The following is a 144,179-nucleotide window of genomic DNA, read 5'->3' on the forward strand; positions in this document are numbered from 1 at the left end:
TGATTTTTTTTTTATATATTAAATTATGTGGAAATTTACATTGTATATATATATATATATATATATATATATATGGTTTATATATATATATATACACGCTGGGGAATTCGGCGCCTCTAATAAGAGGTGTTCTACTGTGCGGCGCGACATACAGCGCTACAGTGCGCTTTAAATCAGGACCTTAGGATGGTCCTGATAATCAAAGGAAGATTCGGTGTGGTGCAATGCATGGAGTGAGGGTGCGAATGATGATCTGAGCCGCTGGGTGAAGTGGTTGAATGCACAATAATCCAGTGCATCGCAACGCATGGAGATCGGATACGCGGATGCATCTAAATCGTAGATGAGGTCTGGTCAACAGAAATTGATCCACTGTGGGTGAGTGCACCAGAACACAAAAGAACAACCAGTTAGAAGATGCCACGTCAGCAAGAGGAATAATCAGGCGCATGGATAGCGCGTGAGAGCGCGTGGGGGCACGTGAGGCCACATGGCTATTTGTGGTTGCGCATGGAAGCGCGTGCAGCAAGTGTAGGAACATATGGCAGCGCGTGGGGGCGCGTGTGGACGTGTTTGGGGTTCCGAAAAATTACTGTGGAGTTCGGTAATGTCTCAGAGTTGATTTCAAGTTTATTAATGTTGAAATTAATTACTAGGAGATGTGTTTTAGGTGTTTGAAGGTTATAGGATGCTACTACGATAACTAGTTGCATTTAATTAGCGTAATTATAATTAATTAATATGTTAGTTATGGAAGGAACTTTACATACATATATATATTTATTTTACATATGTATATATATGAATTAACTAATATGTGATTGGTTAGGAGGGAAATATATATACATATATATATATATATATGTGTGTGTGTGTATTGATATACATGTATATGTTGTAAATAATTAAGAATTATTATGGAAGGTAATATACATATATATATTGTGTGATATATGTGTATGTATATATATATCATTTAAGATGATTAATATTATCATTCTTATTTGGTATATCTTGATAGGTTGATTATTAAATTAATGATATGCGTAGAATATGCATGAGTTGGCTATGTATGATTTAGCGTATGGTTAAGTTTAAAATTGATTCATGGTTAAAGTGTAGGCATGAATGAATTGCCAAAGGGTTAAATATATTACCTAAATATTTGTATGAATAGAATACATACATGGAAAGCATGGATGAGTTGTTAATTAAAAGTATAAATAATTATACTTGTAGAGGCATGGTTGAATTACCAATGTATAAATAAATATACTTAAGGAGGCATGGTTGAGTTGCTGAAATATAAATAAATATATTTATAATGGCATGACTGATTTGCCAAAGTGTAATTATATTGTTGTGTGTTTGATGATTAAAATATATCATCTATGGTTACTATTTGTGTAAGTTGAATTAGGATTAGATATTCTTAAAGTAGAATAGTCTAGTACTTACATGTTAGTGTATTATTTTATACATATTAATAAAATAATACTAGTAGTGACACGAATGATTTGTCAAAATCTAGATATTGACTATGTGATTTAAATACTTAAAAATCATTATTGGTTTTGGAATTAAATATAATGTTCTTATAATTATATTTTATGGTTTAAATTATTAAATTGCTGTCTATGATGGAGTTAGGGTTAGAGGAGTTTCTTTAAAAAAAATTGTGGATTGGACTAGGTATAATTATTAATTAATTATTGATAATGGCTTTGGAATTAATGAACTTGATAATAGTTGTGATAGTTATATTGTATATAATTATGTACATTAAAGATAAAGACTTTATTAGGTTTGGTTTTGATCAGAGATGATCTATTTATTAGTTTTCAGAGGTCTGGTAGAGAAAACTTGCTCGTAGGGTTTAACCCGCAATTTATTTTTCAAGTTATTAGAAGTTCAAGTCTTAAGGTTGAGGATCCGCAGCTGGAGGACTTATCCATTTTTTCTTCTTATTTCAATGTTGGATATTTTCTTATTGTAGATAATGGATTTTATTTAGAGACCATTGGAGTATTGGATTATGTTATCAGGGGTCCTTGACTTACGGGATTCCCAAGTTGTAACTTTTGGAGTTATTAATGGAATTTTTATTTAATAGATTTTCCTTCAGCGAATTATTTATTCTTTTTATTTCTTTTTGTACTCTGTGCTTATTTAAAATACTTTAATTGTTTTGATATCCCCTGATTTTGTACGCGGACTTGATCAACCCGTGTTCTGAAATTAGGGGGGTATCACAGAAAGGCTAGGGTTGTGATGTTGCGAGATGATATAAACGAGGACGGGTTTTAGGTTTTAAAAAGTTAGCGCTACAGTGTTTAGCGCTATAGTGTCGAAATTACTTCCTCCGCACAATTCAGGAAGTAGAAAATGTGGTGACCTTGGTTTTTCAAGTCAGTGCGTCCTGTGATGAACCGAAGATTGACCCGATAGCGGATCCAGATGTGAAAGCAAGAAACAAGACAACAGTCTCCCAAGGCACAACACACATCTAAGATACTTTGATGACCTTCCATGAGATCATGGAACTCAATGAGAACTGACGCGGAAGCAAAAGATCAGAAAAATAACAATTAAGCCTCCAGGTGCAAAATAGGTAGTATCAGAGCCAGGTCCCTGTAACGACCCTGGTTTTTCAAGCCAGTGCGTCTTGTGATGAACCGAAGATTGACCCGATAGCGGATCCAGATGCGAAAGCAAGAAACAAGACAACAGTCTCCCAAGGAACAACACACCTCTAACACACTTTGATGACTTTCTATGAGATAATGGAACTCAATGAGAACTGACGCGAAAGCAAAAGATCGAAAAAATAACAATTAGGCCCCCAAGGTCGTCACAGGAAAAGTGAGATTTTCTCACTTTCTCTTCTCTTCACAAATTTAGGAATTACTTCCTCAAAATGAAAAAGTGAAAGTAATTTAATAAACGTGATTTTACTTTTATTTTTGTTTTTTCAGAATTGACAGTAGAAAGTAAGAATTAATTCCTATTACTAAACAAGCCCTTAGCTAATCACTTCCGATTATCTCAAGATCTGTGTCTGAATATAGAGGATGAGAAAAACTTCATGGCTAAAATTCCATATGCCTCAACCATTGATAGTTTGATGTATACCATGGTGTGCATAAGACCTGACATTCCATATGCAGTGGGAACAATAAGTAGGGTTATGAAGGATCCAGGCAAGCTACATTGGGAAGCAGTGAAGTGGATATTGAGATATCTACGGGGTAGCACAGACAGATGCCTATGTTTTAGAAGGGGCGAAATAAAGTTACATGGTTATGTAGATTCAGACTTTGCTGGTGAGGTGGACCACAAAAGAGGTACTACTGGATATGTGTTCACGGTGGGCACAACTACAATTAGTTGGGTTTCGCAAATACAGAGGATTGTAGCATTATCTACTACAGAAGCAGAGTATGTGGCAATGACAGAGGCCAACAAAGAGATGATTTGTTTACAAGGTTTGTTAATAGAGTTAGGATTCGAACAGGTGAATAATGTTTTGCATAGTAATAGTTAGAGTGCGATACATCTAGCAAAAAATTCAGCATTTCATTCAAGGACCAAGCATATAGGACTTCAGTATCACTTCATTAGATCTTTGTTAGAAGATGGGGTGTTGGCACTTGAGAAATACTTGGCACCAAGAATCCGATTGATATGTTGACCAAGACAGTGACTATGGAGAAACTGAAACTGCGCGCACCTTTAGTCGGTCTTTTAACTTGAAGACAAAGAGAAGCACATCGACATGCATGGGACATGCATGAAAAGAAGATGGAATATGTTTAAAAGTGCTCCAGTTTCCAAGTGGGAGATTGTTGTGGTTTTGTGTAGTCTGATTAGGTGAAAGATTTTTAGGAAGATTTAATTATATAAAAACTTTAAAACTGCTGAATTTTAAGGAAAATTCAGTTTCTTGATCTATTTTAACTTCCTTATTGGTTTTGGATTCTACAAAAGGCAATTTCTTGTAGGACAAATTATTTGGAGATATATATATATATATATATCAACTCTAATAAGATCTTAACTATGGTAAAAATAGAGAGAAGAAGAAAAAAAGAATCATCATACGTGTTGTGTGATTAATTAATTTGTGCAAATATAAGATAGAGTAATTGAGAAAAATTGAGAGAAAATTCTCCATTATAATTCTTCATCTTCTTCATAGTGAATTTGTTCGGTGTGCTCTATGGATGTAACCCAAAGATTTGGGTGAACCATTTATATTTTGTGTTTTTATGAGTGATTTTTTTTCTTTGTGATTGCTTGTGATTATTTCTCAAATGGCGTTGTTATTTGCATTTTCGCCACAACAATTGGTATCAAATCCGGTTAATTGTGTAGAGCAACTCCAACAATTTTGTGATTAATATTTTTGTTTGGTTAAATTTAAAATTTAAAATTCTTACAGTAGGGTTGGCATTTAGTCTGTGAAATGAGTTAAACTGCAAAACTAGTAATAGAACTTCTATGTATAAAAATATATAATGGTTTGGAGTCCTTGTGAGTTGTGATATATCTCTATGTTTATGTATATACTTTATAAATGATAACTTTACGTAATTGAATCCTTGAAATGTTATTTTTCCAAAAAAAACAAAAACAAACAAAAATCAAAAACAAAAACCTTGAAATGTTCTCTAGTGCGAGCCTCCTACATACGGTGTGAGCACTTTCCCAATTCTTCTGATTTTTCTAACTAGGGTTTGAGGATACTAGAAGGAATATGGGCCGGATATGATTCGCAGACATGGCATCGGGTCAAACAATTGAATTCAGCCCATACAGGAGCACCGCAGAATGGGTGAGCCCGGAGGATCCATCGAAGAAGGCCAAGCCCATTGGAAAGAAGGCCCAAAACTGATAGTCCAGCAGCACTTGTAATTGCCTATAAAAAGGCAGTGAAGAGAGTGAAAGAGAGAAGAAGATTTTCTTTTTTTTAATTGAAAATGTAATGAGATTCTGTCCAAATAGAGAGAAAAAATTCTTTGCATCTTCAATTGGCGCCGTCTGTGGGAAACGATGAAGAACATTCATTCATGCTTGATCGATGTCATGTTAATTCAAACTGATCCGTGAAGACGAAGCAAGATTTCTAGAAATTGAGTCCAGATCGGAGAGATTGCAGTTTTTTCTGAAGGAATTCTTGATTACTGTTGGTTTAGACGTGTTTGCGTTGGAATTACGCAGCTGAGATTTGCTTGATCGCAGCTAGATCCGGTGAGTTAAAAGCTAGAAAAGCTCAGATCTAGTGAACTGTGATCGCGATTCGGTGAATTTGAGTCCAGATCTGACAAGATTTGCATCAGTAAAGCTCAAATCTGATTAAAATCTTGTGATTCATGCCTTTGCTTCGATCCGAAATCATAATAAGAGGCGAGAGCTCCAATCCGGTGGAGAATGTCCAGCAGATGAAGCTTGATGAGTTGATGAACATGATCGAAGTTCTCAGGAAAGAGAATGTAAAGCTGAAAGCTGGAATGCAGTGCCAAAAAGCTCCGGCGATTCTGCAACCGTTTCCGGCGGGTGAGGAGGTTATGCATCCTGTTGTCGCTCGTCAAGGTGAAGAGGAAAAGAACAATCTGACAAATCCTCGTCACAAGGAGGTTAGGCCGGATGATTTGCCGCCAAATCCTCGTCGTTTTGATGATCGAGAAGGCTTAATTCACTTAAATCCATGGCGTGAGCAGATCAGGTGGAACGAGGCAATGACTTTTAGTTCGTATCAGAAGAGGTTCAACCGAGAAGAAGCTGTGGAGTTCGGACACCAGAAAACTACACCGATTTGGCAGAAGGAATACATGGAGGAAAGATCATCCGATTCGCTTTATCGACCTTCAATGGCTACATTAGACTATCGAAGCTCAAAAAAGAGATCTACGAATCAGAGAGCCGCTGCAAGGTTCCACAGAGAGAATGAGGCCCTTCGTTCAGCAGCTCGGACGGTTGACTCGCCATTTACTGATGAAATTCTGAATGCTCCAAGTCCGAGGAAATTCTCCATGCCAGTTTTCATCCTATTTGACGGAACGACTGATACGATCAATCATGTGTATCATATCCAATTGAAAATGGTAGTGAACACGGAGAACGACTCCTTAATGTGCAAATGTTTCCCAACAAGTTTGGCTAGACCAGCGCTTAATTGGTTCAAAAACTTACCGAAGGGATCGATTGATAGTTTCCGAAGCCTTTACGATCGGTTCATCAGCCAGTACTATTGGAATAAGCGCCCGACAAAAGATGTCTCCAGTCTGTTCACGATGCGGTAGCATGAAGATGAACGCCTCTAAGCCTTTCTTACCAGATTCAATTTAACCAAGAGCATGGTGATCGAGTGCCATCCGTCCACGGCGGTTCAAGCATTCAAGCTGGCCATGATTCGTGGGACCCCGTTCCACACAAGTCTAGTGGTGGACACGCCGTAGACCATGGACGAGCTGAATGAAAGAGCTGATGGATTTATCCATTTGGAAGAGGAAGAGGTAGCTAATGCAAAGAAAACGTCAATTATTTCAACGGAGGAAAAGTCCAAAGCCAAGATCAGGCAAAAACCAGCTCCATCGCAGCGGCAGATCCCTTGGACAGCAGAAAAAAGGCCCAGGGAAGAGGAATTGGTCACTCCATTGAAAGTAACCCTAGCAAGACTATACCAAGAAAACAAAGATAAGTTCCGACCTCCTTTACCTATCAAACAACCCCTGGAGCAGAGAGATAAGTCTAAGCATTGCGCTTTCCATTCTGATTTTGGCCATCAGACTAACGAATGCAGGAACTTAAGGAGGCAGGTGGAGATGTTGATAACCAGAAGGGAGTTCGCAAGTTATATTCAAGGCCCGGCGGTAGAGCAGAGCCGACCGGCGGAGCAAGTGAAGAGAAATCAGAAGCCGAACTCCCACAACTCGCAACCAGTTTGAATAATCAATACAATTCATGGCCGGCCTGAATGTGAAGAGTCAGATGAACTGCTTCGAATACGGCTCCGCCAGGCGCAGATGAAGAGGAGGATAGGTAGTGTAAACACTCTGTTCCAATAGAGCACATCAACACAGATAAAGTTTGACAGAACAGATCTATTGCGTGTTCAGATCCTTCATGAGGACCCGTTAGCCATCAGTTTGATAGTGGCCGAATGTTTGGTACGTAGAGTTCTGATTGATCCAGGAAGTAGTGCGAACGTTATGCCGAGGGACACATTTGATCAGCTCGAGATCAAGCCAAACCGGCTCAAGCCCACTGGGAATCATTTGCTAGGGTTTGATGGAAAATGAGTGGAGCCCATCGGTACAGTGGAAGTAGTAGTGCATGCTGCAGAGAGGGTTCTGATGGAGAGCTTTGTAGTTGTCGAGATTCATCCCTCTTACAACTTTCTGATAGGCAGAGGGTGGATCCACAGAGTTCAAGATGTTCTTTCCACCCTGCACCAAGTAATGAGATGCCTGGGGCCAGACGGAACCAAGGTGATTGACATTCATGGGGACCAGGTTGCAGCTAAGGAATGTTATTCAGTAACGCTAAAGTATGCTGGAAAAGGGAAAGCACCTATCTGTTCGGCAAGCCCGAGATAGCAATTACAGGAGCTTCCCCCCAAGTAGAATGGGGAGGAGGAGCCAGTGGACTTGACCGAAGAACCCCTAGTTAATGTATAGATCATCAGTTCCGACCAGAATGAACAACCAGAGTGGGGGTACGACTTGCTGAGGAGGTGAAACAGGAGTTAGTTGATTTCTTATCTCAGAACGCCGATGTATTTGCATGGAGCCACCTAGACATGCCTGGAATCAATCCTTCCGTATCCTGTCACTCCTTGAACGTTAATCCTAATGCAAGACCTGCAAAGCAGAAGCAGCGAAGGTTTACTCCAGAGCATAACCGGATCATAGCCAATGAGGTTGATAGGCTGCTTGATGCGGGATTTATAAGAGAAATGTACTATCCTGACTGGTTGTCAAACGTTGTTATTGTGCAGAAAAAGAATGGGAAATGGCGAGTGTGCATTGATTTCACCAATTTGAACAAAGCCTGTCCGAATGATAACTTTCCGCTGCCAAAAATTGATCAAATGGTGGATGCTACTACTGGGTATGAGCGTTTAACCTTGTTAGATACTTATTCAGGTTATAATCAGATCCCCATGGACTCTGCTGATAAAGAAAAAACTTCTTTCGTTACCGAGCGCAGGACCTATTGCTACAAAGTTATGCCGTTCGGACTGAAGAACGCCGGAGCAACTTACCAAAGGCTTATTAGCAAAATTTTCAAGGGACAAATAGGGAAGACCGTGGAAGCTTACACTGATGACATGGTAGTAAAAATTAAGAAGAAACTTGACCATCTGAAACATCTACGAGACGTATTTGATGTGTTGAGACAATATAGAATGAAGCTCAATCCAACCAAGTGCTCATTCGGCGTGAGTTCTGGTAAAATCCTGGGACATGTGGTTAATCATAGAGGCATAGAAGTTAGCCCTGCCCAAGTAGAAGCTCTGATTAAGAATGCCGAGCCGAAGACAATCAAGGAAGTGCAAACACTTACGGGACGGATCGCTGCATTGAGCCGGTTCATTTCCAAATTGGCAGATCGCTGCAAACCATTTTTTGACACAATACGAAGCCATGGGAGACAAGTGGGGGATGAACAACGCCGAGCATTAACTGGTTTGAAAGAATATATGCAAAACCTTCCGGTCAGCTCCAGAACCAGGAGAGAAGTTATTTTTATACCTCGGGGTATCCAACATTGCGACAAGTGGCGTTCTGATCAGTTGTAAAGAGAGGAAGCAATATCCAGTGTTCTATGTTAGCAAAACGATGACTGAGGCCGAACGACGTTATTCAAAGGCCGAGCGGGTGATACTCTCGCTAGTACATGCGAAAAGAAAGCTCAGGCATTATTTTGAATCCCATCTTATCATCGTTCTAACCACTTTCCCTATCAGAATAATCCTGCACAAGCCAGACCTCTCAGGGAGGATGACGAAGTGGGCTATAGAGTTAAGCTCATTTGACATAACATATGAACCCAGAACGGCAGTCAGAGGGCAAGCAGTGGCAGATTTTTTTACTAGAATGTGATTCAGAAGACATGGAGGAAGACCTTCGTGGTTACTTGTGGAAACTCTTTGTCGATGAATCCTCAAATCAAATGGGGGCAGGCATTGGAGTCAAATTGCAGACACCAGAAGGCACGTCCCTAAGTCAAGCGCTCCGGCTTGAATTTAGAGCCACCAACAATGAAGCGGAGTATGAGGCACTGCTGGCAGGACTTAAGCTAGCCAAAGAGCTGAAGGTCAGGAATTTGACTGTCTTTAGTGACTCGCAGTTAATTGTTTGGCAGGTGAATGACGAATATGAAACCAAGGATGAAACGATGGAAGTATATCATTCTGCTGTTATGCGGGAAGCCAAAAACTTTGAGAAAATTGAATTCATCTAAATACTAAGAGAGCATAACGAAGATGTTGATAAACTAGCATGTAGCGCCTCGGGTTTTAGAGAAACATTGGCAAGGGTGATTCCAGTAGGAATACTGAACCAGTCATCCATTTTTGAAGAACCTTCGAGCCCAGATCCTTGGCAAGTGAATGTTATTCCCTATGAGCCAAGTCGAATTGATCCGATCATAACTTACATTCGGGATGGTACTCTGCCTGAGCAAAGAGATGAGGTTAGGAAAATCAAATCGAACGTTGTAAAGTATGCCATAGTGCATAACCAGTTATACATGAGGTCTTTTTCTGGACCGTACTTAAAGTGCGTCACCCCCACAGAGGCTCGGCAAATACTGCGAGCTATTCATGAAGGTGTGTATGGAAATCATTTAGGAGGAAGATCTTTAGCTCACAAAGCAATAACGCAAGGGTACTTCTGGCCGAACATGTCACGAGATACAGAAGAATTCTCCAGAAGGTGCGATAAGTGCCAAAGGTTCGGACCATTGATCCACCAACCACCTGAGGACTTGCACGTAATGGCCACACCATGGCCTTTCGCACAATGGGGGATGGATGTGGTTGGTCCTCTGCCAACTGCAAGAGCTCTGAACAAGTATGTATTACTGGCAACAGATTACTTTACCAAATGGGTAGAAGCAAAGCCATATCCGAGCGTAACGTAAACTCATGTAAGATGCTTCATCTGGAGTAATATTATTTACCGTTTTGGTGTCCCGAGGTCAATCGTTATAGATAATGAGACTAATCTCGACAGCAAACAAGTCAGAGAATTGCTGGAAGAATATTAAATCAACCAAAAATTGGTAGCAGTAAGTCATCCCCAGGCCAATGGACAAGCAGAAATTACGAATAGAACAATTTTCGCTTGTATCAAGAAGAAGCTGGAAGACCATAAAGGGAAGTGGCTGGACGAACTCCCGAACGTCCTATGGGCTTACAGAATGACCCCTAGACGGCCGACCCGGGAAAGCCCATTCGTCATGGCATACGGAACCGAGGCAGTCATACCGGTTGAATATTTGGTTCCGACTGTTCGAAGCTTAGCATGGAATCAGGAACAGAATGACAAAATGCTGAGATTTAACCTTGATATGTTAGAAGAAAAGATAGATGCTACGGCAATAAGGCTTGCATCCTATCAGCAGACACTAGCTAGCAGCCACAACAAAAGGGTGAAGCATAAAAATTTCACACTTGGCGATCTAGTTCTGAAGAAGAAGGTAGGAATGGTTAAAAAGATGATGTCACCTTAGGAAGGACCATACAGAATTGCAGAGGTTATAGGGAAGGGGGCATATGTACTAGAGACCATAACCGAAAGGTTGGTTAACAAACCATGGAATGCTACATCTTTAAAAAGGTATTATATGTAGAAAGTTTAAAGTTCTAATTCTGGCATTACTCACTTTCAGTTGTACAGAATTCTGAAATTTATAAAAAGCTATCTTCTTCTAAAAAGTTGAGTTTATGGAAACAGCAAAGTAAGTGGCAGTTGGCACTATGAGCCGAACGCCAAAAACTTGCCAAAAAAAAATATAAAAGAGTGAAAGTGGCAAGTGGCATTCTAGCTGAGCGCCAACCACTCAGCAAAGTAAGTGGCAGCTGGCACTATGAGCCGAACGCCAAAAACTTGCCAAAAAAAAAAAAAGAGTGAAAGTGGCAAGTGGCATTCTAGCCGAGCGCTAACCATTCAGCAAAGTAAGTGGCAGCTAGCACTATGAGCCAAACGCCAAAAACTTGCCAAAAAAAATAAAAGAGTGAAAGTGGCAAGTGGCATTCTAGCCGAGCGCCAACCATTCAACAAAGTAAGAGGCAGCTGGCACTATGAGCCGAACGCCAAAAACTTGCCAAAATATATATATATATATATATATATATATATATATATATAATAAAAGAATGAAAGTGGCAAGTGGTATTCTAGCCGAGCGCCAACCACTCAGCAAAGTAAGTGGCAGCTGGCACTATGAGCCGAACGCCAAAAACTTGCACCAAAAAAAAAAGAAAAGAAGAGAGAAAGAGTGAAAGTGGCAAGTGGCATTCTAGCCGAGCGCCAACCACTCAGCAAAGTAAGTGGTAGCTGGCACTATGAGCCGAACACCAAAAACTTGCACAAAAAAAAAAATTTGTTGTGTGGTAAATTGGCACACTAGCCGAACACCAGCCACTAACATACAGAGAAGAACCAAATCAGATAGCATTAAATCATTAAGTCAAGGGATTTGTAGCAAGAGTTCAATCAAAAGTCAGCCATCTCATTAATAATGAAGTTTCAGAGTTACAAAAAATGAGGTATACAGATGACAAAAATGCAAAAGGAATGAGGTCAGTACATCAGAAAGGTTCTAACTAGAAACATTTGCCCCGTCAGCTTCTTGATGGTGCTGAATGGCCCTCTCATCACTGTTGGCGTTACTGTCCTCACGAGGAGGAGAATCGAGCTGAATGACAGAATTATTCTGCTGAGTTATATCCTCAGTAGCATTGGAAGAATCATTCTGCCGAGGGTTATCCTCAGCAGCAGTGACGGATGGAGTCACGGTGGACAGAAGAAGAATGTCCAGAGGTTGAGTAGTAGAAGGAGTATGAGTGATCTTGGAAGAGGCGATCTCTTGGCATTCATCAAATATGCCTTCAGCAGGGGTGGAGTCTGGGTCGGCATAAACACCCGGAGGATCAATCTCCCGTTTTCTGTCAACCTCATCAGGGGTAGAACCGGTCTGATCTTCATCTGGAACACGATCGGTATAACCCTCTCGGAACCCCTGAGCATATCTAAGGGCCCCAACCCTGGAAAACTGAGCGTGCAGAGCTAGCATACCACCATTTACCTTACTGATGGTGTTGAGTAAAGCATTACGCTCATCTAGAGCCTTTTTCTCAAAAGCCATCCGAGCGGATTACTCATCACTCAGAAGGCGTAGAAGTTCTTCCTTCTCAGCCTTAAGAAATTCTCGCTCGATATGCCAGACACTCTTCTCAAGTTGCAGAGCATTCTTTTCGTCCTGAAGAGAGTCCGTCTCCTTTTTTAGAGCATCCCTTTCCTTCTCAACTTTGTTGAGCTGAACCATCAGCCCGGTATTCTGAGCACCTAAAGCATCGTTCTCCTTGTTAGTTGCACCAAGGTTGTCAGAGAGTATACGAACCTTGGCATTTGTGATACCCCTCGGATCTGAGACACGGGTTGATCAGGCCCAGGCCCGAACCCGAGGGAATATCAAACAATTAAAGTATTTTAAAACGAACACAGATGACAAAAAAACAATAAAGATAGAATAAAACTGAAAGAAACATTAATTATAAAATCCTCCATGTACAACTGAAAATTGAAACTCCGATCCTCCAAAACCTCAACGTTACAACTTGGGAATCCACTGATGGACCCCGAACTAAAAGTTCAACTGAGAATGAAACTGAAAATAGATAATACTAGAAACATCGAGAGAAGTCCTACGTAATCAGATGAAAGTGAGACTGTCCTCGACAAGCACGATCAAGCTCTAAGGCTGGAACCGTCCTGTACCTGAAAAGAATAATAAAGGAGTGGGTTAGACCCACGAGCAAGTTCTAATCTAACTGCAATCCATACAGTGACCCGATACGCAGATACACCGTAGACACCTCACAATATCTATCTAGTCCATACGTATAAATATATCCACACTAAAGGACATTCACTAGTCTATAATAGGGGTCTTAACCTGAATAGAAGGCAACATGCGAATACGCACCCAAAGGTGGGCATGAGTACCTAGACCTAACAGGGTACACCTCAACCTATTATAACCAGCTACGCATCCACTGCATATACGCACCCTAACCAACGAGTCTAAGACTCAAGCTCAACTCATGGTACCATAAACATATATATAAAGTCCGTCCAAATCCAGGGTAAGCAGTTCAACTATTTATTAAACTGACCTACAATAAACCAACGAGTTAGTCCCTCAACTTATTCAGTTGATATGACGTAACTACCATCCGTTAATCCAGAAAGTCATCCAACTTGGTTACAGCTGATCTGACTTCGCCACAATTAGGATTCGATATCTTTCAATCCATTCCATTAATCCATTAGGTTAGGTTTATGCGTTTTGAGTTAAACCGTCCCTAGTATGTCACCATCCCATACCGGTACATATAATCCTCCATATCCATGTAAATTACAACATATATAACAGTTCAATAATTTACAGTCCAAAAACCACCATCCAATACTTGCAGAAGGAATCTTAACAATCTAGCAAATAAAATCCAGTAATAATCCATGTAATTGCATCGAAGAATAAACTATTCTAACAATCCTATTATTATCCAATAAATTGCTAAAACAATTTCAGAAGATTGTTTAATAATTCGGCAATTTAAATCCAAGCATTAACCATATAGTTGCAGGAAACGATTTAATAACTCAGCAACTAACCTCCTAAGCATGCATAGATCAAAATTAATAATTAAATGACCTTATCATGCACTTGAATGCATTCTAACACAAGTTTTATAAACACATTATATTCTATCAAATTGCTGAAATTTAATTCAACAATTAATTCAACTTCCATTTGTTAACAACATAGGAAGTGCCTTAATTTTACCCGGTTTGTCCCGATAATTTAGAAGTAAACTTTAATTAATTTAGAGTCTTAATAACACTCAAACTTCATTCCTTAATCCCTCTGTAAAGTTCCCAAATTCATTTCAATAGTCTCCATGCTCCAACAGTGCACATAATACGTAGAAAATTAAAAAAAAACTTAAAATAAGTCAAAAATAGAAAGGGAGCCTGCTCCAAAATTTGGAGCAGGCTCTATTTCCAGCCTAGAGCCGGCTCTAGGACTCCCTAGAGCCGGCTCTACTTTGTTGTGGGAGCCGGCTCCCACTTCTATGGAGCCGGCTCTCACCTCCTTGAGAGCCTTCGTCCCCGGTGCGTTGTTCCAACTCCTGTGCTCCTTCTCCGGCTTATTCCTAACACTCTGTTAGTTTTTAAAACCAAACTTAGGTCTCATATTGATACCCAGTAGCATCCCAATGGCTTGATAACAACAATTAAAATGAAATCCAGAGATTAAATTTGCTACCGAACTAACCCGCGTTAGGAACAAAACTGAATTTATAATTCTATTCCAACCTCTATGTTTCTCTTCCCAAACTAATCTTAGGGGTCTTATAACATCCCATTAACATCCCTAGGGTTTGTTTACGGAAGATAGAAGCAAGAATTGTAACTAAGATCTCAACAGATTTTAATATGCTTTAATGAACAGAACTGGGAGCAACAATACACGAACTGTAAACAGATTTGAATTCAATGCAAACGAATCATCAACAAGCATACATTAAACCCATAAGTTTCATTTACTAATTAGTTAATCCCTAGAGACTATCTAGGTGCACAGAACACGAGCCAAAGGGAAGGAGGAAGATAAGAACTTGCCTGTACAGTTTTATAAACAGAACCTTGTCGCCGTTGTTCTAAGCTTTCCGGCAACCACTGACTACCTTCTAGCCTCCTCTGATTCTGATCTAATCCACCAAACACCTCCCTTGGTCCTCTCTGTTATTCTCCTTGACAGACCATTACGATGCTCTGTTCTCTCAACTTCTCTCTTTACTGTATACGGGAATATGGTGAATAGGGTTTTAGAAACCCTTGGCAGACGTATACCCATATATTTATAGAGTTATACCAAAACCCTAAATTAATTAGAGCCCTAAACTAAATCCTAACCGGCCCATAGAACTTAATTAAATCCTGTGTCGGCTAAAGAAACTAAACCCTCAATTATGAAAAAAAAAAAAAAAAAATTGTTAATTAAAATACTTTCTAATTACTTCCTAAATTAAAACCTTTAATAATCAATTAAATAAAATAAAATGCAATTTAAACAAATAAATAGACACCAATTAAATACACGTCACACAGGTAAACAATTAAATTAAAATACCAACTAAATACACGTCACACAGGTAAACAATTAAATTAAAATAATTAAACCAAATAATCATGCAAAAATACAACAAAAATAATAAATAAATGCCGAGACTATCCTTTTAAATTAGGGGTATTACAGCATTTACCAGCTCAACCTGTTTCTGCATGGCCATCATCCCGTACAGGGTCTGTAGAGATATACATGATAACTGATTAAGCCGAGCAGGTGGTCAGAAGAAATCAAATGTAAAGACTATGTAAAGATTCATTGATTGAGGGACAGAAGTTACCTCCATGGCAGATGAGGGGAACCGGCTGAACACTTCTTTCTGAGACAGACCCTTGGCTACCTCAATATCCTTAGGAGTCCACATGCTCATGTAGTATGCCATAGCGGTCTGACTGTCCTTGAACATGGTCTCGTCCAGCTTTACAGACGATCCGTCTGTTTGAATAAAGCGAGGGTTCCATGATGCCGTTATAGAGGTATTGACAGAGATAGGCCCAAAGAGGGTAGGAGGCCTAGTCAGAGGGTACACGGACACACTCGGCCCAGAAGGCCTAACCCTCTATGACAGAGGAACGTCATCAAGGCTGAGAGCACTATCAGGCTGATGCCTTTTTCCTCTCGCCTTTTCCTGAGCGGTAGCAATAGCAGAGCTGGGAAGGTTGCTGACAGAAGGGGTCACGTTCGGATTGATAGTCGTAGTGTTGGAGATCGGGTCGGTAGCCGTCACGTTCAGATCGGTGGAAGGAGTGGTATCAGAAATAGTGGCAGAGGAAGATATTGAAACTGGAGAAGAAGTTGTTGCAGGGGCAACAACGGTCCTGGGGGCAGCTTTCTTCCTACCGAATGAAATGATCTGGAGCTGACTTATTGTCTTGCCAAGGGCTGAGAGAGCAAGAAGGTTGTCTGAGGTAAGGAGATCCGAGCAAGAGGGAATGTTTGTCAGAACGTACTTCTTCAAATAGTTATCCCTATCCCTGCAAACACCATAGCTCAAATCATCACAAGGAATACCTAAGGAACGGCATAAGAAAGTACAAAAGTGAGGAATGCAAATCTTGCAAGGACAGTCACTCTTATGGGTTTTGTATTTTTTATATGAAGAGACAGAGCACTCTCCAAAAGCGCTCGGGATAGGGAAGTCCTCTGCGGCTGGAGAAAACCAGGCTCCCTTAATCCCAATTATATTTTCCTCCAACCCTTCTCAGATTTGATTTTATCTTTGCAGATAGACCTCTTCTCAATTGGGTAGAAGTGGTAAAACGGTTCATCAATTCGGATTTTGCTAACCCTGTAACAGAGGAGAAGATCTACGAGGTCCAGATTTAGACCTCTGTCACGGTTCAAAAGCAACATAATAGATAAAACTCTAAGGAAATTTGGGTTTACTTGCAAAGGGGAAAGTTTCAGTTTATTAAAAACATAATGAGGTTAAGAAGGGATGCAGAGGGAACCTAATGAGGTTAAGATGAAGGTGGGAAAATAGAACCTCGCCAGGAAGAAGGCCAGCACCAGTTCTAATATGCACCTCTTTAATGCAATTTCTAATTTGTATATCGTCAGGAAGATGAAGTCTCATGCGAAGAACATTTAGATCTATAGTCATGGTGAGAATGAATGAAGATTTTAAGGGAGAAAAAGAGGTTTTTTAAAAAAGAAAGGCAAACAAAACTAACCTCAGAGAGTGAAAACGTCAAAGAGTACTGCAAGGTCGCTGGAAAAAGGAGCTTTTGCAAGAAATCGCTGGAGAAGATTTGATTCGGAAAAGACGGTAAAGAAGATTGACGTAGCATCCCTGAGGCTTATAAAGACAAGGTGGGCCTGAATACCAAGGATTCGGGAAACCGAGGAGTTTTTTTTTGAATCTCGGAGCATCGATTCTCGAATCCAACCGTCCATTTTCCCAAGAGATCTTCTCGAGCTAATAAGTCATGATTACCAGCCTCTAATAATTACCCCCTAATTAATTAGGGAGTAATTATGGGGGCAGTTGAGGATACCAGAAGGAATATGGGTCGGATATGATCCGCGGGCATGGCATCAGGTCAAACAATTGAATTCAGCCCATTCAGGAGCACCGCAGAATGGGTCGAGCCCGGAGGATCCATCGAAGAAGGCCAAGCCCATTGGAAAGAAGGCCCAAAACTAATAGTCCAGCAGCACTTGTAATTGCCTATAAAAGGTAGTGAAGAGAGTGAAAGAGAGAAGAAGATTTTGTTTTTAATTGAAACTGTAATGAGATTCTGTCCAAATAGAGAGAAAATTCTTTGCATCTTCAGGATTACTATATTGAACCAATTTTTTCCCAAGATATTTCGTGATAAATTTCACTGTATTTACTTTGAAATTTTATCAATTTAAATGGTGAGTTTCACCACCATAAACTTCACCACTTTGAAATTCAAAATTTATATCATGAAATCAAAGTAAATTTGGTGAAATTGCACCCTGGAAACCACAGAAAAAAAAAAGAAAAAAGAAAAAAAAAAAAAAATGTGTACAGGATAAAATTTGGATTCTAATACAGAGGGGGACACACATAAAGTGCATTGACTTTGTACCTTCATATGTTATATGAGTCAACATAGTCTTGTTCTAGCTATTTAACGAAACAGTTGGTGGAGAGCCAAGAATTGACTCAAACAGTAGTTGTAATATGAAGTTGTGAAAAAACACTAGTCATAATGCAAGCAAATCTGTAAAACAAAAGATAATAATAATAATAATGCAAGCAAATTTAGAGAAAGATCCATATCACCACAAGACAATAGGAACAGACAATCACCTAAGTTTCTAGAAATAAAAAAAAGCAAAAACAAAAGTACATAGTTTGGTGTAATATGGCTTAACATAATGGACCTTCCAAAAGATTGCCAGAAAATATATACTTTCATCTCGATTTATTTCAAAAAAATTCATGATGTGAGACACTATTTAGTGGCCCAGTTGGTAAAGCTTCAAATTCTCGAACAAGTGTAGCCGTATTCTAATAAATAAATAAAAAGTCATGTTGAGAAATAGTAGTATAGTTACTCTATGTAACAAACTAATTATTTGATCAAGTCAACTTTTCTCTTATTTTTCTTTTTTGAAAGTGACATGGCTTGCAAATGCCTAGTGTTTGAAAAGAGCATTTCAGGTGAACCAACTAAAACTCTTCGTTAGGATAAAAAGTATAGACAAAGACATATAAGTGGAGTGGAGGAAGTGGATATGAGGTGTAAAACACTTGTAATGCAATTACCAACTTTGCTCCCTAATCACTTTAATTTCCATCTTTTCTTTCTCTTTTATTGGCAAATGGGCATCTTTCCTCCATTAGTGAATCTCTCTCTCTCTCCATGGTTGTAGATCACAAGGACTTGTGACTCTCATGGGGTAGTGACTATTACTTTCATTTGAAAAAGTTTCATTATTACTTCTGCACTATGTTTGGCAATTGGTAGGGGGGGGAAGAAAAAGGAAAAGAAGAAAGAGACGAAGTTTGAATAGTTTCTTTTGTTGAGAAGTGTGGGATATTGAAAAACCAATCACAACCATAGTTGCAATTGTGGTATTTGTTTTAGTCGTAGTGTAACGAATTCAAGCGAATATCAATATAAATTAATCAAATCGACCAATTCATAAAAATGTGTAACAGTATCGAACCCGTGGAGGAGGTGTATAAACCGAACGAACCATAATCACAAAAGTTAATAGATTTATTATAGATCTATTATTGTGTGTGTGTGTTTTTTCAATGAGACTTTCGTGAAGTAATTTTTTTTTAAATGGAACATTGTTGTGATTATTTTTATTTTATTTTACAGTCAAGTGTTCAAGTGGCGATTGTGCTAACCCCCTTCTCTATTGTTTAAAAAGAATAGGAGGATGATAAACATTCTTTTAAGTCCATCAATTTGAAAAATTATGTTAATGAAAAATAATAAATAATGTATCATATACTATAGTATAATTTATTTAAATATTATTTGTAAATATAATATTTATTATAATAATCTATATATATATATATTTATATAGTTTAATATCAAGAAAATAAAACTATAAAAGAACCTGATAAAGTCGAGGCTAGAATTTAATTCTATAGCCTTAAGACAGATACGCCCCGCTACGGTGCTAACGGACTCTTCGGCGTCTATCTCCCAGGATACAACGACTTTTCTTCCTTTGGTAGTAGCACTTCAAACCAATGGAATAGGCGAACCGGCTCGGTGTAGTACTCTCTGATGAACTCAGACTCGGAGACCAGGATTGAATCCTAACTCGGAGACCAAGATTGAACCTAAACTTGGAAACCAAGGTTCGAACCCAATCCAAACCAGTTTAGGTTGAACCCAAACCAGTGGCTGAACCGAACAAAGAAGAATTAGAAGAAGAAATTCAGAAGAAGAGAAGAAGATTTCTGAATTTGGTGTGAATTGAAATGAACCCAATGATGGGTATTTATAGGCTTGTTGGTGCCTATTCTGAATGGGTGCACCTATAGTCCGAATGGGTGCAACCATTGTTGACCAATCAGAATTAAAAATCTGTTGGTGGTTTTTAATTTGTAAAGGGTGCAACTCTTGGTTTTCAAAATTTAAAACTGAATCCTTTTAATTCTGATCCAGCCCAGCAAGCAAATTAACCCAACTCGGCCATTAATTCAGCCCAGTAAACAGGCCCATTTTGATAAGTCCAGCAACAAAATAAAATTACCACACAGGCCCATCCTAACTTTGGGTAAAAAGTTAAACCCATTTCACAATCAAGCCCCGCCCCGCCCTAGCCCGGACCGGACCGGGTCGGGTCGGGCGGGCGGCGCGCGCGTGTGGTAGTTGGTTCGGATCCAGGCTAGCCTAGGTCCTCCCCCTCTTAAAAACTTGGGTGCCCTTGGGCCCAAACCCAAATCCCATACTAGACATATATATACTCAAGGTTGCTTTGCTACTTTTTCGATGTGGGACAAGCATTTCCCACTTTATTCACACCCATTTAGGCTTTATAAATCACTTACTTTGGAGCCAATTTCTCATTCACCCGGAAACGGATTTGAGAAAATAAATATACCATGTTCATCTCCTCGCAGAGAGGAACGCGCTCATCAATAGATTCGCAAAAAATTCTTAGCGGAATCTTTTTAAAAATCCTTCCAAAGTTTGCGTTTTCTAATGCCGTTTCCAACAATCCCCCACATGAATGAAAATTTGCGCAGATTACAAAGGAGAAGATACAGACACTATAGAGAGTACTATTGGAAAGTTACTGCATCGGGATAGGTAGCTTTTGGCCTTGAACCTTCCCTAATGTATTACTATCGGATTTACTAGCTAACCAGTGAACATTATGTCTTGAACTGTTCAGCCGTTGATGTAAACCAAGACAATAGCAAACACACAATTCCTTCCCACACAAAGTCGGTTCTCACGGTTGTGTTCATATGGCCCTGAACAACGCCTGGTATTTCATGAGCGCTCTAGAAAACTTAGCCTTAGAAGTTCTCATAGAAGCGGCCCCACTTCACACTTATATAGGTGACTTCTTATTAAGAGTATCCTACCATACCCCACTTGAATTTTCAAGGTATAAGAGTCATTAAAAGCATAGCTTATCCTATTCATCGCTGTAGGTAACACTGTCTCATCATAGAAATGGGTAGAAGATTGAATCTTCCCAGTGCTTCTGGTGAGCCATTCAGAATTTCTGTTGTCCCTTTGAACCTAAATCTTGGGATCTCCAGTCAATTAGGTTGGGTTTCCATTAAGATGACTCGTTAGCTTTCGGCTTTAATCCCATTCCCCTCGATGAACTATATACTTGCTCTCTTGTCAAACCTTTTGTAAACGGATCCGCTAAATTATCTTTTGACCTGATATAATCTATTGAGATTATCCCACTTGAGAGCAATTGTCTAACGGTATTATGTCGTCGACGTATATGTCGAGACTTACCGTTGTACATATTACTTTGTGCCCTTCCAATTGCTGATTGACTATCACAATGTATACATATAGCGGGCACCGGTTTAGGCCAATTTGGAATATCTTCTAAGAAATTACGAAGCCACTCAGCTTCTTCACCTGCTTTATCCAAAGCAATAAATTCAGATTCCATAGTGGATCTGGCAATACAAGTTTGTTTTGAAGATTTCCAAGATATGGCACCTCCTCCAATAGTAAAGACATAGCCACTTGTGGATTTAGAATCCTTAGTATCTGATATCCAATTAGCATCACTGTATCCTTCAAGTACTGCTGGATATCTAGAATAATGTAATCCATAACTTATAGTATATTTTAAATACCTTAGAACCCTAATTATTGCAGTCCAATGGTTCTTTCCTGGATTACTAGTATATCTACTCAATTTATTAACTGAGTATGCTATGTCTGGGCGTGTGCAATTCGTCAAATACATTAAGCTTCCTATAATGCGAGAATACTCAAGTTGTGATATGCTAGGACCAGTATTTTTCGATAAATGAAGATTTACATCAACAGGAGTCTTTACAAGACTACTATCCCCTTTATTAAACTTTTCTAATATTTTCTCAATATAGTGAGATTGAGATAATACTAGACCATCTGATGTTCTAGAAATCTTAATTCCTAGTATGACATCTGCTATGCCTAAATCTTTCATATCAAAATTTTTGGTCAACATCTTTTTAGTAGTTTTGATTATAACATCATTACTACCCATTATAAGCATATCATCCACATATAGGCACACAATGACATATCCATTTTGAGTGTTTTTCACATACACACATTTATCACACTCATTAATTTTAAAATCATTTGACAACATCACTTTGTCAAATTTTTCATGCCATTGTTTAGGTGCTTGTTTTAATCCATATAAGGATTTTACAAGTTTGCACACCTTCTTTTCTTTCCCTGGAACTATAAACCCTTCAGGTTGTTCCATATAGATTTCCTCCTCTAATTCACCATTTAAAAAGGCAGTCTTAACATCCATTTGATGTATTTCTAAGTTTTGCAGTGCTGCAATAGCTAGTAACAATCTAATGGATGTTATTCTTGTGACTGGTGAATATGTATCAAAATAATCCAGGCCTTCTTTTTGCCTATATCCCTTAGCAACAAGTCGGGCTTTATATTTTTCAATTGAACCATCAGGCTTCATCTTCCTCTTGAAAATCCACTTATACCCTAAAGGTTTAGTACCAGGAGGAAGATCCACCAACTCCCAAGTATGATTTTGCATGATGGATTCAATTTCACTATTTATGGCTTCTTTCCATAGATTAGCTTCAGGAGAAGACATAGCTTCCTTGTAGCTTTGTGGCTCATTCTCCAATATATATGTCAGAAAGTCAGGACCGAATGACTTAGACGTTCTAGCTCTTTTGCTACGTCTAGGTTCTTCCTCATTTTCATCATCTATAGACTCTTGGTCTATATTCTCTTGTATATTGCTATTAGCAGTATCATAATTTCTTTTAAGAGGATTTTTGCAAGGAAATATATCCTCAAAGAAATAAGCATTCCTTGACTCAATAATTGTATTGACATGGATATCAGGAATGTCTGATTTATGCACAAGAAAACGATATGCACTACTATTCTGTGCATAGCCTATGAAAATACCATCAAAGGTTTTTGGTCCTATCTTAACTTTCTTAGGAGTAGGAACCGCAACCTTAGCTAAACACCCCCATACTTTTAAGAATTTATAGGAAGGTTTTTGACCTTTCCATAATTCATAAGGTGTCACATTTGATTTCTTTTGAGGTACCTTGTTGAGAACATAATTAGCAGAGAGCAAAGCTTCCCCCCACAAATTCTGGGTTAAACCAGAACTTATCAACATAGCATTCATCATTTCTTTTAAGGTACGATTTTTGCGTTCAGCAACACCGTTCTGTTGAGGTGAATAAGGAGCGGTAGTTTGGTGAATAATACCATGTTCTGAACAAATGTCAGCGAATGGTATTTCGTATTCACCACCTCTATCACTTCTAAACATCTTTATCTTTTTTCCAAGTTGATTCTCAACCTCATTCTTGTAATGTTTTTACTTCTTAACAAGTATACATAACAATATCTTGTGCAGTCATCAATAAAAGTAACGAAATACTTTTTCCCACCTCTAGTTGGCACAGATTTAAAGTCACAGATATCACTGTGAATTAATGCTAGAGGTTCAGTACTTCGTTCTATGGAGTGAAATGAGGTTCTAGTCAATTTTGCTTCTACACATGTTTGGCATTTTTGATTTAAATCAATATTAAATTTAGGTATAGATTCCATGTTAATCAATCTACGAATAGTATCATAATTAACATGTCCTAACCTACCATGCCATACATCAGATGAGTCAATAATATAAGCAGAAGAAGCACTAGCTTTATTATTATCATTAATAGCTTTGGGTACAACAGTCATTACATTGAACTTAAATAGTCCATTACTTAGATACCCTTTGCCCACATACACCCCATTCTTAGTCAGCACAAACTTATCAGATACAAAGACCAGCTTGAACCCATTCTTGCTTAGTAGTGACCCAGAGACCAAGTTCTTCCTGATGTCTGGTACATGCAGCACATTATTAAGAGTGAGCTCTTTTCCTGAGGTCATTAGTAGCTTGATCTTTCCTTGTCCTTCAACCTTTGCAGTAGAAGAATTCCCCATGTAGAGTTGTTCTTCATTATTTATAGTTTCATAGGTAGTGAACATCCTCTTTTCAGAGCAAACATGACGAGTAGCTCCTGTGTCCACCCACCATTCTCTGTTGTTGCTTACCAGGTTGATTTCAGAAACCACAGCTGAAAGATTTAACTCTGATACATCAGCTGTCAACTTATCTTCTTCAGCTATGTGCACCTCAGTGGTCTTCTTCTTGGGGTTATGATGTGTTTTGCGGCTACGACAATCTTTAGCTCGGTGTCCTAACTTGCCGCATATGAAACACTTCCCGGTGAACTTCTTGTAGTTTCCTTGGCTAGGACCTTCTCCAGAGTGCTTCCTCTTCTTATTTTTCTGTCCTGCTTCCACTACATTTGCCTTTGACACTATTGAAGAATTTCCGGCTCTCTTTTCAGATGTACGGTTATCTTCTTCAATTCTCAGCCTGACAATTAAGTCTTCGAGCCCCATTTCCTTGCGCTTATGCTTCAAGTAATTTTTGAAATCTTTCCAAGTAGGTGGCAGCTTTTCAATGATTGAAGCTACTTGAAAGGATTCACTCAATGTCATCTTCTCAGCATGTATCTCATGTAGGATTAGCTGGAGCTCCTGCACTTGGCTCACGACTGTCTTGGAGTCTATCATTTTGAAGTCCAGAAATCGTCCAACCACGAATTTCTTCAATCCAGCATCCTCTGTTTTATACTTTTTGTCTAACGACTCCCAAAGCTCTTTAGCAGTATTTATTGGACTGTACACATTATATAAGGTGTTGTCCAATCCATTGAGGATGTAGTTCTTGCATAGGAAGTCTCCATGCTTCCATGTATCAACAGCTCCAAGCTTGGTAATGTCTGTATCACCCTCATCTAACACTGGAGCAGTCTCAGTCAGATACTTGCTTAGATTCAGAGTTGTAAGGTAGAACATCATTTTCTGTTGCCACCTTTTAAACTCTGTCCCGTTGAATTTTTCGGGCTTCTCCCCATGACTGACGGGAACATTAGGCACGGTAATACTCGTACTTGCCATTTGTCTGTTATATATTGATATACAGACCACGAGTCAAATTATAATTAATTATAACAAGAATAATAATTAAATAATTATTACTATAGTATAAAGGTATCTGTCTTAAGATTGTTAATGAAAAATAATAAATAATGTATCATATACTATAGTATAATTTATTTAAATATTATTTGTAAATATAATATTTATTATAATAATCTATATATATATATATTTATATAGTTTAATATCAAGAAAATAAAACTATAAAAGAACCTGATAAAGTCGAGGCTAGAATTTAATTCTATAGCCTTAAGACAGATACGCCCCGCTACGGTGCTAACGGACTCTTCGGCGTCTATCTCCCAGGATACAACGACTTTTCTTCCTTTGGTAGTAGCACTTCAAACCAATGGAATAGGCGAACCGGCTCGGTGTAGTACTCTCTGATGAACTCAGACTCGGAGACCAGGATTGAATCCTAACTCGGAGACCAAGATTGAACCTAAACTTGGAAACCAAGGTTCGAACCCAATCCAAACCAGTTTAGGTTGAACCCAAACCAGTGGCTGAACCGAACAAAGAAGAATTAGAAGAAGAAATTCAGAAGAAGAGAAGAAGATTTCTGAATTTGGTGTGAATTGAAATGAACCCAATGATGGGTATTTATAGGCTTGTTGGTGCCTATTCTGAATGGGTGCACCTATAGTCCGAATGGGTGCAACCATTGTTGACCAATCAGAATTAAAAATCTGTTGGTGGTTTTTAATTTGTAAAGGGTGCAACTCTTGGTTTTCAAAATTTAAAACTGAATCCTTTTAATTCTGATCCAGCCCAGCAAGCAAATTAACCCAACTCGGCCATTAATTCAGCCCAGTAAACAGGCCCATTTTGATAAGTCCAGCAACAAAATAAAATTACCACACAGGCCCATCCTAACTTTGGGTAAAAAGTTAAACCCATTTCACAATCAAGCCCCGCCCCGCCCTAGCCCGGACCGGACCGGGCGGGCGGCGCGCGCGTGTGGTAGTTGGTTCGGATCCAGGCTAGCCTAGGTCCTCCCCCTCTTAAAAACTTGGGTGCCCTTGGGCCCAAACCCAAATCCCATACTAGACATATATATACTCAAGGTTGCTTTGCTACTTTTTCGATGTGGGACAAGCATTTCCCACTTTATTCACACCCATTTAGGCTTTATAAATCACTTACTTTGGAGCCAATTTCTCATTCACCCGGAAACGGATTTGAGAAAATAAATATACCATGTTCATCTCCTCGCAGAGAGGAACGCGCTCATCAATAGATTCGCAAAAAATTCTTAGCGGAATCTTTTTAAAAATCCTTCCAAAGTTTGCGTTTTCTAATGCCGTTTCCAACAAATTATTGGGTAGTTCGGGAGTTACTACGGCCTAGAAGAGGGGAGGAGGGAAGAGAATGTGATATTTATTGTCAAGAATAGAGAGACGTAATTACCCTAATTCATTAAAGAAATGCATATAATTTGCTACTATTATATTAGGGTGGTAAAATAATATGGGAGGTGATATTATTTTACAACTTTACTTCACTTTCTTTAATGGCAAAAAAAGTCTTTAAATTCATTCATGCATCATCCTTTATTTTATAATATTATAACTACCATTTATGCTATAAATTTTAACTTTGTTTTACCTTCTTTGTTTGGAAAAATTAGAATTTGGTGACTAAAATTTAAAAAAATTGCTATAAAGTGACCTTAAAGTTGAGAAAAGATAAATACTCATCAATTTTGAAACTTAATTACTAACAAGTGACCATTTGATGGGTTATTACATAAATATCCTTATTGCAACAAAAGTGTTTAATGTTCGGGATAAATTTGTTCAATTAGAATATATATATATATATATATATATATATATATATATATATATATATATTATTAACAAGTGACCATTTGATGAGTTATTACATAAATATCCTTATGACAACAAAAGTGTTTAATGTCGGGATAAATTTGTCCCACATTTGTTGTCCAGCAATCAAAGAATAAGATGAAGACGAAGAGGGAAGTGCAAACAAGATGTGTGCGTGTGCGCGCGCGCATATATATATATATATATATATATATATAACTCAATCAAACTTGAAAGTATGTAAATCTATAAAAATTATAATTATAGATATAATATTCTTAGTTCTGTGCTTAGTATGTTTTTCAATCATGATTCATGGTGAAGAGCCGTGAAAAAAAAAAAAAAAAAAAAAAAAAAAAAGGGGTTTATAAAGAAATTCTAAATTTAAGATATTTATTAAAGAATTTCTAATTTTTTAAATGGTAAGTTGCAAACTAAAAAGGAAAAAATAGAACAATAAAGAGAAAGGAGAATTAATCAATAATTTTGTCATCTAAAACTTATTTTTAAAATATTTTATAAACAAGTAAGTATTTTTTTTTACCAAATAGCCTTCAAATAGTCATTTATTAGTAATTAAGTTTTAAAACTGATCACTATCCATCTTTTTTTTGACTTTAAGGTCACTTTGTAACTATTTTGTTTATATTTGGTCACCGACATCTAATTTTCCCTTGTTTTTTTTTTTTGGTCCTATTAAAAGATAATCTATTAATCTATTTTAAACAGATAACCTTTATTTTGGGTACTTCTTTATTTTTTTAGATTATTTATTTTCTTTTAGGTTAACTTTTTTTTAGATTTTTTTAATTTCTTTTAGGTTAGATTCAACAGAGTTAACTACCTCCTTTATTTTTTTTTTTTTAAAGACCTATTCAAATGAACACGTGAATTACATGAAAAAGGAAAATACTTTTCAAAGCAAAAGGTAAATAGTATTAATCACATATAAAAGGACATCCAATAAAACCTGTACACATATATGAATATATTTGTTGATCATTTTTCTTTCATGCCATTTCATTGCTTTAGTTTTTCAATAAATTTGGACCTCCACTATGTTGATATAAGCAAAGCCTTTTAAAGCACAGTACATCAGATTGTAATGTTGCTTAATCCAAAATGAAGAAAATGCATTCACAAGTTTTTGTCAGTCCAATGATTTTCATTATATATATATATATGATCTTCAATCACATATAATTGCAAAGGAAGACTTCTCATTTTTAATGGTTGCCATTCGTTTTGACTTATAGACCATTTTAAGAAAGTGATTTGTGTTCAAAGGAACTTCAACATCGAAAAAAGTGGGTTTATGTACTACGATGAACGGTTAAACGTAGTAGTAAGAACATGTCATTCCTCATTATATATTATTTGACACTTTCAATTTTTATATATATATATATTATCAGCTTACATAAAATTGAGCTTTAGAATTAAAATTGATGAAATTCCATGCAGTCGAAGATAAAAATTTAGATACAAAAATTGACGTAATTGAACATACGTCGCAGCAGGCGAAAGAATAATTTATTATATCTCCTTATCAAATTCGTAGAATTATCAATGGACGCTAGATGATATAAGCTCTCTTTCTCAAATGGAGAGGTTGAGTGTTCAAATTATTTGTTATGTGTTTACTTAAAAAAAAAAAAAAAATCAAAGAATTGCAATTTTTAAAAAATTCAATTGCAATTTACATTGTTTCTAATAACTTAAGTTTTACCCTTAATATGGTACAAGAGCTGGAACACTATAGTGTAACCAAAACAACGATAGGTAAAAAAATACTTTAAAGTCACTGTGTAATCAACTCTGTTTTTAATAATAGTAGCACTAGTAACAATAATAATTATTTAATTATTGTTATTATTATTATTATTATTAAAAAAGTCACTGAAGCAATTTGTTTGGGTAAAAACGACGACGTTTTCAGAAAGGGTTAGAAGGCTGGACTTAATGGGAAATTCAAAGCCTTGATTTCAGCATGAACAACAATGAATCAAGCAAGACAGCACTGTCGATAATCAATGCTTTTGAACTTCCAGGTGCTCTAAATCACTCGATTTCCTTATCACTTTGTTTAACCATGGTTTATTCCATTATATCTCTGTATGTATATATATATATTATCTACACCTGTCATATATATTATATACACATATATGTGTGTGTATGTGGGCATGCTTGTTTGTGTTTTTTTTCTTCCTTGGCTTAGATTTGATGGGTCTTCCTAATTAATCAGTTTTGTTATGTGGGTGTTTGCCCAAATGGTCTAACTTTGTAGGTCTCAGGTCCTTTTAGTCTTTGCCCAACACCAAACCTTAAAGAGTCCCTTCAATGAGTTTCATTGATACCATATTTGATTCCCATAATAGAACATAGTACAACAGAACAATGAGAAAGAGACAATGATCTCAAAATCCAGTAAAGGTTCAACCTTATCCTTAATCTTGGACTGTCATCCTTAATTTTCAATTATAGATGCTTCTGGGCTTTCTGTTTTCGTTAATACCATTGTCTTATAGATGGATAGAAGTATATTTTGCATTTTCCTCTAGGAATAGAAACACTATTTGTGATATCAGCCTTTTTTTTATTTTTATTTTTTATTTATTTTTAACAAGGAATGTACCTACCCACTGCTACTAGTCAATTTGGACTCTCGGATAGTTTGCAAACTCCAGATGCAAACAATGTGCATTCTTTAAACTCAGGTCTCACCTTCGGTGAGACTCGACCTAGACCTAAGGGGAGTACCCAAAGGCCTTACCAGACCAGCTGCCCGTGCAGGCTATTGCTTGCAACAATAGCTTTGATAACATACTGTTGTGAAAAGGTTTTGTTGAATTTGGGTGTTGCAACAGTAGTTATTTGAGGGATCTCAAGGTAAAATTACGAGGGGTAGTCTGAGTAGAGTAGAGTGGATTAGTGTTGGCTCGATAATACAGTGGAATTTGTGTAAGTTTGAGGTGGAAAGGTGTGCAAAAAATGTGAGTTTTGTAATCAAATATGTTAGTCAAAATGGCATTGTTGAATTTTATTAAAGTAAATTTTGGGGCCATTTAATGGGGAAAAAAAAAACCGTTGTTGTGTTTCGATTGAGATGTGGCTATTCTGCTGGTAAATTGGAAATTTTAGTGCCAAATAAACTTGGGATTATCAAGAAATGGGGTGAATTTGATCACCATCTGATATGGGAGAAAACTCATGTAATTTAAATCTCCTCTGTCCTGCATTACGTTAAATGAACAAAGGAAACTTACTTTAAGTTTGCATACATGCTTTCTTCTTTATTTTGTGGCTTTTCTATTATGTGTTTCACAACTTCCCTTTTTGTGTTTTCCAATTTCTCAATTGCTCTTTGTTGTTGCAGTTTATTATATTATGCATGATCTTTCATTTTTGTTAATTCCTCATAATTTTTGAAAGCTTTATAGTCTCCCATTTTTTTCTCAATATAAATTTTAAACAATTCATATATGTTAATTTCGAACAAAGTAATCAAACATAAATTAGTCAATGAAAAAGGTGCAGCAGTTGAGCTGTAGCCTTTCATACAGAAGTAAATTTTATTTTGTGGCTGTCCGGTTTTGACATTACACTTAAACCCCAACGAAAGCTCAATTCCATCTGATTAACTTCCCAAACAACCTCACATCCTATCCAGATAAACATGTTAATAGATAGTGAATAATACAAGGCCTTCTTAACAAGGCTTGAATTCATCCTGTTATCATATAATAATTGCTGATGCTCGTAATTTGTACTTTGTGCCTTTCTTTGTGGGGCTGTGCAAAAGATACCAAACCACTCCTTAATCACTCGTAAACTGCTCATCCACTTGCTTGATGGAAACCTAATAAACTTGTTCAAGAGAATGAGAGGGCTGAGAGAGAAGTCAGAGAAGAGAGCAGCTTCTTCTTTTATTCTCTCTCTTTTCTTTTTTCTTTTTTTCTCTTTTTGTGTGCAGTAGTGGACTGAAGTCTACAGTCTGGGCTTTAATATCCCTCTAAAACCAGACTGAGAAACAGTCATCTGCTGAGCAGCCCAATACTCAAAACCGGGCACTCTAGGCACAAATGTTCATAAACGGTGCTTTCCGCAATGGCTAATTTAATTGATGATGTTAAAACAGATGGCCTAACAGATGAAACAGGCACATAAATAAAAGGGGAAGTTGCAGATTGAACCATGACACATGCACAAGCAAAGCACCCTGCCAGTTTGGACCATGTGTGGTCTTCTCTGCTCCTGCTCCAGTCAATGCATAATTCTCCTACTAAGTGACTACCAAGCAATAATAAGAGATTGGAGGCCTGGTTGGTCATTCCTTAAGAAGTTATTATTAAAAATAAAAACAAAAAAAACATGTCATGCTTATTTACTGCAAGTGTATCTGGACAATCTTAACTTGATACATTAAATAATTCTCATAAACACTATAATTGTTGTTGCCTTGCCTTTTGAGGGCCAGTAGTTGCCTACATGTTGACTTAACTTCCTTTTTGATACCTGTTGCCTCGCCTTTTCTAGGCATTGCCTGTATTCTTATATTTCATTAGAAAGGGTGTTAGCCAATTGCTAGAGGGAAATATTTTGAGTGATTGAATTTTGTCATATTTGGGAGTTGGTTTGTGGGTCTTATAATTTTTTTGACAATTTAATCTAGAAAGCCACAATCAATCTGTTTATGTATTGAAATGGCGGTGGTGTAGTTTTGTCGTGTCTTGAGGATCACTGTGGATTTTCTGGAAGTGTTATGTACAGTTATGATTCGTTGAGACTCAAAGAAATTAACAAAAATAAATGCCGAATTTTATGTCATGTGAAAACACTTTTTAAACACAAAATAATTCCACATTTTCTTTTATATTCTCCCCATCTTCTTGGCACCCAGCAGAGTACGTTAGAATAATGCTCTTACAACTATTGTCATATGTGCAATTTTGAAGTGATGAAGGTAGAACCTATTCCAAAGTGCAAACTTCCTTGTTGAGCCATTTTCATTGAGAACTATGCAATATATCTTCTCAATTTGTATCGAGGTGAACTTCACTATAAAACCAGTCCTAACACTGGTCTACTTGCACATAATTGAGTTCGACATATATGTGTTTTTTAGATTTTGAAGATTTGGTGGACTCTATACTTTTTTTCTATTGATATATGGTACTATCTATACTTTCATCTCCATCAGGAGAAAAAGAACCATTTATTGTTGGAATGGAGTATGTTCACCCTTCTTGTCTTTTGTTAGCGATAATTGCATATTAAAAAATGCAAAATAAGCACAAAGTAGAGCCCATGATTTTCACCAAGAACGACAAGAAAAAAAAGGGCTTCATGCCAGCCTGGAAGATTAAGTTACCGAACAATAATGATTGTTTCACAGTAATTCTGTTAGTGATTTGAAATGATGAAATTCTGAACTGAGGAACTTCAATTTCTAAGTTGATGTGAAATTGAATTAACTTCTTCAAATTTAACTTCTAGTGAGGCTTTTGCTACTTTCATAATGCTACTTCCAGTCTCCCTTGCTTTTTCCATGCATCTTGTTCACGCTGTGTTCCGGTTTGAGTCATGATGGGTCAAAGGATATATGAGTTGGGTTAGCAATTTATCACAAGTGAGTGGTTCTTGTGCAAATTATTTGAGGGAATATTTCTGCTGATACTCTTTTGGTTAATATTAGTTGAGAGGTGGGGTCTTGGACAAAGATGTGCCTTGTACATATTTAGGTTGTAGAATCCATAGGAAATCATTGAACTCTGGAGTGTGGCATTCATTGTCTCCACAATAATTTCTACTGCATGTAAGCCATATTTCTAAGGAAATTTTATGAATATAAAATTTACAATATGCTATGACGATATTAACCTCAAATCAAGCTTACTCAAGTATCCATTATTCCCTTGTGAAAATACCAGAGAAGTTGAAATGCTATTACCGTGGCGAACTCCTCTTTGAATAATTAATAGTATTAACTCTTAAATTCTACATACAGGTGGCTCTTGATTTGAAGACATAGATTGTTTAACCAGTGCAGTTCTCAGGTCTATTCAACGTACTAAAGTAGTATGATTGTGTATGCTGCAAATAGGAAGTAGGAGTTTCTTTGGTAACAGGAGAATTATATCATGCTATTTTTGGTGCACCATTATTAAAATGACATCATTTTATATTCTGTTATAATTTCATGGCTCCATTCTTTTATTGAAAATCATCATGTTGATTGAATTTGCATTTTTAAAAAAACTACATGAAATCATTACGTTTTGTTTCTATTGTCACAATTAAACACCAGAGATTAGGGTATGAATGTGGCTGCTGGACTGGAACACTCGAGATGGATGTTCATTTGTTAACATGCATGAACATATACTGTGTTTGTATTTTATTTCAATTGAACTGCGAGAATTGTGGCCTTCACTTAATCATGGTGCTTCATGGTCATTTGTTGCTTCCTCATAAAGCTCAAAAAAATAACCAAGATCATAATTTAGCGGAAGAAACGGATAGACGAAAACTGACATATTGCTCGCGTCACTTTCAGTATGCATTTACGTTACAGCCACAACATTGCAGTGAATTATTCTTTGGTGGGATGGTGACTGGTTCCTTTTGGTTTCACTTTTCCTGATTCCTGAGGCCATCCATATTCTTCTCATCTTCTTTCTATGCTTTTGGATTTGTAAGATCTCCTCTCATGGGGCCCTTAGAGAATAATAATTGATTAGGCAACTTCTTCTAAATGACTTTTGATTCACCGGACCTTCTGCTACTGACCTAAAAATACCAGGGGGTCGTTTGGCATCATCCCAGAATCTCCTTTACCTGTTATCGAATATATTAAAGCGAGAAAGGAGCTTCAAGTACAGCAGCTGGTTAAAGCTAAAGGTGCTTCAATAACTCTTCTTCTTTTCTTGTTTTTTCAAACCCTTTGGTCCACATATCATAAAACTTCTTAATAATTATATTCCTTTCTTTGAATTTTAAGTCTGATCTTTCCAATAAAAGGAATAATTGTACTGGAAGGAAGAACATGCAAGGTGATGAACTCCTTGTTGGATTTACCATGCTAGCTTTCAAGTCTAAATTTTATTCGTTACAAAGATAAAATTAATTTGGTAACAGTGTTATAAACATGTAATTAGTGAACCTTTTCATTGACTCTACACTCATTCTGTTGGATTTACCATGCTAGCTTTCAAGTCAAAAATCTTATTTGTTACGTATTGGTAATAGTGTTATAAACATGTAATTAGTGAACCTTTTTTCCCTTTTTACTCTACACGCAATCATCTACACGCAATCAGTGTGTCAAAATGGGTAGATCAGTGATTGAAATTTCAAAGTAATTACAACTTACATATGTACTGTTTGTGAAGACTTCAATGAAGACCATGTCTGTTCATTAGTTTTATTAGCTTCTTGCTAAGTTGATGATAGTCTCTTTAACATAATATACTTAGTGTCTCATCATTTTCACTTTCGAATTGCAGCAGACCAGCTGAATGTATGGCACTGAGATGGCAATGCTTTGGTGATCAATCATTGGATTTTGATTCCAGTGATCGAATTCTTGTCCCGCGGCCCAAGAAATCCAAAGATCAATCTGATATAATTGACTTTTGTGATTTGTTGTTGGCCATTGTGGCCTTCCTTTCTTTCTTTCTTCCATTTTTAATCTTTGGTGAAAACCTCTTTTCCTCACTTCTCCTTGGATGTGGTTTACAGACTAAAAAAGCCAACACTTCCTTTGGAATATATTTCATGGATGACTTTTGTGCACAGTAGGTCCAGTTGATTGCTTTCATATCAGAAAAAAGTGCAGAGCCATAAACAATGTGGACCTTTTTGTCATTTCCCAGACCTGGCCACCAGCTTGAGAGGGAGCTTCAATGGTCATATGTATTGCTTGAGAGTGATTTCATCATATCCCCTATAGAATGCCAGTTTAATTTGAGCTTGATACTTTACTAGAATTCCCCATTTATTTTTTGTCTCCGATGGTGGTGTCAAGCCTTTTAAAGTATTTCATAATCCACCATCGGGCCCATGCCATCTCGGAGGGTGGTGTCAGGCCTCATAGAGTATCTCATAATCCACTATCGGGGCACGTGCCATCTCAAATGGTGATGTCAGGCCTCTTAGAGCATCTCATAATCGACCATCAGGGCACATGCGAAGTGGCCCCAGGGGATTCGAACTCTCAACCTCCATCATGTGGTAAGAAACTTGTCATTAGGCTATCTCCTTGGGGGTTTACAAAGTTCCTCATTATGTTTTAACTTTTAAGTGGTTCTGTTTGGCACTTAGTGGTTCATATACAGTTGCTGTCAGGTAAAAGATTAAAAGATTAAAAGATTAATCAACGCTTGTTCAACATCCTTGAGAAGACATTAAACAAGGAAGTAATATTAAACATTTGACAAGAGTGAATGGATTCACTTCTTGTTCTGATAGTAGTTTAGACGAGACTACAATAACAATCACTATGTAGAATTCTATATCAACTTTGATGAAAATGATGATCTGACTCACTATTGTATAAAATTACATATAATTTGGGAGAAATGGATTATTTTCAGTCACCCTTTCTTGTTGAAAAAGAACTTGATAATATAAATAAGCAGTTTTGTCCGAAAATCTATTGCTAGATTCTTTGATTCTTTCATCCCTACAAAGAACAAAAAGAATCTGCCAATCCCACCACACCCCCTCAGAAAAGAAAATTTAAAAAAGCAAAAAAAAAGAAGATAATTTTAAAGAGTGAAAAAAAAAAAAAAAAAAAAACCTATCTGGTTTCCCTTTCAGTCACTAAAAAGAAATATCCACTAAAGCATTCCCATTATTTCTATTTTCTTTTTTCCCCCTTCAAAGCTTTCAGTTTTGGAAAAGTTGCTCCCATTATTCATCATGGTGGGGCTACCTAATTCAGCAGGGAATCACACCCACACACACACACACACACACACACATAAAAATAAAAAAAACAGAACATACAGTTTTAATCTTTTCTCTCCTTTTGAGACTCAAATTGAACTGTGTTGCTTTCTCTATTTTGCTGCATCAGAGATTCTCTCTACCCTCTACCCCTTTCAAGTCAAAGAAGAAAGAAAAAAAAAATTAGGGAAAAAAAGAAAAAAAAAAAGGTTGATATGAAATGTGAAATGGGAGAAAGGAAGAGCCACAGCTCAGGGCATATATTCCCCCAACACAACCCCACTTATGTTTCCAGATATGGAGTGAGAACATAGGACACCCCCAACAACTCTCATCAATTATAAAGAGGGAACTATAGGCTGCCCACATATTGAAGCACACATATACACACACACACAGCTTGAACAAAGAGGATCAATATTCAAAAGCACAAGCACCATATTTATATGTTGTTTCAATCTTCACCCTACAAATGGATCCTCAGAATATGCAAAATCAAGACATGGGCTTGGTCTTGTCCAGTGATGCAAAGCCAAGGCTAAAATGGACTCCAGAACTCCACCAGCGGTTCATCGATGCCGTCGCTCATCTTGGAGGACCAGACAGTAATGATTTTATCCATTTTTTTTTAGCATGTCATGTCAAAGTCTATATCAAATTCTAATGCCATTTTGATGTTTTGTTTATATATGTACAGAGGCAACACCTAAGACCTTGATGAGGGTCATGGCCATTCCTGGACTAACTTTGTACCACCTGAAGAGCCATTTACAGGCAATTCTCATTTTCAATGATTTTTTTATTTTTTATTTTTATCTTTATTTTAAACACATACCATACAGAAAAAGAATTATAAGAATGTTGTTGTTTTTGTTTATTTGATTGCAGAAATTCAGGCTAGGGCAGAGGCAACAATCAGAAACCTATAATGGCAATAAGCAAGAAGGTAAAGTATATGTTTTGAATCAATCTATTAGACTATATAAACTGCATGAAAAAAATTCTGATTTTTTATTTTTTATCACAGATTATTCTGATGATGCAGAGTACAGAGAGAACCATAGAAGAGATTGTCATTTCAATGGGGAAATAATCAGTAGTGATGGAACACAGAATCAGATTAATGAGTAATAATATTTAGAAAATATTAATTTCCCTATTGTTTTGAATTCAGTCGTAGCAAGAAAAAGAAAAAAAACATGTACTAATCAAGATTTGTTTATCAGAGGTTTGCAGATTGCTCAAGCTCTTCAAATGCAAATGGAGGTCCAGAGAAAACTTCATGAACAAATGGAGGTAAAGACTCAATGAATTGAACCCATTGAACCCTTTTTAGAGAATTCATTTCTTTTCAAGATCAAAAGACTCAAATCAAGATATTTTTTTTTATTTTTTAATTTTTTTTTTCAGGTTCAAAGACATTTGCAGCTGAGAATTGAAGCACAAGGAAAGTACCTAAAATCAGTACTAAAGAAAGCACAAGAAACACTTGCTGGTTACAATTCTGCTTCTTCAGGGGTGGAGCTTGTGAAGGCTGAGCTTTCTCAATTAGTGTCGATGGCCATCACTGGTTGTCCAAGTTCGTCGGTGTTGACAGAAATTGAAGACTCGAGCTTGAAAGAGACAGAGAGACAATCCATGAAAGGCACAGGTGGTTCACTTGAGAGCTCATTGACTTCATCTGAAAGCTCAGGAAGGAAGGAGGAGAATCAATCTGACAAAAGTGAGAAAAGCTCTCTTGTGCTCTCATTAATGGATATGAATTCTAGGGACAGAAGTGGTGGTTCAAGGAAGAGAAGTGGTGGTGATCAGCAAGAGCAAACATATGGTAAAAGATCAACAACCCACAAAGAGAAAAGTGGTGGTGGTGGTGACCAATTGAGAAAGATCAACAGCATAGGTTGGTTTGATTTGAACAGCAAATGTGTGGGTGAGTTGGGGGGTTCAGGTGCAAAAGCAATAGACTTGAACTGCAAAGGAACAGAGCAATTCAATGGACATGTTTAGTGATTTGAGACGTTGATGACAGCAGATGGGATTAAGTGATAATATATATATATATATATATATATATATATATAGTCTATAATGCAATTGGTTCTTAGAGCTAAATATTTTGTTTATAAAAAACTATGTATATTGTTGTGTGTATGGACCCAAAGAACTTCTCAAAGTATATCCATATTTTAAAGGTGTAATTAATATATTGTGCATTCTCTGTCACACACACACACACACACACAATCACACACTGACACACATGAGCACTCACACTCACAACTGTACTTTGATCTTGAAAACAACATAGTCTCTTTTATTACCGTTTTCATTTTGTGTTTTTGTCGGAGATCCTATCAGTTTAGTAATGTTTGTTATGTTTTGCACGTTACAATATCTGCTACATAGAAAGTTCTAATTTTTTTTTTTTTTTAAAAAAAAAAAAAAAAAAAAAACAATGTACTCTAAACACTGTTATACATTCTCCCAAAATTGAAACACATTTAGTAACTTAACGTTGTTGCACATAGTTACAAAAATAAAAATAAATAAATAACAGATTTATATGAAATAAAAAATGCAAAACAGCTGCAATAAGAAATTGCTTGTTTCCTATATATATATATATATATATCATGAGGCAGGGAGTGGTTTGAGTGAAAGAGTAGCAAATTTCCGAAACCAAACTAGGCAAAGGTTGAAAAAGATCATTATAGCATCCAAAAAGCTAAAACCCCACAATAAAAGATAGTATCATTGGCTAACCATGTGCATTGTATACTAAAATGATTAGAAAAGAACATAAATCATATACATTATCCATTACCACTGTCGGCAAATAGTGTCATTCCTCCTACCAACCATTGCAACAAAAGTCCAGACATTGATCTTCTGAAAACCTTTGATGTGCTTCTTATAACTTTCATATGTTTTTTTCTATTTTTTTTTTTTTTTTGTTGCTAATCCACTTGTTTTCTTTCTCTTATTCTTCATTGTCTCAAGGGAATCATATATGGTGATTTTGTAGGTAGGATTGGAGCGGAGTGATCAAAATGGAGGCAGGTTAGTTGCATCTTATTGATAAACAAATATAAAAATAAATAAATAAATAAAAAATGAAATTTCTATAGAATAGTTACTAGCTATAAACATATATATATATATATATATATATATATATATTTAGTGGGCCAGCATGGGCAGGGGGTAGCTGCTCCCCCCTTGGCACATGTTGGTCCCGCCACTGAATATTTGCACACCGAATTCGAGTCACAAAACTCAACAATTAGAAGATATAATTAGTAATAATCAAGCGAGGGGAAAATTAAGAACAACGTTTGTTGTTGATAAAATTAGAGAAACTAGATTTAGGTGGTATGGTAATTTATAGCGTAGATATGAAGATGCATCGGTTAGAAAAGTAAGGGTTATTTTGCCTAAAAGGTAAAGACAGAAAAACCAATCAAAACTTACATTTTAAAGTTTTAACGCCTTAATCTTCTCAGAGTCATTTAAAGAGAGAATTTAAGTAACCGATCCACGAGACAAATGCAAGGGTAAAGATGATGACAATGACATTAACATTTATTTCTGATATTCTGCCTCCATGGTAGGAAAAAATGTAGCCCCACATGACATCAAATACCAAATAAGTCTCACAGTTTCTTTGGTTGCATCATTGTAGGGAAAATGGGTTAATTAGGACATTTTTCAAATAGAAATATGTTCCATAGTAGCCTCCATTAGAAAGGATTCTCTACACAGTGGTTTCAAGAGCATTTTGATGGAAAAACTAAAGAGGGTTTAAGTTTGTTTGATGAATATGGAAGGAGATAAATATCAGCTCATCTCCCATTCACAGAATATATAGAAAGTACCTGAACTTTTTTTTTTTTTTCCCCCAAGAATGCACTAATACATGAATGTCATGCTCCAATAATAATAGTAAGAAGCATCATAAGTACTTCTTAGCTGTTGTAATTCATGAGGCATTGAATTTTCATTCAAAATGGTTATATGGCCAACAATTAATTGCTTCAAGAAACAAATTGTATATGTATTCAGATCTTCCTTGCACACAAACCTCAATTTTTATTTTTTATTTTTAATGAAATGATGAAAATAAGCATAGAGCTAACAAGCCTAACATTCTTCATTGCCCATCCAGTGGATTCTCTGCAGCAGCTAGGCAAACCATAAAACAAAGCCTCCTGGTTTCAAATCAGTCCAAGCAGGCAGGCACATGTCCTGCCCATGGGTACCCACACAATTATGATGACAGTTGGAGAGTCATACAATTCTTGATGTCAATCTCATGCTTTATGTGCTATTGATCCTATTTTGTGTGACTTAAATTTTATGACTTTTACATGCAATGTTGTTTTTACACTTTTTACGCATTTCTTTACTTATTAAGTCACTTAGATTTTGTGCAAAATGCAAGTAAAAGAAGGCCAAATATGTAAATTAATTTTTTTATTTTTTAGTATTTAGTTATCGTAAAATATTTACCATAAAAAAATATTAAAATATAATTTTCAACAAGTTAAATGATACGATTTGTTCCATGAACAATATTGACCGTCGAACACGGAATAAGTAAAAATAAAATAAAAAAACATTTTACCCCAAAAAAAAATATTTTACTTTCCTAAAATTTAATTATTCGAGAGAGAAACAATTTGGCTTGGGTGAGTTCAGATTTCCTAAAAGATCCACCACAAAGGAAATTAAAGCTTGTTATCATAATCATTGTGGCTCTAGGATTGGATCAGATGCCAACAATGGTAACAGAGTCCATGAAATTGGAATTTTCAGTGACAGATTGATGGACATTTCTCAACTCACCACTTAAACAGCCAATGTTTCCAACCTCTCATTTGAGAGGTAAGTTAAAGAATCTTTTGTCCCATATTATTAAATTAAAGACCCTTTTGTCCCAGATAGTCTGGCATCCAATGCACAAATTATGCAGCTATAGTTCATGTTCTTGACTCTGACTAGCAGTGCTCTGTTTGTGGCTGGCAGTGCTCAGTTTCTATCTATACCTACATATCTCTGACAATAATATTCACTTCACAAAATTTTCAACAATTATATCATGAAGAGCATAATATATGAAACTTTTAATGAAAAATTGAGACAAATATTTATTGGTTTATTATTTGCAAAAGGACACAAAACCATAAGAAAAACTTTAGTTCTTATGTACAGGTTTGTAAAAAAAAAAAAAAAAAATTCAACCAAAAATTGTCTTTAGCCCTCAATTTCATGATGATCAGGTCTTGGAGGGGTTGAGGAGGAATCATATGAATCACTTGCAGGTGTTTGATTTGGACCACCACTTCTTCTCTCACTATTAATAGAGAAACTCACCCAAATTTCCCTCCTCCTCCCTCTCTCTTCACCACCACCACCACCACTTAATTTGTTCAAATCTTGATCATCATCAACTGGCATCTTATACCTACAAAGAGGGCAAGACCCATGAATCCCCAACCACTTTTCTATACAATCCCCATGAAACCTATGCTTGCAAGGCATTTCTTTGGCCAACCCACCAATTTTCCACTCCTCCAAACAGATCACGCACTCACCATCGCCACCTTCCACATCTTCTTCACTGATCACCGCACTTGGCATGGCCTCAACAGATGCTCTGGAGGCTGGTGGCTGACCATCCTTGCTCAGTAGGTCCCTCAGGAAAGAATCCAGGCTGGAGGGACTGCCCTCTATCACCACCATCCCCTGGGTCAATGGGTTCACCAGGATGATCCTGTCACGTGACTCACGTGAGTCTGGTGGTGTTTCTTGATCTGGGTTGTTGTTGCTGGTGCTGGTGGTGGTGGTGGTGGTGGTGTTTGTGAAGCCTAAGATGATGGGTAGGAACAGAGAGAGGTCTCTGTTTCTTGAACCCATCAAGCGTTCTAGCAAAGATTGCTGCTCAGGCACCTCTGTTTCAGAAGCCATTTGGGAAAAAAATTAGAGAGAGAAATAGAGAGTTTTTAGAGAGAGAAAGTGGGTGGAAGGTTGAGAGTGGTGGAGTAATGGGGATTTTTTTTTTCTAGTGGAGAATTGGGGTTGGGATAAATAAAGGAAGAGGTGCGCCCACAGGAATTGGTGTGGAAAGATCTAGAATTTTGTGTACTGTGTTTAGTTAATAGTTATGGAGGTTGATGTTTATCTAATTGCAGTCTTTGTCAATTGTAGATGATATTTATCAAGGGAAAAATAGTGTACAGAGGGTTCACTATTGTTCTCGTGGACTGCACTTCTTGATTCATGTTTCAAAAACATCAGCTGTTGGTTGGCTTGGATAGTTGGACCACAAGAAATAGACCTACCACCAACCATTCTTCATCATGGATCGTTGCTCTTGGTTTGTAACTCATGTTATAAACATTAAAAAGAAAATAAATAATGCAACATTATTGATCTTCAGTGTTACAAGTCAAATGAATGACATAAAAGTGGACTCCTCTGCATGCAAATAATTTTAGGAGATGGTGTGTGAGGCTATCAACAGGAAAATATATATACATTAGAGAAATTTTTATTTATTTATTTTTTCTTTTCTCATAACTCCAACTGCATACAATTATTCAATCTCATATGTAGTACATAATTATCAAAAATAAATGTTCGGGAATATGACTCGGATCTCTTAGGTATTTTACACATTACAAATGTTCATTATATGATTCATGATTTTTTTTTATTTTTTATTATTATTATTTTTTTTTATATGAGGAGATATTATACCATCTAAATTAATCGTTTGATAGTAACATACTTAACCGAATGGTAGGATTGAAAGATTAAGTTTAATTTGGAGTTGGGAGAAGAAAGAGTGATGAAGAATGAAAGAGAAATTTTTGTTTGATCGGAAACATAAATATGATTGCTCCCTTTTTGTTGGGATGGTAGATGTTTTTTTGTTTGATCCCCTGACCTCTGGGGAAGTGTTACGAGGACTTTTTTTTCCAGTTTTTGGTTTCATCTTAGGCTTGGAGTGTTTCTTTTAGATATAGGGGGTGTTCGAAGATTCTTTATATATATATATACTTTTAATAAATTTAGATACGAGTGCACCTATATAGCACGTACACGAAAGTAGAACACCAGTATAGTATGAATATGACTATATAATAATATAAATTTTTTTTATTATACATTCACTAATAGTATTATAAAACTTTAATTCATTTATAATTTCTATATTAAAAGTTCCTCTCAAATAAATTAGAAAATGAAATTACCTTATTATTGTAATAATTTTTATATTATGTATACCATTATTTCACTATTTTTTGTCATGGTAGTGTTTATATTATTTTCAAGATTACTGGGTAGACTTTTGTTAAAAATATTCGAGAAGTGTCGACGAAATGTCCGCAAAGTATAGGTGAAGTGTCCTATCCGATACTAAATCATTCTTTTGTAGAAGTTTCTATACTTCCTGAATTTACATGTCCTACCTTGTACTCTAAGCTAAATCTTTGAATCTTATAAATCTCACAACTGAGTTCACAAACTGAATGCTGAGATCTCACCATATTTCTAGTATTTCTTATAAATTTAATCTCAGTCACCAAAAAATACTATTGTGAATAAAAATTTCAAGAGCATTTTATGTCTTGAAAAAAAAAAAAAAAAAAAAACTTAAATTTACACTAGGTAAGAGTGGCGTTCAACTCTATTCCATCTGCACTAAACCGATAGAATAAATTACACTAATACTATTTTAAGGTTCTGATAAATTGTAAGTTTGATCTTTTTTAAAGTTTCAACAAATTATATAATAGTCAAAAAAAAATAATACATGAGAAGTCAATGATACCCTTATATTATATTATATATTAGAGAAAAAATTATCCTCATATAAATTTGGTCAACAAATGGCTTATTGAAGCCAGCCCACACAGAATTTTATAAACTTTTATATGGTTTGAAATTTATTTGATCAATTGAACTTTCGTAGCAGCATTGAATGACTATAATTAAACCCATCGGAGAAGGAATCCAATTTTATTAAATCAAATCAAATGACAAGACCTAATTTTCAAAGTCCTCTTTCAATTCATAATTTATGTGGTGGGGATAACAAGCTGAAATGGACCTACAACCAATAAATATTTTTGATGGAATCTCAAATATAAATATATATATATATATGTCCAGCTTTACCCTTCCATGCATGTTAGTGATTTCATTGACTTGACACTCGATTGTGCAGCAATTTTGCGGGGGAAGCTCAAAATATGAAGTTGTTGCACTGAGAGGTAATACAACAATCAGGTTTTTTATTTTATTTTTGAACTTTCAACCAAGCCCCCAATATTACTTTTTCAATAGTTCAGGTGCATGTCCACCATAAGCTCAAGCAAACGAGCATATACTCACAATATTAACCCTAACCTTAGAAGAGATCATCCCATTTGGGCTAATGCCCATTGATAACTCTCAGTTAATTGTTGGAACAAAAGAACTATGTATGTATATATTTATGGACTATGTCATGTATGCATATTTTTTTGCACAGGTTGTGTTTGATTAAAGTACTCAATGACAAATGACAGTTTCTTTTCTTATACCAGAACACCCAATGTATGGTATGTTTTAACTGAAATTGTGCCCATTTTACAGGTGAGAGAATTCTCAGAGTTGCTGTTCAAATTTGAGATCTTCATTTTGGGCTAGGGCTGTGGTATGGCTCTTGGTCTTGGGACTTATAATGCTCTGCAATTCAAGACTTGTGTTCCCTTTGTGGCTCCTTCATATCCTTCTAATATATTTCCCATGCAGAGTAGAAGTAAGTGAAGTAATTATCATCTTCCTCCTTTTTTTCATGTCATCTTTTGTTATTGGTTTTTCTTTTCTTTTGAAAAAAGACTAAATCTTTCGGACTTCGTCTAACCATTGATCCCCAGATCTTAGTTTAGTACAAGACATGCATGCAATATGCACATAATATATACTTACTGTACACAATGGGATAAATATGTAAAGACCCATGTTAAATTTCTTTCTCAATTTGCTTTTTATTATTATTATTATTTTTTTTGGGGGTGTTGTACTTGCTTTGTATAAAAAGAAAATATAGACTAACATAATGTTTTATGTTTTTTTTAAAAAAAAAAAAAAATTAGTTTTACATTATATATGAGCTAACTATAATGTCTTTATTTCTTTATTAGATTTGTATGGGAAACCATTGGTGATTCTAATGAGGGCAAACACTTACAAGGAGAGTGCGAAAATTAGAAACAGGAGATTGCAAAAAAAGGTACTGATGTCTCTTCATTTTCAGAAAATATTATATAATGCCTTGCCATGTTTTCAAGTGGTCCTATGCATGCTTAGAAGCAATATTAGTAAAGCCTATGATTGTGTTCAATGTGACTTCCTCAAGGCAGTTATGGAAAAGTTGAGGAGTCATTAAATAGGGAAAAAAAATAAAAATAAAAAATTTAGGAGTCATTGCTTGGTTAACAATGGAAAAAGCTCGGACTAATAAGCATGACAATCCGTGTTTGACTTTAAGAGAAGTTCCTTTTTGCAAAATAAAGCCAAAAGTTAGGTCTCTCTAAGTGAGGTGTATTTTGTGTCAAAATGTCTGGGTTGATTATGCAGTGTGTATGCACGATCCAATATTCTGTTACTGTGAATGACCAAAAGATGTGCTTAATAATAATTGAGAGAGTAACGACTAATATGTAGTTCAATACTCAGTTTTCTTTTTCATTTTCAGAATACCTGCCTTAGCATGTTTAGTCTCTGATGCGTATCCTTGAAACTATTCTTGCGTACCATGACCTGAAGACGCACAATGCTTGTACCTTCTTATTATATCGTATATTTCCCTCCTTTTTTTTCAGTTATTTCCCATTCTTGTGTCAGTTACCTTAACTCATCACAATCATCTTTCTTGCTTCCAAGTGGCTAAAGGAAACAGAAATACAGACTGAATAATCAGAAATTTGATATTGGCAGAATATAATGGTATAGATATAATATCATAGGTTAGAGCGGAGTACACAATATGATCATGCTCCCTACCTCTTCATATATCTTCTTCTATGCATCAATTTTTGGAGGGTTTTAGAACAAGAATGCAATAATAAGAACTTATGGGCTTTTATTTCAGTAGTTTATAGAAAGGGTTTTAAATTTTCTATGGAGTTTAAAATTGATAATTCTTAATTAAGAGTACAAAAGAGTGAGTTACAGGTAGCAGCAAGAAAACTAAATCATAGTCATAGAGGAGGCTCGTTATAAAATATAAAGGGTTTATACATTGAAAATTTTTAGAAGAGCTTGGGACTAAAGGGAATTTCAGAACCCTGGAGCACCATGGCTCCCAGGCCCTCCTCTATTTCAGTGGGAAAAATAATATTTCAAAAATGATATTCTTGTCTACTGAAATCGCGCAGACCTGGTTTCCTTCCTAGTATTTCTTTGAATTGTCCTTTTGAATAGCATCTATCTGTTTGCTAATATTTTGGAACTATGACTTTCCATATAATTTGACCAGTTTAATGGCTCACCTACAAAACCAAGGCTTTCGGTATTCTGTTCAGAAAAGCAGTTGTATGCTATGCTGGTAGATGACCAGAACAAGAAGTGTTTATTTTATGGAAGCACTTTGCAGAAATCTATTCGTGAGAATTCATGTACCACCATTGTAAGCATTCCTTGTTTCAGATACTTCTCATTTGTTTCTGGCTTAAAGGTTTGCAGTGTAATGCCCTGCTGTCTAATTTTTATTATATATAAAAATAAATAAATAAATAAATGATTATCCCAGGAAGCTGCTGAACGTGTCGGTGAAGAGCTTGTAAAGGCTTGTATCGATCTCAGTGTTGACGAGATATCATCTTATGATTGCAATGGTCTTGCTCGTGGAGAAAGGATGCAAGCCTTTGAGGTTGCAATTTCTCAACATGGATTCTTGACACGATAAATCTGCATCTAGTTCTATTGACCCTGTCAAAAGTGATAAGAATTCAATAAATTTGCTGCAGTGTGGAAGCAAGGTTTCTTGGTAGGATTTATGTCAATATTGCATATTATCATATCAGTAAAATGTTGTAGTCAATCAATTATGAGTTACGAAAAGAACTTTTGCTTGTCTATGCAAATCTCGTGTTTGTGGAGGAACTTTGGTTTCCTTTAGGAGATTCTGTTACATGCCATGCATGTCATGTTTTCGACATTCTATATATATATTGCAAGTATTGTTGCTAAAATAGAGGTTCGGCACTAGTTTTTGAGGCCTGATTTTAGGGAACAACTGAAGGCCACCGGTGCTGCAGTGAAGTTCTGATTCACCGGTGGTGGATCGCGAATAAAAACTGGAACTATTGTCAACCTTTGTGGCTGAAGTAAACAAGAATATAGGAGACATGTCTAAACCACCAGTGGGAAATGCTCCTTGGTATTTAGTGAAAGTTGTCATTGTTGATCAGTTGCTTGCCAAGGCAGTGTGCAGTGCAAGAAATTATTGGATAGCCCGAGAGTACTGACAATGTATATTTCCATTCAATAAAGCATTCACATTTTGAACTTTTAATACGAAATAATGCCTCACCATTGGAGCCTTCTTCAACAAAGAGGAGGCTTTGCATCATTTTTTGGTTTTAAGTGGATGCAATTGTTATGACATGAGGGGAAGTCCCCTTAACATGTTGACTCTTCCATATACCCTTCTCCCAAAGCTGCCACAGACGTACCTCTAGTCACCGATAGGAAAAAACAAGCAGTCACGAACGGAGTGCAAAAGACACTATCCAAAACATCCATGTTAGTCAACTTCCTCCCAACAGGATCCCTTCTCACCTTTGAAATGGTCCTCCCAACAATTTAGGGCAATGCTGAATACTCTCCGGTCAACACTCTAATGATCAGTGTCCTACTCGGCATCTGCACTCTCTCCTGTTTCTCCTTCCACTTCATGGACAGTTTTCGTGGACTGGAGGGGAAAGTGCATTACGGGTTTGTAACTCCAAGAGGGTTGCAGTCTTCAATCCCGGCCATGACGTGGAAGTCCCGAAAGATGAAAGGTACAAAGTTAGTTTCACTGATTTTGCTCATGCACTCATGTCTAATGGTTTTTATGGCAATTGCTTTCTTGGGTTATCGAGTAACGAATTGTCTGTTCCCGGGACATGCCAAGGAAATGGATGCAGTGATGGAGAGCTTCCCTCTAATGGTGGTTATAGTTTGCAGTGGACTGTTTCTTGTTTTCCCAAACACTAGATATGGCATTGGATGTATGGTAATTGATAAATGGCTGAAAAAGTTGTATTTCTTTCATATATCTCTAGGATATTTATACAAAATACACAGACTTATTCAAGGTAAGTCAATTATACATTTAATTTGCCAGCTAATACATTAACAGCTAATAGATAACATCAGCTAATAGATAACAGCTAATAGATAGATAACATCAGCTAATAGATAACAGCTAATAGATAACAGTTGTACACGTTAATTCTCCCCCTCAAGTTGGTGCATAGATATTGCACATGCCCAACTTGGATAGTGATGTATGAAACGAGTCACTAATAACACCACAAGTCATCATATCAGCCAACTGGTTCGCACTCCTAATGTAAGAAACCTGTATCATACCAGAATCCAGGTTATCCTTAATGTAGTTTCGGTCAAGTTCAATATGCTTAGTTCGATCGTGTTGCACTGGATTATTAGCAATATCAATAGTTGCCGTATTATCACAAAAAATCAATATAGGTTTCTTTGGACCAAACCCAAACTCACTTAAGAAAATCTTCAACCATGTAAGCTCTGTAATTGCATGATGAAGAGCACGGTATTCAGCTTCTGCACTACACAATGATACCACATTCTGTTTCTTACTCCTCCAGGTCGCCAAATTGCCTCCAACGAATGACACATACCCTGAAGTAGAGTTCCTATCCAACTTGGCTCCCGCAAAATCAGAATCTGTATAACCCACAATGTCTAAGTGTCCATGCCTGGATAACATAATACCTTTACTTGGAGAGGACTTTAGATAAGCCAAAATACGATTCACTGTTTTCATGTGTCGGTCACTTGGATTGTGCATGAATTGACTCGCAACACTAACTGCATACGACAAGTCAGGCCTAGTGTGAGTCAGATAGATCAACTTCCCCACTAGTCTCTGATATCTCTCCTTGTTTGTCGGAATCTGATCAGGATAGATAGTTAAGCCATGTTTTACTTCAATAGGAGTGTCTATAGGAACACACGCAGAGTTACCGGTTTTAGCCAAGAGATCTAATGTATACTTTCGTTGAAAGAGAAAAAGTCACTGCTTGGACCGAGACACTTCAATGCCCAGAAAGTATTTCAAAACCCCCAAGTCCTTCATTTCAAATTCCTTGGCCAAATAGCTCCGAAGTTTTTCTATTTCATTGGTGTTGTTACCTGTAACAATCATGTCATCCACATAAACGATAAACAAAGTATTATCATCACCATTCCTCTTATAGAAGAGAGTGTGATCTACCAAAGCTTGCTTAAAACCATAATTCTTCATTGAGTAGCTCAACTTGCCAAACCATGCTCTTGGTGATTGTTTTAACCTGTATAAAGCCTTCTTTAGCTTGCATACCTTACCTCCTTCAGGTGTAAACCCTAAGGGAGGATCCATATACACCTCCTCTATCAAATCACCATGAAAGAAGGCATTCTTCACATCAAACTGTTGTAATGGCCAGTCCAAATTAACTGCGAGAGAGAGTATAACTCGAATAGTGTTCATCTTGGCCACATGAGCGAATGTCTCTTAATAATCAATCCCATACGTCTGAGTGTATCCCTTGGCAACTAGTCTAGCCTTGTACCTCTCAATTGTCCCATCTGACTTATACTTCACTGTAAACACCTACTTACATCCCACTGTCTTCTTTTCCTGAGGTAACTCGACCAACTCCCAAGTAGAGTTCTTCTAGAGAGCCTTCATTTCCTCTACCATAGCAGCCTTCCACTTAGGATCTCCAAAAGCATCCTAAAAATGACTAAGAACAGACACAGAAGACAACTGAAGCACAAAAGTTAGGTGAGTCTTAGACAGACGATGATAGAAAACAAAATCAGAGATAGGATAGACAACATTAGAAGAAAATTTGGAGAAACCCAACCTATCAGGTTCTTTACGAACACAAAAAGGATACCTCTTACCCGGATCACCAACCTGTGGATTCAAGGCAGCAATCTCCACAGAAGTTACAGGGTTAGAATTAATATCTGAAGTTGTAGTTAAAGGAGAAGAAACATGTACCTCAGAGTTAATCCTAGAAGATTCATCCGATGGCATGGTAGTATCATCAAGAGGGATACTAGAGTTAAAAGGAGGCGGCATGACAGTGGCATCCTTGTTCCTTCTCACATATACTTCTTTGAACAAGTGGGCTGGTCCTATTTTTTTATCGAACTCAATCTCCACATGATCAAGAGTATCTAAAGTTTCTCCTTTTTTCATAACAGCTAAATCCTCCTCCTTATATGAAATCCACAACCTCTTTTCTTCCAGCCATAACTGTTCCTCTTCCTTATTACTAATCTCCCCCTGAAGAGGAATCAGAGATACATCCCCAGAAAATAAGATTCTCTTTCACAAAACTGAACATCCATGGACACATAGTATTTATTTGTAGGAGGATGAAAACATTTATAGCCCTTTTGTGAACTAGAATAACCAAAGAAGACACACTTAAGAGCACGAGGGTCAAGCTTATCCCTATGAAGAGAATGTATATGAATATAACACACACAACCAAAAACCTTAGGACAAAAAATAAGTGTAGAAGGAATAGAGTGAAATCGGGATAGCATTCTCAATAGAGTTTGATATTTAATTATACGAGAAGGCATTCAATTGATAAGAAAAACAACAGTCATGACAGCCTCGGCCTAGAAACGCTTAGGAAAATTCATAGTAAAGCATAAGGTACGAGCCACCTCTAAGAGATGACGATTCTTATGCTCTGCTATGCCGTTTTGTTGTGGCGTGTAGGCGCACGTTGTCTGGGGGGGATGCCATGTTATTTGAAGAAATCAATAAGAGACTGATTCACATACTCACCACCATTGTCAGAATGGAAAACTTGAACCTGAGTATGAAATTGGGTGACAATCATTTCGTAAAATTGAGGAATAACATGTATAGCATCACTCTTAGATTTTAGCAAATAAACCCAACTCACTCTAGTACAGTCATCAATAAAAGATACAAAGTATTTATGACCCGAAGCAGAAATAGTAGAAAAAGGACACCACACATCTGTGTAAACACATGAAAAAGGAATAGGACTTTTATTGAAACTCACTTTAAAAGGAACACGATGGTTTTTAGCATAAATGCATTGTTCACACCCTAAACTAAAAGCAGAAATATTGCAAAATAACTTAGGAAATAAACGTTCTAAATAAGAGAAAGATGGATGTCCCAAAAGACAATGCCATAAAAATATCTTCTCTTTGTCAGACTCTCTCTTTACTTGAAAACCACGACTAAGTTCAGATTTTAACTCCCTTACCCCCTTCTCCAAGTAGTAAAGACCTCCTCTCTCCTTACCAATGCCAATCGTCATCTTCGTAAGATTGTCCTGAAATACACAATGGGTAGAATGAAAAGTTACAGAACAATTAAGATTTTTGGTAATTTTGCTAATGGAAAGAAGGCTGTTAGAGAGATTAAGTGCAAGTAAAACTGAAGACATGGAGAATGTAGGAGAAAGTACGACATTCCCAGCCCCTATAATTGGCATAAGAGTCCCGTTAGCAACTTGAACAGACTTAACGGGTGAAGGTATTAGAGAGTCAAGTATGGAAGAGTTACTAATATGATCAGTGATCCCTGAATCAATAACCCAAGTGTTAGAAGCAGTAGAAATAAAGTCCAAACCAGAATTACCTCATTGAGAAGACACTCGAGATACATGAGAAGAAGAAGATGAAGAAGTGTCAGTGATAGCAACCTGAGCAAATTTCTTTTTCTTCTTCTCAGCTTGTTTAAGCTTGAACCTGTGATGTTTCCGATTTTCGGCATTTTTTATTTTTCTAGAATTTTTGTTGATGCGAGGGTATTTTCATCATTTCACGTTTTGCCTGCCGAACACCGTGGAGTGTGCTGGGTGTGTCGTATAGTCGTTGGGAGCATTTCAGTGAGTTTGGCATTCTTTGAAATGCAAGGTTGATCATTTTCGCATTTTACCATTTTTCGGACCTGCTACCGGTTTTTTCGCGTACGGGTATTTTGGTTGGGTCCATTTACATTTTCTGCATTTTATTTTATGTGACATTTGTATGGTTAGCATGCATTTATATGTGTGTGGTGGAAAAAGAAGGAAAAGAAAAATTAAAAGAAAATTCTTTAGTGGTGGGACCCACCACTAATTCCATTAAGTGGTCAAAAGACCACATTTGGTCTCAATCCTCTCTCTCTCTCCCGTAAGGTTCTCTCTCCCTTATTTTTCTTCTCTTTTTATTTTCTATTCTTTACCAAATTCAAGTTTAAATTACTCTCTCATCTTATGGAATTTTTGGAAGTCGTTTACGACAAATCGAAGCCCATAATAACGCCTTCGAATCCATACCAACAATTTCAGATTTGGTGTTCCATAGGAATTTCGAATTGGAGACCCATTTTGAGGGGTTTTTGTGCAAACTTGAGGTAGGGGTTTCTAATCCATGAGTTTCTTGCTCCCTAGTGAATCAATCTTTGTTAATTGATGCTTAACATGCTTAATTGTGTTGATTACCTCTAAAATGATTTGGTTTAGTATATGGAAGTCATGATTATGTTTATAGATAGGTTTGTGTAAAAATTCATGCTTAAATGATGATTTTATATGCTTATGTGTTGGTCAACTTGGTGAAGTTTACTATGTGGGAAGCATGATTACATGATAATTTTCATGCCTATGGTGTTAGAAATTGTTAAATGGAAACATGTTGATTTGTGTAGTATATGAATCTTCCATTTATCATGGCATTGAGAAGTATGTATTGTTCATGCATGTCATTGGACATGAAAATGGGGAAAAAATGTTTAAAAATGAAAAGGGGAATTTTGGGAAGTAAGTTTTGATAAAAAGAGTTTTGAGAAAACCCGGTCGCCGCGAAGTCACCAAAGGGTCGGTAGGTTAATGTTACCTAGAGGGAACTAGGGAGATCGCCCTACCATGGTTGAGCTATCTGGGCCCCACAATGACGTTGCGAAGTCACCAACGGTCTAGGGACAGTAGCCAATCCTTCTATCGGTGCTGAGGGGGTACCAAAGGGGGTTACATTAACAGTTTGAAAAGTGACAGATGAATGGTTTTGAAAATGGGGAGCGACATTGACATGCATTGCATTCCATTGCATTAAATTGTTAATGTTGAGCTTGGATATGATGTGTGCTATCCCGACTTAGCATGACCCCGACTCTTATTGTTCTATTCCTTGTTTGGGTTCACGGGGACACAAGAAGTGTGTCTTAGACACCACCTACTGAGCAATTTGCTCACCCCATATATATTTAACATTTTTCAAGGTATGGCAAAGAGTTGGCGGATGACAATCCACCACAGGCTTGAGAGGACTAAAAGGACATATTGGATGTACTTCGTAGAACTTTAACTCATTTTGTAAAACATAACTTATGAAATGTACTAAGTTCATTTGGCATGTAAATGATGTAACTAGAATCTTGATTTTCATTTTTGTTGTAAAGTAAGATACTTGAAATGATGTTGTAATAAGATTTCTATGTTGGTACTCTAGTCCATGATAGTATAATGACTCCTTTTTGACTGTTTTGTTCAAGTTCGGATCATTCTAAAGTCCTCATCTCAGTTTTCTTTCATTCATTAAGTGCAGCATTTCAGCAACAGACTTCAGGCTCGGAAGAGCCATTTCAGTCGACCAAAATGGCACATCAGTCGACCAAACCACCTGCAAGCTCTCAATATCTCCTGTTTCGGTCGATCGAGCCTTTTTCAACTCTCGGGATCTCACCTTTCGGTCGACCGAAAGGTTATTTCGGTCTACCGATTCTGGAGGGTCTGCTTCGGCCGACTGAAGCTCCACTTCGGTCGACCGCAGTGCTTCTGGTTGGACCAATTGTTCTTCCTCTCCTGTTATTTCACTCCGGGCTACTGGAAATTCATTTAAACTATTGTGGATGCAAAGTGATAGTCCTAAGAATGATGTTTAGATGCATCCCATGAAGAATTTGACGTAGTTGACCTCGGGTTCGAGTCAGGACCCGGCTAACGGTTCGGACCTCCAGGTTCAGGTCGTTATAGAACCACTCCGGATATCCATGTTTCTTCTAGCAAACATCAGCCGTATGTCTCGTAATATTGCAGTGAGTGCAGAGACGAGAAGTAGAGTCGGTAGAAGGAGGAGCTGGTCAGGAACTCTTTTGGACAGCAAGAGTCGAGGCCTCTGAGTGATCCTTTATTGCCATGGTGACCTGTCTCTGTATTTCACGACGAATTAGAGAATATGCTTCTTCCAAGCTTGGTAAAGGAGAGGTAGCTAGAACACGACTACTAACTTGATCCAAACTGTGATCCAAACCTACAAGAAACATATAGACCCGATCCTCAGAAATACGCTTCCTCTGTTTCTCAATATCGGTTGCACACGTCATATCATTTGGTATTCGATAATCAAGTTCCTTGAAGATTGAGTTCAGCTCATTGTAGTACTCTACAAGAGGCCGACCATCCTGACGCAATTGAAAGGACTTCTTCATCAGTTCATAAACTTGAGAAGAATCAGAGACATCAAGATAACTTCTCTTTACCGCATCCCAAACCTCCCAGTTGTACCACACTGCACAAAGTGGGACATCAGATTAATCGTCATGGAATTGATAAGCCAAGACTTGACTAGGGCATCTTCAACCTCCCATTCATCATAGCTTGGATCATCCTCTGCAGGTGCAACCTTTCTCCCTGTGATATACCCCTTTTTCTGTCTACCAGCAATATGCATCTCCAAAATCTGAGACCAAACACGATAATTAGCACCATCCAATTTAATAGGAGTGGGAGAAGAAGTTTCGTGAATAGTCATCGTAGAGGATTTCTTGCCGTCAGATGAATTTTCGGTTAGAGAGGAAGAATCAATGGTTGTTTTGGCTGCCATGGATTGTGGCTTAGAGGTATTGAAGACAAGCAGCAGCAGCACAAAGAAGATAGCTGACGGCTGTTGCAGGTCTTTAGAAGTAAGGTTAAAATAGAAAAGAAAAGAAAGCAGCGGAAATTCCTTTTTTTTTTTTTGCTTTGATACCAAATTGATAAATGGCTGAAAAAGTTGTATTTCTTTCATATATCTCAAGGATATTTATACAGAATACACAGACCTATTCAAGGTAAGTCAACTATACAATTAATTTGACAGCTAATACATTAACAGGTAATAGATAACATCAGCTAATAGATAATAGATAATAGATAACAGCAACTAATAGATAACAGATGTACACTATGGTAATCTAATTAGAGTTTCAAATGTTGTTATGGTAGGACTTACCTGTCAGATGTTTAATTTGTTTGGTACCTGTATTCTCTGGATTTAACAAGTTTGAAACTGATTCATTGTGTTCCATTGATTGAGGAGTTCAGTCACTTGGTTCTCCTTTAAATTATTTGTGGGGCAAAAGCTGTTAACGTATTCTAAATCAAAATGCATTAAACCGTGAGATTTAATCAAAAAGGTTAATTTCACTGATACCCCTTCAGATTTGACCAAATATCACTTTAAAACTAATTCATTGTGTTCCATTGATTAAAGAGTTCAGTCACTTGGTTCTCCTTGAAATTATTTGTGTGGCAAAAGCTGTTAACGTATTCTAAATCAAAATGCATTAAACCATGAGATTTAATAAAAATGTATTTGTGTCGTATTCTTTGTACATTGGAAAATCATTAGACAACCTACTCAAATACCAATTCGGACTTATCCGACTTGACTTTCGTAGTAGGCCCTATGTCCCCACTCATTTTGAGTTATCCAACTTGAAACTTGTAGTAGGCCTCACACCCCTACTTGCATCACTGGATTCGAGAATGGACAATACTTACCTACTCACCGATGAGTAGGAAGCTTATACTCACCACGTATGTCCTTACATTTAAAATTGTTGATGGTGGATTCTGCGCAACCTGGATCTGATCTGACTTCCGAATAAAGAGAAGAAAAAGTAATCCTACGAACACCGGTGTGTTACCGGTGGAGTAGGCTCCGACGAACAAGTCAGTGTGAATGATAATCTCCCTGGAGAAATCGAGAAATTGAGTTAGGGTTTATTGCGTACCTCAAAATGTTGATTCACCCGTCTTTTTTATAGGGCTTAGGTTAAGATGTCACATAGAATTACCTTATTGTAATCTGTAGACTTAATCCTCATCGTAATCTTTAATCCTTATCACAATCTTTAATCCTTATCGTAATCTGTAAAACCTATCTCAATCTGTAATCCTTATCGTAATCTGCAGAGCCTATCTCAATAGTGCGTTAATTTAGTAATCTTCCCTTAATTATGGATATTTAAATTATACATCCATCAGTTGCCCACCGTTTCGGAGGATTGCTTGTTAAACCACCGGAACGTTAATTCCGAAATATCACACAATAATATATAGTTAGAATTGCAGAACCTTGTCCATTAGCCTGACTTATATTGTCATTTCGTGAATACAGTTGGGGGTCATAGTATCACATTGGGAACTCATATATGTGGCAAGCTCATATATTTGTCGTATATTGGCAAGCTTGTATATTTGTCGTAGTGCCACATCGGCAACTCGTATATGTGGCAAACTGCCATGCTGGTAGTCTACCGTTATGTGGCAAGCTGCCATGCCATGCTGCCGTGGCAAGCTGTCCTGCTGGCATGCTGCCGTTATTTGTCAAGTTGCCCTGGCAGGCATGCTGCTTTTATTTGGCAAGCTGCCCTGCTGGCATGCTGCCTTTATTTGGCAAGCTGTTATGCTAGCATGCTGCCCTGCTGGCATGCTGCCTTTATTTGGCAAGCTGTTATGCTAGCATGCTGCCCTGCTGGCATACTGCTTTTATTTGGTAAGCTGCCCTACTGGCATACTGCTTTTATTTGGTAAGCTGTCCTACTGGCATACTGCCGTTATTTGGCAAGCTGCTCTGCTGGCATGCTGCCTTTATTTGGCAAGCTGCCCTACTGGCATGCTCCCATTATTTGGCAAGCTGCCCTGCTGGCATGCTACCGTTATTTTATACTTGATTTTATTGACATCTTTAGTCGGCTCGTCCCTTTAATAAGGAAAGTAGATTAAGACGAGTTTCACGTAACTCGTAATAAGGTAAGTAGATGAATACGAGCTTCACTCAGCTCACCCTTTAACAGGGGAAGTAGATTACTATGAGCTTCACCCAGCTCACCTTTTAATGAGGGAAGTAGATTACTATGAGCTTCACTCATCTCACCCTTTAACAAGGGAAGTAGATTAATACGAGCTTCACCCAGGTCACCCTTTAACAGGGGAAGTAGATTAATACGAGTTTCACCCAGGTCACCCTTTAACAGGGGAAGTAGATTATTATGAGCTTCACTCAGCTCACCCTTTAACAAGGAAAGTAGTTAACCCCTCATCTTTTTACGAGGGAAGTAGATTACTATGAGCTTCACTCAGCTCACCCTTTAACAAGGGAAGTAGTTAACCCCTCATCTTTTTACGAGGGAAGTAGATTACTATGAGCTTCACTTATCTCACCCTTTAACAAGGGAAGTAGTTAACCCCTCATCTTTTTATCGAGGGAAGAAGATGAAGCTGACCCTTCATTCTTTTAAGGGGGAAAGAGGTATGGTCTTGACATGGGAGTCATCTCCTCTGACGGTTGTCTCGGGATGTTGGCAAATCGTTGACACTTGTCGCACTTTTGAACGAAGTCAAGTGCATCTTTCTGCATGGTGGGCCAATAGTATCCTAGTCGCATGGCCTTGTTAGCAAGTGACCTACCCCCAGCATGGTTTCCACAAACTCCTAAGTGGATCTCCCTTAAAATGTAGTCAGCTTCCTTGCTAGAAACGCATCGTAAATACGGCATAGAGAAGCTTCTCTTGTTGAGCACCCCTTTGATAAGCGTATACCTAGCTGCCCGCATCTTGACCTTTCGAGCTTCTGCTCGGTCTGTTGGTAGCACCCCATCCTTGATATATCTGATGATAGGATCTGCCCATTCCACACTCAATATCGCTTGTTGCACTTAATTTGTCTCTCCTGAGATATAGATGGTTCGTCCAAATATTCCAGTGGTATATTCTTACTGATCTCAGGTTCAATACAGTAGCTAGCCGGGCTAAAGCGTCTGTTTTCCCATTCTCTTCTCATGGTATTTGAAGAATTGAGAATCTTTGGAAGTGATTCTTTAATTCCTTCACCTTTTGTAGGTAACTCTTCATCTTCTCGTCTCGTGCCTCATATTCTGCTTGAAGTTATCCAGCGACCAGCTCGGAGTCGGTGTAATTGCTCAACCCCTAGGGCATAAGCCACTTTTAATCCTGCTATCAAGGCTTCGTACTCTGCTTTGTTGTTGGTTGCGTTGAAACCAAACCGAAGTGCGTACTGTATACTTTCTCCCTCTGGGGAGACAAGAACAAGTCCGGCTCCGCTAACCTGAACATTAGATGACCCATCCACGAACAAGTCCCAGACTACTTCTGGGCCCATCTGCTCACTTAAACCTGGTTCTGTGGAAAATTGGGGTTGTTTCTCCTCTTCTGGAGAAGTAAACTCAGCTAAGAAATCAGCCAACACCTGAGCCTTTACTGCTGTTCTTGGCTTATACTGAATGTCGAACTCTTCTAACTCTACTGACCACTTCATCAGTCGACCAGAGCTTTCTGGCTTGTGTAGGACCTGTCGAAGGGGTTGATCTGTTAGGACCACTATCGTATGCGCTTGAAAGTATGGTTTCAGTTTCCTGGCGAACACAATTAAAGCAAAGGCCAACTGTTCCATCCTTGGATATCTTTCCTCCACACCCCTAAGTGCTCTGCTCACGAAGTATACTGGCCTTTGGACCCCTTCTTCTTCTCGTATCAGAGCTGAACTGACAGCTGTCGTGGAGACTACAAGGTATATGTATAGTTCCTCTCCCGGTATAGTTCGAGACAGTAGTGGGGGAGAACTAAGGTATTGATTTAGTTCTTTAAACGCCTGCTCACACTCTGGGGTCCATTCAAACGCATTCCTTAGCACACGAAAGAAAGGTAGACACCTGTCAGTTGACCGAGAGATTAGCCTACTCAAGGCAGCAATCTTCCCTGTTAGTCATTGTAGATCCTTGGTTGATCTTGTCGATCTCATGTCAATGACTGCTCGGATCTTCTCTGGATTGGCCTCAATTCCTCTTCTGCTTACCATATATCCCAAGAACTTTCCTGAGGAAACCCCAAAGGCATACTTGCTGGGGTTGAGTTTCATCTTATGCCTCCTAAGTACCTCGAAGGTCTCCTGCAGGTCAGTCAAATGGTCTTCAGCTTTTAAGCTTTTCACCAACATGTCATTAACATATACCTCCATGTTTCTACCAATTTGATGCTTAAACATTGCATTCACTAGCCTTTGGTATGTTGCACTAGCGTTCTTGAGCCCAAACGGCATTACTTTGTAACAGTACAAACCTCTATCAGTGATGAAGGCCATTTTTTCTCTATCTGAGGTGTATATAGATATCTGGTTGTATCTAGAATATGCATCCATAAAACTTAATAGTTCGTGTCCAGCCGTTCCTTCAACGAGCATATCGATTCTTGGGAGAGGAAAGCTGTCATTCGGGCAAGCTTTGTTAAGGTCGGTGAAATCCACACATAGCCTCCACTTTCCATTTGCCTTCTTCACTAAGACCACATTTTCCAGCCAGTTGGGGTAATACACCTTTTGAATAAAGTCGACTTTTAAGAGCTTTTCCACCTCTTCTGATATAGCCTGATTCCTTTCTAGAACGAAAGTCCTCCTCTTTTGTCTGGCAGGTTTAAAGTCAGGATTTACATTTAAGCGGTGCTCCATGATAGTGGGGTCTATACCCGGCATGTCTTCATGGACCCATGTAAATATATCTCCATTCTTCCTAAGGAATTGAGTAAGTTTATCTTTGATACCTGGGGGGAGTAAAGACCCTATACTCACTTTTTTCTCGGGCTCACCGTCACCAAGGATGACCTCTTCTAGCTCCTCTGTAGGTTCCGCTCTATGAAAGTCTGGTCTATCTTTCCCTTCCAGCCCTTCAATCGTAAATGCCTCTTACGATTTTGTTTTTCTAAGAGAGACGACATAACATTTGCGAGCCATTGTTTGGTCCCCTCTTAGCTCTCCCATACCATATTCAGTTGGGAAGCGCATCAGGAGATGATAAGTGGACGTGATTGCTTTCATGGCATTCAATGTTGTCCTCCCCAGGATAATATTGTATGATGATGGGCAGTCCACCACTACAAAGTCCACCATTACAGTGGCCTGCTTTGGATTGGCTCCTGCAGTAACTGGAAAGGTAACTGCCCCCAGTGGATGTACTTTATCGCCTGAAAATCCCACCAGTGGTGATTTCATGGGTCGGAGCTTCTCTCGGCCAATTTTCAATTTCTCGTATGCCCAGGGGGTCATCATGGGGCTGGTGAATTCCCTTGTCATCTACTTCAGAAAAGGTTATGACCGGCTCCTCAACTTGAGGTAATTTTGTTAGAGGACTTGTCATTCTAACTTCATTCACCTCTGAAAAACTTCGAATACTCTTAGCATGAGCCCTCCGAGCCGAACTCGTCTCACCACCACCAGCGAAGCCACCCGATATAACTTTGATCTCACCCATTGGTTGGTGTTGAGGAGGGCGATCATCTCGGCCCTCCCGGGCTGGGTTGGAGCCTCCTTTTCCATTTCCAGTTGTGAATTTGCGTAAATGACCTTTACGAGCAAGGTTCTCGATCTGGTTTTTGAGGTCGAAACAATCTTCTGTGTTATGTCCATGGTCCCGGTGAAACCTACAGTATTTACCTAGAGACCTCTTTATTGGATCAGCTTTTAGCTTTGGCGGCCATTTCAATGATGCGTCATCTTGAATCTGCAGAAAGACTTGATCCACAGATGTATTTAGGGGGTATAGTTATTATACATGCCTGGGCTCACTGGGCGGCGAGACGATCTGTCAGCCTGGTTGTTTGAGAATTTCTTGTACTTCGATTCCTTTTCCTCCCTAGTGTTAGGTGCTGGCCTCTTCTTCTCCGACCTCTTATCTTCACCATCTTTGTTTTTTCGTGCATTCATAGCATCCTCAGCGTTCATGTGCTTCCATGCTCTAACCATCAACTCTGTCATGCTTGTAGGGGCTTCTTTTGATAAGGAAAATAGGAACTTAGAAGTCTGTAGTCCTCCCATAAAGGCTGTGAGGGCAACCTTGTCGTCCACCTCTTCTACTTGCAGCATATCAGCGTTAAAACGACTTATGTAACCACGGAGAGGCTTTCCCTTCTGCTATTTCACATTCAATAAGTGTGTTACTGTCTCCTATGCCCTGCCCAGCGATGAAGTGTCCAATGAATTGTTTGCTCAACTCATTAAAGATTTCAATGGAGCCTGGCTTTAATTTATTGAACCAAGGACGAGCCCAAACCTTTAGTGTGGTAGGGAAAGCCTTGCACATAATCTCATCCGGTACGACTTGCAAATACATAAGAGCTTTGTAGGTCTCCAAATGATCGAGAGGGTCCCGCGTCCCATCGAAGCTCTCAAGAGTTGGCATATTAAATTTGCTAGGTAGAGGACAACTCATAACATAACAGCGAGGCTAAATGCTAGGTTGGTCTTCTGTACCAGATCGTTCACTGTGGCCTGGCCCTTCCCTTTCATTGCTTGCATGACGTCTTTGACCCTAGTTCTCAGATCTTGCATCTACAGATTGAAATAAGTGACGTCTTCAGTCTTGTCACCAACACAACCAGAGGTACTGCACGGAGCCTGGTATTATTCCGTTCAAGAGACCGATGGTGATGGCTTCTCTGTTGACCCCCTATTTGACTAAGCTCAGCGTCGTTGTCAATCCTACGGGAGTCATTCTTGGGTACTTCATTATTCTCCACCTCATTAAGGGCGGCTAAGCGTTGTAGAATCATTGAATTTTTTAGGACTAATTGGTTCATTCCCTTATTTAGGGTTTAAACCTGTTGTTCCAACGCTGTGACGCGTTCCTGATCGTTTGGGACAGCGGGGGGTTACCTCGTCGAGTCCCCTTGATCAGAAGTTTGCAACGCTTCGTATTCGCCAGCAACCAGACCAGATCGCAATCGAACCATACTTTATTTAGAGAACTAAAATCGTTCCCACAGACGGCGCCAACTGTTGATGGTGGATTCTGCGCAACCTGGATCTGATCTGACTTCCTGAATAAAGAGAAGAAAAAGTGATCCTATGAACACCGGTGTGTTACCGGTGGAGTAGGCTCCGACGAACAAGTCAGTGTGAATGATAATCTCCCTGGAGAAATCGAGAAATTGAGTTAGGGTTTATTGCGTACCTCAAAACGTTAATTCACCCGTCTTTTTGATAGGGCTTAGGTTAAGATGTCACGTAGAATTACCTTATTGTAATCTGTAGACTTAATCCTCATCGTAATCTTTAATCCTTATCACAATCTTTAATTCTTATCGTACTCTGTAAAGCCTATCTCAATTTGTAATCCTTATCGTAATCTGCAGAGCCTATCTCAATAGTGCGTTAATTTAGTAATCTTCCCTTAATTATGGATATTTAAATTATACATCCATCAAAAATAATAAAAAATAATTAATTTAATAGCTATTCGGGTGGCCACAATGTTAAACTGATAAGTGTCCTTACATTTAAAATAATAAAAAATAAATAATTTAATAGCTATTCGGGTTAAACCCAAATGAATCTAATTCAATTCTTAATTCTCTCTCCTCTTCCTCTTTCTCATGCTTCCCTAATCTCATTCGCCTCCCCCCCCCCCCCCCCCCCCCCCCCCGCGCAGCCGCTCTTTCTCTCTAGCGCTGTGCACACAGCGTTAGAAAATGCTTCTCTCAAAATCCCCCTAGCTACAGGGTGGAATCCACCAAGCAAGCGTAAAAAGAATGAGTTAGCTCTGCCCAGGTACTAGCTCGACACCACATCGCGAGATTTGGTTTGTAAGGTCAGCCTATAAATATGGATTTTAATGCACCTATAGTCCCCCCTTTAGAATGGCTAATCTAGTGTGGTTAAGGGCTTTTCTAAAAGCCTGTACATCTCCATTCCACTAAGCATATTGATTGGTCTTGTCTTGCAAAGTTTTCTTTTTATTGTAAATAAAGATTTGCTTTCAGAAAAGAGTGCATTCTAAAAGTTGTGAAAGGAAAGAAGGAAGGATTGACTTCAGCTTCAGCATAGGCACACAGCTTGAGGAGTTTCGCTCTCTAAAAATATGAGAGCGCTGGAGAGGGAGAGAGAGAGAGAGAGAGAGAGAGGCGGATGAGATTAGGAAGCGTGAGAAAGAGGGAGAGGAGAGAGAATAAAGATTTGATTCGGATTCATTTAGGATTAACCTGAATAGCTATTAAATTATTTATTTTTTATTATTTTAAATACAAAGACACTTGTCAATTTAACATTGCACCACATACATGGTGAGTATAAATTTCTTACTCACTAGGCAAATATTGTCCTTCGAAATTATTCCGCTATGGTCTTGTAAACTTCGGCCTGAACCTTCCTAAATTTTCTGGCTCCGTCCCTCCTTATCCGAAATTTTGAATGTTCCATCCTCGCTCTAGTATACCAGCGATTATTTAGTGGATACATTTCGTTGAAATATGCATGGAAGGAAAGAAATTGCAAGAAAAGGTGTCACGCAGAACCATTAAATGTGAAAAAGATGCATCAAATGAAGAGTATGGGCGCATAGTGGCATACACAAAACTGCGACCTACTTCGTATTAAGTAAAGACGTATGGGCACCAATAAACCGAAGAGCAAAAACTGATGCAATCTACTCGGTAAGATCGTCAATGACATGCAAGTAATGGGTGCTAGAGACTCTATACAAGGTACATCTCTCTCTCTCTCTCTCTCTCTCTCTCTCTCTCTTATGATACACATCCGCCAATGTCATCCTAATATACAACATATATCATACCAAATTCTAAAAAATAGTCCTATCAATGCACTACTAATTATGATTTTCTTAGTTAATAATATGAAATGCTTTCGTATAACCTTCTTCCCCTCTATTCATCCTCTAGTGTTCTGAATCTCTGTTACAAGCTAGCTTTCATGATTTTAGCTTTAGAATATTCGTCTAGCTTTCAATAACATAAACAATACAATCGTGCTTTTATCAGTTGCTGCAGCATCTAGCTCGTTTTGTTTCTTGGAGTTTCTGCCATAGACAGAGCATCTCTCGGGGAGCTTGGTAATGGGCAACAACATAACCATCTTTGCAACCCTCGTTAAAGATCCTCTCTTCCTTCTCATACCTCACTTTCAGACCTCCCTTCACCATTTCTGAAATCCAGATACCCATTGCCACGTCTTCTAGCTTAAACATCTGCACATGTTGTCGGATTTATGATGTTTTTATAGTTGCAGGTGCCATTGTGGCTAAAATTTGATACCAGGAGTTCAACCATATACATGACAAGCACACAGCAAGACAGATTTTGAAAAATAACAGAATATTATACAAGAAAGAACAGCAATACTACTTTTCCTTACCTTTAAATTGCCTTTTTTATGTCTTTTGTAGACTGCCTTTGCTATGTCACGTGAGACAACATAACCAGGGCCATGTGCCCATGGAGGGTACGTTTCTTCAGGCCATTCCTTAAAGCAAAGGAGACAACAAGGGTCAGCAAACGAATAAAATAATTTGCATACTCACCAGAAAGGGGAAAATCGTACACACACTACCAAATATAACCAAGCAATTTAACCAAAATTTCATAGTCAATCTGACTTCAGCAGGAAAATTTAAGTTCAAATATGTGGGTCAGATTGTATATCTTATGATACAGGTCAAACCATGAAGTTGATTGAGTTTTCAGGGGCATTGAAGGAGGTCAGATGTGATCTGGTCATGTACAAAACTTATATTAATATTCTGGTTTTCTTGCAAGTGATCTACCTTCTTGCCTTCGGATAACGTTTGAAACAGTCAGGACCTATAGCACTACCTCACAGACAAGCAAACAATCTCGGGTACACAGAACCCAGACAAAATAATCTCAATAATATTCCTTTACTTTTTTTTTTTTTTTTGGGAAATTTTTAGAATCTGCTAAGGTTTGTGTTTGGGATAAATTTCTGTGGGTTTTTTTAAGGACGTTTTAAATTAAATGTGTGTTTCTTATATGAGCGTGTGTGTGGAGAGGCGAGAACAGGCATTTCAAGTTTAATTAACCTGCTTTAATCATTCAATGATCCTCATATCAATCACAAATAATGGGTGTAAGCATAAGCCACATAACACAACTATTAAATTATTCATAATATTCCAGTAATATTATATATTTTTTAGAACACATTTTGTGTTTTGGTTGGGAGTAAAAAATTGTCTTCACAGTGCTGTATCATGACAGTTGTTTCATGATATCTTTCTCAGATATCCATTTTATAGGTAGTAGCAATTCCACTACCCCAAATTTGTTACCAAGCTCTCGCTTTGTTTCTGTATTTCGATCTTATAACACAAATTATTAAGTTAACCTATTAACTCACTAATTACAAGTTGAAAGTAAAGAGTTAAGAAGACATTTACCTTGGGACTGATATACCACTTGCTCTCAGGATTTCGATGAGGTCGGGAATCTGAGTTGATGAGACCATAAAGTAGCCCTCGACTCCTGTTGATCCTGTTCAAAGAAGCCAGCACTTCATCCACACGAACAAAAGCATCGTCATCTGTCTTCATGACAAACTTCGCGGAAACAACCTCCGTCTGTCAAAGAGATAAGGTCAATGAGGCAATGGGAGGATTCTCCTTATATAAAGAAGAGGCAGCACTCTACCCCAAATATGCAGATGGCTACAGTCTTCCAGGTGATCAGGCCGTAATAGTCAACAAACGGCATCAGTTGTATGTCACCATATGTCTGTGCCTCACTCCAAAGCTCCTCATTCACCATCTGGTTTTTATGCTGCAATACACATCAAATGTACATTAAGCTAAAGATACATATTTCAGTGACAGGTTGGCATTACAACATAACCAAAAAATCATAAGAATATAATGTGTAACATAATAAAATAGTAGGCCCTAATAGAACCACTAGAATTTGAAATTTTTTGAAATCAAACCTCGAGTTACAAACTCAAGATGAATACTAAGAATAACAAAGACATTTACAAGTATGGCTACCTAAACAATGCCCGGAAAAGAAAAGGATAGAAAATTTTAAACTTCTCGTGTTAAGCACCACAAACAACCTATTCTGTTTGAACGTGGACTCAAAACAAAAGATCAGGACCTACCAGTGAGGGTATACTATCACAATAAATGAGATTGATTTAAATCATGGGACTAAATCAAGCTAATTTAAGGATTTTTTTTTTTCCTTATTTCAAATTTTTAGTGACAGGCTGGCATTACAACAGAACCTAAAAATTATAAGAACATAATCTGTAACAGACATAAAATAGTTAGGCCCTAATAGAATCACAAGAATTTGAAACTTTTTGAAATCAAAACTTGAATTACAAAGTCAAGATGAATAATAAGAATAACAAAGACAATCATCTTTGCAATATAAAGTATGGATACAGTTCAATGAGTCATGCTTCCAGTCCTGCACCATAAAAATAAGTCATGCTTCCAGTCCTGGTGCTTAAAGCCCATGCCCACAGTTCAATAGTTTACTATAACTGAGAAGCATCAGCTTTATAACAATTATTGTACTGAAAGCAAAATAAATGGCAATGCAATGCTTACCAAACCAACAAAAAATCGCACTGCAACAGCCCCTGACCGCACTGCAGTATACTGCATCCAAGTTCTCCGAACAGCCATCCTGCGCTTAAAATTGTTTGCTGTTGAGAAAACACCAATAAAGAGATCCAGAGGTTTCCGAGAAGGAAGAGGAGGTGATACGAGTGCTTCTAAGTCAACAATATGCTCCAAATCCTCTGATGTGGGTAAACCACTGGCCAAGACAGAAACTAATTTGATGTCTCCTGAAATCCTTATTTCACTAACCAGCCACGGCTCCAAACTCTGAAGATAGCCAGCCAAGAAAGAAAACAATTTCAAACAAACTGATATTTGTTCTAAAAACAACTCAAGTAAGAAATAAGAAGAATTACTTCACGAAAAGCAAAGGATGTTATGTGCTTTCCATCAACTGTCATCTGAATTCCCTCTGATCCCACTCTAAGTGTTGCAACAGATAGATAACCTTGATTAAAGGGAAAATATTTCCGGGTTTTAGATCCTTCAGTGACCATTAATGACTTCCTTGACCCATTAGAATGCCTGCTAGCCATGAATACTCGATTGTCATCTTTACCCACCATCTTGTTGCACTGGTCCAACTCATCCACTGACATATAGAACTAAATAGAGTTATCTAAAGGGGATGGTGGGTCAAATTGTGAAAGGGATAATGGGCATGAAAAGAAGATAATAAAAAAATAAAAAGAGAAAGAAGCAATTAGAGAATCAATCCATATAGAACCCTTCTGCTCTGTAAAATTATTGAAAAGATGAAATCACTGTAACCTAAAAAATAACTGCAAAAGAGAAATATGAGATTAGTTCTAGCCAGCACATGTTTTCACTTAGATGCAACCAATACAAAAAACAAATATCATACTGTACAGAGGGAGATTACTTAGATCGTACAAGCAATACTACATAATAGAATATATATATATATATATATATATATATATATATATATATATATATATATATAAAAGATACGAATCAATGAGCTCCAATCTAGCATTTGATTCAGAACAGTTTCCTATGCGGAATCAAAAAAAAAATATAAGATATATATATATATATATATATAAACAAAAAACAAAATAATTGAGCTAAAGATATCAAGAATGACTGCTAGTAATAAGAAACATGAACATGCATGAAATACATGGATAATTGCATCGAAGTGATGTTGTTCAAACTTCTATATTCCACTCATGAAACAGAAAATGTGGCTGATATCTACCTTTCTTATTCTTATCAGGAGAGGGGGATGGACAGCGCTCCTCGTCACCCCAGTCATGAGCAATAGTCCAGGTATTTTGGACAATTACAGGGTCCTCGGTTATCTTATCACCATGCAGCCTAACATTGTAATGCAAAATAATTGGTGGATCTGGCTCCCCAGGAAGTGGTTCACCAGTTAAGTCCATCCGAAAATTACCAAGAAGGCCATTTGGCATCCCAATTATAGTAATGGAAGAACCCTGAGTCAAGCCACAAGGAACCTGCATCTTAAAGCCGCTATTATCAAGCTCTGTGGCATTCATTTTATTAAGAAAATGGGGACATTGTTTCTCTTTTCCTCTCTTACGTGAACTGTTATTTGCATAGGCAAGTCTCTCCTCTTCAACAGAAGTCATAAGGCTACTCCATGCAAGTCCAGCTTCCTTAATTGCCTCTACCGCATTGGGTAAAACCTGAGTATTGCCTATTAAGTGTTTCAGATGGTTCCATGTCTGCAAAGTTTGTTCCTCTTCATTGGATATGTTCCTCTGAGCAAAGAGACTGAAGGCAATGGAATCAGCAGAAATTACTTGAGAATCATTCTCTGGATTCTGAACTGCAGGTGGAGCTCCAGAATACACCCATGCAAGAGAATCAGTTTTATTGAAGGTTAAGGAACTAGTAAGATAATATTCCCCAACAGAACTTTTCATGGCACCATACATCAGAACAACCATCATAAACAAAGATGCAATTGAAACGCCTGCATAACATCTCTTCATTTCTGCTCATTACCAGTTTGCATCAATAGTTTTAATCTTGAACCACATGTAATTGAGATTAAGTGAAACCAATATATCACCACCAGGTCACTTTGTGATCAGCTCCACTGAATCAAGGTACTGATGACTTGAATATATCAGGTATATTTAGAACATGTAGTTCAAGTTCCTCGAAGAGAAATGAACCACATCATAGATCACAATTTAGAAGAAGCTTTTCAGTACCTGGAACTGAAACTTTCAGATATACCATTTCTATCAGCTGTCTAGCAGACCAACTACTATGTTTTGCTAAAATGATTTTTCAGAAAGACTATTCTAACTTCATCATTCTGGGGTCAAATGGCAATGCCACCGCAAACGTTAATCAGAAAGCTTCTGAAATTAGAAATTCCAAGCTATGCCCTGGGGTCCAAATCAAATAACCTTACAAAAAACAAAAGGCTTCCCCATGAAGTATGAATCCTGTAAACAGAAAACAAATGAATGAGTAAATAAAAGAATTTATGATTTAAAAAAAAAAAAAAATCACAAAATGATAAATAATCAATGGACCAATACCACCAAAAAGGAGAACTCCAGTTTCCAAAATAAAGAAGAAAGCATACTGAATATAATGAGAGCAAGCAACAGAACTACAGATATCACTAAGTGGAATCTGATACACTTCAGAAAAGGAATTGAGGGAAAGTAAGTTATTGATTTGGTTACCGTCAAAGTGTCAAACACATGTTTTACAATTTTACTACACCTCAATCTTTTCCTGAAACACTCGATATAGGTTATGATCTTTATCAAATCTACCCAGCATCTGAGAGGTTGAACTTTTAGCGAAATCCTCGATCATTTTAATTGTTGTTTCCTCACTCCTTTTTTATTTTATTTTATTTGTCTCCCTGTTGCTATATATATTATGTTCTGTCAGCCCATATCAAAGGGTGGTATTGGCTGCCAATATGAGAATATTAGAAGTCTTTTAGGAAATGTTAGACCCCCAGCCCTAGCAGCCTATTTGGTAGGAGAAAAGTAGAATGAAGAAAGAGGGGAAAAGGAAAAGAGGAGGGGTGTAATGCCTCTCCTTCCTTTGATAGAGAAAAAGAGCAAAGAGATAAGGACGGATAGAAGCCCATTCCTAATTTTCTTCCTTTTATTTTACATTTTTACCTATCCAAAAGAATATTTATTTTAGTTATTGAAGAGTATAACAGGAAAATTCATACAACCCCCTTACGTTCTTTCCTCATTTCCATCCTAATCAACCAAAAAATTATGAGAGAGAGACTCCCCCCATTTCTAAGGGATACCTCATTTATCCCTCCTGCCTTCGTATCAAATTCAGCACAAGTGTCACAGAAAGCCTGATGATACATCTTTCCTTCCTTCCTGCCTTCCTTCCTCATTTCCTTCTTAACAAACTGAGCAAAATGGGAAGAAAGTTTCCTTACTTCCCCTAAGTGTACCTCTTTCATCCCTCATTTGTCACATTCCTTTCAATTGTCGTCCCCTTCCTACCATGGAGCATAAGGGCAACCAAAGAATGACGATCAACAAAAAATTATCTTCATTCACAATCAATAGAGAGATTATCCAATTTCCAAAACCTGGGCATTCATCTATGAGATCAGAAAATGCTTTCAACATGCCCACAAAACAAATGCAGAAGTAGTCTTCAAATAACTAAAAAAAATCCCAACAAATTTAAACACTCAGTATGGGCCTTTTTGCATATCCCAACAATTGAATCCCTTCATTGGATTTCTAGACAAAACTTCTTTTCCTCTTCTCTCAAATCCTTCATAAATAGGACCATTACTTAAAAAAGGCAGTCACTAACTTCTCCTCCCCTTCCTTCGATTACTTAAAAAAGGCAACCATGCAGCTGTATTTAAAAATTAAATCAATGAATTCCAAAACATCAGTTTTATTTTGCTCTCATTTGCTTTCATGGCTATGTTGGTGAAGAAGGGTTTCCACATCCATACGCGGTTTAAATGACAATCGTATATTAAATGCAGCAAAGACAGCTCAGACAAACAGTAGACTGAAACGAAAAAGGTGAATTCCATACACACACATCCCTATCCACCCATGCACACACAAGACCGATCACTTAAAAAATAACAAGAGTTATTGGAGCTTTGAACAGCTATATTAAGTTCATTATAAAAGTGCAGTAATAAAAAACTAGTATCATAAGATTCATAACCCCACATGTTAGACAGATGGTCAAGTGTAGTAATCAAATACTCTGCTTTATATTATCCTTATTTTATTTTATATCATAGGCTCAATAATAATTAGCAAGATGGCCTATTGTCAGAGAAGAACAATATTATTTTCAAGAATCACAAAAAAAAATAAAAAAATAAAAAATAAAAAGAAAGAAAAAAAAAAAAAAGTCACCAGAAATCAGGAGGAACCATTATTGTCAAACTGGTAGGGACCACATCATTTTGGTTGTAGATCTCAAATCAATCTCCAAGAAAAACCCTAAATTTAACCAAAACCAGAATTGGTACCAAAAAAAAAAAAAAAATTTGAGTAGTAAAACAAACAATAAAACTTCATCAATGTTAAAGAGTAAAAAAGTAATTTCACGGAATTTGATCAATAAGCTTTACTGCACACTTCCTCTTCGTTCTCCACATATTCAATCTTCTAATTTGCAGCTGAATTATCGGAGCCACTATTTCAGAATATGGTATATATACATATACATACATACATACATATACAGGTATATATGCAAGTATTGCAGTATATTGACAGGAAACAGAGTCACCGACCAGATCCGAACGCATTAGACTGAAAATTCGGCGACTAAGAAAACTCATAGCTTCAAATTCAATTGATTGAGCAGAAAAGTAAAAGCTAAAATAATAGTGAATAATCCAACTAGAGATGCATAGCTCAGAATTTCAAATTTTTCACTTGAAAAAAAGGACATAATTAAGGATTAAGAGATTAAACAAGAAACGTACCTCTTTCAGTTTATGTGTTTGCCGGAATGCCGGAGCGAGAAATTGAGATAAAATGTGAGAAAATGTGAGAAAAAAGAAGGAAGTGAGAGGATCAAAGTCGTTTGAACTTCAAGTCTACGCTAAAACCGGTGGGAACGAAAAAAAAAATATATATATATATATATATATATATATATATATAAACAAAAAGAGAAAAAAACATAAAAATCAAAGTGCTTTGCTTTTGATTACTTATTACTGCAGGATGAAGTATTTGACAAGTCAATTAGCTTTGGTCTTAAAAGTGTTTGTTGGACTGTCATTTAACAGGGACGGTCGAATCAGTACATTATTATGGGTCCCACAATTAATTTATGATCAGAGGGTCAATAATTGGCTGTGACTATTTTCAGCTATAGCACCAAATTGCATTAAAATTCCTTTTCTTTTATTTTTTTCTATTTTACTACGAGTTGTTTAGTTAATTTTAATGTTTTTTTAGTAAGTTGGTTATGAGATGGACCTCATCATTGTTCTCGTGAACCTTCCTTTAAGTAAAGTAGTTGCATTGCTGCGCAATGTTTTGGCAACATCAAATTCACGCCTTGTAGTTGAAATAGTAATAGATAATTATTTTAGTTTAGATTTAAATTTTTATTATTATTATTATTATTTTTTTAGTTTAGATTTTAAATAAATTGTCATCCAAATGCAACGAAAATAAATTTTAATATGAGATATTAATAATTCAGTTCTTTCAAGATCCTTTAACTAAAATGAAAAAGGAAATAACATCTAATATCTATTATGAATTAACATCTATTAGAAAATAACATCTAACATTTATTACTATTGCTAAATTTTAAGCATGGTTGTTTGTAGTATCAATTGATATACGTGATGTATTGGTCGATTCACAATCCTTAATCCTTGAGTCATTACACACCTTCATAAACATGTCGATTTAGCTAGTTTACATCAATATTCACCTGAGCCTATAACACTGTGACTGCAACCCAAATTATGGTTTTAAGTCATACAAAACGAGAGCAAATGTAAAAGTAATAACGTAAAAACAACAAAAACTAAAGGAAAATATACTTGCACCGAAGAGATAAACCTAATCCATGTGGCTGTCTATGTGGATATAAAATATACTTGCACCGAAGAGATAAACCTAATCCATGTGGCTGTCTATGTGGATATGCCATGTCATAATATTTAAAGTGATAATTATTAAGTTTCTCTCTTTTTTTACTATCCTTTCTTATCCAATATTTTTCTTTTATTTTTATTTTTTTTTTCTCTCATTTTTCTTAAGTCATCTCATCTATCTTCCTTACGAACCTCACATAATCGAATACATTCATGTAATTTTTCTTTTATTTTTATTTTTTTTCTCTCATTTTTCTCTAGTCATCTCATCTATCTTCCTTCCGAACCTCACATAATTGAATACATTCATGTAATTGCAAAGAGAGATTTGATTAATTGTTAGTGATGATGCCTACTTATAAAATTTCAATAAAATTAAATTGTATTATAGAGAATGAATGTTAATGGAATCCAAAGTGATTGTTGAGACTTTTGTATAATTTTTTATGATAATATCATCTTAATAAAAATAAAATATAAAATTGTATTGTAGAGAATGAATGTTAATAAAGTCCTGAATTTTAATAAAATCATCTTCATATATTTGTTTTACATTTACCTTTTGGATAGCGTCTCTTATTTTACGATCAATTAAACCTATCAAACTCATTTTTTATTTTATTTTTTGACCTTTTTCTTTCATTTTTTTGACCTTTCTTAAGTCTACACAGACAAAATAAAGATCATAAATATTTATGGAGAAAAAATTGAAAATAATTAAAGAAGGAACTAAATTCCTAACAGGTAGTGCAGTGATATTTATGGAAAATAAAATAGAGATAATTAAAGAAGGAATTAAATTTTAAATAGAAGACCAATAGTTAGGGGATCGCAAATAAAATTAAAAGTTTAGTACTTTATCATGAGTCAGCATGATACATTACTAAATTTTACGTAGTATTTATCTTTTTATGTCACGTAAATTCTGCCAATAAATTGACCTAAATTTTCTATCAAAGTATCACGACTCAAAACTAAATCATACAGTCCTTTGTTGTCCACTATCTTGTGGCGTTGGTTTGGCCACGTATTTCTTCATAAAACAGACACTAAGTTCGCGTTTGGCAATTACACCACTATTTATAAATAACATTTTACCACAATTTATAAGTAACATCCCATGATCTAAAAAATAACATCACATGAGTCTAAAAGTAACATCACCATTTATGTGCATATCTTAATTTAAGGGTGAAAATACACCACCATTTATAAATAACATTTCACCACTATTTATAAGTAACATCACAGGATCTAAAAAGTAACATCACAGGAGTCTAAAAGTAATATCACCATTTATGTGCATACCTTAATTTAAGAGTGAAGATATTTATAAATGGTGGTAAAATGTTATTTATAAATGGTGGTGTAATTACCAAACATAATATGTTGAATTGAGTTATATTTGTATGTGACGATACTTATAAATAGTGATGAAGAAGGATCCAAACGCTGTATCAATTTTACTCAAACTTTGCCTTAAGAGTTATTAAATGAAGAATAATGTGACAAAATATAGGCCACTTCAAACTCACAATAGGGGACAGCATAGAAAGCTCGTAGCAGAGGATTTGCACCTACAGAATGGGTACAAGAGTGGTACTCGGAGTTTGTGGCCGAATTATACGTCATATGAGTGCGACCCGTATTTTGTGCGTGTTTTAATCACCACCTCTGTATAACAGCTGTGTTGAAAAAAAAAAAAAAAACTACATTTTAACAGTATTAAAGACGTGTAGGATTGTGTTTTCACACGTGTATGACACTGTGATGTGTTATCTGCTGCTTAGAGCTCGTGGATTAGTTACACGTGTAATAGGTTGCTTCACTGTCAAATTTTTTTTTTTAATTTTAATTTTAAATTATCTTGTGGTGTTGACGGGAGGCCAAAGCCGGTTGATTCGGAATGCTGTCTAAGTACGACTAGCGAGCCGAGCTGTCAAATATTGAATTACAAAATCACCCTTTTTTTTTTAATTATTGCTAGTGGAAAGAATCGAGAAGAATGATTTCACAAATGAATGAAAAGTCAATTCAACCTAAGTTTGAAGGATATCTAATGAGAGAAGGGCACGTGTTGTCGCAGAAGATATCATGTTGACTTGTACAATACAGCAATAGGGGGTTTTTGCGTGTTTTTTATACTCGTCGCGCAATTGAATTAATCAAAGTTGATTTAATGTTCATATTGACTTAATTCCATTTACTGGTCTGGTTAAATGTTATTTGTAGTGAAAAGAAAAAAAAAATTGTTATTCTTAAATCAATTTCTCAAACGATTGGGAATAAATAACGAATTTTTATTCTTTTGATATGATAAATGGGAGCCACATTTGAATTTATTCGGACCAAAATAATAATAATAATAATAATAAAAAACCTCCTAAGAAATAGGTTTAAGTGATAATTTAAAACTTGTATAATTTGGATAATATTGTAACATAAAATTTCTATAAAATATCTCCTTAGTCTTTGTTCCTCTCTTCGGCCCATATGTAATTGAAAGGATGAAATTTTGTATAGTCCTTTTCGTACTCTCTCTCCTTATCTCCTATCTATTTCTTTTTTATCTTCCTTTCGCGCCTTTTCCTTTCTCCCTATCGAACAAAATATTAATCCAGCTACTAATAAAGAGCTCATGAAAACATGATTTCATTTTTTGCTCAGAGAGTAGTGGGCTTATGGAATGGATTTTTCTGATGTTCAATTTAATCGGGCACTATTTTGAACAAAATCAACCTACAGGGTTAATGGACCAAACTAATTAACTACACCCTCTGTTTTAAATTTGTGAGTCACGGGTCCCAAATAAAACATTTAACTTCGGATGAAAGTAGTATATCACAGTACTACATATAAAATATACAAGTCGCATGTTAAATGTTAAATGTGGCATCAGTGCTTTTAAAAGGTAGCAAAGAGGCCACAGAAAAATTTATAGCCAAGTCAAGTACTAGAGAAGATCCATCTTTACTAATATCTTCTTCTTTTTCTTTGTTTCTTTTCCTTTTCTTTTCTTTTCCTTTCCTTTCCTATTTCTGCGTAACAAGGTGTACTCCAACCTTTACCAAGAGATTAATTAACTGACACGCGTGAGTTCATTATATATTTTGAAATTAGTTGTAAGAAATAATTGAATCGTGCTATACTTATTGACATGCGATATCGATCATTAGACATGAATATAGACAAGTTGAATCAGTTGTAAAAAAAATAATTGAATCGTGTTACACTTATCAACATGTGATATCGATCATAAGACATGAATGTAGACAAGTTGAATCAGTTGTAAACAAAAATAATTGAATCGTGCTTACACTTATCGACATACGATACCGATCATGACACGTGAATATAGACCCTATCTCAATAGTCCACACTCGACATACGATACCGATCATGACACGTGAATATAGACCCTATCTCAATAGTCCACACTCGCCTCTCTCAATTAATTATCGCGTTTCACTACCGGATAAATTTAGAGTTTTACTAGGCAAATAACATAATATCCAATATAATAGCATTAACCAACTCTTCTATTACAAACATCCCTAGAATGAAGGGAATTTGATTTCGGAAGCACATTTGCCATGGGGTAACACATCACACTCAGTAATGTTGGTCCCAGAATTATCCACACACATGTAAATCTGATAAAGTTGGCTGTTGCTTGATTCATCAATATTGCACTCTATCCAGGGACTATAGCCAGTTGCACCTTTAATGGCATCTTTTATGCTCTCCAAGCTGTAAAATTCTCCATTTGGATTGATTCCTATGGAGTATACAGTTTTGTCCTTATCAATACAAATTAAAGCTGAAAGTGATAACTAAAAGTTACACACGGTACAAGTGTTGAATGATCGGATAATGAGTAATGATAGAGAATCTGACAATCAGACATGTTCAAAAGAATCACATTAAGTGAGAAGCGTGGATTACACTAATGATTTTTATTTTATTTTTTGGATCTGTCTGACCGTCAAACTCCAGATCATTTTTGAATCAATATGTTTGGAAATTAACAAGTCTTAATTATTAAAAGTTATAATATATGTAGAACTAGATGTACCTGCATTTGTAAGGATTTGGAGGAAGTCTACTTGCTTCTTTAGGTTGAGAGCTGTTGCGAAGTAATCGTGTTGGTCGAGGACAAATTCAGAGCAAGTTCCATGTTTGTCCCATTCATGACTCCAGAAGATTAAGCCGTCGCTACTCGGACAGGCCAAAGAAGGCCAGTCCTCCTGCATTCTGCCGGCGAGGTCTGAAATCTGCAACATGGTGCTTATTGACGACAACTTGAAGATAGGTGCATAGATTTGTGGTGGTTGTGCTTATTAAGCTATATTTAGTGACAATTAATTATGAATAAAATTTGAGAATTTTAACCGTGTTCCAATGAGCATTTTATTTGTTGCATGACATTGGTTCACAATTTTTTTATTTATGCGTCTAGCAGTCCTTCTGAATGAACTTATTAAAAGTTGGATTTATTGACTTTTATCAATTATGGTGTTCAAATGAGCATTGTTTTTGTGACATTCGATGATCATAACTTTTTTACCTGTGCATGTAGCATTACATTTGAATGAACATTAGAAATTTATTATTGTGGAAGCCTCAATAGCTTTGTTTATGAAATGATCTTCTAATCATTTTATTTAAAATTATCTACATATACAGTATTTTTTTAAAATTTAATTTATCACACAATTTATCATTATTCAAAATTATCTAGATATACAATATTTTTTAAATTTTTTTTTACGTAATTTATCATATATTTGATGGAGTATTGGAGTAAAATCAATCTTATTCTCATCGTAATTGAATCAATAATTCATATTTTGATAGAATTATTATATTCGAATTATTAATGGGTTATCAAAATAAATATTGCTAATGGCTATCAAAATAAATATTGTCATCAATATTCAAACAAATTTTATCTATTCACACGTTTGAGTTATAGGATTAGATAGGATGGAATGTTGTTAATATATTGAGTGCATCCATTCAACCATAAATCAAATGAGTAATGTACCTATATATGATATTGTAAAGTTATAAATATATATTTATATGTATGTGTGTGTGTGTGTGTGTATATATATATATATATATATATATATGATTTTAATAGGAGATTGTCTTAAAAAAAAAATAATTAATCCCAATCCGAACAATTGGATCAAATTCGGATTAAATTTGATACATGTGTAGTATATTCGCTTCCGATCAATTTAAATTATGCCAAACAAATATGTATATTCGCTTGTGATCAATTTAAACTATGCCAAACAAATACGTGAATTAGATCATGAGACTAAAATTAATTTTGTGACTACTTACTTATAAATTTATATATGAACTACATCGGTATCATATGAAACAACAATAATTATTCTTTGTGAACTTGCATAAAATACAATTATTCTTTGTTTTTATAGTATATAAAGAGATAAATGTAGGCACATAACCTTGGATTGATCGAAAGGGCTGTCGGGATCGCAGTTGGATGGGTACGACCCATCTTGGTAATTGGGCCAAAGCCCATGAATACTGAAATCTGATGCAGGCTTGCCAGATTTTGGGTAACAACAACTTTGTTTCGAGTCACAGTATGATCCTGGCCACTGCACCATATGGGTAGATAAAATAAAAAATAAAATAATAAAAATAATAATAAACTTAGAGCAACCGAGTATAATCCAGTGAAAAAAATAAAATGTACTTTGGTAGCACAGAATCGGCTTCCAGCACACCACCAATTTTTTTTTTTTTCAATTTCAAATTTAAGTCATCGATTCGGTTCGGTGCTCACGGAAAATTAAAAATTCTCTTTTTAATTATCGAATCAATATTATCAGTGAACACAGACAACACCAATTATCATCAAACAACAATAATTATATTCGATCATAAAATGACTAACCTGTTGAACAAAGTAGAAGAAATCAAAACCTTGTGAGACAACTAGAACTGCTAGACCTTGTATGATCAAGAGATTGATCAAGATTGAAATGTTGTGCCTCATCTTTCCCCCTCTCAATGTGTGTAGGGGTGATATTGCATTGGACTTTAATAATATTTATATAGCTGTATTTATTGACCAAAAGTGGAAAGAATATGACAGACTATGGGATATATTAAATCTATTAAATCTGATTTGAGTAATCTATTAAATCTTTTTGCGTTTGTAACGGTAACCCTCGTTTGTACGTGTTCACTCCTTTGAATTTCGTTTTCCATTACATTCTCTAACTAATATATATATATATATATATATATATATATAGTTTTCCCCCCCATAAAAATCCATTTTATTGCATAATAGGAAAAAGCTCTCTATTAAATTTAATTTCATGTTCACTTAAGAGATTTTATTGTCAACAAGTTTTTCTCTCCTCTTTTGAACTTATTTAATTTTGAAAAGAGTAGGTGTGGAGGGAAAAAACTCTCCTTCCAATAAAAAGCGCACACGTCACCACTACCCATACCTACATTCCAAGGACATATAAAGCCCATCATGCTCAAGCCCAAGTGGGGGGTATTTACAGCCCAAGACCATTGTTATTTGTCCTCCAACTTCCATCAAGGCCGAATCAAGAAGTCATCAGCCCAGCTTGTCGTCAACCCAGCGTATGAGTATTTAACATCTGGCCTGTTACCCAAGCCCAGCCGGATCAAAATATATTCAGTCCAAGAATGCACAAATCCTACCATTTGAAGGATTTGCTGTAGAAGGAAAATTCGGATAGGAAGTTCTGTACAAGGCAATTTCTATGTATGGAAAATTCGACAATGGAACTCTATTAGACAAGAATGGTTATATAGAAAGAATTGGAGGGCAAGCAACGCGAGTCCTACCATAATTTTGCAATCTTTTGTATATAAATAGAGGCCAAGACCTCCAATAAAGGATCAACCAATTCTACGCTTCTCTACACACTGTTCTTATTTATCTTTATTGCTTTTGAGTGAGTTGTTTTATTTTTCTCAATCATTATTGGTTGGGCGAAATTTTGCACCTACACTTTGGCGCAGTCTGTGGGAAACGTATAGAAATATACTCCCACTTGTTCTTCAAATTAAATCCTTTAGTCGTGTCTGGAATGTTAAACGGAGAATCAGTAATGAATCAACAGATAGAATTGATGCAAAAGATGCGAGAAGAGTTCTTGCACCAATTTGAGACACTCCGGCAAGCAAACGATACGAGTGTCGCCCAGATAGCTGCGCTTCAGCAGCAGACTCATACGCTGCACACGGCCATGGCCAGGCTAACGCCACAACCACCGCCAGGCAATGCTGCGGCACCACCCCCCACACGGAATTTACCTCCGGTTCACGAGCCTCCAGCCAACGAGACACCACCCAACGGGGCTCGACCTAGTGAGGTTCAGCAAAAGCAAGGGACGAGGTCCGAGGCGGTTGATTCGGATAATCTCCCGCATCGCACACAGGACGAACAGGCCGAGTCCAGCCATAGGCTTACGGTATGGTCCAATGGCGTTCCAGATGGCGCACGCGTGCAAGATGCCTTCGACGAAAAGAAGCTCTTGAGAGTCCAGACACCAGCCGAGATGGCTAGAGAGCACAAGAACTCCTTGGTCAAGACCCCCTTTACTGACGAGGTGTACCTTGTGGAGAGACCGAAGAAGTTCACTATGCTATCCTTCACCCAGTTCGATGGGGCAGGAGACCCCTCTCGGCATCTCGATCATTATGCGCAAAAGATGGCACTGGACGATCATAACGATCCGTGGATGTGTAAGGTTTTTCCTACCAGTTTAACCGGAGCAGCGTTAGAATGGTTCAGGAATAGGCCACACAAGTCTATCCCTGACTATGAGACCTTGTGCACTATGTTCTTAGCCCAGTATTGCGGAAATAAGAAACAGAAGAAAAGTATCGCCAGCCTTTTCACCATAAGGCAAAGGAAGGGAGAAACTTTGCAAGATTTTTTATCCAGGTTTAATATGGAGGCCTCGGAGATAGCAGATTGCCATCCTGCCACGGCAATCGAAACATTTAAGTTGGCAATGATCCAGGGAACCAAGTTTCACACATCCTTGGTCAAATATTCCCCCCCGGATATGCAGACTTTGAACGCTAGGGCACAAATCTACATTCGGTTGGAGGAAAACGTAGCTCACCGTGCACAGCACGCTACCCTCGTCACAGTAGAAAACAAGTCTCCAGAGAAAGTTACGAGCACAAGGATGCAGAAGGTTCCTCATACTGCCACACAAGTCACCCAAGCATCTGAGAAAAGGCGAAGGACAGAGGACAGGCTTACCCCTCTCCGTACTACCTTGGCGCGCCTATTCCAAGAGAATAAGATGAGGTTCGCGACTCCTCAGCCCATGAAACAACCCTTGGAGCAGAGGGACAAAAGCAAACATTATGCCTACCATAGAGATTATGGGCATACCACCAATGACTGCAGGTCTCTACAGCGACAGGTAGAAAGCATGATAGCAAGAGGAGAATTGGTGGAGTATCTCGCCACGAAGGAGCACGTAAAACCCCGGGAGGTTAACCCTCAACGGGTAGAGGGCGGTCACGTAAAGGTTATCCATGCTATACACGGAAGGTCAGAGGATGATGAAGAGTCTGAAGAGTTGTACAGATCTAGGCTGAGAGAGGCTCATAAGTTACGAAGATTGTCTTCGGTAAACACGGTTGCACCAGGCAGCATCAACATTGGATTCGGTAACAATGATCTTTCTAGAGTCCAGCGCCCGCATGAGGACCCCTTGGTCATCAGCCTCCTGGTAGCGAATTACATGATCAGGAGAGTGCTGATAGATCCGGGAAGTAGCGCCAACATCATTACAAAAACAGCTTTTGATCAGTTGGGGGTTTCACCATCGTCCATCAGGCCAACTTCCGGCCCCCTCATGGGATTTGACGGTACTAAGGTGAATCCGCTTGGGGTGATCGATCTATCCGTTACTACAGCAAAAAGAACTCTGAAGGAAAACTTCGTCGTGACAGAGATTCATCCATCTTATAACCTCATTATGGGGAGAGGTTGGATCCATCGTATGAACGGAGTCCCCTCTACACTCCATCAAGTAATGAGGTGTTTATCCCCGGATGGCAGGGAGGTAATCGACCTCTGGGGAGACCAGGTTGCTGCCAAAGAATGTTACATGCTAACGTTACACGAAGCAAAGAAAGCGTCGAAATCACCTCAGTCAGAGGCGAATCCCAAAAACGCAATCAAATAGCAGTTACAGTATCCTCTGCCCAAGTATCTCAAGGCAGAGGAAGAAGCCAAAGCTGAAGCACCTACCGAGGAGTCCCTCGAAGCTATAGAGGTAGTCCTCGGAGACCCTCAGAAGATCACCTACATTGGCTCATCTTGCACAGCCGAAGAGAAGGAAGCATTGATCAGGGTCATTCGGTGCAATTCGGATGTCTTTGCCTGGGATCACTCGGACATGGTGGGGATCAATCCTACAGTCTCATGCCATAGTCTGAGGGTTAACCCAGAGTTCAGGCCAGTCAAGCAGAGGCACCGACGGTTCGCACCTGAACGGAATCGCATAATAGTCGAGGAAGTAAATAAACTATTACAAGCAGGATTCATTCGAGAGGTGCAATACCCACAATGGCTCTCAAATATAGTAGTCGTTCAAAAGAAGAATGGGAAATGGAGGGTATGCGTAGATTATACCAACCTTAACAAAGCTTGCCCAAAAGATAGCTTTCCTCTGCCCAAGATTGATCAAATGGTGGATGCTACGACGGGTTATGAAAGGCTCACATTCCTCGATGCATACTCCGGCTATAATCAGATTCCCATGAATCCTGAAGATGAGGAGAAAACCGCTTTCATCACAGAAACGGGCACTTACTGCTACAGAGTGATGCCCTTCGGTCTAAAGAATGCCGGAGCCACCTACCAGCGACTTGTCAATAAAATTTTCAATAATCTGCTGGGAAATACAATTGAAGCCTATATCGATGATATGGTGGTCAAAAGTATACGGAAAGAGGACCACCCGAAGCACCTTCAAGAGGTTTTTGATACTCTCAAGAGATACAATATGAAGCTGAACCCCACCAAGTGCTCCTTCGCCGTCTCGTCAGGACAGTTCCTTGGGCACGTCGTAAATAAAAGAGGAATAAAAGTAAGCCCAGCTCAGGCAAAGGCACTCATACAGAACCAGGAGCCGAAAACCCGCAGGGAAGTGCAAGTTCTAACCGGCCGAATTGCGGCTCTCAGCCGGTTCATATCTCGATTATCTGATAAGTATAAACCTTTCTTTGATGCTATTCGATCCAAAAACAAAGATATATGGGGACCTCAGCAGTAGGAAGCTCTCAATCAATTGAAAAGCTACATGACAAAACCCCCAATCCTTCCTGCTCCAACGCCCGGAGATACTCTCATCCTGTACCTGGCAGTATCAGCTGTAGCAACAAGTGCAGTGTTGATCAAAGAAGGAGGCAAGGTTCAGCACCCAATCTTTTACACAAGCAAAACGATGACGGATGCCGAGACACGGTACAGCAAGACAGAAAAGGTAATCCTGGCGTTAATTTATGCCAAGAGGAAACTTCGACATTACTTCGAGTCTTACAGCATAGTGGTCCTTACAAATCACCCTATACGGGCTATCCTAGCTAAACCAGACCTGTCTGGTCGAATTACAAAATGGGCTATTGAACTTAGCTCTTTTGACATCACCTATGCACCGAAGGTATCTCACAAGGGGCAGTCGGTAGCGGATTTCCTACTAGAGTACGAAGATCAACCTGAGGAACCGACACTTCAAGAGCCATACTGGGAGTTACGAGTTGATGGCTCTTCCAACCGAAAAAGGGCCGGGGCCGGGATTGACATCACAACACCCGAGGGTACCAAGCTACAGCAGTCAATTTTGCTAGATTTCCCATCTACTAATAACGAGGCCGAGTACGAGGCGATGCTTGCCGGACTTCGGCTAGCTAAACAGCTACAGGTACGATGTTTAAAAGTTTTTAGCGACTCACAGCTTGTGATCAATCAAGTGACAGGGCAATATTCTCCCAAGGAGGAACGTATGAAGTCGTACAAAAATGCTGTAGAGAGTGCTATCCGGGAGTTCGATCAAATCGAGTTCCATCAGGTACCACGAGATGAAAATGCCAAAGCGGATCGATTGGCCGCAGCCGCATCATCTTCAGATGAAGAGTTGATTCGGCTTGTTCCAATCGATGTTCTCGAAGAACCCAACATTAATCCCCGGTAAGAGGTGATGATGATCCCGGAAGTACCACGCGAGCCCTGCTGGATTGATCCAATCGAGGCCTACCTCAAGGAAGGGGTTCTCCCAAGTCAGAAAGCTGAGGCAAGGAAGCTTAGGCTTACCGCGGCTAAGTACGCAATCATCAATAACCAGTTGTACCGAAGGTCATTCTCCGGTTCCTATCTCAAGTGTTTAACCCCTACTGAGGCTCTCACAATTCTAAAACAAGTTCATGAAGGAGATTGTGGAAACCACTCCGGAGGAAGATCCCTTGCACACAAAATTCTAACCCAAGGTTATTTCTGGCTATACTTGGCTCGAAATGCCGAGGAATACTCAAGACGATGTGACAAGTGTCAGCGCCATGGTCCAATAAAGCACCAACCTGCCGAAGGTTTGCACACCATGGCTAATCCATGGCCGTTCGCCCAATGGGGGATTGATATAGTAGGACCATTACCCAAAACCATGGAAAAAAAGGAACATGTGCTTCTGGCTACAGATTACTTCACCAAGTGGGTGGAAGCTAAAGCCTTCTCTAGCGTCACCCACGAAGAAGTAAAACATTTCATTTGGAGCAACATTATTTGCCGGTTTGGGGTACCAAAAGTCATTGTAATGGACAATGGTAAGAACCTCGATAACAGAAATACAAGGAAATTCTTTAGCCAACATGGAATCCTGCAAAAATTGGCTGCAGTTAGTCATCCACAAGGCAATGGGCAAGCTGAAATAACTAATCGCACGATATTCGGGTGCTTAAAGAAAAAGTTGGAGAAATTGAAGACAAAGTGGTACGAGAATCTCCCTCAAGTGCTTTGGGCCTATCGAACCACTCCAAGACGACCCACGGGAGAAAGCCCATTTGCTATGGCATATGGATCCGAAGCTGTCATTCCTACCGAGTCCATAATCCCAACCCTTCGGACATCCTTGGTACTAGAGGGGAACAATGAGCAACAACTCGAACATAACCTTGATTTGGTGGACGAAAGAAGAGATGCAGCAGCAATTCGTCTCGCGGCATACCAACAGCAGGTGTGTAACAGTTATAACAAACGCGTCAGATTCAGGAGCTTTGTGGTAGGCGATTGGGTTTTGAAGCAGGAGATAGCTCATGTAAAGAAATTGGAGCCTAATTGGACCGGACCCTACAGAGTTACCGAAGTAGTGGGGAAAGGAGCATATCGTTTGGCCGAAGCTGGCGGACGTCCCATTGCGCGTCCTTGGAACGCAATACACCTAAAAAGGTATTTCCATTAGTTAAGTTTGTCAATTTTGTTACAAGTTTTTCACAAATAAGGCTGAATATGTCCACAGTCAGCCACACTTTTCTATATTCTTGTTTCTTTTTATAAAAATGGGGGGGTCCTACGACTCTATGATTACGCAACTTTTATGCGCATGTCAAGTCGCACTATGCGTTATAATCAAGGATTTTTACAAAACAAACAAAAACAAACAAAAAACAACAAGCACACAAGACACAAAACACATGACTTATGGCCTGTGGTTAAAACTTTCTATCCCACATCGATAAAACAGTATGTGCTACATTCTGTTATATATGGGAATATTCAAATAGTTAATTACGGTGTAAGGAGGGCCCACTGGTATTTAAGGCTGTCAAGCTCAATACCAGAGGCATTCCCTACACCGACTTTTTTGACAAAATTTAGTCTATGTCCCACATCGGATAGAAATAGAAAAGAAATACGGTTCATATATGCGTGGTCCACAACATTTGGCTGCCAAGAAGGGAGTATCAGTGGAGGCAGGTATCTAAAGTCAACAAATGGAAAACTTCACAGCCACTGTTACTCGCTTTCTTGGCCTCCTATCATTTTTGAGTCCTCGGCCTCATGATAAGTGGTTTGAGGAAAAATATAAAACAAACCTACCCTCGGGCTCAGCGCCGGGGAGTAGTCCTCTCGCCTCGGACCCTAAGTGTCCGGCTCGGCACAACCTCCCCTCAGGCTCAGCGCCGGGGAGTAGTTCTCTCGCCGCGGACCCTAAGTGTCCGGTTCGGCAAAACCTCCCCTCAGGCTCAGCGCCGGGGAGTAATTCTCTCGCCGCGGACCCTAAGTGTCCGGTTCGGCAAAACCTCCCCTCAGGCTCAGCGCCGGGGAGTAGTTCTCTCGCCTCGGACCCTAAGTGTCCGGCTCGGCACAACCTCCCCTCAGGCTCAGCGCCGGGGAGTAGTTCATTCGCCTCAGACCCTAAGTGTCCGGTTCGGCAAAACCTCCCCTCAGACTCAACGCCGGGGAGTAGTTCTCTCGCCGCGGACCCTAAGTGTTCGGTTCGACAAAACCAGAGTAGGTCATTCGCCTCAGACCCTAGGTATCTGGCTCGGCAAAAATCTCGCCTCAGACCCTAAGTGTTCGGCTCGGCGATAATCTCACCTCGGACCTTAAGTGTTCGGCTCGGCGAAACCCCCCCCCCCCCCCCCCCCCGGCTCCACGCCAGGGAATGTATAATTCGCCTCGGATCCTAAGTATCCGAGACAGCTTCGGACCCTAAGTGTCCTACTCAGCAATATCCCTCCACACTCAGTGCCAAGGAGTAATTCGCTTTAGACCTCTGGTACCCGGATCATAACTCTTCCTACCAGACTCCAAGTGTTTAATACCCTGTGGATGCAGATATATCATAAGTTTACCATACTCCACCTCACATCAGGAACACATGAGAAGGAAAGAGTATGTATATGCCTACTACAGGCAAGTAAAAGGCAAGGGTTCATTTAACAGTTAAATCATTGTCCATATGAATCATCCTGCGATATCAACTAAACTGTTAAAAGGATCTCCTTCCTCCCACAATCCTTGCGTTTTCACGGATAGCATAAATCCGAAGCATAAAGACAATGTTTAGTGTTTAAACACATTACCAGACAGAGAAATGTGAACAGTATCAAGAGCATACAGCAAAAACAAGTCAGGCAAGCCTAAAACGAAAAATTATATTCATTATCCCAAAACAGGTTGTTCATAAAAACAAAATACATGGCTCTACTTCCTCTTCGGATCGAAGGGAGTAGATTCAAAAACATCTACTACATTAGGATTTGAGGTAGGAGGAGTTGAAGCCGCAGAAGCAGGGGAGCTAGGAGTACCCTTCAGGTGTGCCTTCACCATCTCTGCAAAGCGGATTTCAGCTTCTAAAGCCTCTGGCCCTTCATCGTATGGGAAGTGCACCCCCACTTTCTTGTCAAAGGCATCCGGATCCATCGTCTTAGGGCCTGAGCCCTGATTATAGTCAGACCGGAACGCTTTAGCATTAGCCAGGTGCGCCAGACAAGAGTAGCGCCCCTGCATTTGCTTCCCCGCCTTGAAGCAAGTAGTAAGAGCCTCGGTCAGGCGTTGAACCTCGGCCTGGAGAGAATCCACCTTAGCCTCAGAGGCTGACAACTGCCTCTTATACGCATCCTTGGCTTCAGACGCTATCTTCAGATTGGTGGAGGCAGTAGTGGCTCTCTTCTCTGCATTATCAAGATCCTTTTCCAACTTCTTGATGGAGAGGGATTGAGCTTCAGCAGTGGCGCAGAGGGCCATGGTGTGGTATAGACTCTGTTTAACAGGGAAAGCAAAATATAAGCATAAATAGAAACATAAGCAAGCAAGAGTAACTTAATTCTGAAGGAGCAATGCGAACCTCTATGGCCCGGACTGGGGCAGAGGGGAGTAGTTGCTCCAACCCCATTTGGCTGATGGCTTCCTCGTCCTTTGGGAGCTACATTCCTCGAGCCACCGCCAGTGCAGCTGAAGGGTCTGTAATCACAGAATCCCTTGAGTGCAGGACTGACCTGTCAGCCCTGGTGAAGGAAGGAGTCCAAGGAGCCCCAGTCTCGGCTAGAACAAAGGCCCTGACTTCATCTTCAGGTTCGGCCTCTCCAGCCTTTTTCCCTCTGCTTTTAGAAGGGACCTTGCCCTTGCCAGAGGATGAGGGGTTGAGGCGAGACTTCTTCAATGGTGGTTCCTCAACCTCCACTTCATCCTCAGTTGATCCAATGACGACCAAGGGTTGGGCATCTTCGGCTTTCTTTTTTAAAGCCTCAGCCCTCTGGATCTCCTCCTCAGTCATAGGGAAACTGTCAAAGGATGGTAGAGACAGGTCCATGAGGTCTGCAGCAACGGCACTGGAGGCAATGTCCTTGAGGTTTGAAGAAGTTAACAGGTCCTCGATAGGCGAGGGGTCACTCCAGACTCGTTCCTCAAGAAAAGAAAGTCTGTTCCTTGCTGCGGAGGATGGGAATGTAGCTGAAAAAACACCAAGAAACTCATAAATACGGCGAAATATTAAGACTTGGCAAGGAAAGCAGCCAGAACACTTGGTATGAAGGGAAGTTAAATATTCTATACCTAATTTCCCGAATTTGCGCGGGATAGGGAGCGCAATTGATTGGGACACGAACCATTTTCCTTTAACTACAACCATCATTTCTTTCCATTTTTTTTCGGATGAAGAGAGGTTCGTGCATATCCTCTGATGAAAGGGAGAAGTAAAAAAGAAGCGACCAGGCTCGGTCCCATGCTTAGATATTTTGTAAGTAAGCAGAAGGTCGGCAAAGGTCAAATCCAGAGCCTCTAATTTTCGGCGCACCAACAGTGCCGAAAGGATGCGAAAGAAATTAGGATTTACCTGAAGGGGGGAAAGACCTAGCTTATTGAAAACTAAATGATAGAAGGGATGAAGAGGGAATCGGAGGGCGTTAAGGTGCCCTACCGAAAGAAGCAACTCATCCTCCTCAATTCCCTCGCCGGAGGTGAAATCGGTGCCCTCGGGATATTCTGCAATTTCTACTCCCTCAGGAATATCAAATTCTTCCATTACCGAAGCAATAGAGAACTTGATACGGCGAATAGAGATGATTGTTTTCCTCTCTTCATGGGTAAGAACATAATCAGAGCCTGAGGTGGATGTTTCGGTTGGAAGAGGGGAAGTACCTAATGGATTCAACAAAGGGCGATCTGTAGAAACCCTAGGAGGGGGAGCCCTAATGCGAACGGGGGAAGATGAAGGTGTGGATTCAGAATCCCCAAGGTCTACACGTTCGGGAGTAGATGAAGTACTCATAATGAAAGATTGAAGAGAAAGATGCGAAACTAACCTGACAAAGCGAAGGAAGCGATGGAATGAAGAACGCAGAAGTGCAGCAAGGGCAAATGTAACTCTTGCAGAATCTTGTGTGACGGAGTAATAATGAAAGACCACGAACCGTTTCTGAAGCAAAGTAAAAACCGGTTTCAATTCCCTCTCTAATAGGAGCCGTCACTCAATTAAAAATGAAATTTGGGGCAAAGTGTGGAGGGAAAAAACTCTCCCTCCAATAAAAAGGGCACACGTCACCACTACCCATATCTACATTCCAAGGACATATAAGGCCCATCATGCTCAAGCCCAAGTGGGGGGTATTTACAGCCCAAGACCATTGTTATTTGTCCTCCAACTTCCATCAAGGCCGAATCAAGAAGTCATCAGCCCAGCTTGTCGTCAACCCAGCGTATGAGTATTTAACATCCGGCCTGTTACCCAAGCCCAGCCGGATCAAAATATATTCAGTCCAAGAATGCACAAATCCTACCATTTGAAGGATTTGCTGTAGAAGGAAAATTCGGATAGGAAGTTCTGTACAAGGCAATTTCTATGTATGGAAAATTCGACAATGGAAAGAACTCTATTAGACAAGAATGGTTATATAGAAAGAATTGGAGGGCAAGCAACGCGAGTCCTACCATAATTTTGCAATCTTTTGTATATAAATAGAGGCCAAGACCTCCAATAAAGGATCAAGCAATTCTACGCTTCTCTACACACTGTTCTTATTTATCTTTATTATTTTTGAGTGAGTTGTTTTATTTTTCTCAATCATTATTGGTTGGGCGAAATTTTGCACCTACAGTAGGGTATGAGATTGAATATTAATTGTAACTGATGATATATATATATGTATAGTAATATATGATAGGAAATGATATAGTAATATTTGTTTTTAGGGTAAAGTACAAAGACACCCCCTGAGGTTTACCAAAAGGACACCCAAATGATAGTTTGCTTATTTTGGGACAATGACACCCCTTCAAGTTTGAAAAATGGACAAAAAGATCCTGAAGATGGTGAATTGACCTTATTACCCTTAGTATAAAATTGACATTTTAATTGACTCAAATACCCTTGGATTAAACCTCAACCCAAACCCATCCGAAACCCTAACCCGAACCCACCTGTGTAAAGAACCCTCTCCCCGCCGCCACCAACACCATGACAATGGATACTAGAGAGGTACGAGAAAGAGGCCCCTATCGTGAGAGGTCTTCTACTCTATGCTCGTACAGAAAAGATACACACACTACATCTTCATCACCCTTCAGCCACACACTATATCTTCATCACTCCTCAGCCATCGCCGCCACCGCCTCATCATCATTCTCACGTGGTAGTGGTGGTGGTGGCGGCAGCAAGGCAGGCGACCCATCATGGTGACGAGATTCCAACCGACTACGACAAATTCTCCGTAGCTGCTACTGACGACGACTTCATCATCTAACATACCTCATTCCCCTCGACACCAACAACAACAATAATATTCACTCGCCGTAACCTTATGGTTTCGGTTCGTCCCCAAATCTTGAGTGCACTCTGTCGCCGTTCGAGTCCTCTGTTCCGAAATCCAACAGTGATTCGAAGTCGTACAATCTTAGAGCTAATATGGACTACATCTTCGTTGGTTTTCTTTGCATCATCAGAATCGTGGCTGGTCGTCACCGGATAGTTTGCTCATCGTCAGCATCGTCCGATCCGCTTCTAGCTCTTTACCGTCGCTGTAATTGGAAGTGGAAGGTCACAGATCACGCCTCTATGTGTGTGTGTGTGTATTAGATAGATAGAACAAAACACATAGGGCTTTTGCCTCGGACGATTTGGGGATTTCATGGTTGTGGTGAGTTTAATGGGTAGTGGTGGAGATGCCGATTGTGGATGGTAGGAGGAGAACTCGGCCGGTGGAGACGGACTGGTTCGTGTCATGGATGAATCGGCGGCGGCTCAGATGAGGATGACGGCGGAGAACTTCGGCTTTGATGATGTCGGCTGGGATGGAGGAAACGGCGAGCTCGGTGATGTGCAAGGCTGAAGACAGTGATGTCATGGTTCGGCCGTGGATGATGGCGACGGCGAGCTCGGCTTTGGATGATGGCGGTCGGCGAGCCAGGACAGCCAGAGAGAAAAATTCGATGGTGATGGCTTGACTATTTATTTATTTATTTATTTTTTATTTTTGGGTTTGGCTTTGTAATTAATTGGTGGTGATGATTGGTGGTGAAGGGTGAAGGTTTGCCGGAATATGCAGGGGTGGTTGTTGGGGATGGAGATGGTGGCGGTGGTTTGGGGGTGGGGATGGTGATGGTTGTGGATTTTGGTGTGGTGGTTTGTTGGATTGATTGGGTGTCAAGGGTATTTTGGTCATTTAAGTATTTTGATATTTTATAATTAAATTTAATAAAATAGTGAAGGGTAAAATAGACTTTTCACATCTTTTAAGGCTTTGTTTGGATGGCAAATTTTACAAGGGGGTGTGGTTGTCCCAAAATGAGCAAACTTTCCTCTAGATGTCCTTTAGGCAAACCTCAGGGGGTGTCTCTGTACTTTACCCTTGTTTTTAATATCATCATGAATTATCATCCAAGTTCTTCTAAGAAGCTTTCGGACTTCTTCTGATTAGTTTTGGGGAATCAAATCAAAATTTTGAATTTGAAATTAAAGATAATTTAATACAAATTTTAAATTAAAATTTTAAAATTGAAAACAATTTAATACAAATTTTAAATTAAATTTCGTTAGACCGAAATCTAAGATACCCATTTGATGTTCAAAAATGAGAATCTAATAACTAAGGTTGCCAGTTGGATTGCAAAATCAACCAATCAGTGATCTTAAAACTCATTAATGGACACGAGTTGTGGCATTGGACTGAATATATTATACTTGAGGGGTGCTAATCATACTGGTCCCGCGATTGTGGAATGTCAGTCGCTAGTTTAGTGGTTAACACGCTAATTTAGTGGTTGACGCGTATATTTCCTTTTTCCATAATTAATTACTATTTTTTTTGCTAATTTCCTTTTGGGTCTCTCATTATATATAATTACTATACTAGCCTGCATAATTTCTTTCTTCAGATACTTCCACGATTCTTTCTCACTTTAAAATTTTATTTGTTACAAAATTCCATATCTAAATGTTTGAAGTTCCAACACTAAATTTTGTTTTTTTTTACAAAAGTCCATATCTAAATGTTTAAAGTTCAAATCTGAATTTTTTCAGATCCGTATTATTTGTATTTGAACCTAAAATTATAATCTGGTTCTGTCTCTAAAATTATATGATTTTTTAAAATCCATATTCTCTCTTTCGAAGTATTCTGTTGTTTTTCAAATAAAAAAAATAAAATCAGATGAAAAAAAAGTATAATCTAAACAAATTTTATAGTACTTTTATTTTATTTTATTTTATGATAAATTTTTTTTTTTTTTTTTTTTTTTTACTTTTTTAATCTGAAAAATAAGAGCAATACTTCGAATACAAAGAATACAGATCTGAAAAAATTCAGATTTGAACTTCAAACATTTAGATATAAACTTTTGTAAAAAAGAAAATTTTAGTGTTGGAACTTCAAATATTTAGATATGGAATTTTGTAGAAGTTTGTGAAGAGGGAATTTATGATAATTATATATAATGAGAGACCCAAAAGGAAGTTAGCAAAAAATTGGGAATTAATTATGGGAAAAGGAAATATACGCGTCAACAGCTAAACTAGCGACTGAGATTCCATAGTCGCGCAGGCAACTGTGATTAACACCCCTCATTATATTTTTGAAATTTAAACCAAGCACTGGTCTTAATACTCATTAATGGACATAACTTATGGTGTTGGATGAATATATATATATATATATATATATATATATATATATATATATATATGTTTGCAAGTATATATACAGAGGTTTTCAGGGATATAGTGATGATAGCAGGGATTTGGAAGGTATTTGAGGTCTCTCTTTCGAATCGCACTCCTATCTTAAATGATGTGTGTGTTGGCTTCTTCCATTGAAAGGTAGGGAAGACATTTGGGAAATGGATTAACTAGACCGCCAAGCCAGGGGAACAGATCTGCCATCTGCGATGAGATCTGCCGTTTCCTCTTCTACTAAGGTGCACGTAACACTTCCCAAACTACTTGCAAATAGGGAGAAAGAGGACAGGCCCTTCAAGTTATGAGTTTACTGACGGCGAGGCAAGTGGCCAACAAAGCAAACAAGTATTCCCTAGACTCCGTGCTCTAAAAAAAAGAAATATATATATATATATATATATATATATATATATATATATATATATATAGACACACACACACACGTGCTCATCTATGTCCCACATCGACTTTTCCTCTTGTAAAGAGGGCAAGCGAGAATTTGTTTTCTTATAAATTCTTCAGTTACATTTGACATTGAGAAATTTTCTGTTCATATCATCGTGACTACTAAATCGGAATATGTGCCTCTAAAGACATAGAGGCGTTGTCAGGGATTCAGAAGGTAAGTTCTTAAAGTTTCGCTTTCGAATCACACTCCCGACTTAAAATAGTATGTATATTATGGGACCGAAACATGTCCTCTAAGAAATAATAATAATAAAAAAAAAAACATCGGGGGATATATTTTTGTAAGTTAGTATATCTTATTGATGTACAAATTCAAATGCAATAAAATTATTTCGAGTTTGGATTAATTGTGTTGCAGTTTCCATTCATCATGTTGCAATTTTCATTAATCAAAGAAGTAACACAATTAAATCTTGAAAATAACATGATTAATCGAGATCTGAAATAATTGACACATAGGAGTCATAAATTTTTTTTATTGGAGTAACTAATAAACCGCTGCATGCAAAGTTAGAGACAAAATATTGGAAAACTTAATGAGGAGTGTTATTACGAGAGCGCATAGGAGTCATAAATTTATTTTATTGGAGTAACTAATAAACCGCTGCATGCAAAGTTGGAGTCAAAAGATTGGAAAACTTAATGAGGAGTGTTATTGCGAAAGCGCTCTCGCAATAAGTCTGAAGAACTCGCGCTTATAAGTCACATAATTCCTATTTTTAGGGATTTGGGAGGGATAATTAATTAAGAAAGAATCGTTTGCAAGTAAGAAAACAAAAATGTTTTTTCTCTCGTTTCTCCATATATGTTCTCTCTCTTGGCTAACTAGCCCTCAACCAATCTGTCTCTTTCTTTCTCTTGGTTAACCCTCAAAGAATCTGTCTCTTTCTCAAATAATAGTTAAACCTTTGTCTTTCGATCAAAGAGTCTATCCACCTGCACTAAACAAATTGAGTCGTTTCCATATCTCTTGATGAAGAAGAAATTACGATGGCTATGAGGAGGGCTGGAAAGGTGGAACGGTGTTTCAATTGTCTTCTTGGGAAATTACTTGTCTAAGAAAGCTATCAACACTAATGGCCTGCATAATATCATAAGTAAAATTTGGGGCTGCTCTTCAAGGAAGGGTGGCAAGGATTGAAGAGAAGATTTTTCAATTTAAGTTTGAACATGATTGATTCAAGCTCATGGAGTTTTAATAGTCAATTGTTATTAGTTCCTTATGATAAGATAGGCAGATTAAAGATTAAATCTTCAACTAGGAAAAATAAAAAATTCAATCTTCAATACACCAAGTTTTTTGGTGCAATTAGAGAAATATCATGGGGATTAAAGTTGACAATTGATTTTTAAGTTGTGATTGTATTGAAATTCGATACAGAGAATTAGAAGGAGGGCATTTCCTGTGAATAAGGAGAACGTACGGCGACTGATACCGATTACAAAAAACAAATCCAAGTTATTAACATTAGTAATCCATTTATCCGGACAGTTTGTTTATCTTTGAATGGTGCAGTATATACGGTATATTCATTGTAGAGTTGGAGTGTGGGTATAAAGTTGGTTACATTATTTTTCTCACAAATGGTGGTATTAATTGGGACTAGATCCTAATGGATCACAAGTTGCTAACCAAACAGAACATAATTGTCACTCAGAAATTGCAAAGATATAGATTGGTACGAGGGTGGGAGAAAGAGAGATCGTGGATAGAAGAGAGAGAGAAAACTTTGTTTTGTTTCCTTATTTGCAAATGATTCTTTTTTAATTAATTATTTCTTTTAAATCTCTAAAAATAGGAATCGTGTGGCTCATAAGTAGGGATGGCAATTTGACCCGTCCCCGTGGTTACCCGACCCGCCTCGTTTTTGGCGATTTTGGGGAACTGTTTTGTTTATATGAGCGGGGATGATTTCAAGTAATAAAAACCCGCGCGGGTTTGGTGCGGGGGCGGGGGGAGGTCGTTCCGCCCCGTCCTGTTTAGATAGATAAATTAGTTAAGTACTTTTATTTCAATAGTATATATATTTACCACTATATATTAAGTACCATATATAATAATATTAAAGTAACAAATGAATTTGATTAAAATGAAAGTTGTAATGGTGAAGAATTGAAGATGAGGGGGAAAAAAAAAAAAGAAGGGCAAATCTATTTCAACAATAAATAAATGTTTAACTGTTACGGGATGGGGTGAAAAGTTCCCCCGTTTTTGCGATTTTGGGTGGGGACAGGGGTGGAGTTTTTAAACGGTTGCAAGGGCGGGGGAGGGTACACCCGCCTAAACCCGCCCCCGTTGCCATCCCTACTCATAAGCGTAAGCTCTTTAAACTTTTTGTGAGAACTCTCTCACAATAACACTACTCAAACTTAATTTATTTTATTAGAGTAACTAATAAATCGCTACATGCAAAGTTGGAGTCAAAGATTGAAAACTTTTAGGGGCAATTTTAAATTACTTAGTTATAATAAAATGCTATTTTTGCATGCCAAATCTATATTTTGAGAGGTGCTACAATGTTAAAATGCTATATTTTAGCAATTCTACTCCAATGGTGTATTACTACTTTTTGACATAACCACTATTTTTTTTTAACTACCATTCCCAACTTTCATTTTCAACTACCATTCTTTTTCCATTGCAAATATAGATAGAAAGAGATAGACGAAACAAACTCCATTCTCCAACAAACAAACAAATTGATGAGAGAGAGATGAGAGAGAAATAAAGAAGATTAACAATTCAATTGAAGAGATGATAACTATATTGTAAAAACAAGATTTCATCATATTCATCCGATCCCCGGTTGATTTTTTATCATCATCGCCACCGCCTTCTTCATTAGAGCTCATGCCATGACCCAGAACCATGGCGACGGCAAAAGTGGTGGCAGCAGCGAAGGGAGCCATGATCGGACCACCCAGAAACCCCGACGGAGAGCCCAAGTACCGAGGCGTGCGAAAGCGGTTGTGGGGCCGATTCGCCTATGAGATCAGAGACCCCTGGAAGAAGACTCGAGTCTGGCTCGACACCTTCGACTTCGCGGGTGCCACCGCACGTGCCTACGATGCCGCCGCTAGGTCTCTCCGTGGCCCTAAGGCCAAGACCAATTTTTCATTACTACCCTTTTCAATCCCTAATACACCCAACCTAAACCCTAATAATGGTAATCATCTTCAGGACGATGATGGATTTCAACAATTTCATTCGAGACCCACCACGAGCAGCCTGAGTAGCACCTTGGAGTCCTTCAGTGGGCCAGATCGTTGAATCCGCCGCTGAAGTTCAGAATCTGGCAATAATAGAAGTTGCAGATGAGAGGGAGAGAGAAACAACAGAGATAACAATGGAAGGGACAGAGAAAGCAACGAAGGGGATTGAGGGAGATAGGAAGAAACAGCGTCGTAGAGCAATTAAAGAGATTTGCCAAAAAAATTGGCAGCTCCTATATTTGAGAGCAGATTTGAGATTTTCAAATTCTGAGAGCCCAAAATAAGTGCCTATTGGAGAGCTCACTTTTTATCCATCTCTCAAATTATGAGTTTGAGAGTCCAAAATAAAAGAGCATTGAAGTTGCTCGTTAGAACATAAGTAGTGATTTGGTTGCCAGGTAAAATAAAAAAAGAAGAAGAAGAATTTATAATATATAGATAAAAATAATATGAAAGAAATTGAAAAGGTCATGGGCTACCCGAGTCTGACTATATCCTTATTAATAAGGTTCAACCAACAATGCACAAGTCACATGCAAATTTTTTCAGTGACTCTTGCCTATATAAATCCTTATTTATTTATTTATTTTTAATTTTTATGTCGCCAACTGATGTAGGAGTTCGACACTTTGACTTAGATCATTTCGTCTCATGGTATCAATTATGCTAGAAAAAAAAAATATATTAAATATTGAAAATATTAATTTGCGTGCAAAGTTGGAGTCAAAGATTGAAAACTTTTTGGGACAATTTTAAAATACTTAGTTATAATATATAGATAAAAATAGTATGAAAGAAATTGAAAGGGTCATGGGCCACCGAGCCTGATTATGTCTTTATTAATAAGGTTCAACCAACAGTACATGTAGGGATGACAATGGAATGGAGTTGCGATGGAGTTGACTAAACCCTACTCCGCCCCATTAAAAAATTCATCATACCAACTTTATTCCAATTTTGAGACAGGTTTATAATTGGTATATCATTTCTATCTCTACTCCGATAACCAAAACACCGACTCTGCCCTGCATATTCCATTTAATTGGGATAAAGTTGAAGCTGTTGAATTAATTCCTAAACTTAGGATATAATACTAAGATCTTGAGTCATTGATTGATTCTTGAAGATTGAATCATGTGCACAATTGTGAAATTTTAGTAAGTAGTGATTCTAGTGAATATTTAGTCAAAATATATTAATGGACACTTAACTTAAATAAATACTTTATATATATATATATAAAATCGGGGTCGGGGTCGGGGTCGGGTGGGGGCATCACTAAATCCGCCCCCACCCCAAACCTGCTTCGGGTTTTCCATTCTTTTACCATATCCGCCCAAAACCCATTTATGGAGGTGACAAATCCGCCCCATTAGGAGGGGAGAGGAACGAAAACCCAGCGGGTTGGAGGAAATTGCCATCCCTAAGTATATGCACAAGTCACATGCAAATTTTTTTCTTAGGTGGAGTGACTCTTGCCCATATAAATTATTATTTTTTTTGTCGCCAATTGATGTGGGATTCGTTCGACATTTCGACTTAGATCATTTTGTCTCATAGAATCGGTTATGCCACGAAAGAAAAGAAAAATTTCTTTAAACTTATAGCAACCGAGTATACAATTCAAAAAAAAAAAAGAAAAAAAAAAAAAAATTACTTATGCTATGTTTGGTACGTAACATAGAATCGGCTTCTTACCTAACATAAAAAATTTCCTTCAATTTCATATTTAAGTTGCCAATTCAATAATTCTAAACGGAATATTAAAAGTTTTCTTCTTAATTGTCAGTCCAACATTTTTCAGACATGCGCAACAGCAGTTATGATGAGGCAGATAGTTGTGGTCCATCGTAAAATGACTAACCTATATATTGAACAAAGTTCAAGAAATCAAAATTCTGTGAAACAACTAGAATTGCTAAGCATTGTATGATCAAGGGCTATTCAAGGTTGAACTGTTGTGCTTCATCTTTCCTCTCTCCCAATGTGCAAAGTGGCACTAGTTGCTTAGTTGCAAGAGGTTATGCCATGCAGGTGGCAAGTGGGTGGTGACGAAGTGTGCATGTGCATGGCATGAGAAGGATGTAATTGTAGAATCTTCCGAAATTGTGTAAAGAGTCGGTGGTGTATTATAGAGAATGTTGAAAGGTTTTATAATATTGGAGAGATTGTATATTCTTATAGAGAGTAGAAATCTCTAAAAGTGTAAATAGTTTTGAAGACTTTTAAATATCTAAAATGTATGAAAAATTATAAAATATAGCTTGGAGGCTTTGTACAATAGGATGCTAATGGATTGGTGTTTAATATTATATAACTGTATTTATTGACAAAAATGGAAGAAATATGACAGAATATCCGATATATTTCTTTTTGTAGTCTGTATGGGTAATGTTGTCTGTATTGGTAATGCACTATTGTATTCCTTATGTTTGAATAAATATAATTTTAAAACACCTTTTAAAAAATAATCTCTCTAATTTTACCAGTTAAAATTGTAGGAAAAAATCCTTAATTTTGTAATATCATTTATTCTAAAATATCATTTAACTAAAATGATTATTTTATCCCTCATTTATTACTCCCACCCATTCCACGTCCCACACTCCATTAATGCCTTGTTTGAACCCCTCAGGACATCCATACTAAAAACATTTCTATCTAGTACTTGTTGAGCATTGGTTGGTGATAACAAGTAGTGACCCACAAACATATTGTGGAGAGAGAAGAAGTGTCACAGTCAAAGCTCACTATGATTTTTGTGTTTAATGACTGGAGTGGCTATGACCTTGCTGAAAAACTTTGAGATTGAGAGTAGTGACCATTGATGGAACATATGATGTAATGAAGAGTAAATGGGTAAGCTTATTTTATTTTAATTTTTTTGTTAATGGATAAGCTTGTATATAATAAGATAAAGAATGTACAATGTGATCCCCAAAGAAGGGGATGATTACACCAAAAGAAAACAGCCAACAGTAGTTCACATACAAGATAAACAACTCTACAAATTACTCTAACTACAACGGTGCATATCAACCAGTAACTTTGACACAAACCAATTATCCTTCTCATCATGTGCCACACCTGTGATGCTCCCTTCATGCTAGTAACCAGCTGTGTCCACCTGCCGTGGTGCATGTTTGCCGGAAGAGGTTTTGCAGCTGTGTGTAGGAAGTGATTTGTCTCAGGTCAGATGAGTTTCTTAGCTTGATTGTTGCAAGTCTTGCTCTAACACAGCTACTGATTTGGCCTATGATGGTGTTAGCAGAGGTTGATTGATTGCGAAAAGCCCTAGCATTTCTCTCCATCCAGATGAAATATACAGCTGCAGCCCATAAAAGCTTGTGAAGAGAAAACTCAGATGAACTCCAATGGGTGGAACACCAAAGTACTAGTTGTGACCAGTTGCTAGGCATAATATAAAACCCTGCTACCTCTTGTATATACTGCCAGATGTGAGAAGAGTATTCACATTTAAAGAACAAATGATTTAAGGATTCCCAATCTGCCTTGCAAAGATAGCATCTGTTGTTAGTGTAGTGCTTGTGACGAACTGGCTTGGCATCAAGTGTATACAATCTACCCCTTACTGCTAGCCAAAGAATGAGACTGTGCTTGGGTATGTGGTGTTTGAACTATACCACTTTGTGCCAATGAAAGATTGGAGATGGTGGGCTGAATTAGGCAAGGGTGTGTGCCATTGAGTATATTTTGGTAGGACTAGGTAACCATTCAATGGAATCTTGATCAGTTGTGGGCTGAGGTAGCGCTCCTGAAGCTGTAAAAGGAATGTTTCAAGTTGAAAGAATTGATGTAGCTGAATTGTGTTTGGATTCACCCATTGGTGGTTGAAATTAGGCTATCAACTAAGAGAGTGTTGTCCAGTTGAAGAATTTCCACACCATTGAGCCCCAATTGCTGCTCTATAGGACCATTTGGCAGTCACTAATCTATCCATAGGCTAGTTTCTTTCCCTGCCCCCACCCTATGCTTCAGTAGTTCCCTTGCCATTGATCGAATTCCAAGTAGCTTCTTCCAAAATCCTGAACTCAATCCAGTTGCTTTCACTGTCCAAAAACTTCTGTTTTTAATCAGGTATCTATAACACCAATCCACCCAAAGACTTTCCTTCTTAGAACAAAGTTTCCAAATATGCTTCAAACTTGCAATCCTATTTGTCAGTTCTAGATCATTGAAACCTAGACCTCCATTTGCTCTTGGTCTGCAAATTGCTTGCCAAGCAACTTTAGCCCCTTTGTTCTTCAGATCAACTCCAGTCCAGAGGAAGTTTCTAAGCACTTGATTGATGTGTTCTAGAACCTCCTTTGGTAAGATAAACACCTGTGACCAAAAGGCTTGTATGGAATAAAGAACAGATTTGATCAGTACTGCTTTACCAGCATAGGATAGAAATCTTGATGTAACTCTTGCTCTTGCATTAATCATAGGATAGAAATCTTGATGTAACTCTTGCTCTTGCATTAATCTTCTCAACTAGGGTTTGGCAGTCCCTTGCTCTAATTGCTGTTGAGGATAATGGTAATTTTCGAAAGATCTTTCTATGATATTTATCCAAAGTTAAAGGGTTGTTAATGAAATTAAACCCTTACTTCTATGTGTACGTTTATCGCCTCTACTTTTAAATGTTTACCTTTATCCCAAGTTTTGCCCTGAGGAAGAATAAATTGATAAAGAACTCAATTCAGGTCTATTTTTAATTACAAATTTTTTACAAAAAAATAAAAATAAAAATAAAAGTCAATTAAATTTAATTTCATCACGTTCACTTGAAAAAAAAAAAAAAAAAGGGTTTACTTTTTAACGCCTCCTGTGGAATATTTTATTTTATTTTATTTTTTACAAGTTTTTCTCTCTTCTTCACTAAAAAAAAACAAAAAACGTATGACTGAATAATTTAATGTTCATTTTGACTTGATTAAATTTACTGTTCGGGTTGAATTATATACCTTTCACTTTATAAACAAGTGTGGTAATGTTTTTGCTTAGTATTGTCATCAATACTAGTAGGTTATTTAGAAGAGCTAGGCTCATGCAATGGATTTCCATTCTTTAGCTTAATAAAGAACTACATTTTGAACAATAACATTTTTAGATTGTCGAGATTAAGAGACGTATGTATAGGGTGTTGTGACGGGTCACACTCATATCTCTCAATTCATTGTCAATCCTTATTTGTTGTTAACTCCAATTCAAAGGCAAGTCGAAGCCGCTATGTGAACAAATGAAATGAAGAAGCGAGCGAAGCTTTCAAGAATGAAGTCAAGATCAGAAGATGGACTTGCAGTAGCTGCTGGTGTTAACGGGAGAGTCCAAATGCAACTGCACTAATTCATGTTTCCTAGTCAGTTGTCAACTATGACCAAATTTATAATTTTCCTTTGAACAAATCACAAATTTACCTTATTAATGGATCAATCAAACTAATTAACTAGATCACAGCACTACATATAAATAGACAAGTCACGTGTTGTATGTTAAATGTAGCATCAGTGCTTTCAAATGGTAACAATGAGGCCACAGAAAATTTATATTAATTTACCGACACACATGCCTAAGTCGTGAGTAGTTAGTTCCAATCTAATTTATGACATTCAGTTCGAGTTCTTAGACATTCACTTAATGAGCAATGAACTCATTCTATTTTATAGAATAAACTGAAATTGCCATAGAAATTAAACAATAATTATAATCATAATATAATTTTACTCGACAAGTAAGGGAAAAGCCACCATTAGCATTAACCTACTCTTCTATTTCAAACATATCTAGAATGAAGGGAATTGGATTTTGGAAGCACATTTGCCGTGGGGCAGCACATCACACTCAATTATGTGGGACCCAGAATTATCCACACACATATAAATCTGATAAAGCTGGCTGTTCCCTGACCCATCAACATTGCACTCTACCCAGGGAGTGTAGCCAGTTGCACCTTTAATGGCATCTTTTATGCTTTCCAAATTATAAAATTCTCCATCCGGATTGATTCCTATGTCATCACATTCAAGATTAGCAATATCTATCTATCTAATGCGATAAAAAGTAAGGATATAAAGTTTGACAGTTAGATAAATTCAAATGAATCACTTAAGTGAGGGCGTGTACTTCATCTATGATTCTTTTGAATCAGTTTGATTGTTGAACTCTAAATTTTATTTTAAGAATTGACAAATTTTAATTATTAAAAATTAGAATACATGTAGAACTAGATGTACCTGCATCTGTAAGGATTTGGAGGAGGTTAACTTGCTTCTTGAGGTTGAGAGTTGTTGCGAAGTAATCGTGTTGATCGAGGACAGATTCAGAGCAAGTTCCATGTTTGTCCCATTCATGACCCCAGAAGGTTAAGCCGTCGCTACTCGGACAAGCCAGAGTAGGCCAGTCCTCTTGCATTTTGTTGGTGAGGTCTGATATCTGTATAACAAAACTTAAATCTTGTATAAGAAACCAAGATGCGTGACAAATAAATTGGTCAAAATTAAAATATACTACAGCTGAAATCTGGAATGAGATCATGAGTATACTTTGAAAGTCATCAATCAGTATTGGTCCAACCAACTGGAGTTTAATTTTGTAAATAAAATAAATCTGTTAAGAGTATTGATCACTTGCTTAGCAGTTTCTTTCTCCACAATAAGTGGAGTAACTTTTGTAAAAATTGTAATTACTAAAAAAGAAGAAAAAAATACATATCAATCCTATTCAATAGTCTCCATACTTGGGTATGAAGAAATTTCACGGGAGAAATATATCATTTATGTATATATATACTATAAATACTAGTATATAATAGTTTTTACTAATTCAAAACTCACGATCTAATCGAACAAAAATTGTTAAAGCAGCTTCTTTTTATTTTTTTTTTCCTTAGTTGGTAATTGTTAAAATAGCTTTGTTTGCAATAGTCTAAATAAAAAATTAATAAAGAACCAATTAGAATTATCCGAATTTTTTACATGGTTATAACTGTTTTTTCTTTTAACTTATGTGTATATAATTTCTTTTTAATAATTTATTATTAAGTTATATTTATTAATAATTATCAATAAAATTGTAAGTATACATAGAATTTCCCATTGAGAGCGGACTAAAGGAATGGAATCAGCTTAGTTGATTCACTTCTTCAAGATAAGTATCCCCATAAAGCATCTTTAAAGCCTCACGGATGAGCAATGCTTCACCAACCTCCGTGCTTAGAACAGTCATTCCGTTGGTCTTTATGCCCAGAAGAGATGTTATTTCTTTTTGCATGACATTGATGGTCACAACTTTTTTTATTTATGGGCATAGCAGAGCATTTCATTTCAATGAACATTAGTACTTTACTCCCAAAAGAGGGAAACAAAAGCCTAAAGGGAGGCCACACTTTTTGGTCCCTCTTTTTAGAAGATTATTTTTTCTTTGATATAAGTAATTTAAAATTAGACTTGATGGAGTATTGGAGGAAACTGAACACTACATCTTTTCACTTTTTCCAGTTGATTTTACTAGGGTGGTTTCAACAAAAATATGATTTTAGGAATCTAAATAAGTAGATTCAACCTAAAGTTACCATAATTCATCATAATAAATAATTCATTATGTATGAATCTAAATTGGATTCAAATCAAAATGGAGTCTATTCCGAAGTATTATCATAATATATATAAATTCAATGACAGATAATATATTATAATATAATAAATATATATGTACATATTTTTAATCGAATCAGATTGCTTAATAGATTACCCAAGTTTAGACAAACAAATTAGTTTTGAGTGAACGTGCATAAAATACAATTGTTCTCTGTTTTTATAGTATATTATATAAAAAGATATAATGTAGGCACCTACCTTGGATTCATCAAAGGGGCTGTCGGGATCGCAGTTGGACGGGTAAGACCCATCTTTGTAATTGGGCCAAAGCCCATGAATACTGAAATCTGGGGCAGGCTTCCCAGATTTTGGGTAGCAACAACTCTGTTTTTTGTCACAGTATGATCCTGGCCACTGCACATATGGGTAGACAAAATAAATCTTTAAAGCAACCGAGTAATTCAATAATAAATATTTATTTTTATATATATATAATTGTCACACATTCATTAGACAATATGCACAATAAAAAATTAATTTCTCATAAAAATAGTTATATTAGATCATAAAATGACTAACCTGTTGAACAAAGTAGAAGAAATCAAAATCTTGTGAAACAACCAGAATTGCTAGACATTGTATGATCAAAAGAATGATCAAGATTGAACTTTTGTGGTTCATCTTTCTCCCTCTCCTTCTCTCGATGTGTGTAGGGTGATATTGCATTGGTGTTCAATATTTATGTAGCTGTATTTATGGGCAAAAATGGAAAGAATCTGACAAAATATGGGATACAATCAATGATTCAATCCACATTCAATCTATTAAATCTTATGCGTTTGTAACGGTCCATTTACCTTTTGAATTCCGTTTTGTATTACGCTCTCATACATATATATATGTATGGTTTTCTGTATACCTTTATACCATCCCTCCACCTTTTTACGTCATCCCAATTAAAAAATGTATATATTTTATCGCAGCTCTCCTCTTTTGTTTTTTTTGGAAAATAATGTACTAGTGAGACTGAATATTTCAGGCTTTTAGCATTTTTATTGATTATATATATATATAGATTAATTAATAGGAATTGATATATTAATAATATTTGTTTATATAATCATTGATTAGCCTCCAAGTTATTTTAAGTACACGTACACTACACGTTAGGTTCAGAAATTACACTTTTTATTAGGTTCAGTAAGTGGGACCAGTCAGGTTGCTAGAATGGCATGTAAAGTCAACCTTTTCATTCATACTTTGAAATTTAAACCAATCCACTGGTCTTAATTATTGTAATTAATACGCATTAATGAACATTTATGGTATTGGACCTGGTACAGAGAGACGGGGAGGGAGACTTGGTACATGGCCGCAATGTCTACTCGAGGGTTTCTATCGGTCATCTAATGAAAGAACATCTAGTTCAATAATATATAATTATCTCATAATATATTTATTCGAGTTAATGTTATTTGGAGGTGAACAAAGAACTAATGAAACTATTAAGATCTGGAATCGAAGCATTGGATTCGATTCTTAAAGGTTTCAGTTCCAAATATTTAAAATCGTTAAGTTCTGATTTCAATGTATAGAACCGACAATGTACTGATAGTTATATATATATATATATATATATATATATATATAATTATATATTTACTAATATATATGCCTATATTTATTGAAAAAATATATATATATATATGAAAGTTTTTAAAAAATATATATGGCCCCCTGGGAAACTTATTTTTACCAATTAAATTACTGATGGAGCAAGGTTTTGATGCATCTTCACCTACACAATCAAAACAATTTTATAAAAAATAAAATATTTACCGTGAGACTCATCAAAACCATTTGATTTACCCGTTTTTTTTGTTCGCTGTCTCTACTTCTCTGCTATGGAAGACTGAATCGCCGACTAAAAGATAACAACGATTCTGTGGGAGGCTTCTCATCGACACAAGTACACCTAATGCGGCACCTAATGCGGCAGTAGCCTTATATATTTTCCTTATATTTTTATTTTTATTTCTTCTTTTATGATTCTTCTATTCTTCAAATAAAAAAACTCTATCAGACTTGCCATAAGAAGAACATTCCAGTTTCCACACTGTCACACGGAATCACGGATACACATAAAAAAAACACTTTCGAAAAAAAATAAATAATAAACCCTATAATTTTTCTTTTCAAAAATTCCTTTCATAGTTCCTTTCCTTTTATTATATATTAAAGACTAAAGTTACTCTTTTTATTTTTTTTCCCTAATCCGACGCCTGACAATTGACACCCAAGTGCGAATCATGGCCGGTGCCCAGTGGGATATATACCACAATTTTTCTATGTCCCCCCATAAATATATCACAATAATTTAATAGTCTTTTTTTTCAAATATTTGTGTGATTAAATTACTTAAATTAGAATCTTAAATAAATAAGAGGAATACAAATTCTATTGATATGAATTATATGATGTAATTGTTGACTGAATTTTGTTCTGTAACTGACTAACTTCTTGTTATAAGTTTTTTTTTTTTTGGACAAATGACAATAAATGACTTGGAATTTTCTTTATCACATAAACCTTTAAACAATTCTATTTGTTAGTCTCATTGTCTCATATTAGATTAAATATTTGAATTCAGAATTTTAGAGATTTATTAACTTTGTCATATATGCAAATTTTTATTTTATTTTTAAAAAAATTAAGTACATTCTAATTGCTAGTTACAGTTAGCCACACAATGTGTTTTACTTGTCTCTAAGTTAGGTTTTGTATTATGATTTGCAGGTTATTGTGCTCATCAGCTCACTCTTTTTCTTTTCACATTCATTCCCATAGAACAATTGTAGGTTTCCTGCTCCAAAAGTGTAGGACTTTTTCAAGAAGGTACACCTTGCTGACTTGCTCTCTCTCTCTGTTTTTTTTTTTATTATTTATTTTGACTTCTTCATTATTCACTTTTTTTTTTTCTTTTTTTTATTTTTTATATATATATTTTTATTTTTTATGCACTTTAACGACTTGATAATAAGTGTATAACATATTGCGTAATTATGTTGCAAACTTTATTTATAATTAATTGGGGATTGGTAAAAAAATAATAATAAAATTTGTTAATTTAATTTCCAATATTAGGTAATTGTAATTTCTTGAGACGTAAAGTCTATTCAAATTAAATTTGTTTGTAAATAAGTTTATTTTTTGAAACAGATATGAATAAATTTCTTTCAAGAAATTTAGGATTGAAAGCCCCCATGCCCCCATAGAGAGAACTGATAAGAGTTCAAAGCAAAGACGTTCTGAAATCAACTTGGAGGATCTTCCTTCAGATCTTGGACTACGATCTCGAATCTTGGATTACAATCCTAATGACCGAGACCAAATTCGTAGAGCATATGTGCAAAAACGTCCTTGTCAACGTTGAAATCACACTTTCCCCTTTAGGAGTTTCGGCAAAAAGTCACGGTGTTTTAACACTGCTTGGTTTAATGAATTTTCTAATTGGCTAGAATATAGCATAGCCAAAGATGCCGCATTTTGTCTAAGCTACTACCTTTTGAAGCCAGAAATCGGAGAACAAGTAGGCGGTGACTCCTTTGTTTGTGAAGGGTTTTCAAATTGGAAGAAGAAAGAAAAATTCTAAATTCATGTTGGAGGCCCCGATAGTGCCCATAACTGAGCTTGGAGATCGTATCAAGATTTGATGAACCAAAAGAAACACATTCAAACAAGTTTTTCCAAACAGTCAGGCCAAGCTCGAAGTGTGTATTGAACTCGTTTGAATGCATCAATTGAATGTATCAGATATCTTTTACAACAAGGACTTGGATATCATAGCAATGATGAACTTGAGGATTCAAAGAATCAAGGGAATTTTCTCGAACTTCTGAAATTTCATGCCCATCACAATGAAAATGTTAGAGCCGTTGTATTGGAAAATGCTCCAGTAAATTTAAAATTAACGTCACTCGATATTCAAAAAGACATTATTAATGCCGCTACAACAGAGATCATAAATTTTATCATCAAAGATAGTGGAGATGCATTTTTCCCTATTTTAGTTGATGAATCTCGGGACGTATCGATAAAGGAGCAAATGGCTATTGTTTTACGTTATGTGAAGAATGAAAGTATCGTCGAGCGTTTTATTGGTATAATACATGTTATGGATACAACTGGTCTTTCACTTAAGACGGCTATTGATAATTTATTTTCTAGACATGAATTGAACATTTCTAGATTGCGTGGGCAAGGTTATGATGGGGCTAGCAATATGCAAGGCGAGTTTAACGATCTCAAAGCGCTTATTCTAAAAGAGAATGAATTTGCTTTTTATGTTCATTGTTTTACTCACCAACTTCAGTTGGCTCTTGTGGGTGTGGCAAAGAAACATTCACAGATTTCAACTCTATACACGTTACTTGGTAATGTAGTGAATGTAGTTAGAGGCTCATGTAAACATCGTGATATGCTTCGAGAGAAACAAGTTGCCGAAGTTATTGAGGGAATTAACAGAGGCAAGCTTTCAAGTGGGTGAGGTCTAAATCAGAGCATTTCCCTTATACGTCCTGGAGACACTCGTTGGGGTTCACATTATGATACTTTAACTAGCTTGATTACAATGTTTCCACCTGTAATTGGTGTTTTTGAGAATATCGAAGAGGATGGATTGAGTTCTGATCAAAGAGGTGAAGCAAATATTCTGCTTCAGTCAATGCAATGCTTTAGTTTTGTATTTGGTATCCATTTAATGAAAACGGTATTGGAAATTGTAAATGAATTATCAAAAGCACTATAAAGGAAAATCAAGATATTGTGAATGTCATGTCTTTAGTCAAAGTATGTAACCAATAATTGCAAATTATGAGGGAGGATGGATAGGATTCTTTACTTGATCAAGTTTCTTCTTTTTGTAAGAAACATAAGATTGATGTTCCTAACATGGATGATATGTTCATAGCTCAAGGACGATCACGCCGTAAAGCTCAAGAAATGACAAACTTACATCACTATCGTGTTGATTTGTTTTATTCTATTATAGACTTACAACTTCAAGAGCTAAATAGTCGTTTCTATGAGGCAAATACTGAGTTACTTTTTTGTGTGACATATCTATGTCCAGATGATACATTCATTGCTTTTGACAAGCAAAAATTAATTCGCCTTGCTAAATTTTTTCCAAAAGAATTTTTTACATGCACTTCAGCTCATAGATCTTGATTGTCAACTTGAGACTTATATTTTTTATGTACGCTCTGATGGTAGCTTTGAAAGGAATTCCTACTCTTGCAAAACGAATGGTTGAGACAAGAAGAGACAAGGTATATCCGTTCGTGTATTTGCTTGTGACATTGGGGTTGATCTTGCCAGTTGCAACTGCCACAGTAGAGAGGACATTTTTTGCTATGAATGTTGTGAAGAATGAATTGCGTAATCATATGGGAGATCAATTTATGAATGATAGCTTGGTTGTATATATAGAAAGACATATATTCAGTGGCATAGATAACGAAACTATCATGTATCGTTTTCAAAATATGAAAACTTGTCGAGGACAATTGTAATCATATTTAATAAAAAAATATTATCAATCGATATTTTGGTTTTTGTTTTGGTTCTTTTTATTTGAGATTATATCTGTGTGTACTGTGTGCAATATATATTTGCTATCTTAGTTGATATATATATACCCCCCCTCCCCCCGCGACTTAAAATCCTGGCTCCGTCCCTGTGTCTATTGATGCAATTTATGAGTTGTGATCCAAGGTATTGCTAAATAAATAAAAATAAAAACAAAAACAAAAACGGTTACCGAAATTGTGGGTTCCGATTCTAATTTTTAGGAATTGTTGAGAACGATTCTGGGCGCCGGTTTCGGTCATGCCAAGACCCGTACCATGTGCACTGTTTAGATGTTACATCCTCCAATAATCGAGGTTGCAAGACAATCAAATGGCGGACAGGTCATTGGATCATTGCTCCTAATCATTGTTGCTAATCTCGAATAAGATTTAATTTTTTGTTTTATATTTATTTTTATTTATTTAAAAGAGATTAGCAACAATGATGAGGAATAATGCAAAAATTTTGCCTCATAATTTTTTTGAGTTAAAGTTACCAAAGTAAACATCTAATATAGGATATAGGTAGTATATAAGTATGTAAAAAGAATATGACTAAAAATTATGACACAAAAATAAAAGGTGGTAGTGAGTCAAAGTTTTCGAAATGGACAATTAATATGGGACGGAAATAGTTATAAATAGAGGTTCAAAAATAATTGTTTTGTGGAGGTTGGATTAATCAAGACCTTACAACTATTTTGTGTGTAGGTAAGGGTGTTGGTTGAGATTATAGAAAACTTGAGATTGTAGGTAATTTAATCCAAGGTAGCATATATATATTTGGAAACACTTTGCTTTACGCAGCAAATTAACATCACTAGCTTCTAGTTTGTAGGAAAAGCAATAAAATTACTTCCTAAAATTGCTGAGGAAGATCATTTGTAATTCATAATCAGCTTCGTAATGAAGATTTCTTGCTACAATTTTTTTTTCTTTAAGAGTTCAAGTAAATGTGCACACAATTCAAAAAAAAAATGAGTTATTGAAACAATGCCAAACCGTTACACTAATCTGACAACTAACGATGAATATCAAAGCTCTCCATGTTCTTCATGCGATCGGGATGGTCCAAAGGAAGGGAATTCGATTTTGGAACCGCATAATCTACCGCGTGGTAACACCGGACATTTGATGAAGTTTGAGGCGGAAGTGTCCACACAGAGGTAAACCTGGTAGAGCTGGCTGTTGCCGGATGGATCAACATTGCACTGGACATAAGCACTGTTGCCAACACCTTCTTCAATGGCTTCTTTGATGCTCGCTAAGCTATAAAATTTTCCATCTCCGGGTCGAATTCCTGTAACACACACATATATACATAGATGTATTATGTAGATTGCTTAGTATAGTTGGAACCATCGTAGAATTTCCATTTAGTTCAATTCATGTGTGTGTAAAGCACATCAATTCCACAGCTAATTAAGTACGTGTTGCATAAAACTGCAAGAGAAAGCATTGGGTACCCTGAAGTATATATAGACCTATCAATGAATTATATTTTGATCCCAATCCGATTTGAATTCGAGTTTATAATTAGAATGTAGATTGCAACATTCAATCTGATAATCGGTTAGCAATTCGAATATGATATTCGTTAGTTAAACCCACTTTAATATATAATATTAAAACATTTTTATCATTATTCTTGTTCATTGTTGCTAATCTCTTTTAACATTAATATATATTTTTTAAAACAAAAAATTAGATATTTTTCAGATCGGTCATTGGATTTGATATTTGTTAACAACAAATTGGATATGAATTCAAGTATTAATAATTGATTGGGTTATTGGATTAGATCGGATCAACCCTGATCCGAGCCGAATTCAATCCATTTATAAGCCTATCGAGAATGTATTTCCTTTAATAAAGAGAAATGAGAAGTTTTCATTCACTGAGAACATGCTTGGTTCTTTTCAAGAAATCAATATGAAAATAATAAATACAATTCTCTAAAATCTTACTTTTTTTTAACTCTAAGGATTTGACATAAGTGGATAAGTTACTTGGTCCTCGTACCTTGTGAAGCATCAGGTGTAAGGTTGGACTCCTCTTGATGCAAACAATTCATTGAACTAGAGTGTGTGAGTATCAACAAAAAATAAAATAAAATAAATAAATAAATAAATCTGCCATTTTTAACTCTGTTTTTTATAACAGTTTTTAGAAAACTCTCAATCAATTAGAACGTTGAAGGTTCAAATTTCAAAGGTAATTATGAAGGTTAATGTGGGAATTGTGAGTTGGGTGTGTGAATAAGTGACCTACCAAAAAAAATAAAGACTCAACCAAACAAACATTTTACACTGCTTCAAATTTTTTGTTTTAAAGAAATAGTTGTAAATATTGTTACAAATTTGAATGAAGTAGAACTGCGAAGTTGGGCTTACCTGCAGACTTGAGGACTTGGAGGAGGTTTGCTTTCTTCTTGAGGTCAAGAGCTTTTTGGAAGTATGCATGCTGGTCAAGCATGGACTCTGAACAAGTCCCATGTTTATTCCATTCATGTCCCCAGAACTTCAACCCATCACCACTGGGGCAGGCCAGCGTCGGCCAGTCCTCTTCCATTGTTCTGATCAGATCCGATACCTATACATATAACGATGAACATAAACTCAAATCATTCACATAATATATATATTGGATAACCAGGTTGTTTGGGGCTTTACCAGACTACTAAGCCAAGGGATCTGTGCAAGGCGTCGCCTCGCACTAAACAGATCGGATAAAACTCAAATTATGTCCGCAAACTAACCCTTAACGAATTGTTTTTACCGAGAAATCGGAATCATGCACATATTGCATATATGTAAAATCATTTTATATAGTCGAATACCATCCATGTACATTTTTCACATACATACATACGCATATATATAATCATATATATGCCTGTGCATACCTCCGATCTGTCAAAAGTGCTATCCGGATCACAGTTCTGCGGGTACGAGCCGTCGTTGTAGTTAGGCCAAAGACCATGAATGCTGAAATCTTCCGCAGGCTTTCCAGTCTTTGGGTAGCAGCAACTTTGCTTTGTGTCACAGTATGATCCTGGCCACTGCATGCAAATTGTAATAGAGAAAATAGTGCATTAAATAATGATTTGAAGAAGTTCCAAATAAAATAAATAAAAAATACAAATAATTTCATTCAAAAACAGACTCACTGACCTGCTGAACAAAGTAGAAGAAATCAAAATCCTGTGAAACACAGAGAATTGCTAGACATTGTATTAGCAGAAGCTTGAACAAAATTGAACAGTTTGTTTTCATGACTCTCTCTCTCTCTCTCTCTAGCTCTTTTCTTTTGGGTTGAAGAATATTATAACTACAGCACTCCTAGCTCAAGTTGTAAATGGGCTATATTTATAACCAAAGATGGAAGTTTTTGGACCGACTATCCAACTGAGTATATCCTTATACAGCCTCGCATATCGTGTTTATCTATTACATGGTTTGCGTATGTGACGGAAGCTATAGCTAGTACACATATATATTATATCACACATTATGTATCTTAATAATATATATGTTTGGTGATCAGTCCTTTTTTATTTATTTCTATCTACTATTATGTCTGCATCATTTAAAGCCATACTGGGTAAATTAATTCGAGTTTGAAACGGCCCAACTTATGACCTAATTTTTCAATTTAATCTATCTTAGACTAATGGAATATGAGAGACTAGCTATATATATATATATATATATATATATTGGATCAGATCGGATCAACATCGAGTTAAAAAAATGTTTACGGAAAAAAAATTATTAGATAGTTCTCAACCATAAGCCACTCGAGAGTAAGCAAAACTCAAAAAAATCTCAATTCAAATTATTTTCCCTTTATTCCATTATATTCCGTAACTATTAATGAATTAAACTAAGGTTTGAATAGTGTAAGGTATATACGGTCACTTATTAAAAATTAATATCAAATGTTAGGTCTGTTTTTGTCTGTTTTCATCTTCTCATTGGCGCTGGATAATGCATTTCCTTTAATCAATTTAATTTTCTGTTCTTTTTCTAAAATTAATTAAAAAAGAATAAAAAAATCATGTCCTTTCTTGGCAACTTAATTCCATTATACATATATTTTTCCTTTTAATATACTTTCATGTTTAGAAAGAAGTGAAAAGAAAGACAGAATAAAAAACTCAATGTCACTTGTTAATTATTAAAAAATTATGTGTTTGTTGATGTTTGTAATTTAATTAATAATGATGCATTAGAAGTTTTCAAACTATTATATATTTTTCTTGAATGAAGAAATTTTCAATATTTAGGTTCAATATTTAAAAGTCTTTTTTCTTTTTAAAATTTTTCTTACACCAATAGCTAATGTGAAATGTGAGTTGAGGTAGATGAGCTTATTATGCCTGTATATATAAATGGTACCAAACAGTTAGGTGGGGTTGTCACCGAAAGTTTTGAAGTAACATTGACGTGCAAGTCAAACTGTTTAATGACATATAAATGGCTAAATGCTAGCTCTAGTGGATGTGAGTTGGGGTGTGGAATCGAATTATATATATATATATAAACACACACACTACAGTATCATATTATGAACATTTTTTGAATTTGCATGTCAATATAATGGAATGGTATGGTTAGATTGAGGAAATTTTTCTATTTTTCGTGTTTCATAGAATCCTTAAGGTAAAAGCCCTCCCTTTTTACCATTATCAATGTTTAAAAAATTAAATATTAAAGCATGGATTAAGATTGATACCAATAGCAATAAAAAGGGTAAGACGACGGACATTAAAATTAGCAAATAATTGAAAATTAACCAAAAAAAAATTCAATTTTTTTTTTTTAGTTGGACTTACACACACATCTCTTTTGGCCGATACTACTAGGCTACTGGCCGTTAGTATCAATATGATTCCATCATAAATGATTTAGTTGCAAAAACCCGTTGGCTCCGCGTAGCCCATCATAAGAGTATTTTAGTGAGAGGTTAAATAAAAACTACACGGGTGAATAATATTAATATATATTTTTTATTGATAAGAAATACACACCTACATTGACTTACACTTTTTTTGTCCACATCCGGCTCGAACCCCTCCACTCCAAGAGGGTGGAAATGTTATATCATTAGGCCATATGCCCCTTGGTTGTTGGAATCACGATGCTTTCTTGTGTCATTTTTATTCTGCCAGCTTTGTCCTGTCCCTAATACTTTTATTTTACAATTTCAACCCAACAACTTTAAATTGTTAATGCAACAACTATGTAAAATACGTAAAATTCTCAATTTAATTTTATAGTGTTATAACGTTACATAATATGAGTGTTATATTTTCATTTAAATGTATTGCGTCACTCTTACGTAGTTGTTACATGGGTTTTGTCTTTTGTGATGTAGTTGTATTACACTACTACGCTACGCAGTATGCACATAAGGAATCCATGTTCTATTTGTTCCTTAACGCGTAATTCAGTTGTTGTGAGACTCCTTAATTCATGAGTATATATATATAGAAGTAATATATATATATATATAATACTTCTATTGCTTGCACTTCCTAGAAAACTTGTACCAAAATCAAAGACAGTTCCATTCCTTTTTCCTCATGAAAGAGCTCGTATGTAAATGGATTGATGGGTTCTTTAAGCATGAAAATGACGCCTTTTGAATAGAGAGAGAAAGCACAGATATTTGAAACTCAAAACATGCCTACGTAGATTACAAGGAAACAAACAAACAAAAACGTAATTGCTTTATTAATTCAGTTCGAATCTTTTTATGAAAGCGTTCGAAATTACAATATTGCCCGAAAAAGCAAGAAAAAAAAGACTTGGTTGAGTATGAAAGATATTGATATGCAGAACATGTGACATTAAATTATCTTAAATTGTTAAAAGCGAGTAGAAAAGCATTAAGTAGAGTGTGTTTGGATTTGAGGGATCGAGGTGAAAGGAAAGTAGATGAGAAGGCAGGGGAGGATTTCTTGTGTTTGGTTTAACAAATTAAGATGAGATAAAGGAAATGACAGGGATGAAAAAGGATGACTTTTATTAACCATTTGAGCATTACCTTTGTTATTATGGAGGAAGAAATGGATGAAAAAAAATCTCTAGCCAAATCAGTCAGCTCGATTATGCAAACTTCAATCCAACGGTTTAGATTTAGCCACATCAATATCTTGTTGAACTCTACGTCACTGAATTTGTAAGCATCAAATTTAATAAGAAGACGTGCAAAGTCCAGAAAAGATATTTAGTTGGAGAGGATCTTTATCAAAGATATTTGCCCTTATTATTATTATTTTCTTTATGTAAAGCTCTCCTCAATTTTCACTGTTTTGCACGCTCTATAGGTCGTGCAACTAATAATCCCCTCAACTATTTGAAAGTTGCAACTTATTCAAGCCTTTAAAGTGTTGTTAATTAACATATATCAAATACACCATTTTACTCTTCAAAAAATGAAAAATAAAAAGAACATTGGTTTTAATATGACAAAAAAATTCGAGATATTATACGAAATATGGAAAACCATTTATGGTTCGATTCATGGATCTAAAAATGATCCATAGTTATTTTTGATGAATAAAGAAGTGTAGTATATGAAGATTTCAGGTCCAAAATTGTCAATTATTAGTCACTATCTGCAAATGGGAGGGGGGTATCTGCATTTTTTTTTAATAGTATAAGAGGTTTTGTATAAAAACTAAAGTTTAGGGAAGTTTTTTTTACAAAATCATGAAAGTTGAGGGGATTTTTTTTTTTTTTTACCCTATTATTATTATTATTAATTTTTTTAACAAGTGAATTCCTATTTTATCTTCTTTTTCTCTTTTGTTAATTATTTTCCCTCCACATTCCCTTTGTTACCAAAATCTGATCTATAAGCCCTGTTTTTTATTCTCCTTCCCTTAAATACTCTTTTTGTTCATTATTGGAAATCATTGCTGCTTGTTTACTACTAGATTAGATCATTGCCAACTCTTAACCATGCCATTTGTACTTTGTACATGAAATTGCAATCAGCTTTTATATATGTAAAGAATATTTTCTATAAAATTAAGGACATTTAAACAACACAAACTGAAATGGAACAATGGCTGTCCACTGAGTTGTATCGGGGCCAATTTGTATGTCCCATTTAAGCAGTGTTTGGAGTTGAGGACACAGACTATTCCCCAGGTAAGCTTCAAAGGAAAACATTGACAATACTTGGAATAAGTTGGCAGAAAAACAGAGCACAGGTTGGCTAGTGGGGCTAGGTCACTTGGCCTCATAAAGCATTAGGTTTTAGGTTCGACTCGCACTGAGTACAAACAATTTGATTTTTTTAGTACACACTAATTTACCCTGTTCTTAGAATTTGAATTTTTTTATTTTTCTTTTTCGGCCTTGTGGCTAAAAATCAAGCGTAGTGCATGTTATCGGTCTTAACCTCATGTTCAAGCAAAAAACATGTGCAAGTTTCTGATTTTATTATATATTGGCAGTCTATAGTGAACTGTCATAATTCAAGAAGTTGGTCAGATATGGTTTACAATTTTTTTTACAGAAGTATATGTACCTACTACAGAAACAAAAACTCCCATGACCAGAATTGCCACAATAAGCATCATCTCTGATCCGAAACTCAGAGAACCTTTCGTGATCTTCAGGTAGCAAAGGCAGGGGAACAAAATCGCGCCACTAACGCTCAGAAATGCTCCAATAAACGCCATCACATAGGCAAAAAAGGGAACGGCTAGCGCCACAATAACAGTGCTGATCAACAGAACTGTTCTGATGAGGAGACTGATGGATCTGCTGTTTTTGAAAGGAAATGTGGCCTCAAGAGCTGTGGCAATTGGAGTTACAATTATGGCATATTTGGTGATGGGGTTGATTAATGTGGTGTATATTGCTATTTTTGAACTTATGCTTCTTGTAGGGAGATTTAGTGTCACTTGAGACATCAAATTTTCTCCATACATTAGGTAGCCTATAATTGCCATTGATCCATAGCTGATGGTGCTCAGAACATAGCACACAAGTAGAACCTGCAATTAAAGTGAATACAATAAGAAAGTAATGATCATATCCAACGAAAATTCTTTATAATAATAGTACACTAATTGTTAGCCGTTCATGGAATTACTAAGAAGGGTAAAACGTACTTTAGGCCAGTTTTGCTTATGAAAAAACAATATTGACTTGTTTTTGTTTTGCGGCTCTTGGACCCGAAATTTTAGTCTATATCGTAACCCAAAATATAAAAGTATCAGGATTTAAATTATTATGAGAGAACGCTAAAAATCGAGATTGAGAGTGAAAGAGTCGAAGGATGTACTCGGATTAGGTTTTGAGAAACTTGTAAAATCCCTTCTTTTTTCATATAGTCAAAACTCCTCACCGATCTTCACTGTGAACGTAGTTATAAGCTGAACTAAGATAAATCTTTTCGTTTTGTGTCGTATGCGATTTTTGTTTTCCGTCAATCCTTGATTATTTTGTTCTTTACTCTTTCTTCTTCACCTTTGTTTTTTTCTTTTCTTTTTTTTTTTTTTTTTTTTTTTTTTTTGTAAAAAAAATTCCCCTTTAAATCAAAATTTAAGGTTCTAACCCTCTTAAATCTGGTTAGAGATAATCAAATGACAGAATAATAAATGTATAATTATTATTTGGTAATTCAACTTGACAATGTGTTCTTCCAACTATTTGGATGTCATTTCTGTACTTTGTAAGGCAAGTGTCACATCTTGATTCACTATCAACAACTAAAGGTAATTTTGGTGTTCCCCTTTCCAATACTGCATTACCCTCAAGTTCAACATGGAACTTGTCACTTTTATTTGTTTTTACATTTTATTAGGTTTCCTATCTTGATTGATTCTCTCATCTCCAATCAATTTGATATGAATAAGAATTGATAAAAACATGATGTTATATGAGAAAAAGTAAAACTACGAAGGAAAAAAACTGATCAACATCTTTAACTTCAATACTTAATGGTGAGCACTAGCTCAAGTGAATAAAGGGAAGGTTGAGAGTAAGTTTTCTTTGGAGACAAAATATTATGTACAGGGTTGTTTGGTAATAATTTAGAAAGAGTTCACTTAGATGGTTTTGACACTGTGGATGTGGTTCAGCCACATTACCAAAGGTCAAGTCAAGATGACCCCACGACAGTACCATCTTCGAGCAAGAAGACAAAAATGATCAACACTTAGAAGAGACAGTCCACCTCAGCAAAAAGCAATAATCGACGAGTGGGCCTCGAACCCTGGCCTAAACCAAACAACTATCAATCAACGGGCCTTGAACCTCGATTCGACCTAGCCACAAACTGTCGATCAACGGGCCTTGAACCTCGATCCGACCTAACCACCAACTGTCGATCGACTAATCTTGAACCTTGTAATACCCCTAATTTTAAAAAGACAGTCTCGGTATTTTCTTTTATAGTTTTAATTGCAATTTTAAATTCTTTATTTGTTTACTTGGCTATTTGTTAATTGGGTAATTGTCTAATTGATTTATTTGTTTAATTGTTTAAATTACTTATGTGGATTATAATTATTTGTTAAACTTGATTTATTTGTTTTAATTGAATTCTAAGCTTATGTGGAAATTGAATGTTAAATTAAATGTATTATTTTTATTTGTAAACGGAGTTGGGCTTGGATAGGATCAATAGACTATTTGGATAGTGTAAATGAATACAGTTTTTACCATGGAAGTATATACATGTATATATGGGTATATATGTATATGGGGTTAATTTAATTATTAGTAATTATTAATAATTAAATTTGTATTATTAATCACTAGTTAATGTATAATATAACTCTAGGGTTTTATTTATTTTCACGTTGGAGTTGGATTAGGGTAGCTGACTTATATATATTTATTTTATATTTTGTTTTGTTTTCTTTTTCTTTTTCTTTTTTGTCTCCTTTTTAGAATTAGAATTAGGTTTTCCTTAAGCCTATATAAATATAACATTAGACGTCTGCTTAAGGTTTAAAAATCAACAAAACCCAGAGCGCCTTGAGAGAAAAACAAAGAGAACCAGTTAGGGTTTCGGCCATAATTGAAGGTCGGACCAAGGAGGAAAGAAATGTTTGCTTGTAGGTTTGAACCAGAGCAGTAGGAGGTTTGACGGTAATCGGCAATCGTAGAAAAATTCAGAGACGACAGTGCAAGGTTTCAAATTGAAACCTAAAGGCAAGTTCTATTTCTTGCTCTTCCCTTTGGCTTGTGTTCTGTGCATGCCTAGGTAGTCTCCAGGACTTAAACGGACAGTAAAATTTATCTAATTAGCATGTTTGAATTGAATGGAAGTGAATTGAATTAAAACTGCTTTTACGGTTGGTTTATGTTCTTGATTCAATCTTGATTTTTCTTGAATATAAACTTATTTTGATTCGTGTTAGTGATGCCAAATTACTTCTTATAATTAATTAGGACTGTCTGGGACTTAGAACAGTGGGTTAAGGACTTTAACAAGGGCAATCAAAAAGTCAGGAACTAGCCGGGGTTAGAAAAGATGGAGTTTGCAGAAGTGGAGGCGGCTCATTTGGCAAAGAGGCGGCTCCTTTTGCAAAGAGCCTGCTCTACTTAGCAAAGAGCCTACTCTACTTAACAAAGAGGTGGCTTATTGAGGAAGGAGGCGGCTCTTTGATGGAAAGAGGCGGCTCTTTCCCTGTGTGATGAGTTTTGACGTGGTTTTGGGTTTTCAGGGCTTTAGTGTGATTTTGAACTTGTATGGATGGTTTAAAATGATTTAATTAAGCATGTTAGTACCCAATAATGACTAATCCATACTAGGAACTTGAAAATCATGAGATTTAAAATTAAATTTGCATGTTGTTAATGGCTTGGAAGGATTTAAATTGCTTGTCATTATGTTAGCAAATTAAATGGATGGATATAAATTTACTCTTGTAAATTACAGTATAATATACTTAGTGAATGTCTGATTTTTCTTATTATACTCTTCTCTGGATTTTAATTGATGAACTGCTTTACTTGTTTTTATCAATTATTGGATTTGTTTTGTGGATTGTATGCACCGTTATGGGACGGTGGCATACTAGGGACGGATTAGATCAAAACGCTAATTCTTACCTATTCTGGATTTTGATTGATAAATTGCTTATTCTGTTTTATCAGTTATTGAATTGTTTTATGAATTATATGCACCGATATGGGACGGTGGCATATTAGGTACGGATTAGATCAAAACGCTAACTCCTACCTATTCTGGATTAAGGAAATGGATTTAATTATAACATTTAAATCCTACTTATTTTTGGTGTCTTGGCAACGAACAGTTGAGCGGCACTACTTTGGTTTTGGATGGAATTTAAATATATATTTATGGTACCGCGATATGAGCTTGAGTCTCAGAGTCGATGGTTAGGGCGCGTATATGCAATGGGATGCATAACTGGCTATGATAGGTTGAGGTATACCATGTTAGGTTTTGGTACTTATGCCCACTTCAGGTGCGTTTTGCATATTGCCTTCTATTCAGGTTGAGACCCCCTTTGTAGTCCAGTGAGAGTCCTTTAGTGTGGATATATATATTTATGGACTAGATAATTATTGTTGAGTTATCTAGAAAGTATCTGCGTATCGGGTCTCTATTGGATTGTAGTTATAGTAGAACTTATCAGTGACCTGACCCACTATTATTTTTCAGGTATCGGATGGTTCTAGTTTTAGAGCTTATTCGTGCTGAGCAGAGACGGTCACTCATTCTTCCGACTACGTAGACTTGCTATGTATGTTTAGTTTTAGATTTCTTCTTTAGTTCAGTTTTACTTTCAGTTGAGTTTTTATTAGGGGTCCACATAGATGAATTCCCGAGTTGTACTTATTGGAGGATTATATTATTAGTATTTTCGAGATTTTATTAGTTAGAATTCTTTGAGCCTTTATTATTTTATTTCTTAGTTCTTTTTGTACTCTTGCTTGTTTAAATATTAATTGTTTAGTGTCCCTCAGATCTGTGCTCGAACTTGATCACCCGTAACTCTAGAATCGAAGGGTATCACAAACCTCGATCCGACCTAGCCACGAACTGCCGATCGACGGGCTTTGAACCTTGATCTGACTTAGCCATAAACTGTCAATCGACAGACCTTGAACCTCGATCCAACCCGACCACAAATTGTCTGTAATGTTTATGAGTTTATATGATCCGACCTAGCCATAAACTGTCGATCAACAGACCTTGAACCTCGATCCAACCTGACCACAAATTGTCTGTAATGGTTATGAGTTTATATATATATATAAGTGTTAAAAGTTATATTATTGGCCTAGGACCCACCACCAGTTTTTGCCATCACAAATGACCAAGAGTTGGTTATTACATAACCCATTATCTCCCTTTCTATTACGTCTCACTCTCCCGCTTACTTTTTTTTTCTTTTTTTTTTTCTTCTACACAATTTAAGCTTGATTAATCTTCAACCATTTAGAACTTTTGGGTGCCGTTTGCAGCAACTCCGAGAGCACGGTGAGATCTACACGTGGGTGTAAACAATTCCTTATTTGGCCAACTCTAGGGATTTCGAAATTAGGGCACAAAATTTGGGGGTTTTCATAATTTTGGAGGTAGGGGTTCCTAATTCATACATATTCTTGCACCTTTATGAATTATTCTTCTTGTTTAATGTCTAGCATGCTATATTTGTGTTAATTTCTTCAAAATGACTTAGTTGTTGTATCATGAAGTATATGATTACATGTATGTGTTTATGTGGTGTGAGAAAGCATGCTTAAATAACTTTATTTCATGCCTATTATAATATATGTGCTGAAATTTGTAACTTAGAAACATGATGTTAAATTTTTGAGATTTTTATAAAGCATGGATATTGTGAATGTTAATTTGCAAAGAATGAAATTCTTTATTGTCATGGCATTGTGAAATAATAAGCTTCTATGCACTTCATTGGGAAAGAGATGGGAACATGAATTTGAATATATATATATATATATATATATTTTTGGGAAAGAATTTTGAAAAGGATTTTGTGAAAAACTCGGCCGCTTAGGAGTTGCCTAGGGACCACGGCGTTAGTGAGACCTAGAGGGGATTAGGGAGATCGCCCTAGTGTAGTTGAGTTACCTGGCCCCAAATGACGCCATGGAGTTGCCATGGGTCAGGGACAATGGTCAATCATCCTCTCGTGCCGCCATGGAGTTGCCATGGGACGGGTTCTCTAACGGTTTGAAAATGATGATGGAAATTGTTTTGGAAAATGGGGAGCTACATTACATGGCAGGACATATCATTGCATGGCATATTCATTTGTGGTACCAGATTAATGATATGGTATTGTGGTTATATTTTTTTCCCGCATGATATGATCCCAATTTTTTTATTCCTATTCATTGTGTGGATTCATGGGGTCTCAAGAGGTGTGCCTTAGGCACTTCCTGCTGAGCTTATGCTCACCCCATCATTTTAACATTTTTCAGGAAACGGGAATGAAGTGGCAGATGACGTTCCATCACAGGCCTAGTATGGATTAGATGATCATTTTATTATTTTTGTATCTAAATCCCACTATTTTTTGTAAAACTTAGCATATTGTAATCTATACAGAGACTTATGGACTTTTGTTATTGTACTTATATTCATGGGCTGTAATTTTAATATAAGTTGTCTAAACGTTATAAGACATGGATTTTTTTATCTTAATTATATTTTTGGGACTGTAATTATGATAGTTGGATTAAATAACATGTAGTTGTTCCACCATGAGCTGAACTATGTTGAAGCATAATGAATAGATGAAAGGAATGTTGAAATGTGTTGTTTGCATTGTGTGTTGAGACAGGTTTGAAGGTCCAAGAGAGGTTATTACATTTTTATGCATTTAAGCACGTTGTTGTAGGACCCCTTTTAGCAGGGCCTTGAACCTCGATCCAACCAGGCCACAAACTTATAATCGACGAGCCTTGAACCTCGATCCGACCTAATCCCAAATTGTCAATTGACGGGCTTTAAACCTCGATCCGACCTAGCCATGAACTGTCGATCGACGAGTCTCGAACCTCGATTTGACCCGGCCACAAACTGTCGATCAACGGGCCTTGAACCTCGATCTGACCTAATCCCAAACTGTCAATCGACGGACCTTGAATCTTGATCCGATCTAGCCATGAATTTGCTAATTGGCGAACTTGAAGTCATAATCGACATACTCAACCATGTGTCAAAGCAATGAAGGGTTATGGTAGGACTCTTCAAGGTTGATAGGATGCAAAAGGGATTTTGGAATGGAGGATGGAAAATTAGTAATGTCTTGCTCACTAAGGCAAGGCCTAATTTGAGGATAAGAGCAAAAGACAGTTGGAATAGTACAATTGCCTTTACAACTAGCCACGCTTAGGTCACTCAATAGGAGAGGTACACTTTGCAGTAGCCCTAGAAATATAGGGATTAGGGCAACAGACCTAAAAGAGGTGTGAACCCTGATCTGTTTTCGATCTGGAGGCCCAACAATATATTACCTGAGTGACCTAAGGCTATAAAAAGGGGGCAGTGACAAAAGGCAAGGACTAAGGAACTGACGGCAGCATCTTCCCTACCATTGCTTCAATCCTCTCATTGGACTGGTTTTCTCTCCCTTCTTCCACCTTTCTGCATTCCACATATTGTTTAGTGATACATTCCCATGCCCTTTGACTATTCAACCACCGACAAGAAACAGGTATCTACAGACACATATAGTGGAGATCTAGTGACGCGCTGGCGAAACGAGGAATACTAGTTGTAATAGAAGGTAAGAGACGGAGAGGGCGTCTAAAAAATAAAATGCGATGAGGTTATTAAAAATGATTTTAAATAGTTAAACATAATAAAGGAAATGACATGTAATAGAAAAAATTGGAGAGGGAATTCATGTGGTTGACCTAATTTATATGTAAATAAGAACATAATGATGATGAAGACGACAACAACAATGACGACAATGATCATAAGAGAAAAATATAGTGCGTGCATTTGCTTGAACTTTAAAGGAAAAACAAAATACTTGAATCCTTGGGGTACTATTCTTACCTTAGGAAACTGTCTCTTATCTTTCATGGAATTGCTGAGTGTTGGGAAGACTGCATGACCACAATAACAAAAGGTAAACAAACTCATGGTTATAGGCATTCCTCTCCAATTCATAAGCTCTCCTCTTTCATGAAACCCCACACCATCAATAGCACCAACATAGAAAACGGAACCAACCAGAACAATGGAGGCAAAAACCCCGCCGGCCGATACATAAGCCAGCATCCCCAAACTCCTTAACCATGTTGTTGGCAATACGACAAGGGCAGTGAGCAGAACAAAGCCTTGTTTGCCTCCGATCTTGAGGCCACCAATGTGAAAGCCGGTGTTGGGGAACAACTTATTCAAATTGTCCCCTTCCAATATCAGAAACTCAACTGCAACCAAATAGAGCTCAAGATACATGAAAATGGACACCACGGCTCTTCCTTTACCCCCGAAGGCCAGCTCGCCTATGTCCGGATAAGTTTTAATCAACAGATTTGCATTCATACATCGTTGTAGGAGTAATCCTGTGTAGAAACAGATAATTGCTACCACGAAAAGTATAATCAAGCTCAGCCACCCTCCCTGAGAGAGTGCATATGGAATTGACAGTATCCCAACACCTGAGAAAGTAGAGTATGGAACATTAGCCCTCTATTAGTGCATTTACAATAACCAAAGTCATAAATGTGATTTTGTGTATTGATATTATGTGCTTTGCATACTCTCCATACTCACGATTTTTATTATGTGTTTACACAGTTATGAGACGTCCACACATATAAGTGTTAACAATATCTTCCCTAAGCGACAAGGGATGTCACAGTTTGGGAGATAATTTTAAGTCCTTGAATGATATGGAGTAGGAAATGATGGAGAATGCATCAAGAAAACACACACACACACACACACACACACCACACACACACACACACACACACACAGAGTGAGAGACCTGATAAGGCATTAAGCCCATTGAAGCAAGTTCTAATAAAAGAGGTGCCTTTGCTTGGTTGCTGTAATTGTGGAGGCTGGTTTTGGCTCTCTATCTTCTCTGCGCTATGTGAGTCCATCTTTTGGTGTCTACAATCCAAAATGTTAGTTCATATAATAGAGAATATGATGAAATATGAAAAGAGATGACAAATCAAATAAATATATATATATTGTCTTCTTTTTCTTCAAAAAAAAAAAAAAAAAAAAAAATAGAAAAGAAAGATTTCTAAATACTTGGTTGTGGAAAGAAGATTACGGGGATGAGTAGATTGCCATTCAAGTTCAGCACCAAATATATATATATATAAATTCTCTGCACGAACAGATATTCTTAAGCACCAAGAGGCAAAACCCATTTCAGTGTTCGTATGCATATGTATTCAGTTGGTTTGAGGTTCAATTAGAATAATTTGAGCTGAGTAAGCGAAAACAAGAGGTATTTTTCTCAATTAATCAATCTCCTCTCTAAGTTGATTTCATGTTTTTGCAGATATGTATCAGTATTTATGCTTAACTTTAGCTTTCAGTTTTTGTAAAAAGGTCGTACTATTGTTTATCTAATTGTTGTTCTAAGGGTTTTTTTTTTTAATCAAACCCATTGTCAAAATGTTCGTAATGAATTAATCTAAATTACCCAACATCTTTAATCTAAATTCATTTTAGTCCAAACAACATCTATTCTCAAAAAAATTAGTTGATACTTGTAATACAAATCTTGAAATTATAATATGGATTTTTTTTTTTTTTTTTAGCCATTGTATAGATAAACAATTATCTATATGGTGAATCTGTGACTAACCCATATAAAATATAAGGCACCTTCCTCAGTCTATTGATATATAAATATATACTTTTCAATTTACACAACAAATAAAGAACACCCATTTGGTATAAATGCACTATTTAGTTATTTATTTATTTATTTATTATTTTTTTGTATAGAACTTTATATATATATATATATTCACTAGCTAAACCTACACGACTCACACACATAATTTAAGTATATATATTCACTAGCTAGAAGAATATTACTGTATACATGCATTAACCTCAAGATAGAAGCAATACTTTACAATTAAAGCTATACAATCAAGACTGAATATAGAATAACATGTATGCATGCATTTTTAAATTTAAGGGTAAAGTATAGTCACACCCCATGAGATTTGACAAAAGGACACTCAAATGAAGCTTACCTATTTTTTGGGCAAAGACGCCCCCTAAAGGTTAAAAAATGGACAAAGACACACATTTACATGAGAAATTAACCAAATTACCCTTTGACCGTTTATGAGACTTTTTTAACTTTACAATTTAATAAATTGGACCAATTTACCCTCATGAACAATTTATGCATAAAAAAAAAGGAACAAAAAAAAAAAAAAAAACTTTATATTGTTCACTTTTTTATTTATTTATTTTATTATTATTATTTTTTTAACAAATGTCCCAACTTCTTAAAAATGTAGATGTCTAAAATGATATTTTGATATAATACATATATTTCAAATAAATTATATCTTGTTATTACTTCTTTTCTTTTTCTTTTTTATTTTTAAATTAAGATGCTTAATTCTTTCATCTAAAAAAACTTAAACCAATCTCTTTTTCTTAAAAATAAAAAATATGGTACCAATATAACTTTATGCATCTTAAATTATATATCAAATATTATGTATTTCTCAACATAAAAGGGGAAAAAAAATAATAATAAAACAAAGGAAAAAAAAAATATAATAAAGGCATGCATAAAGTTAAGATGCATAAATTTTACAGGTACCTATTTTCTTTTATATTAGGAAATGCATAATCTTTGATATATAATTTAAGATGTATAAAGTTATATTAGTACCATATTTTTTATTTTTAAGAAAAAGAGATTGGTTTAAGTTTTTTTAGATGAAAGAATTAAGAATCTTAATTTAAAAATAAAAAAGAAAAAGAAAAGAAGTAATAACAAAATATAATTTATTTGAAATATATGTATTGAATCAAAAAATCATTTTAGACGTTTACATTTTTAAGAATTTGGGACATTTATAAAGTTAAAAAAAAATGAACAATATAAAGTTTTTTTTTTACTTTTTTTTTTTATGCATAAATTATTCATGAGGGTAGATTGGTCTAATTTATTAAATTGTAAAGTTAAAAAAGTCTTCTAAACGGTCAAAGGGTAATTTGGTCAAAATTTTATATAAAGGGTGTCTTTGTCCATTTTTGAACCTTCAGGGGGTGTCTTTGTCTAAAAAATAAGTAAGTTTACTCTAAGTGTTCTTTTGCCAAATTTCAGGAGGCATGGCTGTACTTTACCCTATTTAAATATAAGTTAGAAATATAAGATTCTTTTTATTCTAATTTTTCTCTACAAATTTTAACTTTAAAAACAGACGCATGCCATTTTATCATTGTGCCCCAAGTGCAGAGGAGACAAAAAAATTTCCTCGAAAAAACAAAAATACGATTTATATTTGCAATAAAAAAGAAATATTGATACAATTTCTTTCTATAAAATCAAGACTCAATATCGTAATTTACCGAGTAAACATGCAAAAGACTCGGACAGATGTAGACTAGAATGCTTTCTAGGATTTGCGATGGGAAAATAAAATTATTTGCAGTTAATGAACATGGCAGTGATAAATTTGATAAGAAAAAAAACCAAACTAATGTATTGAAATTATTGTTTACCTAAAAAAAATGTATTCGAATTATTGGACAAGGGAGTGAAGGAACACAGTGCCGCCCAGATATACAAGAAGAGTCACTGATCGATCGGTTTGTTGAAATATGTAGGTTCTGAATGAGAAAGAAATGTGAGGTTGGCTACATTTATATCCTACACATATGTCTTTAAGGACTTCAAATATGCTTTCTTTACCTAGAAAAAGGGTCCAAGTATGATTTCCGAACCAAGAATTGGTCAAGTTTTCCGTGGGGAAAGTAGAAGAAAGTTCTTTGTTTTCATCCTACTCTTTCAAGTACGTATACAATCAAAACAAAGTGCATCAAGATGTGCTAAATAAAGTTTCTTTTTTATTTATTTATTTATTTTTTTTTATGACTTGGGAACCATTTTGGTTACCTTCTTTCGGGCTGAAGTTACGAGGTAAACTTTCGGGTGCCAACACCGGCCTCACATTATAAACAACAAGATAAGTCAGAGAGAATAATGAGGATGGACGGGTTCAAACCCGAAACGTCGTAATTCCCCTTTAGTTATCTTACCAACACTACCGAGCCGCCGTGGCAACATCACTAAAGTTATTGGGTCAGTAAATCATAAATTGGTTGATCTTAAGTTCCAGTTATTAGGTCTGTACTCAATGGCCCATTATTGTTCCGGAGCCAAAGTTAAACTGAACCAGACTGGTCGCATACCAGTCAACGACAAACCTGACTAGACCGGACCAGCCATGGACTAACACGCTTGGAAAGCACAAAGCTTCGAAGAAAGAGTAGAGAGAGAGAGAGAGGTGGACGATAGTCTCTCTCGTTGTTCTCATATCAGAAACCCTAAGAACGATAATATCACGAATCGTTGATTCTTTAAGTCTTAGCTGATCAATCATCGTTCATCACATGGTTCGCTACAGCTCTCTCCCATCAACTCCTCTCAGATCGCCAGGTTTTGATGCGACGATCCAATGCTCGTACGCGAGATCACGATTTGGACTTCATCAAGCTACACCATCGCCCAAATTCACCAGATCGATCCAATGATTTCCCTCGGAACCCTTAACACAATACCACCATTACCAATGTCCTCCTAGTCTTCGCATCAATTGCACTAGCTTTTTTGTGTTATTTGTTCGTCTACTTGAACTGTCATCGGAATGTTAGGTTTGTATCCATTTCACTTCTCCCAGCACCCAGACTAGATAATGAACCTTTTTCTAAGCGGAGATTTTTTATTATTTTTTTGAAAATTATTATAAATAAAATAAAATTAGCCATTCTCCTTGTGTCTCAATTTTATTTTTTTATGTCTCAATGTCTTGAGTGCTTGGAAGTTGGAACTATTGTTATGCTTTTGCTAACAATTATAGTATGATAGTATGTTTAGAAAATTTACATTTTAATGTTCAAGATTGTTGGTTGTGTATGGCATATGTGACAAGTATTGGATAAATGTTTGAAATAAAAAAATTATTTTAAAATTTAGGATACATTAGGAAGTATTGAAAACGTATCCACGATTATATAATGGTACCGCACCTTACGGGAGCATCCATGCTTCATAGGTGAGAGGTTTAGGTTAGATGGTGTGGTATCAATTACCAATTGTTATCATGGTATGGTATGTTGACAAGTCAACATAATCTTCTAATTAACTTGGTGGTAATTTGAAAAGTCAAAATTGCACTAAATCTGGAAGGCTCGATCTTCTGAGCACCCCTAACCATGGCAAAGCACCAGGCCATCAAGCCTTGAGAGCTTAGCCCACGAGCACAAGCCCTGGTATTACATTAGGCCATTAAGCCTTGAAGGCTTAACGAGCACCTCAAACCCTAACATCGTACCAGGTTAATAAGCCTCAAGGGATTAACCCTCTAGCAACTCGAACCCTGGCAGCGCACCATGTCAACAAACCTCGAGGGAACAACCTGCGAGCGACTCAAGCCCTGGCATTACACCAGGCCAATAAGCCTTGAGAGTTCAGGCCTTGAGCATTATAAAACCCAGCAACATACCAAGCTGTTAGGTTAGTGCCTCGAAACACTAAAGCCCTAGAGAGCTCACCTACAAACTACTACACAGGTCCAAACATAGTACAAAACGAAGGTCGAGCCTTCGCAACTACATAGGACTTCACCTTAGGAAACTTAGAAGGATATTGGGCTAGTGGATGAGAAGTAAAGAAGTGCATCTGCTCTCAGCGAGGCCCGATCAACGAAATGATGGAAATATTACATTAGGACGGCAAACCTTAAAATCACATTTAATGCTATGACAGAGTTGGCCAATCGACGGCCAAGCAAGAACAACAACATAGTGCATGGCTCGATGAGAGGATTGGACCTCTTAGGCTCCTAGGCTCATCAGGACTACCCATGTGGTCATGGTTAGAAACTAGACACGCGAGGGACTGCTGGTTAATAACCAGCATAATCCAGGCATATAAATAGCACTATCGCAAGAAAGAATGCCAAGCCAGAAAAGAGCTGTCATAAGTATTGTATATCTGCCCTACCTCCATTTTAATCTTAAAGATTGGTCTTCTTCTCCTCCTTCACCAAGCATCTTCTTTGTTTTCTTCACATTTGTACCCTTGATATCTCCATTATACGTTTGTTTATTATATTATTAAAAAAAGAACCCTTATAGATAGGAATCGGAGTCGCATTGTATTTTTTTTTTTTTTTTTTCCTTTTTTTCAAATTGTTTTCCTTTTATATCCAAATTGAGGGAGGTTTTAGATGCTTGTGCTAACTTAAATTGATTTTAGAAGGTCACTAAAACAAGGAGAGACAATGATAGGATATGTAATTTGTATGATGGATGTCATGCAAATTTTTTCTAAGGTTTTCAAAATTGTGATTCTACGAGAATCGCACGACTCTATGATCCTAGCCACAGAATCGATCCAAATCGCAAACTTCTACGATCCCAGCCACAAAATCGATCCAAATCGCAAACTTCTACAGTCCCAGCCACAGAATCGATCCAAATCGCGAATCGCCTCAGAATCGGTAGAATTGGGACTTGAATCGCACGATTCTAGCGACTTAGCCCGATTTTGACTTATTCCTTTCTTAGGCTAAATTTATGGCCCTGTTCACTTTTTTTTTTTTATGGTTGGGCTTCTTAAAAAACAAAGGCCCACGGCCCAAAACAGCAATATAGCATTACAACTCAAATCCGAAGCCCTACTTTTCTGCCTCCCAACACAACCCGTAGCTCTCGTCTCTCTTCTACTCCTCTCTCGTCTTAGACACATCGCGACACAAGTCACACCACCCGTAGCTCTCTTCTACTCTTCTCTCGAGTCTCGATATCGCTGGCTCCTCGACAAGTCATCTCTTCTCCACAAGTTGGCTTCTGTTCGACATCGCTGTCTCCTCGACAGACTTCAATCGACATGGATAGCTTCAATTAGGCACTCAAACTCATTTGCTGGCTCTTCGACATCGATTTGGTTGACAGTTTGACACTCTCTTCGACGGACTTCTCACATCACTCAAACTCAAAAGGTGTACTTTTTTAGTTTCTGAAATTTGTTCATTTTTCTGAATATGATGATTGAAATTTGTTCCTTACTTCATTTTTTTGTTCAAATAAATTTTTTTTTTGTTCTGCATCTGTTGAATGACTGAATCTGTTCTCTGTTTTTTTTTTTTTTGTTGTTGTTCTGAAGGGTCTGTTATCCACCCAGATTAACTCCCTCAAATCAAACCAAACTTCTGTATTGCAATGTTTTACTTGTAATTACGACAATCAAGTCTGTGCACTCCTTTATTAGAACACATCTTGCTTCTGTTCTGTTCAAGTGTTCTTTTTTCGGATGAATATGATGATTGGAATACAATGATTGGAAAATAAAAAATAAAAAACAGTTCTTTCATGTAAGTTAGTAATTAGCTAAATTAGCTTAGTAGTTAGTAACTTTGTACTTAGATAGTATTTTAGAAGTTAGTTTGAACTGTTTTTTTACTAGTTGGGAGAATAGTAAGATTCTTGATCCAATTCTACTATTCCTATTCTACGGAGCCCAAAACAATTCTAGGTAGAATCCCGATTTTAACAACCTTGATTTGTTTTTCCCATTTTATTTGAGAGTGGCATGTTAAGGTGAGGATATGGCCTGCGCCATATGATAATAGTTGATAGTTCTACCCATATAGCATTTTGGACTTTTTAGCCACATGTCCAACACATGCATGGATACTCTTTACATCTTTTTTGTGCTCACAAATGTAGAAACACATACGGTCACAAGTATTTCAATTTGTACTTTTATCTATTGGTGTGTTGCCATTTGTTTAGTTTTGGTTGATAGCCTTCCGGTGATTACTCTCTCTGTGGTAGTTTGAACCACTTGAATTTTTTTCATAAGATCCCTTGGTTCATTGTAATTTGATTTAATACTACACAATCTACAAGCTTAATGTTAGGCATTTTGATTATTTTAGGTTCTGATGAAGGGATTTATGCTTGGGTTGTTGCAAATTATTGCCTTGGCACTCTTGGGCAGGATCCTCATCAAACAACCGGGATTATTGAACTTGGTGGGGCCTCTGCTCAGGTTCAATTTCCTTTTCCCTTTTTGTTGGTGGATTGTATTTGTGAAAAATGTGGATCATATTACATGAGACATGGACATGGACCAGTGTAACATATTCTGGTAGGATGCATATCTGGAATAAATTATTGGCCTAAACTTTTGTACAGCAATTTCTCATGGAACATATGGAAGATCTCCAAGGATACTCAATTTTGGAGAACGACATTGTTCATTCTGCACTTAGAATAGTCGGAGCTCTATGTTTCACTTCTTCCTGAAGTAGATGAACACCATCTCAAGATATTGGATGCTGTTAAAAGCAGTCTACTGGGTGGAGTGCTTTTTAATTGGTGCTTTCACCTTGAGAACCAGTTAAAGAGCTAAAGTTTTGCATGCTGATAGAAATGTGGTACCTCAACCAATAAATCATTGTAATTTTTCCATTTCAGTGTTTATTTATTTTGAAATGATTTAAAACAATTTTGTGTGGTTAATACTGTTGGAAAGCATAAGACATGTGATTGTCAATGTGAATGATTGAAATAACTGTTATTTCAGGTGACCTTCATTTCAAGTGAGCCAGTGCCCCCTGAATTCTCTCATATAGTTAAATATGGGAATATCACTTACAATCTCTACAGTCACAGCTTGCTTCATTTTGGTCAGGTAAGCTTTACTGTTTTCCCACCAAATTATTTGTGTTCACTTAGTGGTATTAAAACGTTTGTTTATAAAATGTTTCAAATATTCAGCTTGCGGTAGTGAAATTCAGAAAGTATGCCAATATTATTGTTGGTCTTGTCTTCTCACTGAAATATCCTGATGTTCACATGTTTACGTGTAGTTTATTCCATTCTTGATTTCTTCTACATACGCATATATTTTTTTTCTTTAGGGCCTTTTCTGAGTTCTAGTTTGCAATGAAACTTCTGCTCTACATTGAGAGCCCAATAGTTCCTCTTTAAGCGGACTTCTCTTCACAATCTCAGTATCAAATAGTGATGACCTCAAATTGAACATGTTTATCTGCTTTGGATATGACATTTATCACTCAGTTGAGACTGGATTATCACAAGAAGTTTGTGTGAATATTGGAATTTTATAGAAAAGGTAGGAGCTTAAAACGTAGATGGTTAAATTTCTCTCCATTTCTGGCCCATCTTAGCAAATATGATCCAGATTTTGTGATGTTATCAAGAATCTATTCAAAAGTCTGACTCACTATTGATATTTCTCATTTGTTGTAGGAAAATGGTCATTAACTAGTGTTAGTCCTATCTATGATGGATGATAGAAGGGTAGCCTGGACACAAACCCTTCCTTCAGTATAAACTTGCTCAGTTCGACAATTCGCAGGTCTTAATTCAGCTTCTTGCTCTTGGAAGTACCATTGCTTCAAGCAATAGTGCACAACAAGTAGGGCTGCAAATGAGTATAGCCAAGCCGTGCTTACCTTGTTCGGGCTCGGCTTGAGCTTGGGCGAGCTTTGTTCAAGCCAAGCTCAAGTTCGGCTCGTCAAAATTTTGGCAAGCTCGGGCTTGGCTCAAGCTCACCTACATATTTAACAACATACAAAAAAAAATATTGATAAATAAAATAAAAAATCGAAGAGATTCAGATTTGTACAGTAATGTATTCGAAGAAGGAAGAAAATCGTTGTCCTCCCTTTCGCTAACCTCCCATTTCCGATCATCTTCCTCAAGAAGACAACGGCGAGTCGGTGATAATGATTCTATCAACACTGATTAGGAGTCTTCACCCAGGAAGTTTGACCGTCATACAAGTCTATAAATCAAGATAAACTCCAAGTGTCTTGGATAAAGATGAGCATACGTTCCTTGGATAAAGATGAGCATACGTTCCCCCTCCATGTTGGAAAAGTAAGAGGTGTAACACTCCTATTTTAATGCAACTTGACACCTCTATAAAGGGGGCTTTCGGGTCAATAGAAAAGGTACGACACAAGTCCCTAGGCCGGTACTACACCGGTGCCCTCCCGATCATCCTTTTTCTTCTTTTTTTCCCACAGACGGTACTAACTGTTGATGTAGGATTCCGCAGCAACCTGAAGCGACGTCGTACTTAGAAAAGAAAGGAGAAAATGGATGATCGGGAGGGCACCAGTGTGGTATTGGGCTAAGAGCCTCCAACGATCAAGTTAGTACTAGATCGGCCGGTACCACAGACTGCACCAACTGTTGATGCAGGATTCCACGGCGACCTGAATCGACGTCGTACCTGGCTAACCGTTTATAGGTTGATTCATGGATCTAAAAATGATCCAAAGTCATTTTTGATGAATAAAGAAGGGTAGTATATGAAGATTTCAGGTCCAAAATTGTCAATTTATCATCACTATCCTCAAATGGGAGGGGTATCTGCATATATATATTTTTAATAGTATAAGGGGTTTTGTATAAAAACAAAAGTTTAGGGAAGTTTTCTACAAAATCATGAAAGTTGAGGGCTTTTTTTTTTTTTTTTTTTTTTTTTTCAGTTTACCCTATTATTATTATTATTATTATTTAACAAGTGAATTCCTATTTTATCTTCTTTTTCTCTTTTGTTATTTTTTTTCCCTTCACTTTCCCTTTGTTACCAAAATATGATCTATAACCCCCTTTTATTGGAAATCATTGCTGCTTGTTTACTACTAGATTAGATCATCCAACTCTTAACCATCAACCATGCCATTTATACTTTGTACATGAAATTGCAATCAACTTTTATCTATGTAAAGAATATTTTCTTGAAAATTAAGGACTGGATTTAAACTACACAAACTGAAATGGAACAATGGCTGAGTCCACTGAGTTGTATCTTGGCCAATTTGTGTCTCCATTTAAGCAGTGTTTGGAGTTAAGGACACAACTTTTTCCCCAGGTGAGCTTCAAAGGAAAACAAAGCACGTTACAATCCCAAGGGGTGGTTTGCCAGTGGCAAGGTCACTTGGCCCTGGTGCCCCATAAAGCATTAGATTTGAGGTTCGACTTGCACTGAATACAAACAATTTGATTTGGGAGCCACCCCAGGTTAATCTAAAAAATACATACATTACACTAATTTACCCTGTTCCTAGAATTTGACTTTTTTTTTCTTTCTTGGCCTTGTGGCTAAAAATCAAGCGTAGTACATGTTCTTATCAGTTTTAACATCATGTTCAAGCAAAAAACATGTGCAAGTTACTGATTTTATTATATACTGGCAGTCTATGGTGAACTGTCATGATTCAAGTTGGTCTGATATGGTTTATAATGTTTTTTACAGAAGCATATGTACCTAAGACGCAAACAAAAACTCCCATGACCAGAATTGCCACAATAAGCATCACCTCTGATCCGAAACTCAAAGAACCTTTGTTGATCTTCAGGTAGCAAAGGCAGGGGAACAAAATCGAGACACTAACGCTCAGAAATGCTCCAATAAACACCATCACATAGCCGAAAAAGGGAACGGCGCCACAATAACAGTGCTGATCAACAGAACTGTTCTGATGAGGAGACTGATGGATCTGCTGGTTTTGAAAGGAAATGTGGCCTCAAGAGCTGTGGCAATTGGAGATACAATTATGGCATATTTGGTGATGGGGTTGATTAATGTGGTGTATATTGCTATTTTGGAGCTTATGTTTCTTGTAGGGAGATTTAGTGTCACTTGAGACATCAAATTTTCTCCATACATTAGGTAGCCTTTAACTGCCATTGATCCATAGCTGATGGTGCTTAGAACAAAGCGCACAAGTAGAACCTGCAATGAAAGTGAATACAATGAGAAAGGTAATCATCATATCCAACCAAAATTCTTTATAATAATAGTACACTAATTGTTAGCCTTTCATGGAATTACTAAGAAGGGTAAAACGGGCTTTAGGCCAGTTTTGCTTATGAAAAAACAAAATTGACAAGTTTTTGTGTTGCCGGTCTTGGACACAGATTTTAGTCTCTATGGTAACTGAAATATAAAAGTATTATGATTGAGAACACTAAAAACCGAGACTGAGAGTGAAAGAAACAAAGGATCTATTGGGATTAGGGTTTTGAGAGACTTTTAAATTCCTTTCTTTTTCACATGGTCAAAATTCAAACTCTCCATCAATCTTTATTGTAGACGTAATTATAAGTTGAACTATGATAAATCTTTCGTTTTGTGTGATGTGCAATTTTTGTTATATGTGAATTCTTAATTATTTCGTTCTTAACTCTCTTCTTCAATTTATTTTATTTTATTTTATTTTATTTTTTTCTTTTTTAAAAAGTCCCTTTAAATCAAAATTTGAGGTTCTAACCCTCTTATCTGGTTAGAGATAATCACATGACAGATTAATAAATGCATAATTATTATTTGGTAATTCAACTTGACAACGTGTTCTCCCAACTATTTGGATGTCATTTTTGTACTTTGCAAGGCAAGTGTCACATCTTGATTTACAATCAACTAAAGGTAATTTTGGTGTAACCCTTTCCAAATACTGCATTACCCTCAAGTTCAACATGCAACTTGTCACTTTTATTTGTTCTTACATTTTATTTGCTTTCCCTATCTTGATTTATTTCTCATTTCCAATCAATTTGACATGAATAAGAATTGATGTTATATGAGAAAAGGTAAAACCATGAAAAAAAATACACTAATCAACATCTTTAACTTGAATACTTAATGATGAGCACTAGCCTAAGTGAATAAAGGGGAGGTTGAGAGTAAGTTTTCCTTAGACACAAAATATTATGTGTAGGGTTGATTAGTAAGAATTTCGAAAGAGTAGGCTTAGATGGTCTGAACACATATAACGGAGACCTAGCGACGCTCTGATGAAGCTAGAAAAACTAGTTGTAATAGAAGGTAAGAGATGAAGAGGATGTCCAAAAATAAACTGCAATGAGGTTATTAAAAATGACTTTAAAAGGTTAAACATAATAGGAGAAATGACATGCAATAGAAAAAATTGGAGAGGGAATTCATGTGGTTGACCCCATTTATATGGGATTAAGGCAAAAATGATGATGAAGACGATGACGACAACGATCATAAGAAAAAAATGTAGTGCATGAGTTTGCTTAGGCTTCAAGGGAAAAACCAAAAACTTGAATACTTGGGGTACTATTTCTTACCTTAGGAAACTGGCTCCTATCTTTCATGGAATTGCTTAGTGTGGGGAAGACTGCATGACCACAATAACAAAAGGTAAACAAGCTCATGGTTATAGGCATTCCTCTTCAATTCACAAGCTCTCCTCTCTCATGAAACCCCACACCATGATCAACTGCACCAGCACAGAAAACAGAACCAACCAGAACAATGGAGGCCAAAACCCCGCCGGTCGATACATAAGCCAGCAAACCCAAACTCCTTAACCATGTTGTTGGCAATATGACTAGGGCAGTGAGCAGAACAAAGCCTTGTTTGCCTCCGAACTTGAGGCCAGCAATGTGAAAGTTGGTGTTGGGGAACAGCTTATTCAAATTGTCCCCTTCCAATATCAGAAACTCAACTGCAACCAAAAAGAGCTCAAGATACATGAAAGTGGACACCATGGCTCTTCCTTTACCCCTGAAGGCCAGCTCGCCTACGTCCGGATAAGTTTTGATCAGCGGATGTGCATCCATGCATCGTCGTAGGAGTAGTCCTGTGTAGAAATAGAGAATTGCTACCACGAAAAGTATAATCAAGCTCAGCCACCCTCCCTGAGAGAGTGCATATGGAATTGACAATATCCCAACACCTGAGAAAACAAAGTATGAAACATTAGTCCTCTTTTAGTGCATTTACAATAGCCAAAGTCATAAATGTGATTGTATGTATTGATACTTTCCGTTTTGCATACTCTCCGTATTCATGATTTTCAAAACGTGTTTACACAGTTATAAGACAAGTGCCAACAATCTCTTCCCTAAACGACAAGGGATGCCACTATTTGGGAGATAAATTTAACTCCTTGAATGATATGGTGTAGGAAATGATGGTGAATGCATCGAGAAAACACACATACAGACAGCTATATATACACACACACATATAGAGAGAGAGAGACCTGATAAGGCATTAAGCCCATTGAAGCAAGTTCTAATAAAAGAGGTGCCTTCGCTTGGTTGCTGTAATTGTGGAGGCTGGTTTTGGTTCTCTTATCTTCTCTGCACTATATGAGTCCATCTTTTCTTTTGGTGTCTACAATCCAAAATGTTGGTTCAAATAATAGAAAAGACGATAATGAAAAGAGGTGACAAATCATATATTTTATAGTCTTCTTCTTCTTCTTCTTCAAAAAAAGATTTTTAAATGCTTGGTTGTGGAAAGAAGATTGTGGGGATGAGTAGATTGCCATTCAAGTTCAGCACCAATAAAAAAAATGCATGGTCTGGTACAATCTCAACAGGAAAAAAAACTGCTTAATTCCTCAGGTACAATCACAATTACATTTTTAAAGTGTTATTCATACCTTTTTTGGCTGATCATAGTTTATCAATCTTGAATAACTTTTCAATTTCGAAGCCAATCTCAATTTTGATATGATAATTTAAAAATTACAAACAATATTGAAATTAACCAAATTACAAAAATTATATCTCATGTTATTTTTGCAAGTGAGTGGTCAATGTAGATGACTTTGACTTATAAAGTGACAAGTCACTGACTTTAGCATACTAAAAGAATTTTCAAAATTGAATGAAAAATAAAAGAATAAAACAAATGGAACGTGTAGAAAAACGTTGAGTATGGTAGGGTTCTTAAAAAGTTAGTTGTAAGCAATGATCACCAGGACTGACCAATTCATAAAGCAGGTTTTTTTTTTTTTTTTTTTTTTTTTTTTCAAAAAAAAACAATGGTCTAACAAATCCTAGGCACGGACTAAGACCAGTGGGGCCCCACTGGATTTTTTATATTTTTATTTTATACTTAAATATTTTAGAATTTATGAAGATACTCCAACTATAATTATAATTCGCCCCTGTTGGATTATTTTTCTGGCAATTTATGCTTCAAATTTTTGAGATTTTTTTTAATATGCCCCCACTAATATTACAATTCGCCCCACTAGATTTTTTTTTTTTTTTTTTTTTTTTTTTTTTTTTTTTTTCATTTTACACTTTGAATTTTAAAAATTTATGAAGAAAACTCCATTGAAATTACAAAAATGAACCCACTATATAAATTTGCCTCCATATTTTAAAAAACTGTCCCCCCTTCACAAAATTTTCCAGGTCCGTCACTGATTATACCTAAGTAAAACGGGTCAAGTGCAAAAAATACTCTTAAAGTATTCTTAACAAGCATATCACACTCCTCACGTACAAAAAATATCCCTAAAGTTTTAATTTGGTACAAATAAGTCCTTCTAACAAATTTAAACATTAAGTTGACTAAATTACATTTACGAACTATTTTGTAAAATATATAAAAATAAATAATTTTATAAAATGGAATCCATGTTCTATTTGTTCGTTAACGCGTAAAAGGGAATCCATGTTTTATTTGTTCGTTAACGCATAATTTAATTGTTGTGAGTAGACCTGTCAATGAAACGGATCCTGATTCGAATCAGATCCGATTATAACCCGATTATAATCCGAATTCGATAATCTGTTAGCCTAACAAATCGGATATGGATTATGCTGATTCGATCAGATCCGATCCGATCCGAATAAATTTTTATATATAAATAATTATTTATCAATAAATATATATATATATACACACACACACTCATATCACATTTGTATTAGAGGTAACCCCCAAAAAAAAAAAAAAAAAAAAAAAAAAAAAAAAAAAAAAAAAAAAATCATAATGTTATATGTATAATAGTGTGATGTTCTCAGTCACATACTAATAAATCTTCTAATATACATACCAATTATATCATACTTTTTATTCATTAACAAAGAGAGAATAAATTTTTTTTTTCTTTTCCTTTCATATTTTACTTATTATTTGTTTTATATCTTTTTCTTATAATCATCGTTTTTTTTTTTTTTTTTTTTTTTAAATTCCCTTTTGACATTAATTTATATATATATATATATATATATATTAATTGTAAAAAAACTACATTTTTATCGGATCGGATCGGATTATCAGATCAAATATCCATTTATTAATAAATTAGATTCGGATTAACTTACAAAATATCTGTCGGATTATTAGATCGGATCGACTGAAATGATTATCGGATTCGGATTGGATCAGACCTAATCCGGTCCGAATCCAATTAAATTGTCAAAAGCGAGTAGAAAAGCATTAAGTACAGGAAAGGAGGCTAAACATATCTTAGAGTGTGTTTGGATTGAGGAAAGTAGATAAGAAGGCAGGGGAGGATTTCTTGTGTTTGGTTTAACAACAATGAGATAAAGGGTAAGTGCAAAAAACACATCGGAAGTATACTTTTCATAGCACTTTTACCCCCTATTTAAAAAAGTGTGCAAAAAATTAACTCTATTCTTTTCAATTTGTGCGAAAATACCCATCAATTAATATAATAACCATTTTACCCTTTTACTCTTCCAAAAATGTCCCAACCAAACCTTACTTCTTATTCTTCTTCTTCTTCTTTGTGTGTGTGTGTGTGTGTGTTTTCTTTCCAAGTGGTTTTTAGACTACAAAAATGTATTTGATAGAATGATTTAAAAGTTTGTGTAGTAGCAAAATGACCATTTTTCAGTGGACTATGGTTTGACTTGTATGGATTCCTTCAAATTTCAAAGAATTTAATTTGTACATATCCATTTGACCATGAAAATGCAAAGATTTATAGTCATGGCAATGATTTGGCAACTGATTAACTACATATGCATTATACAATTTAGGGTAAAGTACAGAGACACCCCCTCAGGTTTGGGTAAATGCCATGTAGAGGAAAATTTGCTTATTTTTAGACAATGACACTCCTTCAAGTTTGAAAAATGAACAAAAAGACCCTGAAGATGGTAAATTGACCTTATTACCCTTTCATATAAAATTAACATTTTAATTGACTTAAATACCTTTGAATTAAACCCAAACCCATCTCTAACCCGAACCCGAACCCGCCTGTGTAAAGAACCCTTTTTCATTTTCTCTCTGTATGTACATTGAAAAAATTGGGGACTGTTCTTGTAAAGAAAAAGACTTTGAAATGAAATGCAAGTTGGAGGAAAAAGGCACAGAGCGGGACGTAGAAGGGATGCCAATAGAATCCCTTTAGTGAAACTAATTGATTGTTCTTCGATAACAGGAGTGGGGGTACCGGAATCAATGTCGGGACAGACGGATTCCGCCGCCTCCACCTCATTATCATTCTCATGTGGTGGTGCTGGAACCCATTGTCATGGTGGTGGTGACGACGCATGCCACCAAGGAACATCATCATAGCGAAGTCAATGTTCTCGCCGGACAATATCATGTCATTAGCGTATGAAATTTCGCGTCCGTGAAGACAAGGGTTCATCGGCTTGAAGCGGTGGTTGCAACTATAGCGAGAGAAAAGGAAAGAGAAGGGACGTTTTAATTGGAAGTGACGGTTGATTGGAGCTTAAAGCAGTGGATTTGTTGGTGTTGTGTTTGAGGTCGTCGTAGGTGATGGTGGTTGAGGTATGGCGATTGAGGTTTGTTGCAGCTTTGGTGGTGGGTTTGAGAAGGGTTTTTTTTTTTTTCAATGTAATTGAGAACTGGGTTTGGGTTTGTGATGATGGTGGTTGGGTTGGCTTTAGCAAGTATAGAAATGATGGTGGTTGTGTTGGGTATTGCTTGGTTCGAGTAAGTTCCATTTGGGTTTAGCAAGTACAGAGGTGGCGGTGGCAGAGCTCCGGCGAGGTCGAGGTTGGGGGTTGTGGTTACTATGATTGTTTTTGTGTATATTATATATATATATATATATATATATATATATATATATATATATGTATGAAAAGGGTAATTTGGTCATTTAAGTATTTTGATATTTTATAATTAAAATAAATAAAATAGTGAAAGTGGACTTTTCACATGTTTAAAGGCTTTATTTGAATTACAAATTTCACAAAGGGGTGTGACTGTCCAAAAATAAGCAAACTTTCCTTTGGATGGCCTTACACCAAACCTCAAGGTGTCTCTGTACTTTACCCTACAATTTAATATGCATGGACAGACTTTTACTCCATAGTGAGTGAGAAAGAGGAATACCAATGGAGGAAAATGGTTCACAAGTTGTAATAGGAATAGGAAGACACCAAGTCTCTCAAACCACAAATGGTCAATAAGGCTTAAAAGCCTTAAATCAAGGGCAAGCAAGCTACAACAAACTGAGTTTGGTTTTGCCGACGTGAACTGGTTTCGTCGACATGAATTGATTAGTAAGGCTTAAAAGCCTTAACCACGAATTGAGTTTGGTTTCGCCCACACTAGGAGCTCACCATTGCTTTGTCGTCGCTTGGGAGAACACGCCGAAGTGAACTGGGTTTCGGTACTTAGAGCTTCACCGGAAAGAATGGAAGCTTATGTTCGAAGCTTTAGAAAGATGGATTTTGGTAACGTCATGCCCATCCAAGCCCAGCCTTTCCACTCAATAGATCCACATCCGTTGCATCACAAGGAGCAATTTGAGGAAGAGTCGTTCATTCGACCCATACGCCGTTTGTTCCAGAGTGTATCAATCAAATTTCTCTGGTTTATTGTTGTCATTCTATCATCCCCTGTCTTCTAGTAAGATTTCAGTCACTAAACACCAACCCCAATACCTATGAAAAAAAGAAAGATTCCACTACGACTACTGACTATATTATCCAATTCTCAGTCTAGTCCTTTGGACTAGAAGAGTAGTGCTACTGATAGAGTTTTGCAACCTTCCAAAATAT

General features: G+C 36.7%; 11 protein-coding genes, 1 long non-coding RNA gene and 2 pseudogenes across 13 annotated transcripts; 6 read left to right on the top strand and 8 right to left on the bottom strand.

Moving 5' to 3' along the window:
• Window positions 1-35,990: 35,990 nt before the first annotated feature.
• LOC132294845 (myb family transcription factor PHL8-like) lies at window positions 35,991-38,376 on the top strand. The gene is made up of 6 exons (XM_059792847.1): window positions 35,991-36,525; window positions 36,618-36,694; window positions 36,809-36,866; window positions 36,948-37,047; window positions 37,147-37,216; window positions 37,331-38,376. Exons 1-6 carry the CDS (start codon window positions 36,393-36,395, stop codon window positions 37,925-37,927), a joined length of 1,035 nt encoding a protein of 344 aa, XP_059648830.1. The 5' UTR covers window positions 35,991-36,392; the 3' UTR covers window positions 37,928-38,376.
• A 2,678-nt stretch (window positions 38,377-41,054) lies between these two features.
• Window positions 41,055-42,021, bottom strand: LOC132294846 (E3 ubiquitin-protein ligase MPSR1-like). Its single transcript, XM_059792848.1, has one exon. It carries the CDS (start codon window positions 41,885-41,887, stop codon window positions 41,174-41,176), a length of 714 nt encoding a protein of 237 aa, XP_059648831.1. The 5' UTR covers window positions 41,888-42,021; the 3' UTR covers window positions 41,055-41,173.
• A 2,055-nt stretch (window positions 42,022-44,076) lies between these two features.
• LOC132294847 (uncharacterized) lies at window positions 44,077-47,166 on the top strand. Its single transcript, XM_059792849.1, has 5 exons — window positions 44,077-44,199; window positions 44,564-44,729; window positions 45,115-45,203; window positions 46,452-46,601; window positions 46,725-47,166. Exons 2-5 carry the CDS (start codon window positions 44,627-44,629, stop codon window positions 46,878-46,880), a joined length of 498 nt encoding a protein of 165 aa, XP_059648832.1. The 5' UTR covers window positions 44,077-44,199; window positions 44,564-44,626; the 3' UTR covers window positions 46,881-47,166.
• A 434-nt stretch (window positions 47,167-47,600) lies between these two features.
• Window positions 47,601-48,324, top strand: LOC132296158 (protein DMP8-like; annotated as a pseudogene).
• A 12,154-nt stretch (window positions 48,325-60,478) lies between these two features.
• LOC132296159 (uncharacterized) lies at window positions 60,479-62,069 on the bottom strand. Its single transcript, XM_059794387.1, has 4 exons — window positions 61,896-62,069; window positions 61,771-61,848; window positions 61,087-61,428; window positions 60,479-61,021 (listed from the first exon to the last, which is right to left on the bottom strand). Exons 1-4 carry the CDS (start codon window positions 62,067-62,069, stop codon window positions 60,479-60,481), a joined length of 1,137 nt encoding a protein of 378 aa, XP_059650370.1.
• Window positions 62,070-63,861: 1,792 nt separating this feature from the next.
• Window positions 63,862-72,009, bottom strand: LOC132294848 (beta-1,3-galactosyltransferase GALT1). Of its 2 annotated transcripts, none has more exons than XM_059792850.1 (8): window positions 71,862-72,009; window positions 68,118-69,345; window positions 67,249-67,484; window positions 66,878-67,159; window positions 65,958-66,086; window positions 65,708-65,887; window positions 64,666-64,773; window positions 63,862-64,498 (listed from the first exon to the last, which is right to left on the bottom strand). In XM_059792850.1, exons 2-8 carry the CDS (start codon window positions 68,878-68,880, stop codon window positions 64,289-64,291), a joined length of 1,908 nt encoding a protein of 635 aa, XP_059648833.1. In that variant the 5' UTR covers window positions 68,881-69,345; window positions 71,862-72,009; the 3' UTR covers window positions 63,862-64,288. The 2 variants fall into 2 exon arrangements, with proteins under 2 accessions (XP_059648833.1, XP_059648834.1); XM_059792851.1 differs by lacking the exon at window positions 71,862-72,009 and adding an exon at window positions 71,284-71,507.
• Window positions 72,010-76,549: 4,540 nt separating this feature from the next.
• LOC132286865 (ribonuclease 1-like) lies at window positions 76,550-79,035 on the bottom strand. The gene is made up of 4 exons (XM_059789279.1): window positions 78,934-79,035; window positions 78,479-78,634; window positions 77,071-77,269; window positions 76,550-76,773 (listed from the first exon to the last, which is right to left on the bottom strand). Exons 1-4 carry the CDS (start codon window positions 79,033-79,035, stop codon window positions 76,550-76,552), a joined length of 681 nt encoding a protein of 226 aa, XP_059645262.1.
• Window positions 79,036-96,557: 17,522 nt separating this feature from the next.
• LOC132296160 (ethylene-responsive transcription factor 3-like) lies at window positions 96,558-96,959 on the top strand. Its single transcript, XM_059794388.1, has one exon. The coding sequence runs from the start codon at window positions 96,558-96,560 to the stop codon at window positions 96,957-96,959; it is 402 nt and encodes a 133-aa protein (XP_059650371.1).
• Window positions 96,960-102,672: 5,713 nt separating this feature from the next.
• LOC132286873 (ribonuclease 1-like) lies at window positions 102,673-105,183 on the bottom strand. Its single transcript, XM_059789291.1, has 4 exons — window positions 105,082-105,183; window positions 104,761-104,916; window positions 103,141-103,339; window positions 102,673-102,914 (listed from the first exon to the last, which is right to left on the bottom strand). Exons 1-4 carry the CDS (start codon window positions 105,181-105,183, stop codon window positions 102,691-102,693), a joined length of 681 nt encoding a protein of 226 aa, XP_059645274.1. The 3' UTR covers window positions 102,673-102,690.
• Window positions 105,184-105,814: 631 nt separating this feature from the next.
• Window positions 105,815-109,048, top strand: LOC132296162 (uncharacterized). Its single transcript, XM_059794389.1, has 3 exons — window positions 105,815-105,866; window positions 108,021-108,120; window positions 108,316-109,048. The coding sequence occupies exons 1-3, from the start codon at window positions 105,815-105,817 to the stop codon at window positions 109,046-109,048; spliced, it is 885 nt and encodes a 294-aa protein (XP_059650372.1).
• A 1,949-nt stretch (window positions 109,049-110,997) lies between these two features.
• Window positions 110,998-113,602, bottom strand: LOC132294849 (intracellular ribonuclease LX-like). Its single transcript, XM_059792854.1, has 4 exons — window positions 113,306-113,602; window positions 113,038-113,193; window positions 112,526-112,724; window positions 110,998-111,432 (listed from the first exon to the last, which is right to left on the bottom strand). Exons 1-4 carry the CDS (start codon window positions 113,405-113,407, stop codon window positions 111,167-111,169), a joined length of 723 nt encoding a protein of 240 aa, XP_059648837.1. The 5' UTR covers window positions 113,408-113,602; the 3' UTR covers window positions 110,998-111,166.
• A 4,034-nt stretch (window positions 113,603-117,636) lies between these two features.
• On the bottom strand, window positions 117,637-126,407 carry LOC132286883 (amino acid transporter AVT1I-like). The gene is made up of 3 exons (XM_059789303.1): window positions 126,115-126,407; window positions 125,175-125,782; window positions 117,637-118,149 (listed from the first exon to the last, which is right to left on the bottom strand). The coding sequence occupies exons 1-3, from the start codon at window positions 126,230-126,232 to the stop codon at window positions 117,637-117,639; spliced, it is 1,239 nt and encodes a 412-aa protein (XP_059645286.1). The 5' UTR covers window positions 126,233-126,407.
• A 5,641-nt stretch (window positions 126,408-132,048) lies between these two features.
• On the top strand, window positions 132,049-136,527 carry LOC132294850 (uncharacterized). Its single transcript, XR_009478223.1, has 4 exons — window positions 132,049-132,349; window positions 133,289-133,789; window positions 133,939-134,046; window positions 134,628-136,527. It is a non-coding gene; the product is annotated as an uncharacterized LOC132294850 (long non-coding RNA).
• A 34-nt stretch (window positions 136,528-136,561) lies between these two features.
• Window positions 136,562-139,214, bottom strand: LOC132296163 (amino acid transporter AVT1I-like; annotated as a pseudogene).
• Between the last annotated feature and the right edge of the window lie 4,965 nt (window positions 139,215-144,179).

Source organism: Cornus florida, unplaced genomic scaffold (genome assembly GCF_030987335.1).
Source record: "Cornus florida cultivar Cherokee Brave unplaced genomic scaffold, ASM3098733v1 CherokeeBrave_3.0.0_Hap2_Chr02, whole genome shotgun sequence".
In the NCBI taxonomy this organism is placed as follows: Eukaryota; Viridiplantae; Streptophyta; class Magnoliopsida; order Cornales; family Cornaceae; genus Cornus; species Cornus florida.

What these genes read in the sequence shown, in the direction of transcription:
- LOC132286865 (XM_059789279.1), bottom strand. Translation starts at nt 79,035, where the DNA reads ATGAGGCACAACATTTCAATCTTGATCAATCTCTTGATCATACAAGGT. An exon ending in TCTTCTACTTTGTTCAACAG is followed by an intron (nt 78,635 to 78,933) that starts GTTAGTCATTTT and finishes CATATGGTGCAG; the next exon opens with TGGCCAGGATCATACTGTGA. An exon ending in CCAAATCCTTACAAATGCAG is followed by an intron (nt 76,774 to 77,070) that starts GTACATCTAGTT and finishes TATACTCCATAG; the next exon opens with GAATCAATCCAAATGGAGAA.
- LOC132294845 (XM_059792847.1), top strand. Translation starts at nt 36,393, where the DNA reads ATGGATCCTCAGAATATGCAAAATCAAGACATGGGCTTGGTCTTGTCC. An exon ending in TCATCTTGGAGGACCAGACA is followed by an intron (nt 36,526 to 36,617) that starts GTAATGATTTTA and finishes ATATATGTACAG; the next exon opens with AGGCAACACCTAAGACCTTG. An exon ending in TAATGGCAATAAGCAAGAAG is followed by an intron (nt 36,867 to 36,947) that starts GTAAAGTATATG and finishes TTTTTATCACAG; the next exon opens with ATTATTCTGATGATGCAGAG.
- LOC132296160 (XM_059794388.1), top strand. Translation starts at nt 96,558, where the DNA reads ATGGCGACGGCAAAAGTGGTGGCAGCAGCGAAGGGAGCCATGATCGGA.
- LOC132286883 (XM_059789303.1), bottom strand. Translation starts at nt 126,232, where the DNA reads ATGGACTCACATAGCGCAGAGAAGATAGAGAGCCAAAACCAGCCTCCA. An exon ending in TGGGCTTAATGCCTTATCAG is followed by an intron (nt 125,783 to 126,114) that starts GTCTCTCACTCT and finishes CTACTTTCTCAG; the next exon opens with GTGTTGGGATACTGTCAATT. An exon ending in ATAAGAGACAGTTTCCTAAG is followed by an intron (nt 118,150 to 125,174) that starts GTAAGAATAGTA and finishes CTTTAATTGCAG; the next exon opens with GTTCTACTTGTGTGCTATGT.
- LOC132294847 (XM_059792849.1), top strand. Translation starts at nt 44,627, where the DNA reads ATGGCTCTTGGTCTTGGGACTTATAATGCTCTGCAATTCAAGACTTGT. An exon ending in ATTTCCCATGCAGAGTAGAA is followed by an intron (nt 44,730 to 45,114) that starts GTAAGTGAAGTA and finishes TTTCTTTATTAG; the next exon opens with ATTTGTATGGGAAACCATTG. An exon ending in ACAGGAGATTGCAAAAAAAG is followed by an intron (nt 45,204 to 46,451) that starts GTACTGATGTCT and finishes TAATTTGACCAG; the next exon opens with TTTAATGGCTCACCTACAAA.
- LOC132296162 (XM_059794389.1), top strand. Translation starts at nt 105,815, where the DNA reads ATGAACATTTATGGTATTGGACCTGGTACAGAGAGACGGGGAGGGAGA. An exon ending in GAGACGGGGAGGGAGACTTG is followed by an intron (nt 105,867 to 108,020) that starts GTACATGGCCGC and finishes CTAATTGGCTAG; the next exon opens with AATATAGCATAGCCAAAGAT. An exon ending in GACTCCTTTGTTTGTGAAGG is followed by an intron (nt 108,121 to 108,315) that starts GTTTTCAAATTG and finishes TGAATGTATCAG; the next exon opens with ATATCTTTTACAACAAGGAC.
- LOC132296159 (XM_059794387.1), bottom strand. Translation starts at nt 62,069, where the DNA reads ATGATTCTACAACGCTTAGCCGCCCTTAATGAGGTGGAGAATAATGAA. An exon ending in AGGCCACAGTGAACGATCTG is followed by an intron (nt 61,429 to 61,770) that starts GTACAGAAGACC and finishes GTGAAATAGCAG; the next exon opens with AAGGGAAAGCCTCTCCGTGG. An exon ending in ACAGATCGTCTCGCCGCCCA is followed by an intron (nt 61,022 to 61,086) that starts GTGAGCCCAGGC and finishes GTCTTTCTGCAG; the next exon opens with ATTCAAGATGACGCATCATT.
- LOC132294849 (XM_059792854.1), bottom strand. Translation starts at nt 113,407, where the DNA reads ATGAAAACAAACTGTTCAATTTTGTTCAAGCTTCTGCTAATACAATGT. An exon ending in TCTTCTACTTTGTTCAGCAG is followed by an intron (nt 113,194 to 113,305) that starts GTCAGTGAGTCT and finishes ATTTGCATGCAG; the next exon opens with TGGCCAGGATCATACTGTGA. An exon ending in CCAAGTCCTCAAGTCTGCAG is followed by an intron (nt 111,433 to 112,525) that starts GTAAGCCCAACT and finishes TGTGTGTTACAG; the next exon opens with GAATTCGACCCGGAGATGGA.
- LOC132294846 (XM_059792848.1), bottom strand. Translation starts at nt 41,887, where the DNA reads ATGGCTTCTGAAACAGAGGTGCCTGAGCAGCAATCTTTGCTAGAACGC.
- LOC132286873 (XM_059789291.1), bottom strand. Translation starts at nt 105,183, where the DNA reads ATGAACCACAAAAGTTCAATCTTGATCATTCTTTTGATCATACAATGT. An exon ending in TCTTCTACTTTGTTCAACAG is followed by an intron (nt 104,917 to 105,081) that starts GTTAGTCATTTT and finishes CCATATGTGCAG; the next exon opens with TGGCCAGGATCATACTGTGA. An exon ending in CCAAATCCTTACAGATGCAG is followed by an intron (nt 102,915 to 103,140) that starts GTACATCTAGTT and finishes GTGATGACATAG; the next exon opens with GAATCAATCCGGATGGAGAA.
- LOC132294848 (XM_059792850.1), bottom strand. Translation starts at nt 68,880, where the DNA reads ATGAAGAGATGTTATGCAGGCGTTTCAATTGCATCTTTGTTTATGATG. An exon ending in CATCCTTTGCTTTTCGTGAA is followed by an intron (nt 67,160 to 67,248) that starts GTAATTCTTCTT and finishes GGCTATCTTCAG; the next exon opens with AGTTTGGAGCCGTGGCTGGT. An exon ending in AGTGGTATATCAGTCCCAAG is followed by an intron (nt 64,774 to 65,707) that starts GTAAATGTCTTC and finishes CTTTGCTTTAAG; the next exon opens with GAATGGCCTGAAGAAACGTA.